This window comes from Desmodus rotundus, chromosome 12 (genome assembly GCF_022682495.2).
Source record: "Desmodus rotundus isolate HL8 chromosome 12, HLdesRot8A.1, whole genome shotgun sequence".
In the NCBI taxonomy this organism is placed as follows: Eukaryota; Metazoa; Chordata; class Mammalia; order Chiroptera; family Phyllostomidae; genus Desmodus; species Desmodus rotundus.
In genome coordinates this window covers 67369088-67513266 of record NC_071398.1, presented here as the reverse complement: position 1 = coordinate 67513266, position 144179 = coordinate 67369088, and the positions used below count along the sequence as shown (strand labels likewise).

General features: G+C 42.0%; 1 protein-coding gene across 9 annotated transcripts; it reads left to right on the top strand.

Annotated features, from left to right (window-relative positions):
* Positions 1-64784: 64784 nt before the first annotated feature.
* WARS2 (tryptophanyl tRNA synthetase 2, mitochondrial) lies at positions 64785-141636 on the top strand. Of its 9 annotated transcripts, none has more exons than XM_053915549.1 (7): positions 64881-64982; positions 102884-103141; positions 119695-119775; positions 122544-122629; positions 137498-137616; positions 138219-138293; positions 139374-139512. In XM_053915549.1, the coding sequence occupies exons 1-6, from the start codon at positions 64893-64895 to the stop codon at positions 138287-138289; spliced, it is 705 nt and encodes a 234-aa protein (XP_053771524.1). In that variant the 5' UTR covers positions 64881-64892; the 3' UTR covers positions 138290-138293; positions 139374-139512. The 9 variants fall into 9 exon arrangements, with proteins under 9 accessions (XP_045059645.1, XP_024426061.1, XP_053771524.1 ...); XM_045203709.3 differs by lacking the exon at positions 138219-138293 and adding an exon at positions 88718-88782 and having other exon boundaries at positions 64909-64982; positions 139374-141636; XM_045203710.3 differs by lacking the exon at positions 138219-138293 and having other exon boundaries at positions 64785-64982; positions 102888-103141; positions 139374-141636.
* Positions 141637-144179: the final 2543 nt, after the last annotated feature.

Sequence of the window (144179 nt, the reverse complement as noted above, 5' to 3'; positions counted from 1 at the left end):
CGGTGGCTGGCAGCTACCTCCCCTTTTTCCACCTTTCTCTCAATTTAGTTTTGCAACATGTGTTCCTATCGCCTTGGTTGCTTCACAGACTAACAAACCTCCAACCCACACAAAAGAAGAAGCGGTACATAGACCATATCTCCATTTTTTGATCCGTCTGCTCAGTCTCACTGGGCCCTAGATAAGTTAAATTCAGTGACCATAGAATTAAACTTCACTGTCAGTCTACCGTGTGCTGGCAAGCCCACGTGCATGAGACAATGAATGGTAAAGGTGGAGAAATATATCTATTAAATTAAAGCCTGCCTTGTTTACTCATTTGTTAAAAACAAATTTTCATACAGTGTGAACCAGTTCCTGGTTATTTTTAAAAACAAGACCATTATGTTTTCAAAAGTGGAGTGGATGGAAATGTGCTGTTTCCTGCGGCCCTGTCTCCCTGCTCCTTCTCTCTCACCCCGTGTGTATATTACGGGTTTCTTCCTTCCAGAGATGCTCACAGCTGTTTCCCTTCCTCTCTCCTGAGCTCTCCAGGGCAGCCTTCATTCTTCCACCTCAGCACGCCTTAGACCCCATGGAAACTCCCCCACGGTGTGATTGCTTCCACACTTTTATATGCTTTAAAGAATATCAGCTCTGAGAACTGCTTATTGATCCCGAGTGGGGAATCCTCCCTTCCAAAGCAATTTGCAGTTGACAAAGGAATGTGAAGGCATCCTTCTCTATTTCCTGCTCCCCACCTCCATGCCCCACCCCCACAAGGTGAGGCCCTCATAACCAGGCCTACCTTCCCTAGTGACTCCTTTTCTAAGTATTTCTGATGAAGCTGACTTTTCTGTTTCTCAGACACTGATCACTTGAAACACTTAATCACTCAAGTTTTAAATAGATCTCTACCTAGTTTAGAGATTTCATTTTGAAACCCAAATATGGAAAAGAGTCCGTTGCTCCCCAAGTACTTAAAGTTCCAAGAGACATGGATTCCACCTGTTCATCAAAGACTCATACCAGGTCTCAGAACAACGGTGGTTGGGCTCGAATGTCAACATCCATAGTCAAAGCAATGGATGTTGTTGATCATGCTTGGTTGTTAGTGCTCAGCACTGAGCGATGCAAAGAAGAAAGGAGAGTGTAGTTTTGGAGTGCTTACCTTGCCCCAGGTGCTATGCTAGTCAAATATGGAATTTTTCTAATCCTACCCACAACCTCTCTAGAAGATTCCACCTCACATGCCTAAAAGATATAGTTATTTTCTAAGGACCTGTCTCCTATTAGCACTATTCTACTGATGAAAAAACTGAGCTCAGAAAGGTTAAATGGTTGTCCCAAGATCACCCAGCAAAGAACTGGCAGTGGCCCAAGCAACCCAGTCCTCTGCCTCCAAGTCAAATGCACTTTCCTTATCTCCACAGCTGGCAAGGGTTCCCCATACTCAAAATCCACGTTGGAAATGAAGTCAGTGTGCTGGACAATGGTATTGTGATGTCTGCCGTTTTATTAGTTTGAGTCAACATTCCAAATGGTGACGCTCCTTTCCTGCTCCGGAACTGACCAAGACAGCTGCTGCCGGGGTTGCAGCCGCAACATCCCAACCCCCTGTGACCCCTGAGGCCTGGGCGACTGAGCCCAAGGGAACACGGCCTTTCCTAATGATGGGCCTTGCCTTTCACAAAAATAGAACTTTTATCAAGCCACAAAACTTAAGATTTATTTACATTAGCATAGGTTTGCATTCAAAGGCTAATAAATAAAAGGTAGAGCAAGATGTTTTTAAATAGTTAAACACTGAGATGAGTTAACCTCTTCAACTAAAGCTTTTCCCAGGTTTCCATATACTGCTTCGAAGAGGAAGGCTCGTCTGTTCCTTTCGGTACCGAGGACGCAAAGCAGTCCTCTCCCTGACGCTGAAAGCCTGCGGTAGGGTTTTCCTCTGAGGAAACATGAACCTGCCGCCGCCTCTTCGCTAATTCCAACAAAGATTGTTCTTTGCTTTCCAGTGCTTGCCCTTTCTACTTTATGTTAAAAAAAATTCATGTGTTATTATTAAAAGTGGAACCAAAAATCCTACCTTATTTAAAAAAAATTTTTTTTAAGTACTCTGAAGTAAAGAATTATGTGAAGTTTAGAGACATTGTATTGTTTATTCGTGGGTATTCAGGCCATCTTAATAGCCTAAAACTCCCGTGAATGCTTTTCAAATACATCTATCCTAGAATCTGGCCACCTTTTTTGAGTGTGTGATTTCTAAGACATTGATTATTCATCCTTCCAGAGAAATGGCCACAAGACCAAATTGGAAGAGTGACCAAAGAATTACACTGAAATCAATGAAGTATAGTCAGGGACTGCTCAAGATGAAGACGTCAAAAAAGTGACAAAACATGCAGCAACCAGCCAATTGTTTTGTAAGTATTTACTGTGTTCTGTTTGCATGAGGTCGTCTGACGGTAGGGCTGGTAGTTTAAATAAAGAAGGAGATTGTCGTAAGGACGTCAAGATCTCACATGCTTCATAGTGTAGAAACGGTTTTTCACTAATATTGTCTCTTTCCTTTCTCGTAACGACCTTGTAAGACTGCTATACTGATTAGCCTCCTTTTATAGCTGAGGTTGAGTACACTAGTGAAGGTCACATGGCTTGTAACGGACAGATGTGGGATTCAAACCCAGGGTCTTTGACTCTAAAATCTGTTACATTTTTCAATGCATTCACCAGAAGGTAAGTCCTATATAGGTTGTTTCAGGAACAAATTGCCCATTTTATTATCTGATTCCCCAGCCCCTTCCCAACACTGTGTGAGATAAAGCCCAGACACTGTACTTGGGCTGCGAAAATCCCTTCACAGTTTGCCCAGACTCCCTCTCCAGCCTCATGTAGCCCGTTGCCCAAACACACTGTACTTTCCCATGCTTCTGTGGGTTTTCTCACTTTTTCCTGTGCTAAGACTATCTTTTTCCCTCTGCTAGTCCAGTGAAGTCCTATGAAACATTCAAGGTCCAGTTCTCCTGTTGCTCCTCTTCACCCCATGCCAGCAGAATTATTCCTTCCCCTCTCTGGGCTTCCTTAGAGTGTATTCACGCACTTCAAATTACACACTACGATGGTGGCAGGAATGCACGCATTTTCACCTCTGTGTCCTCGGTATCTATCATACCTGACACATAGCAGGTGCTCAAGGAATGTTTATGTTGAATTTGTGGAAAGTTCCAAAAATGTATAGCCACAACAGAATTGGTTCTGGGAGAATGTCTTTTGGTTATTTTCAACAGTTCCAAATTCTAACCAGTCTCATTAACCCAAATAATCAGCCTCTAACTATACTAAATATTCCACTTAATATTTTATGTTTGTACAAACTTTTCCTGTTTTACTAACCGTATCCTCCCTGAAACAAGATTTAGGATCCTTTTCATTTTATTGTATATTAAGTAGAATCCAGTAGAAATCTGGATAAAAGAATTGGTACTATTTTAGAATTTAATCACTCAAAAATTCAACTTTTCATTGCAAACTGTTTCTTTATTTCCTTTGATCATCTGAGTTAATTAACAGGCTGTCACCGTAAGGCAGTGGGTAGATGCCAGCCGGTGGGCAGGCTCCACCACCTGCTAAAGTGGAGGCGATCATGTGACCTGTCTGTGGGGTTGTGGTGAGGAGTGAATGAAAGAATGTCTAAAGGACCTGATAAACACTAGGCATTATACTGGCAAAACTTCTGCTTGGCCTGAAGGCCTCAAAAGAAATTCCCACCAGGTCAGTAATGTCCCACTTGCTGATTAATATGAGGTTAAGTTGTTTCATTTCTAAAACTGTTCTTTCAAAATGGGCTGACACATCAATTGGGTTTAAATGGCCCCGAGGGGTACAAAGCCTGCAAGACCATTCACAGACAGGCAGGTGTCGGGTTGAGCAGGCTTACCTGTTACCAGTTCACCTGCACGGGCCACGTCCTCTGAGAAGGCTTTCTTTCCTTGTCCCTAGGCTGTGTCATGCACTCTTTCTAAAGCAGGGCTCCAGGGCACCCCTGCTTTCCCTTTGGAAGCACCTAACATAACATTGCATTTTGCAATTGCCCGTTTGCATCTTCCATGAGACTATAAATGCTGTAAGATCATGGGTAGTGTTTAATCTGTGTCTGAAGCCCCACTGCCCAGGACGGTGCCTAGCATTTAGCAAATTCTCAATGAATGTGTACTGAATGAAAAAAAAAATGCATGAATAAGTGTTTAAAGAGGAGATCTAGATGAGGGTAGATGTCTGATTCTATATTTGGAATGTCAAATATGATTAAAAGAGGAGAGTAATTAGGAATAATACTTGTGGCTCCTTTTTCCCACCAAAGAGCAAGTATACTTCAAAGCTTTGCTTTATTCAGAACATTCCTGGGTTAATAACTGGATGTGGGCCCACAGTGGGTGAGTATGGGTGTGAATTTTTGTGATTGACAACACTGTGCCAATCATCCACAAACAACTACGTTCAGTTGTCTTCATCCCAGCTCCCCGCCTTTTCTTCCTAAGGCTTCCCATCAGTTCTCTACATGAGGATGATTCTCAACCATGGAAGCTCTATATTCCTAAAGAGGAAGTGAAAAAGATGACTAGAACAGGACTGAACAGGAAGAGTAAGTTATCTTAATTGAAATTAATAGATAACTCCCACTCTCCTTCCTTAACTCATAAAATTTCTATCTGAGCGCTGATTACAGTTGACATATAGTAATTAATATTTGTATAGCACTTCTCAGCATTTCCACAATGTATTTATCAAAATACTTAATTCAATCACCACGAGAATCCTGTTAGATGAATTCTTGTTTTTTCTATTATACAAATTAGCAAATTGAACTCCATGCAGTTAAGTGACCTCCCTAGAATCACACAGCCTCTAAGTCCTGCGCGTAGTGAAGGCCAGAACGAAGCCCAGCTCTGACGCTGGTGTTGGCTTGGCTGGTGTTACAACTATCTGCACGTACCCTGCCTACCCCAGAGCATTGTAAATGCTCCCTGACAGCAACTACCATACTTTGCTCATAGTCAACACACCGTGAAATTCAAGAAACTAAGCTTCTTTAAAGATCTGATATCATTACATGAAGAGAATTGTAAAGTGTGATCATTGACGTTTCACATCTGGTCAAAGGGCATTTGTACTTTGCAGCCTTACCTTGTAGAGTGTGCCCAGGCTAACGGCACCCGGATGGAGCCAGTTCCAGTTGCGGAATGCAAAGCCCCGCGCAGGAAGGCCGGCAGCTTGCAGCTCTCCACACCAAATCCCCAGCCATGCCAGTGAGGAAGCCATGCTTCCAGGCACCTGTTTGAAATGTTTACTCCAAGGTGACTCAAGGTACCGAAGAACAAGTGATAAGAATTAAAGGCCAAACCAGACAAAGCACCGGGGAGCTGGGCCTTGCCCACAGAGCACACCGGAGTCACCCTACTGGTAATTTATGAGAGGTTGAGCTGGCAGTGTCTGTGCAAAGCGGGAACCCTGTGCCCTGGTTTCCTCATCTGTAAAGGGAACACTATTTGTACCTACTTCAACAGGTTGACGTGAAGATTAAATTATTTAATACATTGAATGAGCTTAAAACAGTGCCTGGCACATAGCGTAAGAGTGTTCCGATCATCAGTATTATTGCTGCTGCTAAGGGTAGAGCAACATGGAAATCTCAGTGGATAAATGCATAAAGTTGGCCAACCTCAGCCAAATTCTAGGTCAAAGCCACTTTGTTGTACTCACCTAGATTTAATGACCACACCTGAACATTCAGTGAAATCATTTGGTTTCCTCAACTTTGCCTTTGAGGGGGTCTGAAGCCTCAGAAGATATCTTTCTGAATCTCCGGTGGGTCTTCTAGACTGGATGAAGTGAAAGATTAAAAATTAAAACATCCCCTTCGCTTTTATGTCTCTCCCTACTCCGTCTTCCCTCTGCTGGCGACCCTCTCTCCAGGGCCCTGTGAGCACTCTGGGCCCCTCTGATTGTGCCTCTCCTTCCTTCCCTGCCAGTTGCCTCCTAATTGTCCGTGGGTCCTTAATGCCTTTCCCTGTGACCATGAACCTCATTTATCACTCATTTCTCTGAATCCCTGTGGCACTCACCACCTGGCTCATATGGGTCCCTGCAATTTCCTGAATGTTAATCTTATTTCCCAGAGAGCAATGAACTTGGTAAAAGCAGGCCAGACACCTGGCACCCTCGGTTAAACCGTGTTCTGGATTCCTGCTGCCCGCTACACACGAAGGTGCACGATTTTACTCTGATCTTTCTCTGTCTTTTTGGGAAAATTTCTCAGTGCATGCGATGGGTTGAGAGAATCTAATCATGTATTACAAAAGACCTTAAAAGAAAGTATAGAATAACATATGCCAGAATAACATAAACCAGGCATCGACTGTAAATAATTTTTCCTGGGTGCTCATTTTAAATCCTCTTCTGTTTTCATAGAAGGTGCTGCTCCTTTGACATAGAGGGTGAGACAAAAGTGTGTTTACAGGGGTGAGTATGCGAAACACAAAGTTTCGTCTTATATTTTTATTTATTGTATTATTTTCCATACGAACAGCTATAAGCCTACTTTGGCCTCACCCTGTATATCTTAAGAGTCCTTCCTTCCCAGGACCTGCAGGGTGCAGCCCCACCCAGTTTTGAAGCCAGTCGGATGGCCCTCTGCCCTGAGCCAGCCCAACTGTCAGCTCCCCTCGCATGGCCGGGGGGGCCGGGCCCTGCCAGCCTAAAGCCTTCGACTTCCAGCGCCCCTAGAAGACAAGCTTAAGTTTGCTGAAGATTAAGGCCGATATCGGGGTTAATTCATGGCAGGGAAATGCTTATGATGGAATAGTTACCCCAAACCAAAAACTCATGCTAGGTCTAACTATGTTACTATCCTCTGCTGATCACTGCTGTGTTGATTCATTAGGTTGGACCTTGTTGGACAGCAATGGCTTCAATCAAGTCCAAGTTCACCGGCCCCCTTGGGCTCTGGACATTGGTTGTCTTTCTAGAAATGAGCTCCTGAGTCAGAGCTCATTCAGCTTCCCACCCTCCACCTCCAGTCCCTGCAACAGAATCTCTACCCGGTGTGGTGCTATTTTCCTCTGAAACTGGACTTTCTAGAGATTTCCTTCATGGGCACTAGAGTTCAAAAATAAATCTAAGGATGGAAGACCACACCAGTCCTTGCCATGTTACCTGGAGGCTCCCACCTTAATACAACACCAGTGCAGTGTCCTTTAACTGAGGTCCAGGAGCTGCCACTGGCTCTTCAAAACAGGGTGACCTGGTACCATTTCCCCGCCCTCATTCCCCGAACGCTGTCGTTTCCAACTACGACGGTTTTTATTCGGTGTGCCTGTTTGCCAAAACCTATATAAATCAGAGTGCGCACTTTGCAAGACTTAGATTTGATTAATCTTAAAAAATTTAGAAGCTGCATGAGTGGGGTTTGAGATTAAGTGTGCAAAGATGTTAAGAGCAGCCTCCCCACCAGCCTTCAGATTGAGATGGATGAGGAGCAATACCGGGTTTGAGCTGCCCATAATTGAAAAAGTGTGTGCCCAAAATATCATATTTATCCTGCATTTTTCCGAGAGCCATAACTCCAAGGCCTTTCATTAGGCCCTCGATAAAGTGAATGTCTTCAGCTCTAAGCGTCCCAGATCCCATGGGCGTTTATGATACTTAGAGAACAGGGTTAAGAATGCCGAATGTAAAAGACATTGGGGAGGAAGTGGAGGGTGAATTCCTAAAGGCAAATGGTCCCTAGGTTTCCCTGCAAAAGCAGCACAAAACCGGGGAAGAGTAGCATTTGTGAGCAAGTGAACACTAGAAGTGTCCATGTAAACCACCAGCATCCCATCTCTAAACTAAGCCTGGGGGGCTGTGCCCGCAGCAACCACACAGTCTTCCCAGAAGGCATCCAGGGCACAGAGCTGCCCGGTGCCCGGCCCTGGGGTGGCCACTCACACTCTGTGCTGTCAGTGAGCATGGTTCCTGAGGTTGTGTGACGTGTTGGCTGTGAGCAATGGGGGGAAGCCACAGCAGAGACCAGAATGTGGACCCCAGGGGCAGGATCACAGGTCTTCTGGCCTCATCTCAGCCCTGATACTGGGCCGGGGTGCCTTCATTGGGAGCTGAGGGACGGCACGCCCGTGAGCGCTCAGCAGATGCTGAGCATGTGCTCTGTGCAGTCTCTGTGCAGTCTCGCACACGGTGTCGTGAGGAGTGCACATGTGTCTGAGAAACATCGACTGGCCTGAAGAAGCCTGCGGGGATGGGCTGCAACCTCTCACCTGGCCATGACTCTGCTGCCTGAACATGGTTTTAATGTGCCAACACCTGATCTGCTGTTCACTCCCCAGCCACCCAGCCCCATCCTTTTCCATTTCACCCCTGTTTCCGTAAGTCCTTTTGCTTTAAATGACACAATGCAGACCCCAACATACATGCAACTGTAGATTAGACCTTGGACTTTGAATCTCTCTAGAAAATTAACTTTGTTCTCTACTCCCTTTGGGATACTTAAATGTCGACATTTATAAGTTGTACTAGCGCTTTGTGTGAGTGTGTATGTGTGCACACCCATCACCCATACACAAATGATTCACCGAGGACATTTCTAGTTAAGCACAGGCCCCGGGCTATAAAGCAAACTTTCCATGTGAATCATAAATTAAACTTAAATATTAAAAAGTTGGCAAGAGCCTTAGCATGAGATTTTATTTTTATTGCAGGTCTGCGAGGAAGGGCCATGCATAGTAACTAGGCAGGAGAGTGCTGTGTTAGGAAGAGAAGAGGGGCTGACTCTCCTTGCTTACTTTTTGAAGGTATCATGCAGGGCCTAAAGGAATGGCAGTAATTGGCTGGTGGAGTTGGTACCTCAGAGAACTAAGGGGCGAACTAATAGGCCCCTGACCCGATGTGAGGCTCACCAGAGGGCAGTGCAGAGGGGAGCTGTGTGGAGAGAGGCGGCACCCCAGCTGCCCTGAGTCCTGAGTGAAGGAGTCTGGGGGTGATTTTGACTCAGGTGGTCAGAGGACCAGACTGAGAAACTCACAAGCTCAGTGAAAACTGCCGACCGATTGTGCATCTCCGTGAAGGGCACACAGGGGTTCGCTGGATGATTCTTGCGAGTTATTCAGGGGTTTAAATTTGTGTAAAATACAAAGTTAAATAAAGAAAAACATCCTCTCACTGTGTGCCTAATTCAGCAAAGACTCTCACCTCTCAGAAACATGGGCACACGAGACAGACGGAGGGGTGTGGAGTTCTCCAGCCCTCACTTCTTGGCTCAGTCTGGGTCTATGTGTGCCTTGAAATTCTTCAACACTTGTTGAAAAGCCACATAGGGGATGCTTAGTCAGAAGTCTGGCCACTTCAGATCGGCCCAGATGACAGACTGACAGCATAGACTGAGGGGGACTTTTGTCCTGGGCCCTCCAGAGGACAGACTCGGGGCTTTGCCAGAGCCACAGGTGTAGATGCATCTCCCCCGCTGGGCGAGGAGCCGCAGTCAGAAATTCTTCTCCTAGGGGCTAAGCACCCACATATGCGACTGATTAAAGCTAATATCTCATTTCTAATTCCATTGATTCCTTGGAAAGAGAAAGCCCCGGAGACCACGGCTATTCTTAGCTACTCAGCTCCTCCCCCCAGTGCGCTCACTGCCTGGGAGAAAGGCAGAAGGTGGCCCGCAGGGACTCGCGTCAGAGGTTGGCTGCGAGGATCCCGGCCCCTTGGCCCGGTGTCCGCGGAGCAGGGTGTCCGGAGCGCACGCCTGCCGTCAGCGCAGCACACCCCGACACGCGGGGCCCTCCTGCCTCCCGTCCCTCCCACTGCCAAGCCACAGCTGCGGCAGAGCCACCATTAATAATGAGAAGGCTCCTCTCTGGGCCCAAGAACTCTCCCACTTCCAAAATGCTTTCCTTCTCCCTAGCCCTTTAATCTTCCTGTGGTTTGGTAGGAAAGCCCCTCCATGGCCTTCCTTTATGTTACCGCAGGAAATAAAGAAAAAGTCCAGGTCTCATCCATCCAAATACAAGATTTCAGTGCTCGGAGGGGATCTGTCAATGCAGACGCAGCAGTTTCCCCGGAGGCAGCGCGGGGCGGGGGGGCGGGGGGGGGGGGGGCGGCGAGAATGGACTTGTTCAGCCAGCGCCGTTGAGGCGCGCGGGGTTCCATCCGAGACCTTGCGGGCTTTCCCCGTGGCGGCCTCTGCAAGCGCGTGTTAAGCGGAGTTGAATTAATCACACGCGTCTTCGTCGGCACTCTCCAGGTGTAGCCAGCCCTTGTCTTTGGGGGCCCTGTGGTTTCGCAGACCCCGCCTCCAACCCAGAACACGGCCTGAGGTCTGGGTCCAGCAGTGCCACGCAGCAGCTGTGTGACCTCACCCGGGTCTACTGACTTCTCTGGCTCTCCCTTTCTGCCTCAGGGCGAAGAAGAGCCTTCATCCAGAATTACTAAAGGTTTTCTGTGCTGAAAGAGGCACAAATAAAGATCTGAGTCAATGCCGGTTTTCCCTTAAGTACAATTTTCCACCAACTTGCCAAAGGCTACCATCTATTTCTACATTCTGGTCCTTATTCTTCTGGCTTTGAAAACAGACCAAGTTGAGTGCAACCTCACGGTTCACATTTATACAGCAAAAATCCGAGCCTCCAAAGCCAGCGCTGGGGATAAAATGATGATAAATGGAAACTAACTATATCGTCCAAAATACCCCCTCAAACTCTGAAGAAATATTGATAATAACTCTCCATCTGCTGAATAAATCAGAACAAGACTGGAGATCCTACCCAACATTGTGTGAGCGTGGAGGACAGCCAGGAAAGTACTAGAGTTTCAGGAAAACTGATCTCAGGAGAACGGACATAAATAAAATATGTCAAAGCTTTAAAGAGGAAAATGAAAATAAAAGGAATAGCAGAAGTATTTTCTCTTTATTATTCCCCTCATGGTAAAGAAGTTTTCGGAAAGAGCACAGGTTAGGAATTAAGAGTCTTGACTTCTAATCCAGTCTCTACTGATGATTCCCACCTAAATTTAGTGAAATCATGATACCTCTCTCTACAGGGGATGATTGTGAGGCAGAAATTAAAAATTAAACATTTACAAATCCTTCGAGGGAAAAAGTGCCTAAAACTAAGATGCTATGTTAGTAAACTGCATGGTTTATTACAAATAATAGTAAAATAACTTTTCCAAATATTCCCATAGCAACATAGCTATGATGGGTAGCAGCTGCCTTCGGGCGCCCCCTGCCGGTTGTCCCAGATGTGGGCACCAGGCTAGAGCCCAAGATTTCTAGTCGGGAGAGACCTGAGGGCAACTGAGCCCCCCACCCGGGGGAGCCATGAGCTCTGTGGTGGGGATGAGTAAGGGGTGGGGTGGAGGTAGTTGAGTGAGAAATCACAGTTCAGTTTTTACTGCCAACATTCCTACAATGCTATTATTAAGACCCGGTGTCCCCTCCCCACTGACAAGTCCCAGATCTGTTGGAAAGATCCCAGATTTGAGAAAGTGAGTCTGTTAGTTCTCCTGGCCTCTTGTTCTCGTCAGTCTAAATACTCTGGGGAGGACCCAGGTTCTCCCAAAATCATCTCAAAGTGTGGGGTGGCCCTGGATGACTGACAGTCCATTGTCATTTGGGGTTGTTACTCAGGTTAAGGGATCTCCACCAGTTTGAAAAACCGGTGGCTTATATATATAGATAGATTTCTGGTGCCTCCAGCGAATATCTACTATGTTCTCCACCCCCAAACCATGTAATAAATGTACTGTATGGTCTAAATGACTAATCAACCATATAAACGGACCAAAATATCTTCTGGGGCTAAAGTAAGAACAGCTGTAATCATCGTAGTACATAGTTGGAATCTCAAGCTGGGATAAGTCCAATAATTTATAGGTATCTCTACATGTTTATATAAAAGTGGTCAAATGCCAGGATTGTTAGCATGTACCATATGGAAAATAAAAATCATTCTTTTGTGGGGAGGGGGCTCTCTTAAATATTCTATCTGGAAAAGAACTTAAAAATAAATGGCACAGAAAGTAGGGCACGCAATCTGAGCCACATATAATAATCTTTGGGAGTTCGACACTACAGAAAATTTCTCCTTTTTAAAACTTGTGCTTTCCAAATTTTTCATCCTCTTCCCCCCTCTTTGCCAGGTCCCGAGCTTCTGATGCTGACGAAACGTCCGCGGCCGCTGCTGCGCAGCCGCACCACCATCCCTCTTGGGCTCCTTGGGATTACGTGGGGCGGAGCATAGGAGTGTCAGAGATGGTGTCTGACTTTGTAGTATTGATGCAGGGTGAAGGGGTCCCCAAAGAGAAAGAAAAGGGGATTGAGCTGTCGCTTGGCTCCTCAGCCATGATCTTGTCAATTTCTATAGATTTTAGGGGGTTGGGAAGAAAGCCCGGTTATTGGAACAAAAATAGTATTTCAAAAATATCCTAGGATTTTGGCTTTTGAGAAAAATTTAAGGATCATTCTATTTTACAGATGAAGAACTTCCCCGAAAAAAGGTAACATGGCTGATGATTAGTATCAGAGCCATGACTTCTACTTGAAAATATGTGTAAAGAGGAAAGACAATTGGAAGGAGGAGAGGCAAAGGAGGGAGATTATTGCTTTCACAGAGAGAGAGAGACAGAGACAGAAAGACAGAAAGAGACAGAGAGAGGAAGAATAAAGAAAAACACAAGAGACCAGAGAAAAAGAAGAGGCAGTCTTGTAAGAGGGCAGAAGACAAAGTGTGTGTTGCACAATTATGAGAAAAATACCACGGTATATGTTGAACTATATCCCATGCTTCCCTTTCTTGATTTCCTCTGTATAATAAACCAAACCTCCAACTTACCCGATGGGACATCTTGGAAGAATCCAGATTTCTGGGCAGTCTGGAGCATTGAAAAGCCTGCCACCAGCTTTAATAAATGGATCCTGATTTGGAAAATTAGTGCTTGGAAGAGACCTGAGAAATCACTTTTGGATTCTTGTGTTTTCTCCCCTCAGCCACACCTAAACCATTCCAGAGACGGGAAACTCTAGTGGTTCTATTCACAGAAGGAGCTGACGGCCTTGAAGCATCTGGCCTGGTGCCCTTGTGTTGTCACAGCTCATAGCTCATCTTTCCCTGTGCCCTGGGCAGCTGATCTGAATATAGCGTTTACATGAACTTCAAAGGAAGCTGGCAGGATGGAGTTGGGGCCTCACTGCTTTAATCAAGATGGATTCAAAACCTTCGCTTATCAAGTAGAAAACTAAAACCAGCAATGGAGAACTAATTGACACTGACTAAAAAGGAAATGGCAATCGAAAAGGTGCAGGGAGCTCAATAAGATTATATTTAAAGTGGTAATACCCTCCTAGCAGTTGATGATGGATTAAGTTTACTGCTTGCCTCCATAAATAATATTAGCACATGGAATAAGATAGCCTCCTATAAGGTATCAGATGAGGAGTTCAGGAAAATGTGCAAAAGCTCAAAAACATTGTTTCCACATGCATGTCATTGTAATGACATTCCTCCCGCCTTGTGCCTGGGGCTGCCTGTTCAGGCTTCTTTAGCAAATTGTGGAAGCTGCACCGTTGGCCAGGCCCCGTGACTCTACGTCTTGATGGGACATCACCCGGCGCTCCACCTGCCTCTTCTCTGCTTGGGATCTGCTTCACATGCAACCCATTCACATGAAATGCCTCAAACGTTGACTTGGGTTCTGAGTTATTTTTCCCCAAGTCGGTCCCCTTGCAGGGAAACACATAGTAGGTGCCCAAAGATGCTTACTGAAGAAATGAGGGAAAATAAATGAATGTATCATTCCTGTAACCTGACCCTAGCACCCGGTGCAGTGCTAAGCACAGAGGCAACATCTGAGCCTCCTTCATAAGACAGATTGCCCTGGGGACATGTTGGAGACAAGACTAAGGAATTCATTATGTACTTTGCTGAGAGGGTACTTGAGAGCCACTAGCAAGCCTTTCAATGCCAGAGCAGGAAGAAGAGTTGGGGGAGAAGGAAGGCAGACAGGGGAAGAGGTGCCTGGAGCCAGTCCTGGCCGTGTATTTCTCCTCGACTTTTTTATAAACTATTTTTTAAATTTTTAAAAATCCTCACTCAAGGATATGTTTATTGATTTTAGAGCAAGGGGAAGGGAGAGAATGAGGGGGCGGGGGGGAGACAGAGAGAGAGAGAGAGAGAAACATATGAGAGAGAGACATCAATCAGTTGTCTCCCTTATGTGCCCTGATCAGGGATGGAACTCATAATCTAGGTATGTGCCCTGATTGGGAATAAAACCCACAACCCTTTGGTGTACGGGGTCACACTGCAACCAACTGAGCCACCTGGTCAGGGCTGGGTTATTTATTTTTAATTTTCTCCTTTTAAGACAAAGAAACATGACTTCTAGGACCTCTATTTTCCTCATTCTCTTATATGTATCAAAGGAGGAATTGTTCAAAAATAAGATCCAAAGAGACAGATAGGGACTAACGTATTGGAGGTTCTTCACTCTCCCTCAGGGAGTTTTTTCACTTTACAAAAACAAGAACACTGTCCCCTCTCCCTGGTCTGCTTCTGCTGTGGAGTCCTCTCCAAGTACAAGTGAGATCAAGGGGCAGGGAGAAGAATACTCTAGGATTTTCCCCAATATTTTAAGGGGAAGAGGAGAGGGAAAAGAAGAACACTAGAGAGAACTAATAACAAATTCAAATCTCTCAGGAGCTCAACATCGTTAGTCATCAGGGAAACGCAAATCAAAACCACAATGGGTTACCACCTCACATTCACTAGGAGGTCTGGAAAAAAGAAAAAAAAACAGATAAGAACAAGTGCTGGTGAGGATCTGGAGAAACTGGAACCCTTCTATATTGCTAGTTGAAATATGAAATGGTATAGCTTCTTTGGAAAACAGTTTGGAAATTTCTTAAAAAATTAGACACAGACTTACGTGATCCAGCAATTCTACTAAGTACAATATACACCCAAGAGAACTGAAAAGGTATGTCCACATAAAAATTTGTACACAAATGTTCACAGAAGCACTATCCGTAATAAACAAAAGGTAGAAATGGCCCAAATGGCCCTCAACAGGTGAGTAGATAAGACGATCTATACCCACCCCATGGAATATCTTTCAGCCATAAAAGGAATGAAGCACTAATGCGCGCCATAACACGGATCAACACGAAAGACACGGTAACTGAGAGGAGTCGGATACAAACGCCCACATATTGCAGGACTCCGTTTACAGGAAACGTCCCGCATAGACAAACGCAGAGACAGAAAGTAGGCTAGTGCTTGCCAGGGGTGGCGGGTGATGCAGAGCGATTGCCAAGGTCAGGGTTTCTTTCAGTGGTAATGAAAATGTTCTAGAATTAGATAGTGGTAACAGATGCACTTTCGGAATATATTAAAAACCATTGAATTGTATACTTTAACAGGTAAATGGTATGGTATGTGAATTGTATAATCACTAAAAACCTTTAAAAGAAACCTTTGGTGTTGCTCAAAGGGCAATTAGAATCCTGCTAGAAACTCTCATCCCAACTTAAAACTGGTTTTTCTGGTTACAAGGGGCACTGGCTTTCTTTCCCCTCAGCCCCTAACGCCCACTCCACGCAGCCCAGATCCACAGTCCCTAGCTATTCCTGAAGAATAAAAAAGAGGAGGAGAGACCTTAATCTTCAGCCGGAGGGGAACTGAGACATTCTCTGCGAGAGGCTGGGCAGGAGGCTGGACAGCGGACGGAAATAATGAAAGATGGACTGACTGCCCGCCGGTCTCAAGGAGAGATCGTGTGCTGAATGCGAACGGAGGGCAGAGTGTCTTCAGCGAGGCCTCTTGAATCTCTTCCCGAGTGTCGACTAGACACCAGTGTGGCCAACATAGTCTGCTTTAGACACAATCGTGATTTGACTGGAAGATGAAAGGTCGACTCAGCAAACGCGGGGCTTGTCTGCCTGCTCTGCTCCTCCCTGGGTGCCCACTTCGCTGGCCTGACCTCTCCCCTGGTTCAGGGCCTGCCAGTTCCCGCCCTCAATCCTCTTCTCTCTTCTAGGATGTGTGACATCCTCTGAAGGGACATCAGTGCATTGCACAATTACTTGCTTAAAACTCTGAAAATCCAAAGTCATATCTTTAAAAGATGCCAGGGAACCAACTATTTTTCTGAAATTAGCTTTTATCCTGCCTTCTCTAAGCAAACTGTACCACTGAAAAAACAAAAACTGTATGGGTACTGAATTAGAACATTTTGACAAGTTCAGGATGGAAGAATAATAGAATTGGAATATCAGCATAATAATCTTAATGAATTAATAAAGGGCATTGGGCATAAATAACTATTAATATCATAAAAAAGAGACATTGAGACCTACATGTCTCCTGGTAAAGAACACATCACTCATGAAGTTGTCGTGCCGAAAAACAACAACAAAAACACCTGGAACAAGTATAAATGGCAACACAGAGACTAGAGAACCAGACTAAACTTTGCTTTGGGGAAGCAACTAGCAAAATGCAGACTGCAGGGAACTGCAGATAAGCGGTCGGTCCCACATCTCCAATGAGTGCATGGTAAACAAATAAAAATAAAAACAAAGGAGATAGAGGGGAAAACGTATGGATCAAAAAATGCTTAAGAGATATATGTGTATTTTTTAAAGCCCAGGCAAAACCAAAGTAGTGTTTAGGGTTACAGTTAGGTGATGAGACTGTAAAGACAAGTGGGAAGTGGCCGTAGTCAAAGTTCTGACAGTGGTCACTCTGGCAGGGAGGGAATGGTGGCTGAGAAGGGGGCACAGAGGAGGCTTCCAGGGCAATTGAAGAATTATCTTCTCACAGGCAGCGTTTACAAGAGAGCTAGCCTTAAACAATTACTTTAACTGGCACATTCGCTTTCTTTGGTTCTCTGCCACTTCCATTATAACAATAGAAGTTATAACTATAAAAAAGTGTTTAAAGTAAAAACTCCATTAATTAAGGAAGGGCAGTTATGATGGGGGAAAAAACCCCACAAAATAAAGAGGAAAATATTAAGAACGAGAGAGAAAAGTGTCACATTTATGGCCACAAAGTAGCTTTTATAGCAAAAGCAGAACCCCAGAACCCCTTTCTTGCCTATCAGGATGATTCTCGGTGTCGCCCAGGGAGCCTGTCTTTAACATGCACAATTACTTTGGCCACCTGTGACTCTTGCAGTGGAATTCGGGTGGAAACAAAAGAGTTAGAAGAGAAGAGGCTGGAACGGAGACTGGCTAGGTGACAGGACGTGTGTGCTGGGGGAACGGGGAACATCTTGAGACCACCGAGGCCTGGGGGCAGCATGGAGGGCACGTGGCACATTGTCTGCATTGACCCTCATCCGTGAGACACCAGCATCCCAGGGAGCAGCTGGAGGAGTCAGGACCCGTGTAAGGAAATGTCACAACCTTGGGCGCAGAAAAGTGAGGCCTCTGTGTCTGCCTGTCCACATGTCTGTCAGTGCAACCGTTTGGGTCAATAAATATTCATCAGGATGCACCATTCCAGCTGACCTGTGCCACCCGCTCTGCTGGAGGAGAAAATAAACAGGGTGTGCGGGTGCAGAGGACTTCTGCCCCCTCAGAGCTGCCGTTGTGCTGTGTGTGTGAGCTGGGGGCTCAGAGGAATTTTTGCCTCCTTGGGTCCCTTGGAACTTGTGCATCTGTTATCTGGCGTGGACCCAACTCCTTCCTTGTGTGTTAAATGGTAATATAGGGCCATCAACGTATCTACTACGAGATAATAATGTTTACGCAGAGGTCAGTTAATCAACGAGCAGCTCTCTCTGTAACCGGACAGTGGGAGGGTTCCCCCAGCACAGTTTCTTTCTTCCTCCTTTGTGCCCCAGACATTTATTTCCATACATCTGGTTTGGCCTGTCCTCTCATTACTGTTGTCTGTGTATCCGTCTTCACTGCTAGACTGGAAGCCATTTATTGAGCAGCTCATATGTGCAAAGCACTATGCTAGATGAAATTGCAAACAAAATAGTACCTACCTTATAGAGCTAAGGGACAGCTATTAAACAAACATACGAATGAATGCATAATTGTACATTTTGGGAGTGCTAAGAAAGAAAAGAAAAAGGTAAGCTGAGTGCTTCCACAGGGAGATCTGTGTGATATTGCCACATCAGGAAAGGCTTCAGTGAGAAGGAACAAGTAGGGACTGGCCAGGAAAGGGTGTGGTGCTGAGCAGAGAGTGTGTCCAGAGCACGGGGGTGAGAGGGTCATTGGTTCAAGCCAGGGATGGAGAGGTAGGCGGGGCCATGATACGAAGAGCCTGATAGACCTTAATAAGGATCCTAGATTTTGGCAGTGGGAGGGAGCACGTGTTTAAATACGGGTAGAAGTGGGTAGACCCCTAGGTGACTATTTCAGTAATGACAGGAGGGTGGATGAGAGTGCAGAAGGCACTGGTAAATGAAGAAGTCAGCAGATCTGAGGTGTATCTGGGAGGCAGATTTGGCAGAAATCATGGGTGGAATAAGGGTCATTCCACAACTTCTGGAAACAGCAGCCAGGTAGATGAAGGTACCATTTAGTAGCACATTCCAATAGCCAGCGAATGCAAGACTAGCACATATATGCACAGATGCTAAATCATTACTAAACCCATTTATGAATATCGATACAAAAATCCTAAACTAATCCAGTAGAGTGATAAGAGTAGCTAACGTGTCTTAAGTAATATTTACACAGGCCAAACTAGTGTTTGCATTAACTCATTAACTTAATATTTACACATAACTCAATTACTTATATCAACTCATTTATATCCATAACCTCCACATAAGTGCGATTCTTACCCATTTCTTATCCATTATTATACATTTTACTGACGGATAAATTGTGGCTCAGGGAAACAGACTACTTTACCTGTGTCAACATGGATGACTCTCCCAAATGTAATGGTAGGTAGAAGCCAGAGACTTCCTGCTGGGTATGATTCTATGATAGGAAGCTCAAGAACAGGCAGTACTAGTCTAGGCTGTCAGGACGGGGGCTACCTCTGCGGGGAAGTACTAACTGGGAAGGAACACGAGGGAGCGTTCTTGGGAGCTGGAAATGTTTTTCTAGATCTCGGTGGTTGTTATGTGATATACATTGATACACACCAAGTTGTAAACTTAAGACTTATGCACTCTGTATGTTTTACTGAATTTTAATAAAGGGCAATGGCAACCTTGAAAATGGCATTTGGAGGACATATACAATAGAAAAATTTAATATGTTGGCAGAGAGAGACCATTAAAAACCAATAAAAAATGTAAAATATCATTCCACTAGTGGACAAAAGACATAAACACACAGTTTACAAATCAAGAAATATAAGCAGAAAATAAATATATATGAATTATGTTTTGGTAGTAAAATAAGAAATGAAAGTTAAACATTAAGATATTTCTCTCCTAATAAATTGACTAATAAAAACAGTTAATAATACCAAGTATTATGTCATATTTTGCCGTGTATAATGCACAACCATGTTTTTGACCCAAACTTTCAGGAAAAAAATCTTTCATTTTTTTAATTCAATTTTTTATTTATTTATATTTAGATACTCATTTTTTTGCATTATAAAGGAATTTTAGCATTTATCTTTGAACACATTATGGTACAAGAAATTTTATGTAACAAATAACTACAAGAACAGATGCAAAGTATTACAGGCACTACCCACATATAATGCGCATTCTTACATTTTCCTCAAAAATTTGGGCAAAAACGTGTACATTATACATGGCAAAATATGGTAATAATGTGGGGAAGTTCAGACTAAAACATTGCACATGGAAGTATTAGTAGTTAATGATTTTCTGAAGCCAATTTTACTGCATATATCAAAAGTTTTTCCAACTGTATATACTTGAAACAGCAATTCTCTTTCTCTAAATTCATCATAAGTAATTACTCCAAGCTTACATTTGGCTATATGAATGTTCATCCTAAGTCTCTTGGTAAAGGTAAAAACTGGGAAACCACCTATGAATAAGTTCTTAGTTAAAAAAAACATTGTATATTCACACAACAGCACAATATGCATCCATTAAAAATAATGAAGTTGATTAATATTAATTAGCATGAAAAGATGCCCACAACATATTGTTTAATTTTTTTAATTAGGTAGAAATCACATATAATTGTTTTACATGTATACAAATCTGTTTGGATACATATATGCATGAAATAGAAGTATACATATAATGTACTTATTATATAATTATAACTCTATTAGATGAATGGATAAATATGAACCAAAATGGTAAGAGTGGTTATCTGCTGGTAGGATTATTGGGTGATACTTATTTCTTCCCTATAATTTTTCTATACTTCATAAATTTATTATACTAAGAAATGAAAAATTAAAGCACATCTGGCTAGATCTCTGGGCAATTCACACTTATAAGCTTCATTTACCTTCATTTTCTTTGAAGAGTAAAATGAGTTGAAAAGGTAGTACTCACCATTCATATAGCGCCATTGGGGCACTGGTTTTCACTGAGTAAAGTAGTTTGAGGCTGTCCAATACCTTCTAACCATCTTTTCTGAGTTTTGGAGAGTTTCCCACATTGGAACCCCCAAGGCAGAGACAGAAGTCACTGTCCCAGACCCCCTTGTGGCTGACATCAGACCTGTGAACTAGGTGTTGCCAATCAGATATACCCTGTGTGTTCTCAGCTTGGAAGCCAATGCTATAAGGAGGTAGATCCAAGTGGCATTCATCCCAGGTGAACATGACCACGGAGGCTCAGTGGTTCAACGTCTGGCATCGGCACCCAGCATTATAATGAAGCGAGCTACAGTGTCTCTCCAAGAAGCAGACATGTGGCCAAGTGTTGGCAGCAATGGTGTTTTCGCTGGAGCAAACGCCACAGTCTCATTTAGTGTTGTTTCTGGCCCCATCATTTCCAAGTCTGCTTCTCTTGCTCTCCAGAGAATTCTGAATTGCTTAATACTTTAAACAAATTTTTTTTTTCTGCCTAAACTAGCCAGAGTGGATTCCATTATTTGCAACAAAGAACTATGCCCAATAGTATTGCCTTTACCCATTTTTATAGGTGAAGAAATTGTTTTCTAAAAATGGAGAAATTTAATTTCCCCCAATTACACCGCTAGTAAATAGTGAGAGACAAGTCACAAGTCCAAGACTTTTGAGTCTTACAACTTCTAGGCTCTTCAGAAATCTAAAATCAAGATATTCCAATATTAACCATGAAGAAAGCTCATAATAAAAATAAAGTCACCATTTAATGAATAATTATTAGGTGCCAAAATTGCACATCAGCTGTGAGGAGAATCCTAGAGATCACGTAGCCCACTCTAACTAAAGAAAACAAGGCCCGAGCCGTGATGGCATTTGGCCGCTGTCACTCTGGGAAATAATGGCAGTGAGTGAGAGACACCCAGGTGGGTGGATGCCCATTTCCCTGACATCAGTGGAGGGTGAAACCCATTCTTAACCCACATAGAAATGCTTATATCACACAAGTCCAATGCCTAAATGAAAGTCTTGTTTAAATGTAAGAAAAATAAATATTAAATGTATGAGGAATAACCACACTTAAAATATTGCTAACCAGTTACATGGATACTCTGGACTGTACCACCATCACCCCCCTTGGGGTGTGTAACTGAGAAGCCTAAAATAGCACTGGAGAGAAACTCCATGAAAACACTGCCTGGGGGACTGAGATCACATTTCCACCTGGCTCTGAAGTACAGAATTTAATTGACAAGCTTTGACGCAAGAAAATTGTCCTTTCCGCAGAAATTAGGAAAGTTGTTAGATCCTTTGTTAATCCATAGAAAAATGGAAGATTGAGTGTCTAAATATTTTTAAAGCAAATTATTGTAAAATAGACATTGCTATCTGCACAGGAATAGATAATAATTTTTGTTTCAATGAAATCCATGATTTGTTTTACCCTAAGGGCCATTTCTACTGACTCTGGAGGAAAAAATCTTGTGTCATACAAGGAAAACTGAACCATTAAATTTCTGATTCATTTCCCTTTAAATCATCCAAATATTGCTTTTTATGGGCTATGTAATAGCCAAACAGTCTCTAAGGGGGTATTAAAGCATTTCAAGCCTTGCTTCCCTTAAAATAAAATAAAATAAAATAAAAGTTTAAAAGGAGGAAGTAGGTTCCAAGTGAATCTGTTTGGTCTACAAAACTTCTCATCAGTCTAAAATCTAAAATGTCTATGTGGGTTCTGGATTTTTAAAATTCTCCTTTTCTCGTTATGACTTGACCCTTGCGTGGAGGCTGCTTTGAGTCCTGAAACCTATTTTTCAGGACTCAAACACTGTCCCCAAAACAAGAGCATCCTGTTTTTCTCCATCGGAAACTACCTGGAGATGTTTCCAGGTGAAGGTATTACACCGCTCTAAACCATATGCCTGTTTATATCGAATCCAAGAGAGTCACTGGAAAGCTCTACTTAACTAAGAGAGTCTACTTGTTCAAAATCATGAATGTCTCAAATAGTGGGATGTGCAGTTAGTTCATTGAGGGTCAAATTAAGTAGAATCCCACATTAATACAATGTGGACTCTTTCTCTTCTTTATCGCTATTTTTGAGATGAATGTCTCCAAATGGTTGAAAGGAATCAGATCATTTTTGCCTTAAACTGTCCTTTATCTCAGTTCTCCCACGAACCTACTGAGATGGATAATCTTGGGGAATTTGGAATGAAGGCTTAAGAAGTCTAAGATTGACTAAGCCTTTTCTCAAACAACAGTTTAAAACACTATGCCAGTTATTATAGAAAAAGAAATCCACCATAAGTTCCCCATTTCCAGACAGTTGGAGAACTGGCCATTCAGATTTTTAGCTGGATAAAAACTACTTTGAATCTGGAAACAGACTAGCAGACATAACAACATAGCATCTTAAACAGAAGTCAGAGCAAGCCATTCAGAAATTAACTAATTCATGCCACTAATATTTATTCATTGCCAACTATGGACAGGCCATATGTATGGCACCGATGACATAACAGTGAACTAGAAATTGGATTACTGGAGATCTGCTTTGGAGGGCTATGATTCGTTAATAACAAATACTGATTCTGGAACTCTCTAGTGGTGTGTTTTATATTTTCAGCAAAAGGAAACATGGAAGTACGAATACCCACTGACCACTCTTCATCTGTAGTCCTGGGATATTCAGTCACTATTTTGTATACCAGCTAGTGCTCTCCTCAGCCAACAGCCCCACTGATTACTGCACATACGATTCACTCAGGCTTCCACTGTTTACCCCTACTCTGTATCTCACCCCATCCTATGCACTCCCGGGTTCCGACTTTGCCTCCTACTGCAGTGTCGAAATTGAAGTCATGAATCTGTAATCTCCCAACTCTTTTCTTTGCTACTTTCAAATGTGTCTACACCTTAGACACTGAATGCAATCTCAATGAACAACATCTGTAGTATATGAGAAGGAATTTGAAAATTATGTTAAAATTCATGCAAAAAATTACATGTGTGGATGTTCAAGGAAATCTTGAAAACAAAAAGAAGTGAAAAAGAATTAACTCTACTGGATCATGCAATATATTTTGTAATTTCAATAAGTAAAAAAAGGGTTTTTTCCTCAACAAAAAATGGAAAACCAAAGGAATAGACTAAAAAGTTCAGGGACTCAAATATCTATGAAATTTTGGCTCATGATAAAGATGACATTGCAAATTGGGTAAGGAGGAGAGAATTCAAATGTGATGTTGGGCAACTGGCTAACCATTGGAAAAAAATATTAAAACTATATTCTTTCATCAAAAATAAATTCCAGATGGTTTAAAGATATAAATGTATAAAACAAAGATTTAGAAGAAAACATGAGGGATAACAGAGACCTTTCCTCACCACTTGAAAGGTCTAGAGAAAACGATGCCTCACTAAGGACTGGAAACAGTCCCCGTTGCTGCCAACCGCAGTGGAAAACCTCCAAACTCACAGGTCATCTGGTAAAGCACACAGAACAGGCATGCAGAAGAGTTCTGCCTCATTAATGGGGAAAAATTAGCCCTGGACTAGATGCTGCTCTGGTCCTGACTAACAAAGCTTAACAAGATGTAGAGGGATGAATGTTTTTTTTTCAGTTAACTTAATTGTGTTCTAGAACAAAATTCAGGAATATTTACTGGAATTCAAAAGCAATCAGCATCTAACAAGGTAAAATTCACAATGTTTGGCATTTGAAAAAATTACCAGGCATGCAATGAAGCATATAAATTAACCCATAATTAGAAGAAAAAATCAACCCATAAAAACAGACCCAGAAATGACTTAAATAATAGAATTAGTATCCATGGACATTAAATCAGTTATTACAAATATAATCCACACATCCAAAAAGCTAAGGAAAAGATTAAGCTTTCCAGGTATTATCCTTGCCTTTGCAATCTACTAGGTCACTCGAATAGAACCACGAGAGTCATTTTTTAACACCGTCTTTCTCTTTCTTATTCACATGCCTTAATTCGGGTTTTCTGGCTATACAACTATAACATGGCAGTAACTTCATAATTATCTTGCTGCCTTTCATCTGTCTCAATTCCAAGATACCCTTCACACCAGTACTAGAGAATTCCAGCAAAAATCTGTTCATCTTACCTCTATATTTAAAGCCCCTTACTTGATGGCTCTTCATTGCCAATGACAATAATCAAAATCCAATCTTCCTAGCTGATCACTCAAGGAATTTAATGATCTGCCCCAGTATATCTTTTCAGCTTCACCTCCCATCAGGCCCTTTTACGTGCCCCAAGCTGCAGGTTCTTAGAATTACGTCCTCGTCACCAATCACGTGTCCTCATGAATTGCTTCCATTCTTTTTAGGGTTGGAAAATTCTCAATAATATCTGAAGACTAGGTCAAATGGCATCTCTTTTATGAAATTTTCTTCAGGGTTCATTATTGTCATTTTCTACTTTCATGGCAACCTGATATTATATACATCTATTATAGCATTTGTTACAGTTGACTTACATTACCTGTTTACATGCCTGCTTCCTCTCTAAACTCTGGGCTTATTGTTGTTAGGTCCCACATCTATTTAAAGGTCTTATATTCTCAACACCAGACACAGAATTTTTTTTTCTGTGAAATGCCAGAGATGTAAAATATCTTCGGAAAAATATTTGAATTGCACCTCAAGTATGGTTGCTACAACATGGGTTCAAGTTACACTCTACCAAATTTATAAACACAAACACACAAAACCTACTCACCACCCTAAAATGAGAGATTCATAATCTGTTGGATTTCGTGTGAGATTTTTCTTCAGTACCTTTTATATCCAGATCACTCTACTCAACACCCACATTAAGAATAAGCAAGCAGTAAGCAGTAAAGTTGGGTTTGTTCATCAAAGTATTTTATTTTGGGTGATCTTTTTCAGGGAGGTAACAATTGGCAAAGCTTTAATGATAGATTAAACACTGCTAAAGAGAATATGACAATGAAATAGAGTCAGGGTCACTAAATCTTTTCAATAAAGGACCAGGTAGTAAATATTTTAGGTTTTGCAGGCTCAGGCTTTGTCACAGCCACCCAATATTGCCAATACAGTACAAAACCAGCCGTAGACCATATGAACACAAATCAGCGTAGCTATATATTAATGAAACTTTCACTCCTGGATGCTGAAGTTTCAATTCTATGTAATTTTCATCTGTCAGAAAACATTCTTTTAAAACTTTCTTTTCAACTATTTAAAAATATAAAGTCAATCTTCAATTAATGGCCATGAAGAAAGAGTAAGTGGATTAGACTTGACCTGTGGGCTGCAGGTCCCTAACTCTTAAACTAGAAAATGATTCAATGGACAATTATCTAGAAGTGCAAATGAAGAAACAAAATGATGAAACAAATACACACAAGATAATAAGATACAGAGAGAACAGAAAGAGATGGTCCAAAAGATGTTGATTGTGAGGACCATAGGGAAAGGAAAGTGATGACTGAGATCTTTCTAGAACTGATAAAAAATGTCATCCACAGGTTTGTTCAAGAAGTCCAGCACTTCCCTAGTGGAACACTTTTCTTTTTAAGTTTACATATAATGTTGATATATCATAATGGAACTTCAGAGCATCAAAAAATAATGAAAAAGAACATCAAAACACCAGAGGAAAAAAGACAGGCCCTCTTTAAATGAGCTATAGTTAGACTTGCAGATGGCTTTTCAAAAGGAACAATAGAAGCCAAACAACAGTGAAATGATAGCTTCAATGGGAGGAAACCAAATAACTGCCCACCTAAAATTATTTACCCCCACCTAAAATTATTTTCTTTGAAAATGAAAGAAAAATTTTGGACAAAAGTCAGTGTTTATCACCAGCTGACTAGCAGTAAACTCTAAAGGATATGTTTCAGGAAAGGAGAAAGAGACCCAAATAGAAGGTTAGAGAATCAGAAAAACTAAAGAGCAATGAAAATGGTAAAAATCTGAGTAGAACCAAATGAAAATATTGACCACATAACACCACAATATCAATTCTATCTTCTTGACTTTGAAAACCAGAATGAGAGCAATAGCCCTGAGTCAAAAAGGTTTAAATTAAATTATTGTTCTAAGGCCTTTATATTTTTCAGGTGAAATAAAATTTATTCATTAATATTAGACTTTGATATGTTAAGAATCATGTTGCTATTGCTGGGCTAATAACCCAAACAGAAGAAATAGTATGTATATCTTCAAAGCAAGTGAAGAATACAAGGATTAAAAAATTATTCAAAAAACAATTTTAATGTCAGAAGAAAAGCACAAAATAAGATGTAGATTTAAATCCAAATATATCAGTAATTATGTTAGCTGTTAATGAATTAAATATTTTACTTGAAGACAAAGATTGTCACTCTGGATTTAAGAACAACAACAATGAAATGCTATTTGTAAGAAATACATTTAAAATATACCACAGAACAACTGAAAGAAAAAAGGTGGAAAAATATATACCATGTAAACACCAAATGAAAGCTTCTATATAAATTAATAGAAGACAAAATAAATTTTTGATAAAAAAAGTTATATTATTAATGATAGAGAATCACTTCATGCTCATAATAAGTTTAATTCACCAGGAAGGTAAAAAAGCCCTGTATTTGTATATACCTCTCTGATGGTGGATATCACCAAAAATTCTTAGAAAAAATAATTCTACTCTTATACCAACTCTTCCAGAAAATAGAAAAGAAATACATATTACCCAACTCATCCAGTGTTGATAGAATAACATTGAGAGCACAAGCTAACAAAGTCCATCCAAAAAAGAAAAATACACATCGATTTCCCTTCTGAACAAGGATATGAAAAGACTAAGGAAATATTAGCAAAGAAAATTTAGCAATGTGTAAAAAAGATAAAGTGGGTGTCCCCCTGAAATGCAAGATTGATTTAGCATTTAAAATAACCCATTGAGCCCTGGCTGGTGTGGCTCAGTGGATTGAGCACAGGTCTGTGAACCAAAGGGTCACTGGTTCAATTCCCAGTCAGGACACGTACCTGGGTTGCGGACCAGGTCCCCAGCAGGGGGTGTATGAGAGGCAACCGCACATTGATGTTTCTCTCCCTCTCTTCCTCCCTCCCTTCCCTTCTCTCTAAAAATAAGTAAATAAAATCTTTTAGAAAAGTAAAATGATCTATTGATATAATTTACCTTACATAAAGAATAAAGGCAAAAAACAACGTGACCATCCTAACAGATGCAGATAGGGTACTGACAACATTCAATCCACTCGTGATCAAAAGGAAATCTTTAATGTGACAAAGAAACATACATCAACATCACACATAATGGTGAAATTTTAATGCTTCTCCTTTGAGGTAAGTGGCAAGCAAGATGTCTACTACCCTCTGTCTTTTATTTCCTTTGAACATTGCTTAAGAGATTGTACCAAGTACAATAAGGCAGAAAAAAAAAATAATAGCTAAAAAGATTGGAAAGAAAGGAGAGAAAAATCATTATTAGAAGATGACATAATTGCATTTGTAGAAAAGCCAAAATTATCTCCAGATAGTTATATTTAATAAGAATTTAGAAAAGTTGACAATAAAATCAATACAAAAAATTATTTTTACTTTTATATACCAGCCACAAACAGTTCAAAATACAAATATAAAAAGGATACCACTTTAACTAGCCTTTTAAAAATTAATTCCCTAGGAACATGTCTAACAAAAGATGTGCAGTAATTTTGAGAAGAAAATTATAACTTTTTTAGATAAACATTAAAGAAGCCTAAAAAATGAAGAAATGTATGAGGTTTGTGAATTAGAAAAAATTGATATTCTAAATATGCCAGGCATCTAATTTGCTTTACGGATTTAATCATATTCCAAACAGGCTTTTGTATATGCAGGTGCAAGTCTCAGGTAACGTACGGAGGCATTTAATTTGATGAACTGATTCTACAATCAGTAATTAACATTATGAAAGACCAAGAATAACCAAGACACTCAAAAAAAAAAAAGAACAAAGAGGATGGACTTCTTTTTTACCAGATTACCAAAGCTTACTATAAAAATACAGTAATTAGGAAATGCTACTGAAGGAGGAATAGATAAATAGCCCAGTGAACAGAAAAGAAGCTCCGAAACAGTCTCCTTCATATATAGAAATGTGACTTGTCGCGGAAGGAGACTGCAGGGCAAGTCAAAACAGTCTTTTTCATACGTGGTGCTGGGGCTGCTCAGGACGCACGTGGCAGAGGAGGGAAGAGGGGAATGAACTGGATCGCTGCCTCAAGCGATATCCGAAGATCAATTTTAAAAACCTGAATAGAAAAGGCAACAATTTTTAAGCTTTTAGAAAATAATATAGGAGAATATCTTCCTGACCTCCAGAAAGAGAAGTATTTATTAAACACAATGCAAAAGCACTAATAAAGGAAAAGATTGATAAATTGACTACATTTAAATTAAGAACTTTTTTCACGAACAGAAACCATAAAGGGAAAGAACAAACCACAGAATTGGAGAAGATATTTGCAGCATAAATAACTAACAAATGAATAGTATCCTGAATATAAAAAGTATTCCTACAGATAAATAAACAAACAAACAAACAAACAAAATCAACCTAGCAGAGATACAGGCAGAAAACTTAGGCCATTCACTAAAGAGGAAATTTTGATTGGCCAATTAGCATATTCTCGGGTTCCCAACATTCAGGAAATGCAAATTTAAAACACAATGAATTTCCACCACAGACACACCAGGTTCACAGAAATTAGTAATCTGATAAAAACAGGTGTGACAAGGATGTGGTGCCTCAGGAACTCTCACAGGTTAGTGGGAGTATGAATTAACCCAACCCCCTTTAAAAACTGCTATTAAATTTGAAGTTACACATGCCTTATGACCCAGAATTCTCTGTCTGGGTACTTAAGCTCGAGAAACTTCTGCACTTGTCAACCACAATACGTGTCCCAAAATACTTAAAACAACGTGGTTCATATTTGGCCCAAACTAAAAATAACTCTCCTGTCCATCAACAGCAGAATGGAAACAAATTGCGTTATATTCATACAATGGAATATTATACAGCAAAAATGTAGATAAATGTGACAAACTTAAAGAAGCCAGACACAAAAAAATAAATATTCTATCATTATATTGATGTAAAGTTTAAAAATGTAGTATAGACTAGAAAATATTTTAATATTTTATTAAAATATATTAATAAGGGACATATTCAGAGGTGGTAACACTATAAAGAAAAACAAGGAGGGAAAGGGCTGGATTAGAAAGGAATATGCTGTTCTGGGGCTGGCAACTTTCTTAATCTAAGCAGAAGTGACCCATTATCTGTTTATTTATTACACAGCGCACTGAAGTTTTGTACATGTTTCTACAGGTGTGTAACATCCACATGGACAATGGTGTGGGGATGGACTACGGGAGCAGGGGGCCAGCTGGGTGGAGGAGGGCAAAAGGGGAAAAATAGGACAAGAAAAACAATAAAAAATACAAAAAAAAACACCCTTGAAAATGGCTTCAACAAAACACTAAGCAAGTTTAGCTAAATAATACTATTTTTAAACTCTGCTTCACTTCATAGAAAACATGACTAAGGACACATTTTGCTCCTTTGAGCCATAAGCTATTCCATAGTCAACACCGGATTTCAGGGACAGGAATCACCCGTGAAGCTGACGGACTTAATCATAAGGCCCAGACTGCTTAGGTTCTCAAAGAGTCTCTCTAATACATAAGAAATGGTAGGAATTGATATTTCTTACAGAAATATGTGATCTTCAATAGTATTTAAGTAGTCTTTTGAACTGGTTTCCCCAAATTTTAATTTATATCTTAAATTTTTAATAGAAAATTTAGATTGTTTTAGTCTTAATTCTTTGGATAAAGAAGTTGTATTCACATAATTATGAAGATAATAGGTATCACATATCGAGTGCCTTTTAACTGAGAGTTGAAAACACACTGTGCTCTTCCTACGTTCTCGTTGCATTGTGTATGTAATCTCACCTAATCTCCACGGCAACCCTGCAATGTAAGGACAGTCACAGCTCTTGCTCAAACGACCTCCACAGACATCAGGTCATTGGTAAATACAGTTAATATCTAATAACTCTTAGCTAGGATTTGAATGCAGATCTTTTTTATTTCAAACACTAAATGTTTCCTGCCACACCATGTTGTATTCCCGAAAAGACTAAGGGGATTAAACAATATATCAGGTTCCCTGAACTCCTGCCATGTACCCGGCACCATGGCGAATACTGACGAAAATGCCAAAGTGGCAGGACACAGCATAATGGGGATGTCCCGTCAAGCCTGAGATGCTACGATTCAGCCAAATGAGAAGACAGTGGTCACACATTACACAGCTCAAGACCATGCCAAACACCGTACAGTTAGGATTGAAGCTGTGTCATAGAGAAACAATAGATTCCGCTTTTCTCTTTTTATTACGTTTCACTTTTGAATTCATGAGATCTGTACCTGTGGCTGATTTCCACATGTGGCTTGGCGATACGCTAGGTATAACCATCATTTCCACGGCTGCTTCCAGGCACAGTTTGTTCTCGGAACAGCAGACTGGGCCTCAGCTATTTCCACTCTCGTGATTAGACCCAATCATGCCTGATAGAGCAGTGGGCTGGGAGTGGGTGGAAATAATGAAGACCTTCCCCGGATTATGGACTAGAAAGATGGTTCTTAGTCAGAGGCAACCACAGTGTCCCCCTGGGAGAGGTGAGGAGTGCTGCTAAACGCCCTGCAGCGCCAGGCCAGCGCCTCCCTCCCTGGCCACCCCCCACGACAAAGATTATTTGGCTCAAAATGCCAACCGCGCAGGGTTGAGAAACCCTGGCCTAGAATAACCTTTAAGAGAAACTCAGAAAGAACAGAAGAGAATTTGGGAATGTGCCTGGTGATTACAGAATTAATCAGCAGAGAGCAAAAGCGCGCACACACAAGCGGTTAGAAGAGATGAGGTAAGATCTCAATCTAGAATAGCAACCAAAGAGAAACAAGATTACCAAGAAACTGGCACAATGTGCAAGAATAAAACTCTAACGTGCTTGTGACACACACGCACTCTCAGACGAATGAAAAGACATGTCACGTTCTTGGGGAGGAGCAAGTAATATCATAAAGATGCCCACTTTCCCTAAATTTTCCTATAAATTTAAGATGCCCCCGACTTTTTAAAAAAGGGCAGAGTCCTTTTTTGAACTAGACAACCTGATTCGAAAACTCATATAAAAACAAGGGAAATGGGAAAATTCTGAAAGAGTAATGAAAGTGAACTATAAATAATAAAACAATTTCTGAAGCTACAGATACTTGGAATAAAGTGAAATTGGGATGACAGATAAATGGAACAGACTAGGACTCGAATAAACAGACACAAAGGCCATGGAAATTTTATGTTATAAAAGTAACACTTCAGATCTACAGATAAAAGATTATTCACTAACGGACTTCGGGACCACTGGGTAGCCGCCTGGAAGAACATAAAGCTTGACTTACTGTCCTGCGTAGGAGTACCAGAAAAAACCAGGCAATTTTTAAGAAACAACCTCAAACTAGGGAACATTCGTCAAAGTATGTCACAACACCAAAACCCAGGAATCAGGAAATAAAAGGTGAGTCTATTCATCTATGTAAAGAGAAAAGAAGGACAGACAGGAACAATATATTTGCAACTTCTCTGGCAAGGAGCTAATCTCCCTATGAAAGAGCCTTGCTAAGCCCGTAGAAAAGCAGCAACTCAACAGAAATGTGAAGAAAGGAAGTGGACTGCCCACTGGGAAGGGAATTCAAATGGCTCTTAAACTTGTGAAAAGAACCCATCCTTACACATAATAAGAGAAATACACAAAAATGACTTACTTCCCCCCGCCCCCCTCCCCACTAGATCGTCAAGGTTGTAAAATTTGGTGCGGTGTGGGGGAAACAGGTATTCTCAGACATTGGCGGTGCGTATGTAAGTTGACAAATCAGACTTGAACTGGACAACCTGTTGTACACACCTTTTAACCCAGGAATTTTTATCCTCCATGTCTACTTACACATGTGCGGTGCGTAAGTTATTCAGTGAGACACTGTCAGTAAAAAAATATTTGATAAGATCCCTAAAAGTTCATTGATCATTAAAAATCAGTAACTGTAAAAGTCAGAAAGAATATAAATGCTCAATAATTGTGGGCTACAAAATTATAGAACATTTATATAGATACTATGTAGCCATAAAAGTACTAAAGGAACGATTTATGTGTTAATATACACTGACCAATCTCCAAATCTCCAAGATGTATGAGGGAGGACCCCCCCCAAAATGGAATTTTCTCCTGGAGGGCAGGCTCTTTGTAGTACAGGCTTCCCCCGCTAGGTGAGTGTTCTAGGAACCCATCTATATCACTGTACCAGCTGGTGTTGCTGTGAGAGGCTGTGTTTGGCTTCAGTGAATTTTTTTTGAAGATTCTCTCAATGCATTTGCCCATTTCATGGTGGGTGATTTACGAGCACACCTGCCCACACTGAGCTGGGTGTTTAGCAGTTTTTTGACCAAAAGAATGGCATGACCCCCGTGCCCCACCCTCCCCGTTCACCCAAACCTTGCCTGTTACCTCAGATGAAAAGTCCTCAAAGGGACATGTTTTTTCATGTGGAAGAGGTGAAACAAAAATGGCAGAAGCACTAAAAGGCATCAAAATTGACAAGCTCAAAAACTGTTTTTAGTAGTGGAAAAAACATCTTGATAAGTGACTGAAATTTAAACATGTAAGAATAAAGACACAATTATTTATAAATGAATTCTGTTTTGGGTGGTCCCCCTCATATAGGTAAGAGAAAAAGCAAAGAAGGAGAACAATACATATAGTATATCACCATTAGTTTTTTTTAAAATGGAGGTGAGGAGATATACATGCATGCAGAGATATAAATACATATTTGATTATTATGCATAAAATATCTCTGGAAAGGTATCACTCCATGGAGGCACGTTACTTGGGTTGCTTCTTTAGAGTTGGGTGGCTAGGTGTCAAGAATAGAAGGGATACTTTCTGTTCATTGTATACTACTTTTGTACCTTTTGAATTCTGAACCAAATGTGACTGGCACCTATACCAATCACTAATCAATCAATAAGAGCATTTCAAAACAAACCCCGGCACAGTCGCCAGGCCTCCAGCTCTGACCAACCAAGCTTTTTGCCCTTTCCCTGCTTCTCCTGCCTTTTGCAGGTTGCCACCGCTGAGGAAAACTGGAAATGGAGAGTTTAAAAGTTTGGGGTTATCATTCCTCCACCCGCATGCAGCCAAGGCCAGAGCTCTGCATGGGTTCCCAACAGCCTGCTTTTCAATCCACAGGGGTGGAGAATTTCGCTTATTTTTCAATCGGGTGGAATTCAGAAAAGAACTGCCAAAATGATTAAATAGACTGGAGAGATCGGTTCATAAAGAAAGATGAAAAGACCTAAATTTGTGTAATTTGGCTAAATGACAGCAGGGCTAGGCCATGGTCAGCGCCTACAAGTGCTCAGCAAGTTCAAGCACCAGGACAGGAGAGGAACAGTGGAGGAGGTAAATAGGAGAAAGATGAAAATATGAAAAGGAAAACAAAGCGTCTCGGTCTTTCTATCTGTTTCTCCAGAGCAGCCTCTCCAGGAAAGCAGTGGATGTCTTGTGCCTTGGATCACGTCCTAGAAAATCTTCACCTTTGTGGAGTTATGAGCCCACACCAGCTCCCAGGCCAGGGTGGGAGATGTCACCACAGAGGCCTTTCATCTCCATTAAGCTCCCTTCCCCACGAATTGGTGCTCTCCTGGACCCGAGTGGCCACTGTGCTTGCTTTTTCTCCCTTCCCCATGCGTACCCGGTGAGAGTCAGACAGACGTGGGGGGCGATGGGCTGTCTGTGCGGAGTATATTCATCATCTTTCACGTTTCAAAACCTTGCTGGGTGCCTATGATCAGGCTAGAAACAAATCTGCAGGCCCCCGCTGCTATCACGGGGTTCAGGATAGCTCGAGACGGTTCTGCCACCAAGAAGTGACCAGGGAGATGGCCAGGTTGTCACAGAGCAGGTTAGCAGCAGCATTGGGCTGTGCCTTAGGCTCATCTCCCTAGTCAGCCTCTCACTAAGCTTATCCCGGGGGCGTATAGAAAATTTGCCTTATTGCATTATTGCCATAAAAAAGGAGTACCATGGGGGATGCTCTTCTCCTTTCTAACCTACCTGCCTTGTTTTTTGAGCTGCATTTCTTGTATGTTTTTAACTGAACCCCAATCCATAGTCCTCTGAGCTTGTGTGTCAATGTGCCGGGGTATACCATCGATGTGGGAGTACATATAAAAGCCAATGTGTGCATACATGTGTCAACGAACCAGCCTGTGTGCATTTCTGGGTTTGCAGTCATGTGTTGCTGTGTATCTAAGAAGATGCACATATGGGTAAGATGAACAAAAATAAGATGAGCCAAAAATAAAAGTTAAGAAGCACTCTGGTGGGGGTTCCAAAACTAACACCTAAGAATATATTTTAAGATAATTTGTGGTTTATGTATACTTGAAATTTTCACCATTTATCCGAGGAAAGAACTGAGCTGTGGCTGAAACTTGAGCCCAATGTACCTGCATTTGGCAGCAGCGGGTGAGGCTACACCCCGGTGGGCAGAGAGTAGGGTCTGAGGGACTATCGTTATCATCTCAGCTGTCCTGGAAAAGAGACGTCTTTGGAGTCAGGAGATGAAAAATTGGCCGCTGGGCCTTCACTGTGGGTAAGGAGAGAATTACTTCTCTCCGAGTGCTGTTTCCCTTAGGGAAAGGTTCTGAGGAGCCTGGCCATGTTGAAGCGCTTCCCCATGTGATGGAGAAAGAAGGTGGACTCTGCCATAAGCCACCAGGGCAGGAGCAAAGCAGCCCCAGAGCGAGCGGGGGAGGCTGACTCACTGCTGCCGTGCCCCGACTGGGTCTGCCTGCAGATGATAGGAAACCCAAACACACACAAAGAAGTCCCAAAGTAACTATTCCGAGGGTACTGTGGTGACCTCACCATGTTTTCAGGGACTCCATTCCTTTCTCTCTGCTCTGCCATCCTCAGCCTTTTTGGATTCCAATCTCAGAACCACTTCATGTCCTAAGATGGCTGCTGTGACCCCTGTCATCTCATACTCATTTCAGGCACCAGAAAAGGCGAAGGAAACACGGCCCTGTTGTGTCAGCTCCTACAAGGAGCCTTCCCAGAAGTCCATTTCTCTTGCATTAGCCAGAACTTGGTCTTGTGACCATACCCAGCTGCAAGAGAGGCTGGGAAAGAGATCTTTCTGGCTTGCTTTCTCCCCCAGATAAAATTGTTTTTCTGTAACGAAAGGAGAGAATGGATATTGAGTGGAAAGTTTTCCGCAGTAGCTGAGCAGAAATGAGGCCTATAGCAGATCGCGTAGGGGTGTACAATACAACCAGCTGGAGAATGACTTTGGTATATACGTCGTTTCTGTTATACCTGAGGCTACACCAAAAGAAAGTGACATTAAGTGTTGCAACCAATTATTGGATGTGCTAAGAGGTATTAAAGACAGGATCTGTGTCCACTCTCGGGCGTAAGGGAGAATGGCACCCAGAGCTAGTGTGGTGGTGGTGGCCACTGCGGCCCCAGGGAGCACTGGTCAGCCCCAAACCACAGAACACTTACCGTGGCGGCAGAGCCACTTCATACTCGGGGACAGAGTGTCTAAGTTGTTACTGCTGATTGGTGGGGGGCTCCCCGAGAAACGCTGGTGGGTAAGAACACCTCAGAAGGTCACCAGGTCAGTGAACTTGGTGCTGACCCACATATACCTGTTCAAGTACAAATGAACCATGAGGCCTCGAGGATCTTGGAGTGAACCAAAATAAAGAATACATATAAAAATGATTTGTTTTGTAGAGACAGAACTGGCTAAGAAAATATGGGTGTGTGCATCCTAGACTAAGTTCCAGCTCTTTTAAATGAGCTTTCTGAAGACAGTTGGTGCTCACTTTGGTGACTGGTAAGCTTGGTCATTTTCACAGCATGTGTCATGGAACTTTCTAGTTTCATGGAGTGCCCCCGTGACCAGAAGGAGGTCAAATGGGCTAGGCTTCGGTCCCCCAACCCACGCCGCTTGTACCATATTCATAATTTTTTATTCCACATAAATTTTCAGTTGAAAATTTATTTTCACTGCTCAAAAAATTAAAAATTGCTGGCTTAGGTATTAAGCTCATTAATGATGATCATCTAATAAAGTTATTATCTTAAACAGAGAAATATTACAGAAGAGCTGAATAAAAAGACATGGATATATATATATATGTATATGTATACATATATATATATATCGATTCTTCTGAAAACTAAGCCTAGCCTATACCAACATGAACTATAAAATGTGTAATACTATGCACCATAATTTAGACTCTAAAGAAGATTCTAGATATTGTCAACTAAAACATTTAGGAGGACAGGAAGGGATTCTGCAGGAAAACACTTTTAAAATTCTCATTTATTCATCTGGAGGGAATGGACAGATGGGTGGAGTATGTAATAAAAATATGATTGAAGTTTTCCAAGTCATGAAGAATTTAGAAATGGTGAACTATAAACCCTTAACCAAGTCATGGAGTGTTCAAACTTGGGGAAACAACTTGAGTTTGAAAGAAGCAGGCACACAGGAAATAAGAGGAAGTACTACTTCACAAAGCAGGGAGTGCATTTATGAAAACTATTTTCCCCAGTGGGCATACAGGCTGAAAACACAAACGAGGTACAGAAAAGATTCAGATCCACAGACCCCATGAGTGCTTCAGGTCTTGACTTCCATGAACAGATCTTAGAAAACTGCAACAGGGTATAGATGTGCTAGAAATGTCTCGAAGCCCATCCTAACCTAGTTGGGCCAGTGTTTTTTAGGGAATCATTACTTTTCACACCCAATCCCATAATTCTTTCAGACTCAGATGTTGGTCTGGGTGGGCCATGGACTGACGTGTGTTCTTACGCCTGTTCATACAATGGCGAGTACCAACATTTCCTCGACAGCCAGGTTTTCCCAGAGCAATGGAATATAACGTCAGTTTGTAAGGCCCACTGCTGTTACTGGCCACGGGAGAGCATATGCCTGCTTTGCATGGTTGGCTTTATGCTTTGTTTATCATTACATGGATGATAATTATGACAAGCAAGTATTTATGTCACACTACATTAATAAAAATGCTTTAGCAATCGCTACAGATGGGCCATTACCCCTGATGAAAAGTGAAAGGTCACTGGATGCTGGCTTTGTGTCACACATTACGATATTGTAGTTGTATACTTAGAGCCTTTTTATTCAAGCTACCTTTATTACTGAAATTCCAGTAGGAAAACTCAATTATGTTACTGCAGATCTAAGCCTTTATCTTCCTGCACTTCGTTTTGCTCTGAAACAATGGGGTTTGGGTCACAGGAGGTGACTTGAGAATGTAATTATTGCACGACAACAGAGCTGCCTTCAATGGGGCACTCTGAGCAGAAGCTCATCATTATCAGCAGGAGGAGATCTGATTCATTACAGAGAAATAGCTGGGCGATGGTTCAGGCCACTCCAGGGAGACATGAGTAATCCCCTTAAGACGGAGTCCGCTCCCCCTCTGTGAGAAGCGTGGCCCTTCACAGAGAAGAAGGGGATTGCTGCTGAATTGAAAAGCTTCGAGTGACCTTCCAAGGTCATCTAGTTCATCCCCTTCAGGCAGAAATGCTTAGAACCTGTAGTAATTAGACGGTAAGGCAGCCTGAGAGAGTGAGTGCATTCCAGCCAGAATCACTCCAGCATTAAGAACTTCACTTCCAAGAAATTCTTCCTGGGTTGAAATATAATTTCTCATGCTATGGCTAACTCACTTTTGCTTTTGTTTTCTGGTTTCTTATCTTGAAAGACATATAAGCTGATCAAGTAAGACTAAGGTCCTAAGGAACCCAGTGAACCCTACCTGCCCAGAGGTGGTGAATTTAGAGAACCCCTTATGCATCCCTGCTTTCCCCCAGGTCTAAAGGAGAGCAAATGCTTTTCTTGGCTGGCAAGGGACACTGGCAGGAGGCAGCTGGTCTACCTGTTTATGGATAACTAAAATTCTTTAAAGCTTAGGGTACAATGCAGCAGGGAATCATTTCCACTGCCAACATCCCTCCTGCTGCCCCCCCCTCAAAAAAAAGTACGAAAAAAAGGAAGGAGAACAGCAGTTTAAAAGTCTATAAAAATACTGAGCTATGTAGGTCTGAGCCTGGTGCTTGAGTGTGAGGGTGAGCAGGGGGTCTGTTTTTCACCCAGGTAATGATTGTATGAGCCCCATAAGGAGATGGTTAAATCAAACACTGAGATGACTGCTCTTTAGAGGGGAAAAATATGTCAATCACACTTTGCCTTTGACACAAGGAAATTCCTTGAAACTGAGAATGGAGAGTGGAAGGGAGGAGAATGTCTCCTGATGTGGGTGGCCAGGAAACCAGGGGCCAGAAAAGCATGAGAGGAGAGAGGGAGAAAGAGACAGAGAGGGAAAAAAAAAAACACAAGATTGAATTCTAATCAAAATGCTATGAGGCGTTCACACCAGGCCTTGAGAGAATATTAACAAGGTTACCCAAGGGGGGGCCTTTAGCCCCAGGAATTATTAGTGAATATGGAATTATATTTGCACAAACATTGCCAGATGCAAGGAGCTAAATGTCCTGCAGATGTGGAAGAAGCCAGCGTATGTTCCAAATAGGCAGCAGCTTTATTTGTTTTACCCTTCTTATAAGAGCCTGGGCAGCACGCTTCTGAGGGGTTACATTCTGGAATGACCCCCCCCAGAACTCGGCCCCTGTTTCAGACACCAACTGCTGCTTGCACCAGCCTCTGAAGTATCGCTGCCCAGAGCCAGGCGGAGTGGCCCTCAGGCAGGTTTGACAAACTTGCCAGCTCCCCTCCACCACCTCCAGGTAGCGTAACACTCCACAGGATGAAGATGCTCCACGAGGGACTTTCTGAAAGCAGAAAGAGATCAGAGTCAGGTAAATCACAACAGTTTAAAAGAGTTTGAACCCAAATATGACCAGCTGCTGTTAGGGGAAGAAGACAGCAAAATGAAAGAGAAACAAAATGTTTCCTTCTGATATGCCACCATCAGATCCACAAGATTCTATTTAATTAAGATTCACCACTGCTGAAGGACACCTATATCAACTGTGCAGATGGACAGGTTGTTGCCTTCGGGGAATCTCCTGGTTTTGTAGCCATAAATCCCCACCATATCGAGCTCACTTCCAGTAGGACTAGCCAGTGGGAGCGGCAGAATTGTTCCACACGTTGATACTTAGAGGCAGTTGACCAATGGCACGAGTCCCCTCCCAGTCCCTAGTGGGGGCTCTATCCATGTGTGGGCATAGTTGTGTGTTTTTGTAAAGCTCACAAAACTAAGGTATTTGGCGCCAATTAGTTAATACCGCCCTGGATTTCCCTCTGTCCCATTTTAGTTTGTGTGGGTTGGTTTTGGAGCTGAGTGGCACATGCATTTAGCTTGAGCAGAGGGGGATATATTATGTCGTTCGTATCACTTCTGTGTGTAGTTGATTGCTAGCCACCTGGCTGTAGGAATCAAGTCCAGAAACACTCCTGTCATTGTCATTGTCTACTCATCCAGGGAGCTGGGGGACCAAGGTATATCACGCTGGAATGGGAACGCATCCTACTGTGCGCACCCTGGAAATTAGGAAGACAGTGAAGGAGAAACAAGATTTGAACTGTACAGTCAGAAGCGAGTCCATGGAAGACATCTAAACCATACCACTCTTTCATTTAAACCTTGATAGAAGTTTTTCCAAAATTAACAACAATTGGAAAATTTTGCATACATCACAAGCAACAACTTGTGGTGCTGAAAAAAATTTTCCTAAACTATCAGTAATAAAAAACAAATTTTGATAAATCGTACTGGAGGAAAGTTGAAATATGTTTTTGTTCTCTCTATATATATTACATATCATCATTTTTGTCATATTAACAGGCCATCAGAATAGGCGGCGTACTCCAGTGTATAACTGCATGTGTGTATACAAAAATGCACATGTGCACACGTACACACATGTCACATAGAGGTGTTTCAGGTCGTTCATAAATAAAACTTCATGTTGTTTTCCTGAAATTTGTGATGTTTGTTTGTTGGGCACCTTTTTGGTGGTTTGTTGTAATATCTTTTCTCATTCTAAATAAATACTGCCTGATTTTATAAAGAGAACTCTGTATTCTTTTTCTTAAAGAAGGCATTCCATATTATAGAAGCTCCAGACCCAGTATAACTCAAATTTGCCTCTGCTGTAAGCAATTTTCACTTTATTTCACTAAGCAACTTATTAGGTGGGCCTTGTTCATACCAATTTTTTCCCTTGAAAACCTTTCTATTTTTATTTTTAATCATTTTTAAGTTTGCAGTTATAGTTGACATGCAAAATTATACTAGTTTCCTGTGTACACCCCGGTGATTAGACATTACATAACTTACTAAGTGATCACCCCAGCAAATCTCGTACCCGTCTGACACTGCACGTAGTTATTAAAATATTATTGACTGTATTCCCTATGCTGTCCTTTACATCCCTGTGACTTTTTGTAACAACCAATTTGTTCTTCTTAATCCCTTCACCTTTTTCACCCATTCCCCCCAACTCTCTTCTCATCTGGCAACCGTCAAAATGTTCTCTGTATCTGTGAGTCTGTTTCTGTTCTGCCTGTTCATTTATTTTGTTTTTTTAGATTTCAGCTGTTGGTAGATCATACCGTTTTTAAAAGGAGGAACCTGAGACTTTAATTACATAGCTTCTAACTGGGTTTGAATCCAACATCTGCCTTCTGCCAAAGGAAGTCAATCAGTAGTTGCCCTAACTGTACTTCCCACCCCACCAGAGGGCACGCTGATCCCGGAAGTGATACTCCTGTGCTTTCTCTAGTTTAGTTTAATGGCCTCCACTGACACCCTTCCCCCTACCACTCTAACCCATCTGCCCTTTGAACTACCTCATTGTTAAAAGATCTGAAAGATCTCACTGTCAGAAAACTTCTTCATTTCCTCTCCATTACTCTGAAATGTGCCCTTGTGGACCCCTTGGTCAATTCCTTCTTCTGTGACACCTGACGATTTTCTTTGTGTGGTGTTTATACTGCATAGAAACAGGAAAGATATTTCAAAGCATCTGGGCTGACGGACATACCATCTTTGAAATCATTTTTTTTTCCTTGAAATTCAAAGCACACCCTCTCCAGGAAGCCCACCAGATTAATTCCAGGCAGCAAAAAGCCCCATACCATCTTCTTAAAGTCCCTTTATAAATTGCTATTGGCTATTCACAATCATATTGGATGTGTTTGCTTATATTCTTTTTCTTATTAGAAAAATCAAGATTAGCAATGACTAACAATCTTTACTACTTAAATTTGAATGCGTATTTAGATTCCAAAATTTTTGTGGGAACTCAGTAAAATTTTCAGACTGCATAAGAAGTGAAGTCTGGTTTTTTTCTTCAGTACACCTAGCATCAATCATGTGCTTTCAGAACGAAAATATGCAAGTCCATTTTGTGTGAAAACAAAAAACCTCACTTCTGTGGGAGAACTAAAGCTCATCAAACTCCTGGCCTGGCTCTCCCCAATTCTAATGTATGTCTTTAGCTCCTTCGGCATGTAATAGAGGCAGACAAAAACGCTTCAGTTTCTCCGTCTGTAAAATAAGAATTGCATTATTTCTTTCCCATTTACTTCACAGAAGTCTCACGGGGAATGAGAGTTAAATGATTAATGACTGAAAGTTCTTGGGCAAACACAAAATGCTTAATAAAAATAATCCCTCATGACCACAGTGATAGGCACCAATGACCTGATGCTAAACCTTGACTGAGAGGGAAGGCAGTTCAGATAAACTTTGGGCCCTGTCCATGAATCCAGGCTTCTTTCCCCCTGGTGAGGACAATCTGGCCTCATGCTCCGTGACTCCCTCCACTGACAGGCTCCTGTTCACAACCCTCCCAGGCTCAAACCCCACCCCCAAGTAAGATGAAATTTGGCTTCCTGGCCATGGAGGAGCCACATATGGGAAACTGTGAAACGCACCATTGTGAGGTCCCTAGAATTCCATCCCCCCTTTTTCAGAAGCACGCTTGCTCAACCCATACCACAATATTTAAGAAAACTATTTGAGATCAAAATTCAGTTTTTCATCCAGTTTAGGTCCTTCCTAAGAGAAGTCCTTGCATAGCCCTGGAGAGGGTCTCCAGGGACGTACATTTCTCGTCAAGATTGAAAAAAACAGAGTGTGCTTAAAGCAGGGGTGTCAAACTCATTTTCACCAGGGGCCACATCAGCCTCGAGGTTGCCTTCAAAGGGCCAAATGTAATTTTAGGGCGGTATAAATGTAACTGCTCCTTAACTATGGGCAAGGAGCTCAGCACTGCTGCCGGGTAGAAACAAGGTACCAGGCTGGATACAACAAGGTGGAGGGCCGGATTCGGCCCGCGGGCCTTGTGTTTGCCACCTGTGACTTAGAGTATGTATATCCCTTTGGTAGAAACTGCCAGGGTTATTTTATAAGGAAACAAGAGATTCTGGCATATTTTCAGTTCACTGTGTTTATTGAACATAATTTATTGCTGGCCTTCAGGTGTAACACAGCCATGCGAAGTGACCCTGGACTCTGTCTGATCTGTGAGGACATTCAGAAAACTCCAGATGCATACTTACTCAGCCTAGGTACTGCACGTTAAAGTGTCTTGTCCTAAGTGACTTTCTTTTTATCCTCTCCTTTAAGGGAATGAAAGAAAAATAAGGGAGCTCCCACTAGAGAAAAGAACCACCAGGCTTTGTGATTGTTCATGAAACAGAGGACGAGGCAACATCAGGGGCTTAGGCTTTGCGATCAGACAGACCTGGGTTTGGAATCGTAATAGTACCAGTGATTAGCTATAGGATCTCCAGCAATTGTTTAACTTCCCTGAATCTGTTTCCCTGTCTATAAAGATATATACAGCTGTCCAGAAGGTATCCGGCCATGTAATGTGAAAACTAGACACTTATTGAAGATACAAGACACAAGAAACATTGTACCTAGGACGATGATGCCTCAGTCCCCTTCACAGTGGGCATCTTGGGACCTCACACAGTTCTCCCAATCACCATCAGCTGTCCCTTCATGTTTTCCTGAATCTTATCAGTGGTCTGAAATCTCTTCCCTTTCAAAGGTGATTTTAGTTTGGGGAAAAGCCAGAAGTGGCAGGGTGCCAATCTGGGCTATAGAGGGGCTGAGTCATTTGGGTGATTGGATGTTTCACAAAAAATCTGCATGAGACATAATGCATGAGTGGGCATGTTGTCATGATGAAGCTGCCAGTCACAGCTGCCCATAGCTGAGGCCTTCTGAATCATCCAAACAGAGGAATGTTCAAGCTTAATGCAAAATTTGATGCAGATTTGTTGCCCTACTCACTCAGTCATTTTGAATGCCATGGCTACATGGTACACGTGCTCACTCAACGGTGTCCACGGTCCCCACTGGCTAGTATAGTGTAGTCATTGTTCACACATGCACATTCCAGTCTGCTCTCCTTGGCTGCCAGGTTACATTGATGTAATGCAAACCGTTTTATTACCTTAACAGTGGCTGGACTTTTTTTGGACAGACCCTGGGTGTGTGTGTGTCATAGTGAATATATATATATATATATATATATATATATACACATATATATATATAATAGTGAAGAGTAAATTAGATATTATATAAAGTGCTTGGCAGAGTGCCTAACTTACAATAGACAATCAATGCATAATAGCTAGTAATAATCATAATAATGAAAATAACAATATATTCCTAAATTGTCAACAAATGTATTATGTTAAATCAACAAAAGTTTTTGAGGACCTATGGCAACTATGGGAAGGGTAAATGCAAAGACACAAAATAAAAACAACCCTCAAAGATCAGACTATAAAGTTTAATTTTTTTAAAGTGTTCATAAAAATATTTCTTTATGTATTTTTTCACTTTTGCTTAAAGTATATACCAACTATGGCATAGGTTTTTTCTTTAAAGATTTTATTTATTTATTTTTAGAGAGAGGGGAAGGCAGGGAGAAAGAAAGGGAGAGAAACATCAATGTATGATTTCCTCTCATGTGCCCCCCTCTGGGGACCTGGCCCACAACCCAGGCATGTGTCCCGACTGGGAATTGAACCGGCAACCCTCTGCTTCACAGGCTGGTGCCCAATCCACTGAGCTGCACCAGCCAGGGCTATAGCATAGGTTCTTAAATTGGACAGGTTTTAACTGCTATACCACAATATACTCATTCCTCAGAAACATTATATACCATAAAGTTGCATGCTAAAAACAAAAGGGAAATGGAGAAAACCACATTCAACTTTGCAACCAGAGCACTAACAAAAACAGTAACTACTATGTGGGACATAACTTGAACAGCCCAGGAAAGCAGATCAACCAGAGCTGCCCTCAGGGGTACTTTCAGAATGCATAAAATCAATAGTGTGGGACTTCTACTTCTGGCCAAGATGGAGTATCAAGGACTAGATTTACCCTGCTGTGTAAAATAAAAAAGAAAGAAAGAAAGAAGTCTGGACAAGTATATAAAATAAAAACCCTCAAGACATCGGAAATAAGCAGTGGAGGTCATTGGTTTCTGAGTGAAGACAAACCAATGAGGTGAGCCCTGGGATTGCCTAACTCACTGAAGGGAGTTTCCAGGTTTCCACACAAGGAGAAGAGCTTGGGTAGAGCCCAGTGGTCTCCTTGAGTTGAGGCGATGGAACTCAACCTATGAGTTCCAGGTAAACCAACATGGCTAGGGTTCTCAGAGCAGAGAACTACAGAGGAGAGAACTGTAGAGAGAGAGAACTAAGATCTACAGAGAGTCCCCTTCAAGGTTTTGGTTCGTAACTAATCAAGAATGTGACTGAGAAACCTACTTGGGACTAAGGAATGAACTACCTTACAGGATAGAAGCAAAATGCTGGAAGATAGAACATATTAATGAAATCATGGAAGATACTTTTTTAATCCTAATCTGAGGATATGTTTATTGATTTGAGAGAGAGAGAGAGAGAGAGAGAGAGATCAGTGGCCTCCCGTACTCACCCTAGTGGGAATCAAACCCACAACCTAGATATGTGCCTTGGCTGGAGACTGAACCCACAACTTTTTGGTATATGGGACGATGCTCCAACAACTGAGCCACCCAGCCAGGGCAAAAGATATTTTTTAATTGACCTTTTACAGATGAAAATAAAAAGTTTGAAATGAAAAAAAATAACCTGAGTGAGATTAATAGCAGATTAGACATCATAGAAATAAAGATAAGTGAATTGGAGACATAGCAATAGAAAATATCCAAGATTAAGCATAGAGATTAAAACAAGAGAACAAAAATAAAATAAATAAATAAATACATAAAGCTTCAGTGAACCATGGGACAACTTCAGGTGGTCCAGTATTTGTGAAATTGGATCCACTAAGGAAAAAAGGCAAGGAGGGACACAAAAAATATCTGAAAACTAATGCCCAAAATATTTTCAAAGTTGATGAAGACTATAAACCCATTGACCCAAGTTACTCAATGGACTTCAAGTGCAGGAAACATGAAGAAAACTACTCCAAAGTGCATCACCATAATCAAATTGCTTAAAATTAGTGATGAAGGAAAAAATTTAAAAGAGTCTGAGAAGAAGGACACTTTACTTACGGAGAAACAGCAATAGGAAGACATGGATTCTTGTCTGACACTGTGCGAGTGAGAAGACGGGGTAGAACATCCTTAAAGTATTCAAAGGAAAACACTGTTTACCTAGAATTCTGTAGTCCACAAAAATTTCTTTCAAAATTAAAGTAGAATACTTTTTCAGACATATTGAGAAACAAGAAAGAAAAACTAAAAGTTAATCTATCTATGATCATCTCAACAGATAGAGGAAAAAGCTTTTGGCAAAATCCCATATCCATCTGTGATTTTAAAAATGTTTCCACAAACTAAGAATAGAAGAAAACGCTCTCAATTTGATAACTACCACCTTAAAAAACCCCTACAGTTAATATCATACTTAGTTGAGAAAGACTACATGCTTTTCCTCACAACAGGAATTAAGTCAAAGATGTCTGCCCCACTACTTTTAGTCAACATTATACTAGAAGTTCTAGCCAGTACAATAAGCAAGAAGAAGAAATTAATGACATCCAATTGGGAAGGAGGAATTATAACCATCTTTCTCCACAGATGATGTGATAACCTATGTAGAAAACCCTAGGGAAGCAACAAAAAAGCTATCAGACTAATTAGTCAGTTCAGCAAAGTTGCGAGATACAAGATCAATACACAAAAGCCAACTGTATTTAGATATACTAGCACCAGTTTGAAACTCCAAAATACCATTTACAATAGAATTAAAAAATATAAGATAGAGATAGATGTGACAAAGATGTTTAATATCTGTATGCTGCAAACCACAAAACATTGCTAAGATAAATTCTAAAAGCCCTAAACTATGAGTGATACATTGCATTTAAAGATCAGAAGATTCAATATTGTCAAGATGTCAGTTCTTTCCAAGTTGATCTGTAAATTCAATCCCTTCCCAATCAAAATACCCACAGGCACTTTTTGTAGAAATTGACAAGTTGATTTGAAAATTTATATGAAAGTGACAAGGCCCTAGAATCCTTAAAGCACTTTGAAAAGGCAGAACAAAGCTGGAGAGCTTATACTATCTGACTTCCAGACGTATTCTAAAGCTATAGTAATCAAGACAATGTGTATTGGTGTCAAGAAAGATAAACAGATCTACGGAACAGAACAGAGATGCCAGAAACGGCCTCACACACATATGATCAATTGATTTTTGATCAAGGGACAAAGGCAATTAAGTAGAGGAAAGATAGTCTTTCAATAAATGGTGCTGACACAATTTTATATTCATATGCAACAAAGGGAACTTCAATATCTATTACTCATACCATATACCAAAAACTCACTCAGTATGGATTAGACACTTATATGTAAACTCTAAAATTCTGAAACGTCAAGCAGTTGTTTGTTTATTTGCTGAACCATTTGATGTAAATTACAGGTACCATGATATTTCAACCTAAGTACTTCAGCATGCATCTGAAAATCTTAAGTGATTATTTTATGTTTCCAGGTTGCTGTTATCCTATCAGTGAAGTTAACACTGACACAATAATATTGCCTGATATGCAGTCTATATTCAATCCTCCTTAACTGACTCAGTAGTGTCTCACTCTTGCTATTTTTTAATCCAGGATCAAATCAAGTGTTATGCACTGCATTTAGTTTTCAAGTCTCTTTATCTCTTATAATCTAAAATAGTCCTCCCCCCAGTCCTTAAACATTTTACGACATTGACAGTTTTCAAAAGCCCATGCCAGCAGTCTTGGAAGATGACCGACAATCTGGGCTTGTCCGGTCAGTTCCTCAAGCTTGGAGACAGGTCAAATATTTTGGGCACACATACTTCACAGGGGATGTTGTACACTTCCTGCTGACCACAGCAGGTTCACCTAGAGGCATTTGTCCCATTGGTGATGCTAAGTTTAACCACTTGAGTAAGTGGCATCTGCGGAATTTCTCCACTGTAGAGATATCTTTCTCTTTGTAATTAATAAGCATCTGTGCTATAATAATTTGAGATGTATGAACACGATGCACTCCAATAACAGTTCCCCTCTGGTGATCTTTCTTTTAGTCTTTCTTTTTCATTGAGATAGAACTGATACAACATTATATCAGTCTCAGGTGTACAATGTAATGATTCCAGATATGTATACGTACATTGTGAAATGACCCCCACAGTAACTCTAGTTAACATCCACCACTGATGACCTGAATCTGAATCAGTCACTGCATGGGTGGGTGCAAAATGGTACATTCGTAATTTTATCACCCACTCTACATACATTAGCTGGCATTCGTCTGTCAAGCAGAGGTTTCCTCCCTTCCCCTGCCTTGTTTTCTTGTAGTATTACTAGGGCATACAACTTTTAAAAAATTCAATGTGTTATATGTTATAATACTATTATAATGTTATGTAATATATTATTAATGAGTTATATGTTATTCTTTGGATGCTCAAATGTCTCAAATGCGGCCCCAAGGGCCCCTTCAAGGCTGCTCCTGTGTCCTTCGGCATTTTGTTTGGAGCCTTTGAGCCCTCCCTTGATTTCTGGCACTAGGTATTCCGCAGTCACCTTGTGTTTCCCTGTTCCAGACTCAGAATTGGCCAGGAAGTCTTGCTTTTAATGACAAATAGCGTTTAGAAAGCAAGACCTGATTTCTGGATGTGCTCTATGCTACTGGACAGAGTTCATAATGGTCCCACCGACCTCAGGGCTCTCCTTCCTCTTTGCCCACTCCCTGTTTGCATCTCTGCCCTTCACCAGGGAGAACCCAAGTCCCCAACTATCTCAGCATTAATTTTTCTCTATCCTACAATACAAATAAAATAAATTCAGTACCGCAATACCAATCCTAACAACAAACCTACTAAGTTCTAGATTTTGTTACAGAGCTTTTGAGCCTTAGGCTATATTCCACTTGGATTATTGAGTTCAAAAGTTACTTTAATTCTCTTTACCTGTGTGGTTATGTTATACATTTAGTAAATGGTTAGGTTTATATTTTTATTATATTTAATTTTTCTTCTTTCAGTCTTTTCACTTTATTTTGAATTTGTAAGATATTTACATGATTAAAAAATCAAGCTACATGGGATGATACACCCAGTGATATCACATTCCCAACTCTATCTTATGTAGACTTACCTGCCCCCCCCACCACAGGTACCCTTGTCATAGTCTATTTACCCTTCCTGTGTTTATTTCTGCAAAAAATAAGCAAATACATGCACATATTTTTATTTTCCTAACACAAGAGGTAACATAACACATATACTCTGCTACGCCTTGCTTTTATTTTACTTAAAAATATATCCTAGAAATAACTTCGTATCAGGTCACAGAGGTCGTCCCCATCATTTTTTATGCCTGCATCATACTCCATTGTGTGGATATACCACAGTTTACCAATCTCCCATGGAAGGAAATTAGGTGTTTCCATTTATTTGCTATTATAAGTATTACCACAATAAATAATTTTAATTATATATTGTTCTGTTGTCATGGAAGTGTAACTCCAAAGTATGTGTCCAAGACTGCAACAGTTTGCTGGGGCTGCCATGAGAAAACACCACTGACTGGGTGGCTTAACCAACAGAAAGTTATTTTCTCATAGTTCTGGAGGCTGGAAGTACATGATCAGGGTGTCAACAAGTTTGGTTTCCTGTGAGGCCTTTCTCCTTGACTGGCACCGGCTGCCCCCCTCGCAGTGTGCTCCCACGGTCTTTCCTCTTTCTGTGTGTAGTCTGTTAAAATGTCCTCTTCTTATAAGGACACCAGTCATATGGGGTTAGGATGCACCCACATAATCTCATTTTGCCTTAATCACCTCTTTAAAGGTCCTATCTGCAAATACAGTTACGTTATTAAAGTACAGGGTTTAACGACTTCAAGATACGGACTTGGAAGGAGACACAACTCAGCCCACAATTAAAAGTGCATGCTAGTGTCAAACCCCACTTCATTGGGCTTACACAATTTTGTGCTAGTGCCATCAATCAAGGACTTATTTTTAAACCTTAAAATACAGCTGAGAGGACTATTGCTTAGCAGCGGCTGCACTGAAGTTTTTCCTTTCACACTAAAGGTTGTAATTTTATTCCTGCTTTTCCAGCTCTCTTTGCCTAGGAAAATCGTGTTTAAGTTCCACAAATTCCATGTTATACCATCGTCATTTTTCTATTTACCAGTTGCATATGGGATACTTGATGTTCTAGAAACATCTTTTGTAGCACACCAGACTGGACTTGAAATTGTTGTGACTCTGATGTTTTCCCTTGAGTCTGGATATTGTTTTACGAAGAATTCCTCCCTGAAAAACTCTGCTACCACAGTTATGTTTCTGAGAGTGGGACACGTGAATTTTTTAAACTAAAGAAAATGGTAAACTTGGGGAGAGATCCAAGTTTTCCAGTCTAGGTGAGGAAAAGAGGAATAGAGCATACTCTATTCGAGAAGAATTTAAAACGAGAATACAGGTTGCATTGTCCTTAAGATGCAAGAAAAGGGGAACTAAGTGCCTTCTTCACCATTGCCCTTGCATTGCAGGTGTATCCTGTGCAAGTAAGTTCTCATTCTGGGGACTGCGACCTCCGGGGAGACAGTAACACTGCAAGAGCTTTAGAGCTACCTCCCGGCTCCGCCACCTTGGCACCATGGGCTGCCTCACCCGGTTCTCACAGGGGGGCAGCCTGTCAGGCCTGTTCCGGCCCCTCCATCAGCCCACCCTTGTCACACAGAGCTCTGCCTCTGCCTGCTCTCTCCCGGTCTTCCTTTGATGAAATGGTGTCATATTCTGGCCTTTATTTTGCAAGTGAGATTTTATTCCCAAAACAGTTACAAACAAGTGTTCTATAACATTTCTTTAATCGTTTTTAATTACAAAAGAAAACACTGCCACCGTATCACGTTTACATAGTACAGATGTAAAAGCAACAAGTCATTTCCTGAACCCTAGAGGTAACTTACGACAATGTTTATATGTTGTTATTTATAAAAACAAATTCCCAGTGATGGGAAAAGATGGGAAACACTCCCATGCACAGTTGGGGGGTGTACACATTGGTTAACATTTTTGGAGATGAAATTAGGAGATAATTATCCAGATGTAAATATTTCGTATAAGTAATCTCAAAGTCAGCTATTTCACTTTTAAAAGTTTACCCTGCAGATATTAAGATTTATTTTCTTATGGGTACAAATACATATTTACAATGGTGTTCACTGAAGCTTTTTTTGCAATAGTAATAATCTAAAAACAATCCAAATGTTGACCAAAAAGGGATTCTACAATACTGATAGTGTTATTCAGCAGAATACTATGAGGTCTATAATTTTAAACTGAGGTGCTGATGTTTACTGGTATGTAAAGCTGCTTAAGACAGTAAGACAAAAACTGAAGTTGCAGAGCTTGTAAGGAAAGAAAATATGTGGGTGTTCAGATGCCTTTGCACAGAGCTCTTCTGGGAGGACGGCTAATGGTGATTCTTTGGGCAGTGGTGTTCTGGAGTGGAGGTAGGATATTGGAGAACAGAACCTTTACTTCTTGTTTTGTACAATTCTTTACAGTCTGTTTTTTTTTTTTTTAAACCATGTACATGTATTCTTTTTGAAATTGAAAACAAACAGTATTTTAAATAAGCAATTTCCACATTCTTGGGCGTGACTTCTATCTCCAGTTCCCTGCTAAGCACATCGTGGAGCCGGCATTTCCGACTGTCCCCTGAAAGGTTTCTCTTTTCTACACCCTTCCTTTTCGGTAGCCATGCCACACAATGAAGAAACTGGTTGAGTGTTTTCTAACTTACAGCAGGCCAGGAAGGGAGAAGATAAGCAAGTTGGGCTTTGTCTGACATAATTCTTTGTTGTGCTATCATAACACATCTGAACTCCAGGCAACACACCCTGCTGTGCGTGAGCAAAGAGGAAAGAGCAGGGTGCTGGAGGTGGAGAGCCGGGGGTGGAGATGTGCCCAACATCTGCCTCCCCGATCAGACATTACTAATTGTTCTGTTTGTTTACTTTCTCGGTCCTGGAGACCAGAAAATAGTCTTCCCTCATCAAAATTCAGTTGTGAGAGATGTGGGTGCTTGTTCACTTCATTATCAGGGGAGATTTGGCCAGTATTGAGTAGAGAAAGCTGAGGAATCACTGACTCGTAATGTACAGTATGGGGACTAGAGTCAATAACATCGTGGTAACTACGTGTGGAGCCGGGTGGGCACTGGAGATACCTGGGTGGTCACTTGTAAAGCATATGCTTGTATGACCACTGGGCTGTACGCCTGAAAGTAATACAAAATAATATTGGGAGTAAACTGTAACTGAAAAATAAAAATAAAAATAAAGAAAACAAAAATAATTACTAGAACTTACTAGACTAAGGCTTCGTGACATGATATCTGACTACCTTGGACCTACAAATTTTTTACAGCCACACAGAGAGAGCAGTATTGGCTAATGCTCAGAGCTGCCACGGTGAAAAATCAAATAGCCCTGGACTGCATGAAGTCAGCATCTTATTCTGAAGATTCAGTCGCATCCTGGAGTTGCGGTATGTGACAGCTGCCCACGTCATCCGCAGTAGTAACATCTTCTAAAAGCACTGGACGGCCTATTTAAATTAAGATGAAGTGAATAGTTAATTTCCTTTTTAGAATATTTAGAAGTATTTCGCAATCCCCTGGAGAAGTGCAGGCTCCTTAGACCATTGCGAAGCCAGGGCCTGCAATCCCGGCCAGAGAAGATCATCAGCGTCCACCGCTTCTGAGAAGCCAGGAATGGTATGAAGGGGCACCAGGGTGTGTCACTGTCACTTGGGTGATTTGAATTTTAAAAATTAATCCAGAGTTGACCTCCGTCACTGGATACCTGAACAGGTTATTGTTCAAGGCTGTCTTCAAACCCTGCATCACTGATTAAGTGAAAGGCAAGGCCTAAGGTCTTCCCCCACCCTCCCTGACTGTCCAGCGATGGAAAACCAGCTGCCTAAAGCCAGAACATTCAACGCTCTGTGCCCATCTGAACACTGATGTCTGCTTCAGTCTGCAAGTGCCTGGGCGAGCGGTCAGTTTCTGTGTGAAACCCTAAACCAGCGTCTGCAGCCCACTTTAGCGTCTGCGAAGCATCTTTTCCTCATAAATCTTGTGCTCCTTCTCATACACAACCACGAGTTACAGGGCAATTAAAATATAGTGGTTTTTTTAATATACTCAATCTGCACCCCCTTGTCAGCCTGTCAAATAAAGCTGAAATGTCATTGTGAATATTTATTAGAGAATTGTGGGAACATTTTTATGTTTTCTTAGAAACAATCCATTAAAATTGAAAACCATTTCCTACCCTTCCAAGAGGAGAGTTTGACTTTAGATGTTTCAAAATTGGCCCAAACTAGTGCCTACATTGTCCTACAGTATTCAGCTCAAGGAAGCACGATTATTTAACGAGCACTTCTTGTGTGCAGGGCATGTCTCATACAACCTCAAGCAAGACTGGGTGCTGTTCTAGAAGGATCTGTGGGGTCTCTGGAGAACAAAGACAGTCAGGAGATGGGACGGGGGTGAGGAACCCTATGAAGTGGGGGAGCACAGGGTACTGATGGCGCACCAGGAGGGGTGCCAACCCCATCTTGGGAGAAGAACTTGCCTCTGGCTGTACAATAGGTAACTGTCGGACCTTCACAGTATGCTAAGGAGAAACATACTGTTTGGGTTATGGAAAGTGGTGAGAAAGCATCCTGTTTGAGGAAGGCAAATGAAAACATGCATATTTCCCCCTTGGCTTTGCCCTTGTTCGTCATATTTTCTTCCAAGTCCCTCCCTTATCTCATCGTGGGCTGTGACTCCTCGTGAGCTGCACAGGATGCTGGCTCTAAATAGATCCTGGGAAAGGGCCTGAAATGCCTGTGTCATGCCAGGGCGTGGGAGGCAGTGAGTGAAGGGACTGGGCAGGGACACCAGGATGGGGGAAAGGTGCCTGGAAAACAGCTGGCGCTGGTTAGCAGAACACCCGAGAGGCCAGGAATAGGCAAGCCCAAAGGGCCCCACCCTGATAGCCAAGCAGACCACTCAACTGAGATGTAACTTTTGGGACTCTCTACTTGCCATCCCCTCCACCCCAGCACCGTCCTCTGGGCCTCCACCGAAACCCTGCTTCCCTCCCTGGAGACACTTGCGTCCGATGACAATTTCTGTTCACTTGCCATCCCTATTAAGCTGTGTGTGTAGTTCAAGGATTTTCTTTATCTCCAGTGTCTCTCATAGTGTTTGGCTCAGAGTAACTCTCAGAAAATATTTGTTTCTATTTCTTTAATTTAAAAAATTACTGGAAATCCTCAAATTAAAGTAAAACACACCATCAATCCCACTGCTTGTTAACAAAAATTGCATCAACATGTAAAAATGTTTTACAAATAATTAATAAGTGAATAAGTCAATAAATCTCGAGCGTTGAAGAGACTGCGGGAATAAATGTCAGAAGTTAAGCCAACAATCGAAAGGATTACCTCCCCACCTCAAGGTGCTTGACTTCATCACATCGGCAAAGTCCCTTTCTCCATGCTTCGGGGCACTGGGGGTGTAGATGTCTCTAGAGCCCACTGTCTCTCTACCACAGAGCCAGTGGGCAGCCAGATAGAAGATCCAAGTACTCACTAGTCCAGAGCCTTCTTCAAAGGGCATCTTAACCTCATCCATTTTCCCTTTTGGGTCTTAGTCTCCTTATCTGTAAACTGAGGAAATTCATTCAACAAATGTGTTAGTAGCTGCACCCATGCCAAATGTAAGGAATACAGAATAAAACGGGAGCCATTGTTCTTATGATGCTTACTTTCTAGAGGAAAAAAAAATGGATTAGGTAAAATGTTAGATGGTGCTGAGTGTTGAGGAGTGGTGAGGAGACCAGTGTATCAGCGCAGAGCAAGTTTGGGGAAAGGCAATGGGGAGAGAGGCCAGAAAGGGAGGCTGGGAGGAAGAATGCAGATCATTTGAGCCTGATAGGTTTGGGTAATGATTTGGGGTGTTTTCCCCCTGTGACATGGAAAGCCAGAGGAGTGACTATGATTTGACATGCATTTTAATGGGTCTCTGGCTGCTGATTGAGAGAATGGACTCAAGGGGACAGGTAGGAAGCAGGGAGATGTGTTAAGACCTTACTCTCTTGACCTTCACCTTTCGGGACACCTTATTTAATTACAGACAGATCCATGTTTCCTTCATGCAGTTGTCCCTCCTATGGACACCCTGCTCCTCTCTCCAATTCAAAATTCCAGCTCAGAGCTGTAAGGGCACTCGGGGAACTCATTATCCTCAGCCCCAATTTTTGGATGAGGAGACTGGGGCCCAGACCCTTAGGAAAAGCCTGTTCAAAGTCACACAAATAATAAGTAGTAGAGTCAGGGCTGCCCCTAAGCGTGACTTGAAGGAAATTAAAAGATCTTTTTGATACAAAGATATTTTTCCTGAAATTCTGTTTGCTAATTGCAGTCTTCCCCAATAACTTGTGATCTCAAAGAGTGCAGAGATCTTTTTTTCTTTTCTTCTTTTACGTATTGATTTTAGAGAGATGGGGAGAAGGAGAAACATCAGTTTGTTGTGCCACTTATTTATGGCTCACTGGTTACTTCGAGTATGTGCCCCGACTGGGGATCTAACCCGCAACCTCAGAGTACTGGGACCATCTCTAACCAACTGAGCCAGCCGGCCAGGGCAGCTTCGCGTACTCAGCACTTAGTGTGGTGCCTAGCACGTGACAGGCATCCAGTATTTGCTAGATGAGTAGATAACAGAGTCTCTGTTTACACGGTATTAGCATCATGTCTCCCTCCTCTACCCCACGGCCTCATGGTGTTACATGTCAGACAAATGGAAAAGTCTAAACACTGACGAGAACTAAGCTGAGTGTTCCAGGAAATGAGACCTCACTTTTTAACAAGGACGACACCAACAAAACGTGGCACCAGGATCGGAGCAGGATTTTCCTGACAGAACCATCAGAGCTAGAGACCCGCTTTTTTCTTTCTCCTTGTGATTCCCAAGCAGTTCTAGGATAAGAGAGATAACATAAGTTCTAAAGGGATGTTCTTCTTTGAGAAGAAACCACAGTCCTATTTCCTGTGACATTCTGTGCCCTAGGCCCGCGGGTCTTGTTCTTACCCAGGTGCTCACTAGCAGTGACAATGAAACCGGGAAGTGTAGCGGGGCTGGTGTGGGAGCTGCGCCCGTCCACCAGGAGAGAGGCCCCAAGATGTGCGTGCTTGCTCTGGCTGTGACCTTGTGGACACATACCGTTTTCTGGTTGCTGGTATTTTGAAACTTGGGGGACTTGAGTGTGCACTACCACATCTGTGCTCTAGCATGGCAGCTATCCTGTTACATTTTCACAAGTTTACCAGAAATCTTCCCTGCAATACTCAGCTTCTCCCTGGTGAATCCATGTCTTTATCCTCCATGGATCCCCAGCACCTTAGATGTTCAGATTAGGAGTAGGTGTGGGAATGGAGAAGGAAGGAGGATGGTAGGGAGGGAGCGAAGAATGCTGGCTTTCCAACTCCATTTGTCTCTGAGGTTTCAGAGTGGGAACTAGGCAACTAGAGCCAAGAGAAGAAGGTGATACATGTGATAACATATAAAAACTATGTGTGGTACCTGCAGTGACTGAGCCAAGATTATCTTTTTAGTTCTTTAGTTTTATGGCCATGCAGTAAGCATGCATTAAATAACTTTTTTAAACAATGTTTTCTTATGTCTTTCTTTTTTAAAAAATATTTTTATTTATTTTTAGAGAGAGGGGAAGGAGAAAGAGAGAGAAACATCAACGTGTGGTTGCCTCTCGCATGCCCCCCGCACTGGGGACTTGGCCCACAACCCTGGCATGTGCCGTGATTGGGAATTGAACTGGCGACCCTTTGGATTGTAGGCCTGTGCTGAACACTGAGCCACACCAGCCAGGGCACATTAAATAATTTTTAAATGAGTGTATTGTATGAATGAATAAAAGTATTGGTGCTCCACCTACCAACCTTTCCAGCTAAACGGTTCTCCCATCTCCTCCAGGTCCCATCTGCCTCAAGGCTCTCTCCTCTGGTACTAGCTCCCAAACGCCCCCGGCCCCCAGAAGAGGGATGTGATAATATTAGAAAACTCGCTATTTCATCTTTGTCTTATTATCTAATGAGTTTTCTCACCAAAAGTGATCTATCTCTTCAAGTTAGTCACAGTTCAGGTTTGATTCCTCCAATGCCAAATAGTGCAAGGTACAGTGTTGGAGGCTTTCCCAAAGTCACAGTGTAATAATTAAAGGATCACTGAGGGGGGAAATAAAATGAAAAAAATAAAAAAAAGAATCACTGGGGTTCCCGGCAGGACCATCTGTCAAAATGGGAGGATATTTCACCCATCAGCCTTGTGGGTGTTATTTCCGAGGTTCCAGGACGTGCTTGGGTGAAAAACGGGACACCTGCTCAGTGAGCATAAGCGTTTGCATTGAAATAGTTAATAAGGTCTGAAACCTTGAGAATCGGCTGGCTCAGACACCCCCACTTTTTTACATAAAAAGCAGGCCAAGAGGCTAAAACTTCCCAGGGTCACATTACTGTCAATGGCAGATTCGAGTCAGGGCTGGGAATCAAGTCCCGTGTTCTTTCAGTACGCACGGCCTCCTAGAAACGAGTCTCTTCTTCCTCGCTTCCCACTGCCTCAGCCCTCCTAGTGGAAGTTGATCCTCTTAAATGCAAAACTGATAGGGACAGATCCTTAAAAAGAGATGCTGGCAAACAGAAAACTTGATGATAAATAGGGAGATGATGCAAGGAAAAAAGGGCTGAATCCAGAAATAAATCATATCTTCACATAGTGTTTACAGAAATTGTGTTTTGAATAATTTCCATAGAAATTATTTTACCCACCACAGGAATGCTGCTCCCTCCCACAGGGATTTGACCAAACAGAAAGAGAAGCAGGATGAAGAAAACGCAGTAATTTAGATTTATATATAAAACACTGGTTGGAACCTAAGTAATAGCCCTCGACTAATCAGAATATTTTATGCATTCTGCTTTTTAGTGGAAAGAGCAAACCACAAGAAAGCAAGCATATATCAGAGATTTAAAAAATGTTTCCAGGGCTTATTTTAGGCTTTAAAAGTTTCCCCCCAATTCCCTGCACTGTCTGACTTTAAAATATTTCACTGCACACCCCCCTTTCCCCTCACATGTGTCCATCTGTTCATTTACTCAACCTGCCAATATTTATTGAGCCTTCCTCTGATGTCAAGTACTCTGTTATATCAGACAGGAAAACATGGTCTTGCCTTCAAGTTCAACGCCTGCTTACAAAGTTATCCTAAGAATATTTGGATTTTTATCAGTTTTTCACAGTTATATTTCTAGTTTTTTAAAGGGATGGGAGGAAGGACTGACCTTTATGGACCAAATACGTTCCTTTGCCCTGAAGTTCAGTGAATGGGAGAAGATCAGAGGGTAGGAGGAGGGAGAAACAGGGCTCCTGCCTCCTTTGCACACACCCCAACACACACTTCAAGCCCCATGCCTGCCAAGTGGCGGGGGACAGTGGCTACATCCCTTTCCTAAAGACAACAGAACCTGTTAGATAACCCTTTCCTAGAACTCCCTTGAATTAGCAGCTGTCACACAAATCATTGCGATTGCCAATTACACAACCATGAGTATATTTCTGAGAAACAACAGAAAGCAATACAGTTAGAAGTAGCTAGAAAAATGAAAACAGGTTAAGATACTCTTCCTACTTACCCTTGGTAAAGAGGTCTGTGGAAAGTCACTTCCTGTTCACAGTTGAGGGAGAAAGTTTCATATTCTCTGTCCTTCGCAACTCTAACCCTGCCATGACAAGATGACATGAAGGGCCAATTTTACTTGTCTGAGAGTAGCTGCTTGGAACACAGTCTTGAGAAAATTTCTGAGGCCCCTTCTTACTCTGTGTTTCTCAGTACCTGCGATGGCAAACTGAAGCTGTCTCACTGGGGGCACATCATGAGAAGGCAGGGCACCTTGGAGAAGACAATACTGGTGACAAGAGAAAGCAGTGGAAAAAGAAGAAGATCGAATATGGATGAACTGACTCCGTGAAAGAGTCCATGGGCCTGTGTCTACAGGAGTTGAGCAGGGCTGCTGAGGACAGGACACTGTGGATGCCCCTCGGTCACAGAGTTGTCAGGAGTTGGCGCCAACTCAACCACACGTAACACACACGTCTGCCATAGACACGGGTTCAGGAGACACGCTCTGACATGTGGATTTTGACAGTAATATCTACCTTTGTATCTCTAAATACATCTCATTTGGGACAAAAAAGAAGCTATTTCCTAGAACCACAAGAGTTACAATGTTCGCCACCCAGCCCTCCTCTTTTGTACTCATTTTACATAAAAAAGAAAAAAGCACGTAAAGGGTCTAGCACACTGAGTTTCAACCTTTTTCATCTCCTGGCACACAAAAACTGATTACTAAAATTCTGCAGCACAACAAAAAATATATTTTTTGCTGATCTGACAAAAAATAGGTATAATTTTGATTCATCATTCACATGGACAGCTATTGTTGTGTTGGCTGTTGTCATTTTTATATTTGACAGTCTAAGGGAGAAGAGGTCAGTGCCCCTGACTAAACAGGCAGGTGTTGCATGCCTTAAAAATTCTTGCAGCACACTGCTTAAAAATTGCTGGCCTAGCATACAAATTTTCCCTGAGTTCATGCTCAGTTCTACTTATTAAAAAAAAAAGTAAAGAAAAACAAAGCTGATTACAACTTTCAGTGGGTTTTGGAAAGGCCAAGGGAATCTGGTAGAGAGGGGATTTAACTGAGACAGTGAGGTTAACACTCTCTGTTTTTAGGGAGATCAAGATCTAAGCAACAGTCAGGGCTAGGGGCCTAGTATTACACCAGACAGACAGGGTGTGGGAAGGGGTCTGATGTAGCTTGATTACATAGACAAAATAGAAAAGAGTCCATCTGAAAGACACTCCAGGAAGCTTTTTGGAGACCTTGCTGCAGTTCTTTTTGTTAAAATATAAACGCAGAAGTGACTGGGAACAAAGGATGGTGATTTAAATGCAGAGTGTGAAGATAACAAATGTCTTGCCTTTAGGATCATGCCATCTGGAAAAGCTATGGCATGCAGAGACGACAAAGTAAAATGCTCTTCCTAAATTTTAATTTGCTCATTTCTAAGCTCCATTTCCTCCATGGAGCATATGTCCTAGGACTGAGGGTGAACCCTGAAGACTGAACACTGAAGGCTGAGGGGAATTTTGAAACAAGCCTCTTACATTTCTCCAAAATTATTCTCTCCATTGTGGATCCGCACTTCCTTAAGGGAGCAGTTCTCCGTCTTTTGAAGACTTGCACTCTGAAGCTGAAATGCTATCAGACAGAGTATCAAGAGAGAACATTGAATATGAACAGGAATTTCAGGACCTGCAGCATCCCACATAATCCACCCTCCTCCTGGTTCTGCACCCTAAGGAACGAAGGCAGTTCTCCGAAGATCAATACAGGCAAATTATTCGCCGAGGTCTGCTCTCTCTCCACAACCCCCCACCTTCTCCCAGTCTCAAAATGTCGTCATCACTTGCAGAGCTGTAAAGCAAGTCCCGAAGGTAAGAAGTTAAATCTGGGGGGAAAAAACAAAACAACAACTATGGCCTTGGCCCTTAATTTTAAGGAAAATGTATTCTGAGAAAAATCCTGTCTTGCTATCCGCATCACCAAGCCTCTCCCTTCACTTTGCTAGCTAACACCTGCCAGGAAAAAAGTGATAGTAATGTCTCCCTTAAAACCAGTAAGTAGCTTTCCCAAAGACCAGCTAAGCCTCCTGACGATTATCATCACACAAAGAAGGTGCTATAATTTGCACTTCCTTGACAACAACCAGGGGAAGAGCATCTTTTAATTTGGGGGGCGGAGACATGAAAGCATCAGCCCTTTAAGAACCAGCCATTTAGTTGCTGGGATGATGAAGCCTGACCGGAGGGCGAGCGTTTAGTTGAAGCCTTGTCCTCGGACCAGCCCTGGTGCAGCTACTCCGCTTCACAGAGCTGTCACTTAAAGGAGGGCCCTCGTCTGGAAACTAAGTTCTTTCCATTCCTGCTCTTTTTCCTTGTGCAACTTTTGTCATGATACTTAATACCTTTGGACGAATTTCATAAGCTGTAAAATGAGGGGTAGAACTAGAATTAAGACGAAGGTGAAAAAGAACAATCTCCAACAAATCATTGTCATGGTTTCCCACAGAGTCTGATGGCTCTTGGAAGCTCTCTCTCTCAAGGGTGGACTCTGCCTCACTTCAAGTCCTTAGAATGAGTCAAGTATAAGACAGCATGGGCAGAGAAGATAGCTGTACCCAAAATTATGGAAATAAGGGTTTGCTTTCATTGCGGAATCTATTGTTATTTTAAAAATATATTCAATATAAATTAAAGGTCAGAGGTGAATGGACTGTGCTTTAAGTAAGTTTGGAAAACAGATGCCATCTAGTCTTTGCATTCTGCAAAATTCTTCTTTAAGTGAATAAATGTGTAGGCTAACTCTCCATTACCTTGATCAGCATCTAATACCAACCTGACACTTAGAATTAAATTAGAGAAACAAAATTGGATACTTTGGGACTTGAGGGCTGATTATACTACTGGAGCTAAGAGTGGATTTAAATTCTTTCCTTATCCCCTTTAAATCTAACTAGATATAAACTCTCCATTACTGAGGAGTAGAGGTGTGTCTGCGGAGGCAGGCGGAGGTTCCCCTTGATGTTCTGGGACAAGGAAACCTAATCCTTTCTTCTGACACACGTGGCTGCAATAGAAAAGTTCTCCAACTGCCAGTCTGGTTTTAATCTGCTGTTGCAGGCAGGGCAGGGTTTGCAGGGAATGTGAAGAAAAGGGCAAAATCACCAGCGCTTACTATAAAATAAGAGTGTTGATGAGAAATCAAATTTGAAACAAGTGTTCAAAATTGTAAGCATGAACACAAGTATATGACTATAAAAGTTTTTAATTGTAAGTCTATCTAAAGTCTGCTTCCAGGACAACATTTGTATCTCATTTTACTAAAATTCTTTGGCTTACCGAACGATAGTAGTGGTAAAATACTACAGTAAATACAATGGCGCTTCACTTGAATAACACTGCTGGACAAGGAAATACTCCGACAGTGAACTTCCCACGTAACCAGACTCACTCTACATTATATAAACTTCTAAATGTTAACTAGTTTGTATGGGAACTTTTGAAAAGTGTATTATATAATTTTTCTTAGAAGATCCACTGAATAACATCTCTTCCTGAAGAGTCAGGATTAGCATTGAAAGTCCCTATTAAAATAAGCTGAATATACTGTACTTCTTAGAAGAGCACAAGGTGGTGAGTTCGTATGATGGTGAGCTCCTTTGGTAGTATTTTCCCCAACACCAAAAGGTTTCAGGATGTTGTTAAAAAAAAAAAAAAGGGCAAAAGCAGACAAAACCAGCTTGTTTTTAACAGGCTCTAGTGTCTTTCTGCTGTCAGCTGTCCATTCTGGCTGTGAAAAGCCTTCCAACCTCTGACAATTATTTGTGTACTTTGTCAAAACAAAATTTAGATCTAAAAGATACACCTATCCTATGTAAGGTACTAGACTACAAGTTGGGGGAAGTGTATGAAATACTGTACAAAATATATCCCCTGTCCAAGGAGCAACCTTGCTGGCTGGGGGACACTTAAGTCATCAGGTCAGCCCTGGCCAGGAAGCGAGGTTGGTTAGATCGTTGTCCCAATGTGCCAAGGTTGCGGGTTCGATCTGTCCCCTCAGGGCACATACAAGAAGCAACCAATGAATGCACGGACAGGTGGAATAGCAAGTTGATATTTCTCTAAAAAAAATCAATAAATTAAAAAAAATATGCCTAAGAGGCACCAGGTCACCACTGGTGGTAGGAAACACAAATTTATCATTTCAAACTCACTTCTAAGTTTGGAAATAATTTACTCAAAAATACAGATATTGAAATGATTACAGTGTTCTGATATACCTTCTTCAGTGGGAGTATGTCTCCCATGAAATTATCAGTCATGTGAGTCTTAGCAGATAAAAGACTGAAATTACTGTTTGAGGAATAAAGAAGGCGGGTCCTTTGACAGCTATCTGCTGTAACCCTCATCTTATTTTTAGGCTTTTACAATCCAGATGGTGTAGGATGTCATAAATCTAATCTTACTAATTCCTAAGGTCACTCAATCTAATTAATAACATCTGTAAAGCAAACTGTATTTGAATGCTTTGCTGTGTGTATGAGTACAAAACATTTAGGCATTTCATAAAACTTCACATTTACAAGGGATACTTGTATACCAACTGGCAAAATCTCTTTTCTGGGTTTCAGTATTATATTTTAGGGGTTTTAAAGTATCTTTTGCCTACTCCTTTTAATTTCCATCATCCAGCCGTCCACGTTTATTCCACAAACACTACCTGGCAGTCTCAAAGGCTTCCTTGGTTTCAATTACCATCTATTTCGTAGGTCAGACCTCTCTCCTGAGCTCCAGACCTATATATCTAATGGGCGTCACATTTGGGAGTACTATAAGCACCTCAAATTTAACAGAGACAAAAACAAACTGACCAGTTTTGTTGAAAAATGAGACTTGATTTCCTCAGATGCTTTTTTTTTTTTTTGCCGTCATCCCTACAATTCCTTTCCTGCTTATATTACACCAATTATGCTTGAACTTCAGCAGTACTTTGTCCCGCTCTTAAGAGATTTTAATGTATGGTTTTGATTTATAAATTTTGACTTAACCTATTAGATTTCAGTTCCTTTAAGAGTGTGGGCATCCTTATTCTATTTGTCTCCTCACTCTCCCTATGGAAATGTGGTTATTTTTAGTATTCGTTCAATGGATAAATACAACAAAACACATAAAGGAATTCTGACGAATCTCTTCGTTGTGCTTTTACTGATCCTCATCTTACACATCCGAGAGCTTTGGGGGTGCATTAATAAACGCGGGGGTACTGTGTTAATACTTCTCATAACCCAAAACAAACCAATTCCCTCCCTGAGACAGGGAGAAGTACAACCACAATCACCCTTCCTCCGCAATCTTGGTGTGTGTTTCTACAACACCTAAAGCACTACATCATTTATTTACCTACTACCCCATCAGGCCATGCACTTCTTGAAAGAATCATGTCTTTCTGCCTTCAGTGCCTAATGTCTGCAGAACGGATGAAATGAGGCCACATAGGTCTCAAGCGAGCACTTACTGCTCTCTAACAGGACTGCGAAAGCCCCATTCCTGCAGAAATTTCTTTAAAGCGGCCTCTGAATAATAGGATCTGAAAAGAAACTTCCTGGACTTTCTTCCGGTCTAAAACGCCGCTACTGATACCCCCGAAGGAGCCTCTCCCTCCAGGAAGCCTGAGCAAAGACTAGGTCTCCAACGGAAACATTGAAGTCAAGCCCCACCCTGTTCCCCGTCCCCACCTGCTCTGCAAAGATCGGACTGACACCCCCCACGCTCCGACCCCTACAGCTGCTAAGCAGCCCGCGCCCGAAGTCTACAGCGCAGACGCATCAAACAAAAGAGCAGAGAATCTGCGACTGGCTCTCTAAGCAGACGTCACTCAAGACAAGAAGGCTCCGCCCTCCTCAAGATGGCGCTGCACTCAATGCGGAAGACGCGTGGGTACTGGAGCTTCATCCGGGCACTTCACAAAGGACCCGAAGCTGCCCCTGCTCCCCAGGTAATCAAGGCTGGCCCTTCTCCCGCAGGTTTTCCATCCTGCTAGGTCCTTCTCGTTTCTCCTTCCTCCTTCCACTTGCTTCTCTCTTCCGGTTTCCTCTGCAGAGTTACAGGCCGTTACTCTCTTAGAGTTGACTCGCTTAAGACTACCCTTCTGCCCGGAATGTGGCGACGTTGTAAGGATGCGTAATGACGTAACGCGCCCCTGGTGGGAGGAGCGCATCGCCGCCAGCCCACTCGGGCCGCCCACCTTGTTATGATCACGCTGCGGTGTTAGGTCCTCACCCTAACAGCTATCGTTGAGCCGGCGGAGAAACTACCGAAATCGTCTTGTTAGGAATCAGGAGGTTTAAACTGGTGCAGCCGCTGACGTCCTGCCTGTGGCAGTGCATTTTCCACTCTGGTTCCCCCTATTACTCCAAAGTAGGTCTGCCAAAGTGCGTCGTCCTGTCCCGTGCACTGCTGTTGCCATCACTCTGTCGTGCTGAGAGCGTGACAAGGCCTTCACTCTGTCCGAGGCCTTCACTCTGTCCGTCAGTGTTTGGAATTTTACCCTCATGGCAAAAGACAAGTGTGTGTGTTTCGTCCATTCAGGCATTTACGTGTAATCTCAGCGGTAGGCACTTGCCATGCATCACTTGGGAGCTATCTAATGGGAAGTAGTAAGAAATGTAAGATTCTGTGATTACTGGCTGGCTTCCTGGCACTTTTGCTTATTCGTTATTTTATAGTGTAGGTGTGAGGATTTTTGTATGGTAAGTGGTATCTTGGAAAGAGCATTAGACTGGAAGTTAGGAAACCAGAGGTAGGAGATTTGCCAGCCACTTGCTAGCTGTATGACGTGACAAGTCACTTAATCTCACAGGGTTTGTTCTCTAGCAAAATGGTTGGATGGAGGGTTGGACTGGTTGACACTTTTATGTTATGTCAAGCTTTGGAAAAATCTATGGCTTCATGGTTATGAATCCAAAATACAGCAATGAGATTAATTATGAAGACCAAGATTTAAGTTCAAGTTGTTTTTCTAATCCCATAAATCACTTAACGTTCTGTACCTAAGTTTCTTCATTGATATGAGGCTAACAAGATTCTCGAAAGGATGAAGGATATTATCCTGGAAAGCTCTTCATCGACAAACAGCTATTTAAATGTTATTTTAAATTTTAGGCAGCAATGTTAGGGAAGAATTGATTCAAATTAGATAAATCCATCAAATACTCCCCTCTTTGAAACTCGAGGGTCTGATTCTGCAGAACCGGAATTGGTTGATTACTATATTTATAGCCAATAGCAGCATGTTAAAAACCTATGTTATCAAAGTAACTAAGCCTTAGACCCCAACTTCCTCTCACTGCAACCTCAAGAGCTAAGGATGCCATGACAAACAGAGAATCAAAGAAAAAGGAAAAGAAACTACAGCCCTCTAATGATTGCCCAGGGAGGGCAAGGGGACTAAAGCATTATCGGTGTTAAAGAAAAAATTTCTTAAACATCTGTTGTCTCAGTGGCATTTATAAATACGGTTATCTTAAAGTTAATCAACTGCTCTGGATTGTTTCAAGATGTAGAATTTCCAGAACAGATTAGTGTTTCCAAACCTTTGATTTAGCTTTGATTAGAATAAGAATTAAATGTGAGAGCATGTTCTAAAGTATAAATCTACATATAGTTTTCAGTCATTAAAAATGATGGTTTGAAGGAAGGGCTAACACAGTCTTTTGAAAGACCAATTGAAAAGAGACACAAAATTGCATTAACAGTGTAATTACAATATTATATTTGTAAATAAATATATAAATATATGTACAGGAAAAGGAAAAGAAAAACTGGAAGGAAACAACCATTCCTTTTTTTTTTTTTCTCTTCATCCTCACACAAAGATATGTTTATTGATTTTAGAGAGAGAGGAAGGGATAGAGAGACAGAGGGAAACATCGATGTGAGAGAGAAACATCCTCGTAAGAAACATTGACTGGTAGCATCCTGTACGTACCCCAACGAGGGATTGAACCTGCAACCTAGGCATATGCTCTGACCAGGGATCAAACCCCCAACCTTTTGATGTAGGGAACAACGTTCCAACCAACTGAGCCACCTGGCCAGGGCCAACCATTCTTTTTTTGTTTTGCTAGGTTCTCCTGAGTAGTGGATTAAAAATGATTTAAGTTTTCTTCTTTAAGCTTTCCATATTTTTCATATATTCTAAATTGAAGATATATCACTGTTAGACCCAGAATAAAATTTTAAAGTGTAAATCTCCATATAAATCCATAGTCATTAATATCATCTGTGATATTTTAGGTCTCGCAGAGATACTTGTCCCACAGTGCTGTTATTAAAATGGCTTTAGAAAATGACTACTAAAAATTTATGGCCGGTTTTCCCGTGTGTATCTTCTTTTTCTCTTGAAAAGCTTTCTTTGAAGTCAAAGAGATTTTGTGAACAGATGCAGAAATATGTGAAGGAAGAATTGGATTCTTAAACCAGATGCATTGGACATTTTTATGATATCTCATAACCTTTGTAGAAAACAAAAATTATTTTGCAAGAGTATAATAGAAAGAAATGTCTATTTATCATATGGATGATTCTATCTAAAACTAAGAAATAGCCAAGTTGCTTGTTAATTAGTTTTGGCTGCACAGTTACTCCCTGAGGTGAGAAGGAAAAGTGGAGAAGCTGTATCTCCTTTGTTGGAAACTGATTCCTAGATGGTTTTCTTAAAAATGCAAAATCTTGGGTAACAAACATGGCATTTGGGGACCTTTAATTATCTCAGAGGCAGGCTTTTGCCCCTCAAGGCTAGATATAGACTCAGGTTTAAAATAAAAAATAGGGAGAAAACAGAAATAACAGAGCATCAGTATAGTCGTTTTGAGATGCCTATAATTTCTATGAAGACGGTTTATTTTGCCAGGTGTTGCCTGACAGAAAGCTGTTGAAGTCTGACAAGATGAGAGTAGTCGCAGAGTCAGAGTGGAGGTCTGACGTGTTATGTTTAAATGCTGATGGCATTAGGTAAATAAAAGCCTGTCATCGTTAGTCAAACACAGAATTCATACTTCTTTAAACTCTAACTTAGGGTTTTATTGTGCAAAGAGTGAAATACTGATGGTTAGTAGAGTTTTGCCGGAATATGTATAATCATTCAGTTGAAATATAGAATGACCCCATTTTATCGCACTTGAACAACACACTTCATTATTCGTGGCCCCGATCTGGGTTTGGCTAATGCTAACACACTGTTTCCACTGTCGATGGCCACGAAGTATAGCCATTAGATGAGGGAATTATGCCTGCAAAAATAGTAGACAATGTATTAAATTTTTGATCTTGTATTTATTTCTTATAACAAGGCTTTTAAAAAATTGCTCCTTTACATTTTTTTATTTTGAAATAATTTTAGATTTGCAGAGTTGCAAAATTTGTTTTTATTTATTTACTTATATTGTATTTTAACGTTACCACTTAGCCCCCTTATGCCCTCCTTCCCCACTGCCCCCTGCAATCACCACACTGTTGTCCATGTCCATGAGTCCTTTTTCCTTTTTGCTCAATCCCTCCACATCTGTGCTGTCATCTTGCTCTCTGTGAGTCTGTCTGTATTTTGCTTGTTAATTCAGTTTGTTCATTAAATTCCACAAGTGAGTGAAATCATATGGTATTTGTCTTTCTCTGACTAGCTTATTTCACTTAGCGTAATGTTCTCCAGGTCCATCCATGCTGTCGCAAAGGGTAAAATTTTCTTCTTTTTTAAGGCTGAGTAGTATTCCATCATTTAAATGTCCCACAGTTGTTTTAACTACTCATCTACTGATGAACACTTGGGTTCCTTCCATATTTTGGCGATTGTAAATGATGCTGCAGTCAACATATGGGTGCTTATGTTCTTTCAAATTAGCGTTTTGGGTTTCTTCGGATATGTTCCCAGAAATGGGATAGCTGGGTCGAAAGCCAGATCCATTTTTAATTTTTCAAGGTACCTCCATACCACTCTCCACAGTGGTTGCAACAATCTGCATTTCCACCAACAATGCAAAAGGGTTCCCCTTTTTCCACATCCTTGTCAGCATTTGTTATTTGTTCATTCGTTGATTATAGCCATTCTGACCTATATGAGATGATAACTCATTGTGATTTTAATTTGCATTTCTCTGATGATTAGTGACATTGAGCATCTTCTTATGTTTATTGGCTAGCTGTATGTCCTCTTTGGAGAAGTGTCTATTCAGGTCCTTTGCTCATCTTTTAATTGGATTATTTGGTTTTTTGGTGTTGAGTTTTATAAGTTCTTTATAGATTTTGGATGTTAACCCCTTATCAGATGTATTGGCAAATGTGTTCTTCCATTTCATGGGTTGTCTTTTTATTTTGTTGATGGTCTCCTTTGCTGTGCAACAACTTTTAGTTTGATGAAGTCTCATTTGCTTATTTTTTTCTTTTGTTTCCCTTGCGTGAGGAGATAATATTAGATAAAACATTGCTATGAGCAGTGTCTGAGATTTTACTGCCTATGTTTTGTTTTAGGATTTTTATGGTTTCAGATCTAACATTTAAGTCTTTAATCCATTTTGAATTTATTCTTGTGTATGGTGTAAGGAGGTGGTCTAGTTTCATTTTTCTGCATGTATCTGTCTAATTTTCCCAACACCATTTATTGAATACACTGTCTTTAGCCCATTGTATGTGCTTGCTTCCTCTGTAAAATATTAATTGACTAAAAAGGTGTGGGTTTATTTCTGGGCTCTCTATTTTGTTCCATTGATCTATGTATCTGTTTTTATGTAGTAGCATCTGTTTTGATTACTGTGGCCTTATAATATAGTTTGATTTTTAGGTAGCATAATTCTTCCAACTTTGTTTTTCTTTCTCAAGATTGCTGTCACTGTGCAGGGCCTTTTGGGTTCCATATAAATATTTGAAATATTTGCTCTAGTTCTCTGAAGTATATCATTGGTATCTTGATAGGAATTGTGTTGAATCTATAGATTGCTTTGGGTAGTATGGACATTTTAATGATATTAATTCTTCCTATCCACGTATTGGTATGTGCTTCCACTTATTTGTGTCTTCTTCAATTTCTTTCTTCAGTGTGATGTAATTTTCTGAGTACAGGTCTTTTACATCCTTGGTTAGGTTTATTCCCAGGTATTTTATTCTTTTTGAAGCAATTGTGAATGGGATTGTTTTCTTAATTTCTCTTTCTAATAGTTCATTCTTGGCATATAAAAATGCAACTGATTTCTGGATATTAATTTTGTATCCTCCTACTTCGCTGAATTCATTTATCAAATCTAGCAGTCTTTGGTGGAATCTTTGGGGTTCTCTATGTACAATATCATATTATCTGCAAATAAAGACAGTTATACTTCTTCCTTTCCAATTTGGATGCCTTTTATTTCTTCTTCTTGTCTGATTGCTATGGCTAGGGCTTCCATTACTGTGTTGAATAAAAGAGGTGGAAGTGGACATTCCTGTCTTGTTCCTGAACTTAAGGGTAACACCTGTAGTTTTTTATGATACTGGCAGTGGGTTTGTCACATATGGCCTTTATTATGTTTAGGTACATTCCCTCTGTTCCCACTTTGCTGAGAGTTTTTATCATAAGTGGGTGCCGGATTTTATCAAATGCTTTTTCTGCCTGTATTGATATGGTCATATGGTTTTTATCCTTCATTTTGTTTATGTGGTATATCACATTTATTAATTTGCAAATATGGTACCAACCTTGCATTCCCAGAATATATCCCCCTTGATCATGGTGTATGATCTTTTTGATGTATTGCTATATTCAGTTTGCTAATATTTTGTTGAGGATTTTAGCATCTATGTTCTTCAGGGATATTGGCCTATAATTTTCTTTTTTTGTAGTGGCTTTATCTGGTTTTGGAATATGGATAATGTTGGCCTCATAAAATCAGCTTGGGAATCTTTCCTCCTCTTGAATTTTTTGAAATAGTTTGAGAAGGAAAGGTGCGAGTTCTTTACTGAATGTTTGGTGAAATTCACCTGTGAAGTCATCTAGTCTAGGACTTCCATTTGATTGGAGTTTCTTGATTACTGCTTTGATTTTATTAGTTTTAATTGATGTTCATGTATACCACTCATCAAGGTTCCTCTTACATAATCATAATCCAGTGATGAAAGCCAAGAACTTAACTTGGTACAATACTAGCTACTAACCTAGTATTTCAGATTCCACCAGGTTTTCCATTAGCCTCTTCCTGGTCCAGGATCAACTCCAGCATCCCATATTGCATTTAGCTGTCACGTCTCCTTCAATGTACAGTACTTCCTTAGTCTTTCACGTCCTTGGCACTTTTCAAGAGAATTGGTCAGTTATTTTGTAGAATGACTCTCAATTTGGGCTTATCTGATGTTTTCTTGTGATTAGGCCAGGTTATGGATTTTGGCAAGAGTACCACAGAAGAGATATTGTTCATAATGAGGCTTTAAGACAGATATTAGCATCTTTTATTTTTTACAATTTTTTTTACAATCCTCATACAACGATATATTTATTGATTTTAGAGAGAGAGGTGAAGAAGGTGAGAAAGAGAAACATCAATGTGCGAAAGAAACATTGATCGGTTGCCTCCTCTACACATCCTGACCAGGGATGGCACCACAACCTAGATATGTGCCCTGACTGGGGATCGAACCTGGAACTTTTTGGTGTGTGGGATGACACTCCGACTGACTGAGCCACGGCCAGGGCAGCACCCTTTTTTAGATCACGAGGAAGTACACTTTAATTAAGTAACCTGCCTAATGTCACAAAGCTAATTCATTTGGGAGTTAGGATAATAAAATTTACTATTGGGACTTTGTTCCATATTTTGCATTTAGTTATTGTAGGTCTGTGATCTGATGATCTTAAAATGGGGCAGTGTCCCCAGTGACTTTACCCTTAGCTCTTCTCTGCCTTGTATTGTCCGTTCCACATGCAACATGAGCTAATTAGCACGGAGGGCTCTCAGGACCTGCTATAGCCATTTGGAACTTTGCTAGATGATAACTGTGCCAGTTTGATCAGTCTCTTCACCTCTCTGCTTTTCTTAGGTGGTAAGTAAAGGTGTTGTATGGACCCACTCTAAAGGGCCCTTTTAAGGCCAGTCAGTCTAGCAGTCCATTTGTTTAAAGTGCTCTATAGAGTTGGTTTTCCTTGTGAACTGACTTCGCTTATTAGAAACAATAATATTTCAATTTTTAAAAATATCTTTGAGTAGCTAATGAAAACTGATGGAACTATCAATGAGGAACAGCAGATAAATGCTGAGGAATTATGCCAGCCACTAATATGGCAGCTATAGCCAGAAAGTACAGAGGAGTGTGAGGCTGCTGACCCCACATCCTTTCTCAGCACGTCTGTTGCATGACTGCAGGTCATAGAACTGTCTGCAGAGGCCTGCACAGTTGTATGTTTATACCTGTATTTAAGCCTACACACACACACACACACACACGCATGTCTTTCAGAAAAGGAAGTGACATTTAGCTAGTGCTTGCTATGTGCTAATAATGCCTTGTACCATGTGCTAAACATATTTTATATTTTTTATTTTTCACAACAATACTGTACATATTATTTTACCCATTTTATAAAAACGGAAACTAAGGCACTAAGAGATTAGGTCATTTTCTCAAGTCACAGAGCAAGTAAATAGCCATGCCAAGATTCAGACTCAGCCTTGCCTAAGCTTTTCCCGCTTGACCAGTAGTGGTCTATTATCTAATACAATCTTATATGAACCCAGGTTAGATAAAACTGATAAAAGCAGAGCTTTTCTGGTTTAAGGAGTGGAGGAGGAGCTTCAGCCCTGCTTGTTGACCCCTCTACCGCGCCCCCCCCCCCTTCCACCACGCACCAGGGGCCACACAATCTCAGATGTTTTATGATGCAGGTTGGAAACTACTTCAGCTTCCTTACATATCCGAGTTTGATGGCTCTGCAACATGTGTGATGGATGGGTTAGTTTTAAGGAGCTGCCCTGTAAATTAGTAGTTTGGGAGTATTTACTTTGATATATATGTATTTTATCAGTGAAATGCAACATATAATCTCTTTATCTAAAGCTGCATAAGTACTTAAGATAATAGCAGTCCATTTCCCTTCCTTTCTCTCCAAACAGCTTTCGTCTGCATAGTGTGCTGATCTTTGTGCGCAAAGGTGATTTTATGGATTCACTCAGTCGCTATTATGACTCCTTGGCCTCTAGCCTCAAGAGCACTTACTCCAGGTCTGCTCTTGATTCCATTCTCCCACCACCACTCAGGGGTCAGGAATTTCTCTTCTAGAGACTGCAACATGAGGCCTAAGCCTTCTTCCTGAACATCCACAGGACAAATATACTCATTTAGGGTGGGAGACACTAGATGCAGAGAGATAATTTATAGGCACAAGGATGATCCATTGGCTCCAGCTTGACTTAATTTAACTCTGCTCAGGCGTTTACAGTCCGCTCTATATATCATTTCTGAGCAATACTCTTTTATTCCCAGTTGGAGGCTTAACACTTTTTCTTAACTTCCCTGCATACTGAGCGAAGCAAGGTCATATCTAGGTCTTCTCACTGTCCCATCATCTGAGTTCTATTGGTCCTCTAGTCATTTATCAAAATTTACCTATAGCCCTGGCTGGTGTGCCTCAGTGGACTGAGCACTGGCCTGCTCACTGAAAGGTCACTGGTTCGATTCCCGGTCAGGGGACATGCCTGGGTTGTGGGCCAGGTCCACCAGCAGGCGTGCACGAGAGGCAACGAAGGTATCTCTCCCACATTGATATTTCTCTCCCTCTCTTTATCCCTCCCTTCCCCTCCCTCTAAAAGTGAATAAATAAAATACAAGAAATATTTACCTATAGCTCTCTTTTTTCTGGGCACACAGTTTTCCTTGCATCTGTTGAACCTACTCTGGTTGGCTAAGGGACCACCTCTTTGACTGCCCCTTTGTCTCCTAAAAGCAGAGTGAAGTCACCCTGATTTCTAATCCTCGGAGATTCTCACAACTTCCGCTTCGCCTTCGTTGCCCTCTAGGCCAGGAAGCTGAACAGTGTGCAGGGATGTCAGTCTGTCCTTCCCATTCCTGTCCTGGTGTTCTGGCTGGGACTCATTACAGTGCCAGGCAGCTTCACACGTATGGAACCCTTGAATGGATGCCTTTGGTTATGTTGCTACTTATCCCAGGTTCTTGGGATGATATTTGTAGATATTTCATCAAGGTATTTGAAAGCATAAAATGGAAGAACATATCTGGCCTTGTTAAACATTTTCAAGTGGAGTCTATTATTTTCACTAATAATAATACCCTATTCTAAAATAGCACTTTGTCATTTCCAAAACGCTCCACATAGTCTCATTAATCTTCATTAGATTATACAAAGTTTCACTATTTAGTCATCTAAAATTTTTAGTTACTGATTAAATTTTCATTGTCTTTCTATTTTTTAAACCAGGTTTATAAGATGGTGAATTTAAATAAATGAATATCAGTATTCTTTAAATATTTAGTTCAGTGGATATTGTTTTTTTATTTGTACTGAAATTAGTTGGACGTGTGATTTATTTGGGGGCCCTGTTGCAATTTCAGTTACTACTAAATGTGATGACGTGGGAGGGATACTAGCACGCATCTGTTGGGTGCTTACCCTGTACCAAGCCCGGTTTTAAGTACTTGACATATTTTAGCTCATTTAATCCTCATGAGCAAGATGGGAGCTAATGTTAGTCCCATTTCATAGATGAGGATACTGAGAGACTAAAGGACTCACCCAAGGTCATATCGCTAGCACGCGTGAGAGCCACGATGTAAACCCAGGTAATCTGATCCCAGCCTCTGTACACTAAGTATAATAAGTAATAAAATGGCATTAAATTCTGAAACAAATTACCCGTGATAATATGCTGATAACTGCTTTGCACCTTTTAAATCTGTTCCTGGAAGGCCACTTGTGTATCTCACCACGGCGACACCCAAAGCAGAAATTATAAATCATCCGTGTTGTTGCTGTTCCTACAGTCTTGTTTGGCTCGAAGAATTATGGGACGGAGCAAAGCTGTCTTGTAAATTTATCTCCATGTCTCTATTTGGCTACTGCCACTAGGATTACCCTGTGTAAAATAAGGTCTTTTAACACATGAGTCCCAAGGTGCATGTAGGAAGTTCTGTTTACACACAGTCTATAGGTAAAAGGTCACCCTGTGCACAGCCCCGCAGGCAGAGGGGAAGTGGTGAGTGTTGAAGCTGATGGATGGCCGGGGACCACTATCTAGGGTCTAATTGGGATTTATGGCTAGAGGACTTTCTTCAAAAGTAGCAGAGGTGCAACATGGGAGGATGGGAAAGATGAAAGTAATTAGTGCTGTGGGCCATTTCAGCAAGGGATAAGTAAGAATTTTATTTTAAGGGATTCTCATTCCAAAGGGTTCTTAAAGGGGTCTATAATTCACTAATTGAATTAAAGTGAATTGTCAATTAGTGCATTAATTAAGATGTTGTTGAGGCCTTAAAATTAGCAACGTTGAACAGTTTATTTTATATACCAAACAAAGGGCTCCTCACGAACTGTTGCTTGTCCTCCTCATGAACAGAGATTTTGCAGGGGCCCTTCTCCTTTATATTCATTCAGCCCCACGCTTTCCTTGCTGTGTTACTTTAGGCCCCTTTGGGGAAGCAGAAGAATGTAATGGTGAAGGGAAATGGAGCTATTTACTCAAAGCCCCGAGTTGGATTCCTCTCCTCCCATGGGAGGATGGTCTAAGCAGCCAGTTCATAAATTTGCGAGAAGAGAGAAGAGATCTCTTGGGCTAGGGTAAGTGTGCAGGATAAAGGTGGAGTCCCAAGGGAGATATTAAGAACCAGACTATGTGGAGCCCTTGCCAATTCTGGGGAGAGAGCCAGGTTGGCCCTCTGTGGCTACTAGTTACCTGGCCATCATGGTTGTGGAGGAAAATCCTCCTTTGCAGGTAACTTTGGCTTCTCCAATGGCTGGCAACTTTCCAGCCCCCTCCCCTCACTGCCCCCCGTGCCACCAAGCTGTGAGACTCCGTAACCTAGAGAAGCAAGTGTCTAGGAGGATAAATGCTCACACGAACGTTATACTTGTCATTTTAAAATTGACTGGCTCGTCACTAAGATGAAGTGTGATAAAGCAGAAGGTATGTGAGTTTGGGGATCAGATGGGCCGGGCTCCACCACACACTAACTGTGTGTTGCCCGCCAAGTTATTTGACCTCACCAAACCTTAGTCTTCTCATCTGCAAAGTAACAATAATAATACATCGCAGGAATTTTGTGTGGATTCGAGATCCTGCCCTGTATATAAAGTCCCTGGCCAGGGCATAGCACTTACTGGGTCCTGCATTCCTGACTGATTATTTTTTCATATATGTATAATTCTACTCAATAACCTTTCTCTCCTTCACCCTTACCAACCTTAACAATTCTTTGATTTCCCTCATCTCCACGTTTTTCTGTTCTTCCATCCCCCGCCAAAAGAAAATCAGTCTGACCAGATTAATGTCCCAAAAGCAGAGCTTGAATTATGTTGTTCCCTTGCTCAGGAACCTTTGGGGGCTTCTCATTAAGCTCAGACTCCTTATGGCTCACATGCAAGGCCTTTCACCATCCAGACCCAAACTGCCCTGTAGGCCTTTGCTGTCTCACATGGGTCCTTTGCCCTGGAGTCCATGGAACTGCCAGGTTTGCTCAGAGCTGTTCCCTGTTACTTCTTTGTTAAAACCATTCTCTCTTCTTGGAAAGCCCTGTCTTCCCATGCTTGTCAGTATTCCACTATTCTTTAAAAATGAGACCAAAAATGACAAAAAACAACAAAAAACACTCATATGTAGGTTCCAGGAAACTTTGTTCTGAAGTCGAAAATGATTGCTTGCATCTTGAAGTTTTATAGGACTTGTACTTTTCTTGTAGAAATCAACACACCCTTCGTTATAGTCTATCTCTGTTTCTAGGCATTTGCTTTAGGACAGATGAAGAGCATGCTCTTGCTTTATGTAGACCTTTTGTGAACACTCCAGCAGGAGACAGTTTGTAATAAAGACCTGTTTCGCAGGTGCAGGCTTAGGCTGCCCTTCAGCAGGCAGACCTCACCAGGAGTATGTACCTGGCCACCTCCTATAGTGAAGGGTGGGCAGGAACGACTCTTTCTGTTGCACCTCAGCTGTGATAACTATACATGTGAGAAAATGAGGTATTACTTAAGTCTTTGGCATATTAATTCCTGTATCAGAAAGGTCTCAGCAAATATTTATTGAGTTAATGAATTCAGTGAAAAATAAAACCAATGAGATAAGAGAAAGTACATACCATTGGCATTTAGTGTATTGTTCAGTTTAAACAATACATTTTGTGTGTATTTTCAAGTAGTTAATTACAGAAGATGCTTAATGTTTGCTAGAGTTAAAACTGATCTCATTCTTGCCCTAAATATCCAGATGATTGGGAGATAATATCAATTTTATTGTACTGGTTTGCCAAGCAGGCTATGAATTTTCATGCTAGCCCCAATTTTATTTTTCACAGGTGTAACTAACTATACTGGAGTTTTCTACCTTTGTATATTATACTAAAGCTTGTTACCTCTGTGTATAGAGAAGTATAGGATTAAGAATTAAGATGAGAAGATTTTATTTTAAGGATAGTTTTGCCTCAAGAGACTGGTTCAATAAATGTGCCATATTGTCGATACAACAACTGACATAGTTTTTGCTTTTATATTCAAGAGTATTGTTTCTTCAGCTCATGAAAGAAATTAAAAGTTCACTTGTATCAACTTTGCCATTTTTTTAAATCAGTGTGTGATTGCCACTCATGTGCCCCCTACTGGGGACCTGGCCCGCAACCCAGGCATGTGCCCCAACTGGGAATCGAACCAGCAACTCTTTGGTTCACAGGCTGACACTCAGTCCACTGAGCCACACCAGCGAGGCTGCCATTTTTCTAAATTGTTTATTTTAGCAACCTGTCAAACCATGCCTAGCTCCTTTGCTATATAGACATTGATGTGTTCTGTGTAGATATAGCAAAAACCCTAAGTCTCACTGCACTGTTACACTACGTCAATAGTAAGGCCATTTGTAAACTTTCAACCTAATGCTATTGCATTTTTCTTTGCACCATGTAAAAGTAGAGTAGTGTGAATTAAGCAGAATTTATATCTACACTACAAAGAACTTATATTTTTTTCTTTTAAAACTGGAGTTGGTAAGGAAATTTTTATTTCCGTATACTTGCTTGTACCTGTTATACTTGCTTACCAGTTTATCATTTACATGTTTAATAAAACCTGAAATCAGCCAAGCATAAGCAGGAAACTGTCACAGAATGTCATGTCTGTTAGAAGAGGTTTGATTGCAGCATCTTCCTGATGAGGCTGTGCCTACAGTGGCCAGACATCTTGTTAAATCAAGGACCAGTTGTACCCATGAATCTTTTAAATGTCTTGGAAATTCCAGTGTATCAGCATCCATACGACATTTCCCACGTTGTTTTTCACATTCTAAAAGGGACCAGAGATTCTTTGGCAGACCATGTGTCCTTAATTTTGATTGGGAATATATTAACATATCTATGGCTCAAATACAGACAGCTTACCCTCTCATCTTATTTTTCTGCCTAAATAGCAGACTCTTTGGTCAGGCCTCCATGAACCTGTCTTCTTGAAAGTCAGATGCCCTCCTGTAGCCTAACCATGTGGAGGGAGGGTCGTCCAGCTTCCATTTGGAGCACATGTGAGAAGGGATGGGGAGAGAGAGGAAGTCTCTTCAAAAAGAAGTAACAGAGCCATGACCGCTGACGGATTACTGTCAGCTGAATAACACTTAAATTTGTTTTTAACATGGAGAGATCATCAAGAAAAGCATGTCAACTGGCAAAGAATATATATATTTTTTAATTAGGGTTTTTTTTAACCCACTGTAGGCTCAAACTTGGAGAGAGACTAGAATTGAAGAGTTCCAAACAGAGACAGAGGTGGGAGAAGACTCACTGGAGTATGGAGCTAAGGGTTCCCAGGGGGTAGAGAATTTCAAAGAAAAAGAAATGAAGAATGAGATAGTGGTATAGAATGACAAAGATGAAAAATCTTCCATTCAGATTTACAATTGGTTTATCACCAATGATATTAGCAACAACAAAGTTGTTGGGAAAGTTACAGCTGCAGGAGAGTAGTTGCAGTGAGATAAGAGGGAGGAAGTGAGGACCGCCCTTTCGAGGAGGCTGAATGAGGCGAGTGTCTGAGAGGGTGAAGGGGGCTAAAGAATGGCCTGACCCGGTGAGTTTTTTGGATGTAGGGTCTTTTAGGATGGAAGAGACTTGAGCCTGCGCATGGTTATAGGAGCCAGTAATGATGGAGGGGCTGAGGGTATGGGAAAGAGATGGAAAGAAATGGAAGAAATGCAATCCAGAGCAAATGATTGAACACAAGGAGAGACAGATCAACTCCGAGACTGGGAAAGATGGATAGAGATGGCTGTGAGTCTAGATCAGTTTGCTAGGAATGGGACAGGCAATCTAGGGACTCCCAAACCTGATGGTATAATCGTCTCAGGGGGCTTAAGACACAAGGAGGTGGAATAGGTTAGAGGTTTTAGTGTATGGACTCTAAAGTCAGGTGGGGCTCAAATCCAGATTCTTCCACATGATAATTAGATGTCCTTGGGCAAGTTACAGAACCTCTCTGTACCCAATTTTCTTCATCTGTAAGATGAATTATAAGTTAAAAACTAGAACTCTGTAGTCAGACCACCAGGGTTTGGAGCTGATAAACCCTACCACTTAAATCCCTGTCTAGCAGTATGTCCGGGGCAGGGCAGTTCAACCTTTCTGTGCCTTCATTTCTTCATCTATAAATCAGACAATTTTGGTGTCTATCTCAGAGGATTGTTGTGAAGAGTAAACAAGTTAATATTTAAAGGTGGCTAGAACTGTACCAGGTACATTGTGAGCACTATACAAGTTTTTGAAAAGGGTTCAGTAAGCAGTGTTGAGACTTGAGAGTCTAATTAGGATTTAAAACCATAAGTTAAATTAAAGGGTAGATTCTGCATAGTTTGAGATTTTTCACCGAGAGTGCTCAGCTATCTCGGTGTGTAAGTGAAGAATGAGTTGTCTAAGCCTTGATCCAGCCTTGAGCTTTTGCACGGCTGTAGGGGCAGAATGACCAGGGGACATGGGGGTGCTGATGAGAGTATGGTCCAAGTGATTGACCTTGGGGCCAGGCTGGGGAGGGAAGAAGAGGGGAGGGATAGGGACTGCTGCACCAGGAAGAAAAAGTTCAAGTCAGAGGCTATGATTTTCTAAATGAGTTTGGAGAGCAGGTATAGTGGGACTAAGCATGAAAGAGTTGAAAGGTGGAAGGTTGTAGATTGAGTAGAATGTTGACATTTATGATTTCAAAAAAAGGAAGAGTTTTGGGTGCTATCAAGGTCCAGGGTGTGATGGTGGGAATAGGTGGTTGAGGTTGAAGAGATCAGTCAAAAGGATAAAATGCTAGTGTATTGGATGGGAAGTCTATCTGATAACTGAACTCTCCTCGGATAATGGAAGTTGGGTAGAAAGCTAGTGTCCTAAGCCTTTTCATCGATTTAGGAGAGTATTCAAGAGCTGGGAAGATAACAAAGTCAACGTCTAAAGAGATGTCAACATCTACTCTTCTCCCATTTGTGTCATCACATAAGACACGTTGGGCCGTTTGTACCCAGTGTTCAGTGGTGTATTATTTGGATCTGTCCACTGATGAGCTCCGTCCTCATCTTTAATTCATGGGTATGATAGGTTGTGAATATTTTGTATGTATTGATGCAGTCAACAGATATTGAACACTTACTACGTGGCAGGTGTTGGAAATAGACCAATGAAAAACACAGACAAGAATCTTACATTCCAGAGGGAGAGACAAATAGTAAACTAGTAATTGAAATATATAGTATGGTAGATGACAGGAAGTGGTATGGAGAAAAAAATAAGGCAGGAAGAGGAGATGGGGCCTGTCAAGGACTATTGCAGTTTTAAATTGGGTGCTCAGCAAAGGTCTCCAAGCCAGTGACAATAAGGTGGATACTGGGGTAAACAGAGGAAACAAGAGTGGATGGGCCTGAGGTGGGGGCTGACCTGGCGTGTTTGAAGACCAGCAAGGAGGCCAGTGTGGCTGAGGAAGAGTGAGCATTTCCGTTGTTTAACACATACTGTATAGTATTTACTATGTTTTGGACGCTTTGATAAATACTTTGCAAATATTAACTCATTTAATTCTCATATGACCCGATAAAGCAGTGCTGTTACGAGCTCCATTTTACAGATGAGGATCTGTAAGACAGACGTTAAGTAACTCGTCACAGGAGCAACAAAAGGTACCTACCTAGCTGGAAGGGGTGGGAGCCAGTGTCCTAAACTTGGGTTGATTTTGCATTATGCTGCCCATGATGGTAGGACATGAAGTCAGAGAGCCAATAGGAAGGTGGCAGTGAGGGGGTCAATTGTATAGAACTTCAGAAACAATTGTAAAGATTTTGTCTTTTACTCAGATTGAGCTGAAAAGCCACTGAAAGGCTTTGTTTGGAACAATGACATGATCTGTTGTAGGCTTTAAAGCCTCACTCTAGCCGTTAAGTTAAAAATAAAATAGAAGAGAGGAGCAAAGATAGAAGCAAGGAGACCCGGTAGGGGCCAGTACAAGATTCGGTCAGGAGATGGTGGCGGCCTGGACTGTGATGAGCAGTCAAGATGGCTTCTTGAGACGTGGTCAGATTCTGGGCACTTACTTTTTAAAGTGTGTAGAACCAACAAGATTTTTTTTTTTATTATTGATTAGATGTAAGAAGAAAGAAAGGGAAGAGTCAAGAATGATTCCCAGGTTTTTGGCCAGAGCAACTGGCAGAAGGAAATGAAAAAGGAATAAATAAAACTTTGGTGGGGGGAGTTGAGTTTTTTTAGACGTGGAGTTTAGATGCCTATTGAACATCTAAGTGGCAGGTAGGCAGTTAGATATGTGAGACCAAGGTCAAGAGAGAGGTCTAGACAGAGACACAAAGAGATTGGGCGTGACCATCTAGGCAGTATCTTTAGAAAAAGAGAAGAGGTCCAAGTACTGAGCCTGTGAGCATTCCAACATTAAGCAATTGGGATAATGAAAAGAACTGGCTAAGACAGTGGTAGCCAGAGAAATAGAAGGAAGAGTAGGAGAAGGTGACATCCTAGAAGCCAAGTGAGGTATACATCTCTTAGACAAATTCACGTTTCTCTGCACATACATAGACACATGCACACACGCACACCACATATCATATATGAAGATAAAATGGTTAGGATACCAGCTAATTTATTCATTGATTGTCATAATCTCTTTTTACAGGCAAACTTACTTGGGAAGCCTAATTACTAAATAAGGTAGCTTGATAGGTGTGGAATCGGAGCAAGGGGTGTTCATTGAATCACCTCATTGGCTAGTGTAACTAAGTTATGATAACCCAGAGCCCCATCTCCATGACGGGACTCATCCGTGGGCAGCCAGTGCTGGCTTGTGTTATAGGGCCGTTTCTCTTGGTCAGCTCTTTAAACACATGGCCAAGGGTTTTCCATTAGAGCTTCTTTTTCTAAGCTTCCACCCATCCAGGGGGCCTAGGGTTTCCTTAGATATGTTAATGTACCTCATCTTGTTTCTATTAAGTCTTATTCTAAGAGTTCTTATACTTTTTTGGCGGGAGGAGGAGTCACTATTTCCTTTGATTAAAATGTGGACCTTCTACCTAGAAAAATATGTACATAAACTCTCAGAACCTTGTGTACAATCCCATCAACCCAGGTTAAGAACTCCTTTAAATTCCCCTCTCTCTCTTTTGCTGACTCACAGAAGTTAAACTTGTTCCCTTCTTTCAAATATTGAGCCCTCCCCCTCACGTACCTCCTCTACCACTAACTCATTACAAAGCCTGTCTTCTGATCTACACCATAGGACTTTCATGCGAAAGAGTGTTATAATGAGGCATTTCTGGTACTTTATTAAGTCTGGTACTTTATGAAGGTACTTACCTTCATACCTTATCGCTTCCTGCACATACGGCTTTACAGTGAATTCCAAGTCTATGTTTATACAGTAACACAAACGTGTACGGTTCGTGCTAGCCAGTTTGAAATTCAGCTCTTAGTGGGGCTGTGAGATTCTTATTATAAGATGCTGCTGCTAAAATGTTTAGGAATATATGTATTTTAAAGTTTTAGAGGAATATTAAAAATACTTACCTGAAGTGGGGGGGAGCTATGCAGAATATTAAGAAAAAAATACCCATCTGAACTTCACAGAAAGTATCATGAGATCCTTTCGTTCCCTCCTTAATTTAAAATGCATTTTAAAAACCTGCAAAACTGTAAAAAAAAAGGAAAAGGAAAAGGAAAGAAAGTGTCATGAGTGTCAGTGATTAGAACTGATCAGATATTTGGCTGTCCTTTGCAACCAGAAGATGGATTTGAACCAGATTACCACATCCATGCTTCAGTTTTGAAGAGAGGGGGTGGGGGAAGCCAATTATTTGTCTCTTTGTTCAAAGGCCTTTTTTGTATTGTAGATCCCTGAAAAGCTGGTAGAGAAGCCAGCCTTTCACATCCATTAAGGTTAACCCTGAAACTGTTGAATTTGATCTCTTCCATTTGCCATCTGGATACAGTAGAGAAAAAGCTATTCTGCATTGGGTTGCTGGACACCATCCAGAAAATAATATGTCAGGGGCATCAAAGGCTTGAGGCACTTGGTCCAGTCTGTCTAATGATCACAGGCAGGGTCTGCTCTCCAGTTTTGCAGTGTGTGTGTGTGTGAGTGTGTGCGTGTGTGTGTATCCATATCCCAGTAAAATAGATCATAAGGATTACTGCCAACTTGTCAAAGCTAGGATTCTTCCATCATAGACTTCAAAAAAAGGAAGGACCAGGTTTTAATTGGGCAAAGGCTTGCTCTCCAAAACTGAGGAAGCTCCATCTCATTCCAATCTACCCCCTTTCTTATGGAGAGCACTTAATGTGAGGAAGATTTTAATTCCTAGATGGTATCATCCCACACCCAAATGCCAAATTTCAAGTCTCCTTAAACTTGACCTCATTTAGAATTGTGTTCCTTACCCTGTGTATGAGTGGGCCCAGTATCTGGCCAGCTATTGGCCAGGCTGGCAGCTGCCCAGGAATCTGACAACCACATCTCATTATTCACACCAACTGGAGCCAATTGTGGCTGGATTTTTTTTTCTTTTCATTCTGTTATTTTAAAATGTGGATAGGAAGTAAAAGCAAGCAATACCATGTCGTTTGGTCTCCTCTGGGATTGGGGAGGAGCCTTGCATAATAAGACCTGTAATACCAGGGAGCATATGGCTGTGTTTTAAGGTAGCTGGAGGCCATCTAACTCTAAGCTCCAACAAAGCAGGCTTTGGTGGGGGTCTTTGCAGGATGTCCTTAGGGATGAATTTATAGCTTCTGCAGTGGCTAAAGTCATAGGGCCATTGCCATTTTATCCCTTGCACAGGGATGGGATGGCAGGAAGAGTTGCCAAACCCTAACCATGAACATTATTTTTCCTTGTGGACAGGAATGAGCCTCGAGCTACACCCTAAATCCTGGGGAAACTCCCAAATCTCTCATACCGACCCCGGAAGCTGGAAGAGCCCCTGCAGGGTCCTGGCCAGTTCCCTGCAGCGAGTGTTGTGGACAGCGGCACTCTGGCTTTGAACTTTTTCCAGTTCAGCAGGGTTACTACTCTTCTCCAAACGGTTACCATCCATACCCCCATCTTGTCATTCAGGGACTTTACTCTGAAAATCTTCCCCCTCTTCTTTTACCTCTTCAAGTATCCTGGCGTTGGGAAAATCAAGTAGTATTTGCCCTGGCCAAGCAGCTCAGTTGGTCAGAGCACCGTCCCAACACACCGAAGTTGTGGGTTCGGTCCCTGGTTGGGAAACACATGAGGGACAGCCAATGGGTGCACGGATGAGTGGAACAAAACTGATGTTTCTCTCTCTGTCTCTCTCTAGCTTCCTCTCTCTCTGTAAAAAATCAATAAATAAGGAAAAAAATTTAGTTCTCCTAGATGAAGAAAAACAAAATCTCCTCCCAAGTTAAATCAAGTAAAGCAATGTTGACGACTTTCAGCAGAAGTATCCCTGCTAAGCTTTGTGCAGTACAGCAGGTCCTCTGATAATGTCGTTTTGTTCAACGTCATCTCGTTAGAACGTTGATGAGATTTCCCCAGGAGCTTAACTCTTCTGTCAGTTGGCCTATGGTGTTAGCCTATGGTAAAATTGGCTCCGTTGCAGGTTGTTTCACCTAAAGTCGCAGAACCTGTTGACAATGTTAAGTGAGGACTTACTGCCGCATAGCTTTCAGGCTAGCCAATCCCTTTCCCTATTGGTGATCTAGTTTTTAAAAACTAACTTTATTGTGATGACATTGGTTAATAACATTATCTAATTTTCAGGTATACCGAATTGTAATTCAACATCTGTATACTCTATGCGTGCTCCCAGCTGGAAGTCTGATTTCCTTATGGTATCGTCTATTTGACCCCCTTTGCCCTCTCGCACTCCCTTTCCTTTCTGGTGACCACCGTATAGTTTTCCGTATCTGAGTTTGTTTTTGTTTTGTTAGTTCATTTGTTCCTTTTTGTTTTCTGTGCCACGTATGAGTGAGATGATGTAGTTTTTGTTCTTTCCATCTGACTTACCTCACTTAGCATGATACTTTCAAGACCCATCATGTCACAAGTGGCAATATTTCATCTTCGCTGTGGCTGAGTAGTATTCCATTACGTGTGTGAGTGTGTACATCACATCTTCTTTATCCACTCATCCACGGATGCCCATTTAGGCTGTTTCCATGCCGTGGCTATTGTAAATAATGCTTCCTGAACACAGGGGTACCTATATCTTTACAGATAAGTGCTATCATTTATTTCCTATGGTGTTAACCTGCTGTGAGATCCCCTCCCTGGTTAAAAAAAAAATGAAAGATTGTGATATCAAGTCATTATTAGAGCCAGAACTCCTGGCCCTGCTACCTCCTCTCCAAGTCACCCAGCCCATCTGCGCCCTGGTCACCTCACCTGCACACCGAGGCTGGGAGCAGTGCCGGTGCTGCAGGCTTACCGTGGCAGGTGAGGAGTTCGAAGAGAAGGGCCTGACAGAGCAGAGTACTCAGTATATGTTTACTGCTGTGGTGGTTGTCATTACTCCATATACTTTAGTACAAACAAGTCTAGTTATTTTTTTACCTCAACCAAGCAGTCAGCACTTTAAGCCCTTTATTACTTACTGAGGATGAAAAGATTTTGGGTTCTACTAAGGGAATTTCAGGGATTAGCAAGCAGGAAGGATCGGAGCAAGGGAAATCCTTAAGATCGTTAGGGCTTTGCTCGCTTTGAAGCTGCAGCAGGAGCACAGTGTGTTGGAAAGAGCTGAGGCGCCCAACCCCCTGCTGGCAGATGCGCCCCTGCAGTGCCGGCCTTCATTTTTCATGGCCCTTTGTCTCACCAGTTTCTAGAACAGTGCCTCTCAGGACGGCGTCTCCTTGTTCTATTTGGTTCCTCACAAACTCCTAAGATTTTTTTTTAAACATTATCTTTTATTTTTTGTCCTTTAACAAAAATATTTTAAACTGCCATTTTCTGTCTGGAGCCCTTTTTAAAAGGTTTTTAGGAATCCGCCCTGGCTAGTGTGGCTCAGTGGTTTTGGTGCTGGCCTATGAACCAAAAGGTCACTGGTTCGATTCCCAGTCAGGGCACATGCCTGGGCCGCAGGCCAGGTCCCTGGTTGGGGGCATGTGAGAGGAAACTGATTGATGTTCTCGCATGTCGATGTTTCTTTCCCTCTCTTCCTGACTCTAACATAAATAAATAAAATCTTTAAAAGTTTTTAGGAATCCCCTCTGTGTGAGCTTTAGTGGGAGGCAGGACCCCTTCTGCCAGGGGGAAGCCGGAGGAGGGCTTCCTGGGTTTCTCTGCCCTCAGCTAGAATGAGCAAGGACAGGCACCTGGTCCGAGCTCCAGCAATAGGACTCACCTTACTGACCTGCCTGCCCTGTCTGCTTTCCCAGCCTCTCCTCCTGCCGCTCATCTCCCCTCGCTCACTGCACACCAAGAACTCCAGTCTCCCCTCTGTGTAAAGAAATAAAGATGAAAGATAGAAGAAAAAAAAAGAAACCTTGCTACCAAAATAGTCTGAAGACCGCAAGAGAGAATAGAATGAGTAGCACTGTGGGTAAGGGTCAGTCTTAGAGGGATTTTCCTTTCTAAAACAAAAGACAAGAAAAGATGGTTATGTTCATGGAAATATATGGAGGTACAGAGTAGAGAAGATACTTCATACTGAACTCAGTAAAGCAAGAACTGTGCCTCCTCATCTGCATGTTTCAGTGACTTTCTCTTTAAAGGTAGTTCAGGTCTTTCTCTTTAAAACCGGATGACTACCATGGTGCGTTAGAGACGTGGGGACTCGTGTCAGGAATCCTGTGTCCACTGTGGACACTGGACGTCAAAATTCCAGATGTCATAGCAGGAGCCTGTGGTTCTGTAAAAGACTTTGAGGAGAAAGGAGGACAGGGACAGACATGCTTGAAAAGCAAAGAAAAAAACTAATTTTTCTGTGAGAATGAAAAGGAAGCTGGTGATGAAACTCAGTCATTCAATAGTTCCGTCTGTGGCACCTGTGGTTGCAGGGATGTTTCCCTAAGATGAGGTTAGTGAAATGTGACTCTTCACAGGGAAAATTTATTTTTTGTCCTTAGTAAATATAGCATGGTCTTGTTTTGATTTTAAATCAGTGACCTAATATTCCAAACTGGTTATTTCCTAACAAAGGGAAGTTAAAATGATTCTGGTGGTAAAACATGCATTTCTTCTCAACTTAGCATTTAACATGAGGATTTGCTGTCTTCTCGTTGCGACCAGGGACACCGGTAGGACCAGAGCATCTTTCTCTCTGTTGCTTTTGGTGTTTAGGGACCAGCGCAGTGGAAGCCCAGGCCCCTTGAACCACAGCAGCAGCAGGTGAGAGAAGGAGGAACTAGATTTCAAAACATTTTGTTTTAGAAGATTACTTATCGTTTTGAGGTCATTACCCAATATCTGATGTTGATTATGCAATTCTTCATTTATCGTTATTAAAGATTCAGATTTAAGAAACATACACACATTTCCACTAGGTTTTCCCATAAATCCCATTTTATAACTTGACTCAGAACACCCTGATCCTGCAGTGTTCTGCCGTGTTTCGGCCGCTGCTGGGTCAGGGGGGCCCGGTGGGGTGCGCGCAGTGCTTGTGCTCCAGAAACGGGGAGATGCCACTGTATTCTGGGTTGGACACTCTCCCCAAGGGCAGAGCTGAATGTGTGCTGTGAGCTCCCTGTGGATTTGTGAATGCCACTTCCACAGCGTATTATTGTAATAAAGTGTCAGGAAATTATCTCATAAAATTCACTCTGAACCTTAACGTAAGATTGCTTGCAACTTTGTAAGGGGTTTGTAAAAATAGTTTTTTCCAACATTTTATTATAAGAGTAATTTATTGTATTGGGACAGAGTCAACTAAAATCCCAGTACATTACAAATTGAGAAAAGTGTCCTGAGAGTTGTAGATATTGATGACTAAAAAATGGCTGGCACTGGCCCGGCAGCCTGGGAAGGGGTGAATTTGAAAATGCCCTGCTGGTCATGGTAATGTCCACCCTTGTTCTCCTCTCCCCCAGGGCCACTGCATGCCAAGGAGCCTAAGACCAGCCTTCCAGCTCCTGTGTTCTCCAAACCACATATAGTTAGTATTTATTTCTGCTTCGTTCATATATGTATATTGAACTTCCACCCCGTTGCTATTAGGAATGAAAACATGACTCTTACCCTGGAGGATTTCACTAGTAGACTTGGAGGGAAAGTAAATTACAGAACAAACGTGCTGTAAGGGAGGGAGAGCAAAGTGTCGCAAGTGCTTGTAGGAGGAAGTAACTCACCTTGTCTGGGGTCCGTGGAGAAGACCTAACAAATGTGCAACATCTGATCCAGGTCTTGAGAGATAAATTGGAATTTGTCGAGTGGAGAAAGGCAACCAGGCAGAGAGAACTGACTGCACAAAGCTTGGAGCTATGAACGAGTATGGCTTCTCCGGGGAACTGAGAGAGGCATACAGTTAATTCGTGGAGGGGAGAGGTGGAAGGAAAAAGCTGCAACGGTGGACCTGGGCCTTTATTGACTCGGCAGTGCTGGTGGGGTAGGGACCAGCAAAAAAGGTAAAACTGAACCTCTACTTCGGGAACATGAGAAAACTTGTAAAATACATAAGTCACCTGCAAGGGCATTGGGCTATTATTTCCTGCAACAGTAGTTTAAAAAAATTCTCAAGATGGAAAATAGAGAAAGTCGCTTTAGTGTAACTGAACTACTGACATTTCCATGGCATCATCTTACTGGGGGGGGTGTGGCAGAGGGGGGGCCTGCCCACACGGAGCAGCCCTATTGCACTCTGCACACACACACCTCTCTTCCTCACTGCTTGGTGGTTCGGACGCAAGCATTTTCCGTCACCTTCTCAGTGATTGTTTGGCAGGGATATCAAAAACAAATGTCAGTGTTATTTTTCACAAAAATGTCGAGAGCTTGCCGATTTTGACAAGCAGTCATGTCACTCATGGTACCAAGTATTTTGTGGTTAATAATTATTCAGTATACAGTGATTTGTCATTTAAGTAGATGAAAAAAATGTGCTTTGAAACCATCTGATTGAAATTGTTGAAAATGAGCACAATATTCTTTTATTTTAAGTATTTTATGAGTTACTTTACCTACTAAATTATCTTTACTAATTATTTTACCAGTAGAACACTAGTTACTGACCTACTAAAATTTATTCATTAAGGAGAATTACGTACATCATAAAAATTTCCAGTTGGAGAGGAGAGGGGAGTCTCAAAAACTCAGACGTAAATTGCATTTGAAATCACAGTTTGAGTGTAGTGGAGCTGTTAAAAAAATGATCATTTTTTACTCAAAGCATATTTACAAACATAGAATATACCCATACAAAATATATAATACATAAAACTAAAATCAAAGTTAAAACCTTATTGGAAAACAGCATTAACTACAAAAAGGACACAATAAATACCCATTGGTAAATAAAGGCAGTTTTTTGGAGTTAATTGGAAATCAAACTGAAATATAAAAGAAAGTCTTTATGTTTTTGGTTTATACAGTCACAACTTTATTAGTACAAAAATGCACAAATTCCAAATGAAACAACTGGAACTGAGGGAATGAAAGTCTGATGCTGTATTACCTTCCTAACAGGATGACCATTTCCTCAGCTTGAACAATACATGGCGAGGGAACGTAACAGAAAGAGAAAAAATGGCATCAACTTGTGGGAACAACCAGGAAAGGGAAGAGCTCTTGTAATTAAGGAGACATTCTTGAATTTTAGTAGGCACAGCACGACAACCGACTAAGGGGCATTTTTACACACACATACACACGTGTACACACCGAGGGAGTTCAAGTCAGAACTGTGATGTCGCAGGTAAACATGGGTAGAAAATTGACTGTGATGGTGAAGTTTTACAGTTAGAGCTCAGTTTAGTACTCGACTGTGGGAAATTCTAAGGTTTATCGGTAAGTGTCAGAATTGGAAATTCTGAAATGCCCCCATTTTGATACTTCTTTGACAGCACAGTCCCTGCACCTGTGTACGGGTTCCCAGTTTTTTCAGAACTTGTGTAAGAGGCCCAGACCTCTTCCACGCAGGAAGCTAGGTGGCATGTGAAGAATACGTTCCACTATTCGGTCTGTTACGTTACGGGCCGGCACTGAGAGCTTCCAGGGACCATCTGGATAACCTTTCAATCTAAAGACGGATGTGAATTAATTATCAGCTGATGTTGGTTTCCAATTTTATTTATTTCCTACAAAACAGCATTAAGAATTCTTTCTAAGGAGCTTCAAAAAAAATCATAGATGTTATTATAGCCAGCTAGTATATAAATATTTTTTTACATTTTGGGCTTTGAATTCTAGATCCTAATGCTTATTTACTCTTGTGGTTTTAGTTGGATATGATATTGGCTCTAGTGCTAGGATGATTAACAAAAAATAGCATGTTATAAAGTGTTACGTGTACAACATTTACCCCAAATTTCTCCTAGGCCTTCTCACTTGCTTCATTAAGGGTCATGCAGGGAGCTACTTGCCCCCACCCTGTCTAAGTAATCTGTGTTTGTGTGATGTTAGATTATGAAGGGTTTTGTAGACTGATTGAGGAGTTTGGACTTGACTCCATAGGAAGGGAGAAACCAGTGGGGATTCAGTATTTTAAGAAGACAGGTGGTGGTATGGCAGATACAAAGGTCAGGTCGATGCCGTTGGAACAGTACAGGTGAGAAGGGGTTTAGACCACGCTGACGGAGATGGGGAAGTGAAATTGCACAGCATCCCTGGGGATTTAGCAACTGATTGGGTGATGCTAATAAAAACAGCTAATATTTTTTCCAGCCTCACTGAGATATAATTGACATGTAACACTGAGTGAACTGGAGGTGGCAGCATGACGATTTGACACATGTATGTTATGTGAGACAGTGACTGCGATGAGGTCAGCGCATTCAGTGCCTGACGTAGATACGATGGTGTGTGTGTTGTGAGAACATTTAAGATCAATCATAGCTACTACTTACTGAGCACTTCCTATGTGCTAAGCACTTTTTATGTAGTAATTTGCTTAATTCTTGCAAGAATCCTATGAAGTAGTACTATTAAAATTTTTATTTCAGATGAAGAAAACGAGGTACAAATACTTGGCAAAGAACGCATATCTGGTAATTGAAGGAGCCAGAATTTTAACCCCCAGAATCTGCAGAGGGGAAGGAATTAGAAATGACTCACGGTTGGGAGACTGAGTCCATGGTTATGTCATTCGCCAGCGTGACAATGCGGAGCAGCAGGCTTGCGGGCAGTTGACTGGCTGGGTGTGAGTCAGCACATTGAGTTTTGACACAATATTAAGTTTGAGGAGCTGCTGGTGGGACATCCAAGCGGACATGCTCATTAGATAGGTGACAGTAAGTACTGGAAATAATATTTGGTGTTAAAATTCATCTTTTCTCAAAAAGAAAGTGCCATTTTAATGTATATAGTATGCAGGTACAGTAAAACATGAAGAATTGGTGACACCCTCACCCCACTCAAACGGGCAAGGGTGCCGTTAATGGGGAAATCTTTGTGATAATGTATTCTAAGGTCCTCTTTACATTAAGGTAGGTAAGTAACTATCTCACCTTGAACTTGGTGACATTTTTCAGCCAAGCGGATAGAGAAGGGGACTTTATTCATTACGATTTGTACCTCCTGATCATAAGGGAATTTCATTACCAGCTCAGCTCCCACCCTCACCCTTTGCTTCACGCATTCCTCCAAATACTCCTCTGCCTCGTCCGAGCCACAGGGCACTCTGGTTCAAACCCGGCTGTTTATGGGAACTGCTTTTGTGGAAATCATTAAAGAAAGGCAGGCCTGTGAATTCTCTGGCCAAGGCACTGCCTGTTTTCTGTGTCATTTCAGTCTCATTAATCAGTGTTGCAGCGACCTAGACACTGCACTGTGTGTTTTACTGTCCCCAGCACAGCAGCGCCTGCGTCTCTGCCCCCAGGCCGTGGCATTGGGGAAAAAGAGAGAGGGAAACCATCAATCTTCCCCATTGCACATGTCAGCAGTGACTCCTCCCCCCTTCCTGTTGGCTGTCTCTCTCACCACCTGTGTTTAGAATTAGCACGGAAGCTGCTGCCCAGATGAATAAGAACCACTGTCCCTGTCACCTGCCCTGATGTGGACCACCACTTCTAAGCAAAAGCAAGCCAGGTATCTTTGCTGTGAGCAGTGCAAGAGAGAGAGCCACCCATCCCCTTAGAAGTTCGTTGTAATGTAATGTAATGTAATGCAGATTTAGGTCGTACCTTCTAGAAGTGATCGAGTAGTGGGTCAGAGGGATAAAGGTAAATAATTGCTTGAATGCTTTGCTATACTCTCCTTGTCTTCCTCTGCTATAGAATAGACAGCTGAACTTCATCTGTGTGGGTTCAAGCCCTGACTCCACTACTTACTGGCTGTGTACGGCTCACCAAGCCCCTCTGCGCCTCAGTTTCTGCATCTGTAAAACAAATGATAGTGCTACCTACCTCCCAGGGCTTTTTGTGAGCATTAAATGAGGTAGTGCACTCATAGCTCTTGCTATAGTACTTTGCACACAGTAAGTACTCAATAAATGTTAGCCATTATTATTAACTTCATTGTTCAAATAGTAAAACTGAGGTTGAGAGAAGTTAGATAATTTGTACAAGGTGCTAGGAGATATAGATGGAATTTGAACTTCCCTGTCTGATCCCCCAAACTCACGCCCTTTCTATGGCATTATATTTCTTCCATTCTAGTTCCAGCTCACAAATAACTTCCTGTGTGAGCTTGATGAATCAGTTAACTTTATGTTTTTAGTACTGTTATGTAAAATAGTTAGTGACTGACATTCCTATTAGTATGAGACTGTTACAGTTTTGTGTCAATTAATATAACCGGCCATATGCAGAAAAACTAGGCATATTTTTAAAATTTGGCTACAGAAAATATTCATGTCCTTCAAAAAAGTTAAATAATACAAAAGTACCAGAAAGGAAGTCATCATTCCTATTCTTTGGGGTAACCACTGAGTTAAATGTGTACTCTCCTTCCTCATCAGCATTCATCTGTTTAGGCCATTTATATGGAATCACTGTGGGCTAAGCATTGTCCCTGAGCCCGGAGGGGGTGCGGTTACCCCGTGTGACCCACAGGGAGGTTGTCTGATTTGCACAAGGACACGCAGCCAGCCCTGCGAAGCTGGCTGTGGACTCGGCGCCCTGGTCCAGAGTCGGGCCCCTTAACCTCCTATCTGTGCTCTCAGCACTCACATTCTTCTTATCTGTCCTGTAGTATTCCATCACGGAAAAATGAGGCAGCAATTTATTTCACACTTCCTCTACTGATGGACATTTACTTGCTTGTAGTTCTTTTGTTACTAAGTTATCATATAGGGATATTTTGCCAGGAGTTCTTACGTGCTTGTAGGGATATTTCTGAAGGACGGATTTCTGTGTGCTGGATGGTTATGTCAAAATATACAAACACTTAAAATTTTGACCTTCATAAATAGATAACGTATGGATTATTTACTACATGTCAGGTACCGGGCACTGTACACTAATAATCTCACCCTAATCCCCCGGGTAGATGAGGTAGGTATATTACTATCCCCATGTTGTAGGTGCTCAAGGCCATATAAGTAATAGGGCCAGGACTTCAACCCAGGCCACCTGGAGCTACAGCCTGCTTCTTAATAATGGTTGATAACCAAACAAGTTAATCCTTATCCTTTTTACTCCTTGCCATTGCCATTTTTTGACTCATCTAAAGTTGAGTTCATCTGAGTTGACAGAGGATCTGAACTGACGCGAATGTTGAAATAACCTTGGGGATTGTATCCGTCTGCAGGTTGGATGCTGAGAAAGGGAGCCGTGGATGGCTGGGAAATGAGACTTCTTTCTCCCAGTAGTGGTCAGGGCAGCGGAGAGGCATTCAGATGTTCTCTCTCCCTCTGAACTGTCTTCATGCCGTGAGAATAATGTTAGAATTTTTTTTTCTCTGTTTTAGGGTGAGTACCTGGTAAGAAATTCTCTCTCAGAGGGTCAGAGAACACTAGAGGTGGTCCTGGAGTTACTTCTTATGTTGTGTACAATGATTTCCCACATCTCAGCTTTACTTAGTCAAGGCCTCCTGTTGTGAGTCCAGGTTTGTGGTCCACCGACTGGGCTAACCAGGGGACCCGCCTACAGCTGCTTGAGTGTTGGATTCGGACTCGCTGAGAGCGATCAGAGCAAGTTAGAGGGTTTGCCAGGGAGGGAACTGGGTAGAAAAAAAGCATTTTTTTTGCAGAGATGAGTGTGTTTTCCCTCCATTACCATTCTGATGTCAAAAACGTCGTAGTGGGATTATTTCCTTGGTGAAGTTCAGGCTACATAGGCTCCCTGAACCCCTGCGCCATGAGGCCGTAGGGCACTGGACATTGCCGAGTGAGTGTGCCTAACCGTGGAAGGTGGTGTGCTTACCTGTCGCAGGTGCTTTTCTCACCAGCCGAGAGGCCATGCGCACACCTTCATGATCTGCTGGCCGTAGTGATGCCAGACGTGATCCCAGAACTGCTTGAAGCGGAAGAGGCCTCTGACCACGCATTAATAAATAGCTGGTCAGGGATTTTGTTACCTTGACATGTAAATTATAAGCAAGTGAACTTTTCACATTTTGACAGTCTCTTTATTTTATTTGTGTGTGTGTTTCCTAGCAGATTGGCAGCTTTGGAGAATAATTGTGTGGTAGTTGGCCTAGAACAGTGGTTTTTCAGTCTTGGCCACACATTGGAATCACCTGGAGAGCTTTTAAAACTCCCGATGCTCACGCCAAATCCCAAACCGATTAAATCAGAATCTCTGAGTCTGGGGCCCAGGCATCGGTGTTTTTTAAAGCTCCCAGCTGATCGCAGTGCAGCCAAGACTGAGAACTGCTGGCTTCGAAGATGTCTTCCCTTGTTCGTTTGTAGTGTTTTCATCTGGGCCTCATTTTATATCGCGTTGAAGTGAATTTTAAAAACAGGTATTGGTGCCGCAAAGCCCCTCTCTAATGGGAGCACGCGCCAGAATGAGCTGGAAGGCTTGTCACAGCGCAGCTTGCCTGAGTCGTCTTGTCTGTTCTTCTGGATTAAGCTCACCCTCGCAATTTCTGAGTCGGTAGATCTGCGTGAGGACCCAGGAACTTGCGTTTCTAATAAGCTCCTGTTCTGGCGATGTTGCTGTCACGAGGAACACCTGAAAGGCCCTGCTCTGGGGCCTTCCTTCCACCTTCTGCTCTTCCGTGGTGGCCAGGACAACTGCCTGCGGAGAGTCCCCACGGTACGTGTAAGGAAAGCTAATGGATGCTTCACGGAACTTTGGCATTTGCCCCACCTTTTAGTGATCATACAATCTGATTTGTGAAGTTTATTCCATATGCAAATGCAACCTTCGCGTCAGATCACTCCCCGTAAGCCCTTTCTACCTCACCATCAGAGCCACCACTGGGAGGGTTTCTGGTGTCCCACATAGCAGTTAGAGTTCACCTTCCCACAGAAACAGTTTTAATAAGTGTTCAGTTACAGCTGAAATGGACTGTTAAAACCATTCTTCACGGATACGGCGGGCTCAAGGAGGCTTCCATGGGCTGCCTTCCAGGAGCTTAACTATCATTTAAAAAATGGAGTCTGTGAGTTTCAGCAAACCAATTTTCAAACAAGCTCTTATAGAACATAACTCATTAAAGAGCTGTCTATAACTGGAACACTTGGTCCATTTTGTTTATCGTTATTTTGCCCTTTACATTTGGAGCCAAAGTAGGGGAAAAAGATTTGTCATTCATTCCGCTCACATTTATTGGGTGCTCACAATGTACCTGGCACTGCTGTGTACTGGGGACATGAAGTTGAAAGAGTCTGCCCCTGCCCTAGAGGAGCTCGTGTTCGAGGTGAGGAAAATATTTACTAAGCAAATAAGAAAATATTTACCAAGTTGCCAATGTGATACGTGCAATAATGAGGACCGGGTGAAGGAGGGGTCTGTTCTGCATTGGGGAGGGAGGGAGGGAGAAAGGAGGGGGAGAGGAAGGGGGAGAGAGAGAGAGGAGAGCAAGGCAGGGTGGGAGGGGAGGAGAGAATGAAAGCTCTGGAGTTCCTGTTCTGTGCCAGCTCCCGGCCAGCTCCGTGCATGCGGCCTTTCGGTAAACATGCCTGTGGCACACTTTCTGCTTCTGAAAAGTGTGTGCCTGGAGGGGAGGTGTTGGTGGGAGGAAGGCTCTTCAAGGCCAGGCCAGGCCAGGCCAGGCCAACCTTGAAGTCAGGAGAATCCAAACTGGATTCAGCCCGGTGTAAAGGAAGGAGAGAGCACTGGGTAAGGGCCGGCATCCAGATCTGCCCCTCCTCCCGATGTCTTGTGCGTGTAGGTTGTTTAACCTTGCCGCATCCTTCCCTGGAAAGCGAGGCCAGTAATTCCTATTTCCATCAAACAAGATGAGGGCTGAGCAGGGCCGCAGAAGTTTCTCATGGTGATCGTTGCCCACAGGCAGGAAAAGATGTGGGCAGTAGCGGCACGTCCCATGGTGGGAGGACAGCACAGGGCCCACAGGGAGAGACGCCCAGCTCTTAATATTTGGAAGTGGCTTCAGTAAGTCTCTAGGAAACTTAAAAATCAAGTATATTCCTTTTAAACTCATTCACTAGCCTGACAACATGCACTAAGTGCTTATCATCTGTGTCCTTAAGGAAATGTGTGTCATTCTTCTAAAAACAAAATAATTTTCCCCCTTTAAAAAAATAATGTTTCCTTCCGTTTTAATTGTTGGCCTACATATTGTTTCTTGTGTGGGGGCCATAAAGACCTGCTTTCTCTTGTACTGAATTAATATTTACAGTATTGATTCCCAGGTCTGACCATCTGGTTTCATTTCTAAGCAGAAACAAACCCATTTTTCTTGGTGCTGAGTCAGCACTTTCTCTCCAAACCAGGGGCTCTGTTCTTTCTGGAAGGAGGAGCTGACTGCGGCAGAACAATGCTGAGCGGTGGCCAAAGCAAGCTTCCAAGAAGCAGCACCTGGGTCTGAAGTGCTGTTTTTCTATGCTGCGTCTGTCTCTTTTGTTTCAGCTCTTGAATCACTAGTTGGTAGTAGAGACATTATAAAGAAAATACTGAAGATAGATTCGAGGAGGCTAGGATTCAAATAGCTGGGGGGCATAAATGATAACATTGAGGAACACATACAGCTACGGAGTGTGTTCAGCTGTGTATTTTATTTATACACAATTAGAAGACTAAATTGACTTACAGGAAGAGATTTCCATCGCAGTTGGTTGACAGTGTTGTTGATTACTTTTCTTAATCACGGTCTGTGATAACATGCCATTCATGGAACCAATCAGATAGTAGTTGTTGGTTTTGGTTTACCTCTTGGACTGGAGTTGCAGCCGGTGTGATGAATGAACAACTGACGTGGCAGCTGGATGCAAGCACCTGATGTAATGAGTCTTGAAATCTCTCGTTGACATTTGGTTCCCACCACCATACCAGACTTGAGTGTTTTCAAGCTACTAGGCAGCCGCCTCCTAGTACATTTAATTCACTTGCAGTTAAAGACAGAAGCTCTGTCTAGACAATCACAAAAATTATCTTTTCCACAAAAATCTCAAGCTACATAATTGGCAGCTTGAGATTTTTTCAATCGCTTTGGGTGCAATAATTTAAATTAAGGTGATTATGAATTTTGCATATGCTTGGTATGTTAAGACAGGGAGAGTTTTAGCTACATCTGCCAGATTGATAAATTCTCCCTTTGATTCGAACACCCGCCTGTTACAAAATGAGCCAATGAACGTGCCGATTGGAAGTGGCATTTGTTAAGGAAATACACCTGAAATAAAAATGAAGCCCTGTTTTGTAAAAATGCTCCTTTTTTATCCTCTGAACGCTGTGATGGGATTGTCGGTTGATGCTCCTGGCTTCCCATGAGTGCGTGAATGCCTGTGGGCAAGTCTTGAAGCTGTTTTCTTTGTGGTTTGCCTTTTGTCCACTGGGAAGCCCATGCTCTTTTCATTTTCATTTTTTTTCCAGCTCTCGTGCTTTTGAACACAGGACCCCCATCCTCCCACCACCCAAACTGCACATTCCAGCCCCGTGATCTCATGGTACCAGGCGTGTCTCCCCTGCCATGCGGCCAGGCTGCCTGCTGACTCTTGCAGGGGGAACAGACGGGAACATAAACTCACCGCAGAGGAGCAGGATGCTCTCTGTATATTTTTCAGAGCAGGACTTCACTTCTCATTTAGAGGCTGTATTTTTTTAATGACTCCTTGAACACTGAAGAAAGCATTTCGTATTGCTCTTGTTTCTTGATAACATCATCCCCTCTGTGTGGACGTGTAGACTCACGGAAAGTGCAGAGCAGAAAAGACGTATTAGGTCATGTTTAGTCCGTTCCCCCCGGTCACAGTTCTTTTTCCCATAGTCTCTCCTCCAGTGCTTTTCTCTTCTCGTTTTCTCAAGAATTAGTTTCTGCATTCCTCCTGGGGAATAGTTCTTTAGTCTAGCCATGGAGGGATTTATGTGGGAATATTCATATTCTTTTTTTTTCAGATTGATATTACTACTCTTCATAACTATTTACATTAACATAAACAGCCCCTCTTCATCCTAGGTCAAGTATTTCTGGATGGTATTTTTTTTTCTCTTCCATTTATTAAGTTCAGAGCTTGTTTTTCTGCTTTACTTTCTCCCTTCATCAATCAGTCCCTAAAGCCCATTAATCATTTTTACCTCACTGAAAGCCCCTTTGCTTATTTCCCTATCAGGAACCCGGGGCTGGTTAAGGTCTCAAGGTACTGGACCAAGCCTCAGTGATAGGTATTTATTCTATGCTAACTCCTCTTCCTCCCTCCCTCCCTCTTTTTCTCCCCCACCTCAGTTCTCAACCACAAACTATTTTAAAAATAATGTTTCTAAATTATGATTGGGGAGATAGTCATTTGAAGGCCTATTGTGTGTGTGAAGTGTTTGGTTTTAAGTGGTAAGATATATTTGTTCTCAGTTACTTCAAAGATATTTTTCATATCCTCAGAGTCACACATCCTTTAGGTCTCCTGAGGGCCTAGATCAAATGAAGTTCTGGACCGTGGGCCTCTGGTGTAGCATTCTAATTTAGGGCCGTCCTCTCAGGAGCAGAGACAAAAATAAGCAGATAAAGGGAAAATGGGTTGTACTTGTAGGATTTGGAATGCTTAGGGAAGGGGAAGGCAAAATCTAAGTAGTCTCGGCATTCACGTATCTAAAGGAGACTAGCTCTTAGGTGCTGGTGTCAGGTATAAAGGTAAGGACTTTTTAATGTTACTTTTTAAAAATTCCAGCTTCATTGAGGTGTAACTGACAAATGGAATTGTAACATATTGAAAGTGAACATTGTGGTAATTTGATACATATTGTGAAAGGATTCCCCCTTCTAGTTGATTAAGACACCCATCATCTCACATATTTGTGGGTGTGTGTGCATGTGTGTGGGGCAGCATTTAACTTCCCTAAGCAATTTTCAATTACACAACACAGTGTTACCAGCTGTAGTCACCGTGTTTTACATTAGATACTCATATGTCATATGATTTCCTGGGTTGGAGAACCCAATGTTATAAAAATGTCGGTTCTCCTCAAATTAATCTATAGACTCGATGTAATCTTGATTTTAAAAAACCCAGCATTTTTTTTCTCTTGGAACTTGACAAGATGATTCTAAAATACATTGAGATGTGTCAAGGGCCAATGCTGGGCAAGTGCCCTGGAAGAAGAAGGCGGAAAGGCTTCCTCCACCCGGCCCCAGATTTACTAAACACCGTTGTGGTGCTGGTGCAGCGACAGGCAAGTGGGCCCGTGGGGCGGACTGGGAAACGCAGATGCAGGCCCGGACCTGCGGAGACACTTGATTGATGACAGAAGCGCCTTCCACAGCCCCAGGGAGAGAAACTGCACTAAGCATGCTGAAACAATGAGGTATCTGTATAGGAAAAAAAGAAAAGAAATTGGATGCCTACTTCACACCATATGCAAAAACTCCAAATGGATACTGGTTTACGTGTGAAAGATAAACCTTAAAGCAGACACACGTGCACATGCATATACTTTATGCAGGTCTATGCGGGGGGAAGCAAGCTTACAGTTGTTTGTGTAAATACAATAATTAATAAACACTAATTCAAGAATAAACTGTGCTGCATGCTCAGAACCGTGAACTTACCTTTGCCCACCTCTGTGTGTGTGCGCACACAGGTGTCTTCAGGACCTCCAGGCATTGAAGGATTTTTTCTATGACTTAAAACTCTGTAGTCAAAATTATATACTTGGTAAAATAAAGAATATCTCCTCATCAAAATATAACATAAAGAAGGCAGCCACACAATGAGAGTATATTGAATACATGTGTAATTGATAAAATATTAGTTTCCAGAATATATAAAAGTTCTTAGTAAAAAGACAATCCAATCTGACAAAAGTAGGTAAAATAACTTGGAAAGGCTGGCCACAGAGGAGGAAGTAAAAGTAGCCAATAGCATTAGAGTCCTCAACTTCTTTAATAATCAAAGAAATGCAGTTAAACCATAGTGAGATTCTACCTCGTATCCACCCAGATTAGCTAAAAATAAAAATGCTGGCAAAGTGCTGTTGAGGATGTGGAGCAACAGGAATTAACGGTGGAAACTGCAGGTTGTTACGCAGCTGGGAGCAGCGCAGCGCACTGTGGTGCAGTGGGAGACGCACATGCGCACCTCACGGCCCAGAATTTCCACTTCCAGGAGGGTACGCTGGAGAAACTTGGCGCACGGTACACAGTGATACCTGTGTTGGAATGGTCCCTTTTGCCCTGTAACTTTTTTTGTTTTTGTTTTTGCAAATTTTCAAACCTACAGAAGAGTTGCAAAATTAATACAGTGGATGCAGTAAAGTCTTACTAGATGGTGTCTGTGCAAAACATGGTAGCTAGTGGGAGGCTCCTCTGGGGCTCCAAGGCCGGTGGTACCTGGCTGAAACCCCCATTCCACCACTTACTTAGTTGCATGGCCATGGGCAACCTGTTAATATCTGTGAGCCTCAGTGTCCTCATCTGCAAATCGGAGGTAATACGGAGCCTACCGTATTGGGAGTTACAAGGGTTAAATACGTTACGGAAAGCACTGAGCGCAAATGCCCGCAACGTCGTGGCTGTCCCGTAAATTATGGCTGCAAGGGTAGTGATGCATCTTATTTCTTCACATTCTTTTAGTCATGGCACATTTACTGATATCCATTCATTTTTGGTGTATCACTGTGGGGTGCAAAATCATTCAGGGAACAAATTGTATATTTTCACCCTGTTTTATATTTTTTTCTTCTCATTTACTATTTTACCTTCAATATTAGAAAGTGTAAACCAGTTTAAAAAATTATAACGCTCCTTTCGAAGAAATACAAAAACCAAGTGTGATTTATCAAAAGTAAAAGGAAACCGAAGCATGAAAAGGTTCAGTAACTTTATCGAGAGGTAATAGTAGAAATAGAGTGTAGGTTTCCAAATTTCTAGCCCAAGATCCTGCGTACTTAAATATATTAATTATATAACTCATTATAATTATACCTAGGTAGTTATACAATATTGCAGATAGTTGTATCAGCAATTATATTTAAAGAAAACTCATTTAAGTAAATAGTAGCCTTTATCCCTAACCTATGGCCTTCATTTCTTAACTTAAAAAAGAATGAAATCATGTGAAAAACCCTTGAGGTCCCTTCAATCTCCAGTGAAACTCGATTCTCTGTCTGAAGTCTTTTCGCACTGACCCCCAGATCCACAGTTGTCTTTTCCTCCGGGGAACTCCAGCCAGTGCCCCACTATTTGTCTTTCCAAACTGACCAAGGTCATGTCGCCACGTTGTTCGGTTACTCATCTTTTCCTAAACACGCCCTCTGTCTCCCATTGGACTGCATTCCTTGAGGGTGCCGACCTTTTCTGATGTGTCTTTGTGTGCACAAGTTTCTGAGTGCACAAACCCCCACATTCTGAATATCATTTTCTGTCCCTGATAGCACTTAACACCATGCTTTTGCACAGAGTAGGCACATAGCAAATGCCTAAGAATGATGACTGTCAGACTGCAGTTTAAAAACAAGGACTAGCCATTGTAGCTATGGTAACGTGGACATAGGGTTCGTGGGTTCTGCCTCAGAAGCAAACATATTTGTTTTCCTTTGTTCCAGAAAGATGCCGTGAGGCGAGTGTTCTCGGGCATTCAGCCTACAGGGATCCCTCACCTCGGCAATTACCTGGGGGCCATCGAGAGCTGGGTGAGCCTACAGGATGAGCCTGGCTCCGTGCTGTACAGCATCGTTGACCTGCACTCCATCACCGTCCCCCAAGACCCAGCCGTGCTGCGGCAGAGCGTCCTGGACATGACGGCTGCGCTCCTTGCCTGCAGCATAAACCCAGAGAAGAGCATCCTTTTCCAGCAGTCTCAGGTCAGCTTTTCAGACTAGAACCAAGGAGACTTTTATTTTCAGATTATTTGAGGAAAAATCTGAATGGTTAACCTAGCTCCAATTAAAAAAACAAAACAAAACTATGTTCAAGGGTGATTTCATCAAATGTTATTGTTTCATTTTAATGTTTTCCTTGTATTTGTATCATTAAGTATCATTATAATGCAGTAACATTTTCCATTTTTCCCCCCACTATACATGGTAAGTTTATAATGCTTCATATACCAAAATTTGTGTCTCACTAGTACTTGCAACCCTGGAATTGATTTCCCCTCCTGGGTTGCATTCCAACTGATGACTTCATACTGTCGCCTAATCTCCTGGGGATCGAGGACAGAATTTAGAGGCCAGTGCTTTTATGTGACTCCAGTGTCGCTTCATTGGGTGTTGCATCTGGAAGGCCTATTGGATCAGTCCCATTGTTCATTCTGTGTATAATAGCTGTTGAGAAGATTTGAGAGAACTAGTGGGGAAATTGGAAGGCAATGTCCAGTGACTTGAGTGCAAGCCAAGAAGCGTTCCAGAACAAAGCCAGAATATTTGACTCGTACTTTCACTCTGGGCGAATCAGTTTGCTCTTGGGCAGGCCGCTAGCCTGGACTAGAGACAGGCCCTGGAGAGACTCCCTAGCAAAAAAGATGACAATGTTAATGGGATCACACCCTCATTTCATTCTGCTTTAGCCTTGTGACAGAGCCCCAGCCACGGAATGGCATGTTACACGTGTTAACATGTATACACATGTGGCATGTGTTGTACATGTGTATATCTCCTTCCTTGGTCATAAACTTCTGACAATTATTATTTTTATGTATGCTTTATCACCCACAGAACTTAATGTAATGATTCACACAGCAACCATTATAAAAATATATAATAAATGGAGAGTGTCTTCACAAAATAAATTGGTGATCAACACGTTAAACTTGTTGTCAGCTTGGAGATAATTTGATAAAAGAATAAAAAATGACCATAAAGGTAATCTACTTCAATTTCCCTCCTTGCAGTTGATCGGGAAGTCTATACTCACACATGACTTTCAATCTTGGACAGGTCTAATTGTTATAAAGTACTTGCTTATATGGAGCAGACACCTGCCTCTCTGTAACTTCCATCCATTGAGTTAACTTCTGCTCTCAAAAGTACATAATAGGTCAACTCAGTTTTCCACATGGCTGCTCTTCAAATGCTTGGAGACATTTGTTTTGTGCCATCCTTACCCCACAGGTTTTACCTTCTTCACACTAGTTGTCCCCAGATCTCTCGCCCTCTTGGTTTTCCTACCTTGAAGAACTCCCTCCTTCTCTCTGAAAGGAATGTGCTTCTCCTATTTTATGAAACAATGTTTATTCAACCTATTCATGCCCATCTCTGACATTAGTGCTGGTTATCCTTAGAGCTACTTTTTGAGTCACCAGTGCATTTTCCAAAGCACATCTTCTTCAGCCCATGTGAGCTATTTTTGATGCAAGCTTTCTTTTATCCTTATGTGATACTGTTTCTAAAAAAATGTATTCCCAGTACTTATATTCATACTTCTTGCAGATGAAAATGTCTGATCTCCACAAAGAAACCAGTTTGCTCTTTTAAGTGATCTTTAAAATTTAACACTTTTTCTCCTGGCCGGGTGGCTCAGTTGACTGAAGTATTGTCCCATGAACCAAAAGGTTGTGGGTTCGATCCCCGGTCAGGGTGCGCATGAGAGGCAACTGATCTATTTCCTCTCACATTGATGTTTCTCTCCGTCTGCCTCTCTCTTCCTCTCTCTACAAACACATGCTTGGGTAAGGATTAAAAAATAAAATGGAATGCTTATTTACCACCACATCCACTAGTTGCACACTGAGCTCATCCCCCCAAGAATGATAACCATATTATACCTTTTTTCTCCTTTGCAAAGGATTTTTGGCGGTGACCTCCATAAACATTTAATATTTGCAATAACTGAGGTATCTTCTTCTACGCTGTACTTAGCTGTTCAAAATAGCAATTGAGAGTAACCCACATAATGGAGACTCTGTAAGTGTTCCCTTGTACGTGAGGAATAATAAAACTCACCTTTGGTTTTTTACGGTGCACAGTGAGCTCATCAGATCCCAAAGTGGCTGTGGGTCCAGGTCAGAGAGTGGGGTAACTGGGGGCTCAGTCTGAGTGGCCTGCGTGCAACTCTAAACTCTGTCCGGGTTCCACTCCCATCCCTGCCTCCGGCCCCCTTGGGAGAGTTTCGATAGTTTGCCGTTAAAATTTGAGGGAGGTCCTCACCATCCCACACTCTACAATGTGTCCCGCAAAGACAGAATGAAAGCCTTCTCAGGTGCATTCTCACCTCAAGACAAGCTTGGTGGGGGCCACCCGCTTACTTAATAGGGGCAGCCAACCTTATCACAGCTCAGTGGATGGGCTGGATGTTTTATCAGGTTTTCTTTCCTTTTTTAAATAGGTAATAAAGAAAATTATAAATACATATAATTTATGAGTGTGCATATCTATACATGTGTATAAATACATATATGAGCAGGGAGAATGGTACGCTGTATCCGCATCACTTACTCACACTCTGTGATTTGTCTCATCGGTGTTTTCTTTGTTGGACTGTTGTTTGAAAGCAGATGCCACCCATCGTGGCATGTCATTCCCTGAGTAGCTCAGTGCGCCTCTATAACCTAAGGAAATTTTCTTACATAACCGTAATACTGTCATCATGCCTAACAAAGTTGATAATTCCATTTATCTTCTAATACCCAGTTCATATTCAAATTATGCTGATTCTCCTGAAGTGGCTTTTTAAATGATAATCCAGTCAAGGTCCATACCTTACATTCAGTGATGGATCCTTAGTCTTTTTTTTATGCCTTTTGATTTGTTGACCAAGGCTTCTTTTCTGTAAAGTTGATTTTTTAAAACATTTAAAACTTTGATTTTTACACTCCTACTTTTTTATGCCTTTAATATGTTGACCAGGTTTTTTGTTTATTTGCTATAAAATTATCTCTGTTGAACATGAAATAAACCTTAATTTTTTTGTTGCTTCCTTTTTGCACCAGTCTGGGTTGGCCGAAATTTAGTGGCTGTAAACCACCACCCCACATAGCTGCTCATCACCATTTTAATAGAGGGAACAGAGCTGTGTTTGGCTAGCGCCCACGGCACCGGCACCTAGACGGAATGGCCGTGAAGCTTCAGTTAGTCAGGAGGAGGAGGAGTGGTTCTTCCTCCCGCGTTGTCCTGAAGTGGTGAAGGCATGTACTGGCTTTGGCTTCTTAGAACCATTCTCATGGAGAAGTCTAACCAAATTAGTGGGTCTCCCTTTAGCAACTATAATTTAAACACTTGGCTTCGTATTTGCAGTGTTCTAGCAGGTGAGAGAATCATCCCAGTGTCCATATTGGTGGTTTGCGATACAAAAATCAATCATTAACAACTGTTTTTTATCAACCTGTGGATTCTCCAGTAGATGGGGATTGAAAAGAAAATACTCATAGCATTTTTAGAGCGAGAAAAAAACACTGGACATCATTCATTAGGTAGCTAACCTTTTTAAATGTGTAAGATTTACGAAGCCTTTTCATGTATGTGACCTCTCTTTCAATCCTCAAAATGGCATGTAAATTAGGCATTACTGTTCTTTCACAGACAAATAAATTAGGGTGTGTGAAAGGATTAAATAAATTAGAAAATGCACTTAAATCCATCTCTGAGAGGTGTCTGGTACTTACTAAAACGCTTAACAAATATATCTTCTTAATTAGCTACCCGAGGTCGTACAGGTTGTAGGTGGCAAATCCAGAACTTTTTTTTTCTTTCCAAGGTACCACTTCCGGAAGATACACTCCCGGGAGAGAACCTTATTCTGGCCCCACTGTGCCTTTGCCTCAGAAGTGGATGGCAGAGGGGCAGTGGAGAGCTAGAGCTGACCTCAAGGCTGCCATTATTTCTTTCCTGGACAACTAAATTACACGTTTACTCCTGCGTCCGTCTCAGAAACTGATAGCCCATTTCCTACACTGTCACCTCGGTCATATTTCCACTTAACATGCTTCGTGGCATCTCTCCCACCCTCAGGATGAAAATCTAAACTCAGTTTCTGGAGAGCCTGTAGGATGAGGCCCCTGAGGATACCAGGCCAGTGTTCCATCCACTGCCCCACTTTCTATCGCCAGGTTAGTTTCTGTCCCTTCAGATGATCTGATTAACTTTCACCAATAACTCCTCAAAGCAGAAATGGGAGTCTTTTTTTCCTGGTTTTACTTTTAGAAAATGTGATAAATCGGTTCTTCTAAAACAGATCACTTAGAGATCGGTTGTTTACATTTTAACAAGGTTTTTGTTAGTTCCTTTATGTTGGGAATTCCATTGTGTATTTAATTGATCATTAAATATGTCACGGAGAAAACAGTAATTTAGAAAACAATTATACTTAAAGTGTTGGCAGCCACTGCAAGTTAGAATTAGTTATACCTGCATCCCTTCCCCACAATTATTTACAAGTAAAATTAAGAATATTTGAAAGTGTAAATTAGAGAATTTTTTTATTTTATAGAATGTGCTCTTTTCATGAATATTCCCTGTGTTAAGCAAAGTACTTACAGCTAAATGCGAGGGCTAGTTCCCCAGGTGCTATTGTTGCATCCAGAGTGGGTTCTAGGAACATCTGAAGCAGGGAAAGAATTTAGCTATGTTATAATGCTGATTTTACCAATAATTTTCATCTGCAATCCTTTGCATTCTTTCTCAGCAGTCTGACTGGAACAATTTAGGCTTATTGAAGATTTTTCTCATTATTTTCTTTTTCTTTCTCTCCCACTGGCCTCTAGTCATGGTGCTTCCCCTAAAATATGTTTGCCATATGTGGGGAATTTTACAGAGCGTCTCCTGTGAAAGGTGTGTGTGTGTGTACGTTTGTGTGTGTGTGTGTGTGTGTGTGTGAGAGAGAGAGAGAGAGAGGGAGGGAGGGAGGGAGAGAGAGAGCGCGCGACCATCTATGTGTGTTTGGCAGAGGTTTTCATCCCAATGCCAAAGTCAATGGTCTTTTATTTCCAGCAGGCTTGAGTGCAGATCCAATCTGATTCCCACAGCTGTCTCTGAGGTGTGTGTCTCCACATCTTTAGCTGTTACTTTCCTTCCAATGAATCACCCTGCAGATGGAAGATAAAAGCTCGAGTTCATAGTTTTGGGCATGGCTCTCTGCCAAGGCTAGGCGCAAAGGACAGTTTCAACCACAGACATCACGTTGCGGAGGGGCCGAACAGTCGGGGAAGAGTGGAGGCAAGAGAATGGAATCTGCCATGTTACAATGCGGCCTCCTTCTCTAATTAGAGTCATGTTTTCTTTCCCAGGAAATGAAAATCAATAATAATAAAGGAAAGGGAGCTGTGGGGGAATGGGTTTCAGAATGAAGGCCACAGAACTGACTACATGAGTCTTGGGTCATGGAATTCGCACAGAAGTTGTATCTGACCCGTCGTTCCTTATCCTGGAGGTGGAACACCATGGCCGAAACCTGGACAATCTCTCATGTTTTCATGGATCCTAGTAATATTGGGAGCATATTTGAATACAAACTTACATTTGTTGACCTGTCAGAGTTGTTAGGCTGCCAACAACAGGTGTACATTCAACTCGTAATAGAAAGGAAGCGAACATCCAATAGATTATTGGCGGACTTGTGGGATCGATTTGTGAAACCGGCATCATCTCCCAAGTTTCTAGGAAGAGACAAAGGATCTAAATGGCCCATGGCACAACTAAGAGAGAGTTAGGGAGATTATTATGTAACTAAACTCGTGTTATTTCCTTCTCTAAGACGCTTCCGGGTAGTGCCACTTTTTCCCAGCTCTGTGCTCCTGTGTGACTTGATGAGCAAGTTGTGGTGTTGGCACCCGTCCCTTCTGGGCCTCAGACTTAGGTCATATCTTAATTACATTTTTACGAGGAGGTTTTCTTTACTCTCGGAGTGGAAAGAGCACAGGCTTTGAGGCCAAGTGTTGTTGGCCTGAATCCACTCGGACCCTCCTTTTGACACTGATCAAGCTACTCCAGCTCTCTGAACCCCCTACATGTCTATAATGGGTTATTTAAATGGCATGATATGTAATACACGGCAGATGATGACTTCCTTTCATCCTACCCTACCGTGCACACACTGCCCCGACCCGGCCGCCTTGATTTGTTTGAAGGTGGAGTGGAATGGAAGATGGGCAGAGGAGGGGGGGATGTCAAATTAATGATAGTGCCTTTCTTTATAGTTAGTAATAAAATATTTTCAGGAGAGTTTGTTGTAGACATTCAGAAAAGTATAGTTTTAATTTGCATTTCCTCATGATTACTGATGTCGAGCATCTTTTTGCATGCTCACTGGCCATTTTTGTTGCTTCATTGGAGTAATGTCTATTCGAGGTTTTTGCTCATTTTTTAACCACGTGGTTTGTTTTTTTGTTTTGAGTTGTAGGAGTTCTTTGTTTTCTCCCATCTCGATGGTTGCTTTTATGCTTTGTTGCTTGTATCCTTTGATGAACAAAAGTTTTTAATTTTCGTATAGTCCAAAAAGCCTTTATATTTTGTTAGACTGGAATTTCTGGGGCCATCAGATATTCCCACATAGAAGTTGAACGTAAAAACTTACTAAAGAGATTATAGAAGAGAAAATATTTGCTATCTATGCCTTTATAGAAAAAGTTTGCTGATCTCTGTTCTTACTAAAGAGAAAATAAAATAGATTTTATTTTTTTGTGTCTGCCATTAAGTTCTGTATAGGATAGCTCTCTTGTCTTTCCTCAAGTTAGCTAATCTGGGGGAGGCGCTTGTGGTAGATTGTTATTGTTCCTAATTTTTCATGTTCATTTCCTCTAAGAACACAGATCAGCAAACTTTTTCTATAAAGGCATAGATAGCAAATATTTTCAGCTTTCAGGGCACATGTGGTCTCTATCTCCACCGCCACCATCACCACCTCTTCTTCCCCTCCTCCTCCTCCTCTTTCACCTTAATCCGTCTCTCTCTTTTTTTAAAAATTTTACTACCCCTAAACTATATAAAAACATTCTTAGCCCATGGGCTGAACACAACAATCCACAAACCACGTTTGGCCTGTGAGAGCAGCTTGCTAACCAACCACAGTGTATGAGGATTCTGTGTCCGCGTCCTTGGCCATGTGACCGACAGTGCATCCTCTGGGAAAAGCATCTGTTCTTCCCCCTGCCCTGTGATGTTGGCTTTGTCCATGTGACTTGCTTTAGCCAATGGAAACTGAGTGGGTATGATGTACACCATGCCCATTCAGAATCTTTAATAGCTGCCCCATGCTTGTGCTAACTCTCTTGGCTCTTTTTCCTTCTAACTTGAGAATACTATGTTCCAAATGGGAACACTCCTTAAGTTTGCATCCTGGAATGAGAAGGTGCATAAAGCAGAGTTATAGCCAGCCTACAACTGCGAATACATAATGTGAATGAGAAAGAACCCATTGGTGTAAGCCACTTACATTTGGGGTTATTTGTTACCCAGCATAGTCTAAAGAAAGCCGACTAATATAATGTTATAGATAAAAAATACATAGTGCACATATACACAAAATAAGCAACAGAATTTAGATGGAGGTGACTTCTGAGTCAAGAGCAGACTGATTGAAATTATTTATTCAGCTGCAGAAGTATAGGGCTAAGAAAAAGTAAGAAAAATACAAATATGTACAGAGGGATGTTCACTGGTGAACATAAACACTGGCAGAAGGCAGACCAGTTGAAGGGTTTGTCACTGATAACAGAGTCCTTTTAATTAACATCAGATCCCCAAACAAGGTTCCTGCTAAGGGGATTTGACATAGGCATGATAAGAGTCTAATAAAAATAACTCAGCATGAAATTGCTAATTTCCGACGGGAAGTGGTAATTGGGAATTTGTGAGTCTGAACAGTTTTCCAGGTGTACTAACCCAAACTTATAGGACCTGATTCCTGGAAAGATAACATTTATGGGAAATAGTAAAATTCCAAGGGACACTGAAGGTATCTCAGACATTCGAGCCAGTATTTACTAAATCAGTTAATTGTTTAAATGGGTTTTCTTGATACCTAGCAACTATATCTTTTGGAATCATGCTATTCTGATTAAGGAACATTAAGGAACAAGAAGGAACATGATTAAAAATGTGTGTGTGTGTGTGTGCGTATAACATAAGCAGTGCCATATTGTAGTACGTTTTTTAAATTTCCTTTTTTCACACAGCAGTATGTTTTTGTGATCTTATATTTATACATATAAATCTAGCTCACTCCCTCTATTTGTTGTGTAATATGCCATTATATAAATATGCTATATTTTATTTAGACATTTTCCTATTAATAAACCTTTAATTTTATTCATGCATTTATTTAACAAATGTTTATTGAGCACTCACTCTGTCCTAGGCACTGTGCTAGGTATTCATGTTATATCGATGAAGAAAACAGACAAAAATCTTTGCTGCCATGGTACTTTGTTGGGGTAGCACAAAATAAATAATAAGCATAATAACTAAGCCAAACATGAAGTATATTAGAAGGTGATAGGTTATACAGAAAAAAAAATTAAGGGGAATGAGGAGTGGTATTGAGGGGAACAGATCAGTATTTTAAAGAGTATGGTCTGGTTAAATCCCCTGGATAATATTTGAGCAAAGATTTAAGGTGAGGGACTTAGCCAGGTGAATATCTGGGGGAAGAGGATTGCTATCAGAGGAAAGGGCCAGAACAAAGCCCCTAAGGTGGGAGCATGCCTGGTGTGTTCAGGAAACCCAGGAATGGGGAGCAAAGAGGAAAAGGAGGAGGATCTGAGTCGCAGATAAGATGGGGTTGAATGGGGAATCGTGCTTGGTCTCATCGTCCATTGTAAGGACTGTTGGCTTATACTCTGAGGAAATGGGAAGTGCAGGATTTTGAGCAGAGAAGTGACATGATGTATACTTTAAAGGGGGCACTTTGGCTGTTATGTTAAGAATAGATGACTCGAGAGCTCGAGTGGAAGCAGGGAGACCCGTTCGGAAGTTATTACAGGAATGCAGGTGAGACTTGAGGCCTTAGACCAGAGGGTAGCAGCAGAAGTGGTAAAAAATGGTCAGATTCTGAGGATATTTTGAATGTAGAAGCAACAAGATTGGCAGATGAATTACATACAGAGTACAAAAGAAAAAGAGGGTTTTCGCCTAAGCGGCTGCAAAGATGAAGTTGGCCACAACAGAGATGACAAGCGTTGAGTTGGAGATGCCATTATATAACCTCAGAAAGATGCTGAACATGTAGTTGGATGTATGAGCCTGGAGTTCAGCAAGGAGGTCTGGCTGGAGTTGTGAATTTAGAAGTCATCAGTGGTACAGATTGCACGTAGAGCCATGAGATGACATGAAATTGCAGTGAGCGAGTGCCAAAAAGAATAGAAGTAAAGAAACAAGGACTAAACCCGGCTGCCTACAATATTAAGAGGCGAGGGAAAAGGGTGGGAATTACACAAAGAGACCGAAAGGGGGAACTATTGAGATAGGAAGAGAAACTACAATAACACTGGGAGCCAAGCAAGAAAATGAATCATAGAGGAAGAAGTCATCAGTTGTGTCAGATGCTGCTAAATTTTTCAAGCCAGTGACGAGTTGACACCATCACCATTGCCAACAGTGATGAGTGGTCACAGTGGAGTGGTGGAGCTGAACACCTGCCTGGAAGGGTGTTCGCAAGCAGGGGAGTCTCATCAGACACACTAGCAGCTCTGGCATCTTCCTTTTCCTTTTTTCATGGATAAGAACACATTCTCCCCAGTAACCATTTTGAAAGGGTTTTACTCCTGTGTGGAGGAAAATAGCGATCTTGTCGAAGGTCGGAAAATGAGGACTACTCAGTGTGTTAGCTGCTACTGCCACAGAATAATTCATGGGTGTTGCCTCGGAGAGCGGTTGTGATGAACTCCATCTGCACAGTTTTCCTAACAGTTTTATTGAGATATAATTCACATATCATACAATTCACTCATTTAAAGTGTGCATTTAATGACTTTTAGTGTATTCAGAGTTGTGTATCCAACACCACAGTCAATTTTAGAACATTTCCATCATTCCTGAAGAAATCCTGTACCCATTGGCATTCACTCCCATTGGCCTTCTACCCTCTCCCTGGCAACCTCTCATCTACTCTGCCTTGTATCGGTTTGCCCTTTCTGAACGTTTTATACAAATGGAACCATACAGTATCGTCTTTTGTGATTGGCTTCTTCCAGTTAGCATAATGTCTTCAAAGTTTATCCGTGTCGTAATACCTATCAGCACTCCAGTTTTTATTTTTGAATAATGTTGCATTGTATGGATATACCACAGTTTACTCTCAGTCAGTGGACATTTGGTTATTTGCACTATTATGAAAAATGCTACTATGAATATTTGTGTCAAGTTTTTGTATGGATATATATTTTCAGTTATCTTGGTATATACCTGGAGTGGAACTGCTGGGTCATATGGTAACTCTATATTTAATATTTTGAGGAATTGTTAAACTTTTTAAAGTGGCTATTCCACTTTGTATGAGGGTTCCGCCAACAATGTGTAGGCATTCCAAATTCTGTTTCCTTCTCCAAACTTGTTATTCTTTGTCTTGTTAAAAAAAATTATTTTCCCTGTCCTAATGAGTACGAAGTAGTATCTCCATGTGGTTTTGATGTTCATTTTTCTAATGACTAATGATGTTGAGCATCTTTTCATGTGCCCATTGGCCATTTGTATATCTTCGGAGAAATGTTTTTTCAAATCCTTTGCCCATTTTTTTAAACTAGATTATCTGTTTCTTTACTATTGAGTTATTAGAGTTCTTTATATACTCTGAATACAAGCCCCTTATCAGATATATGATTTGCAAATATATTCTTCCATTTCGTGAATTGTCTTTCACATTCTTGACAATGTTTTTTGAAGCACAACATTTTTAAAGTTTGATGAAGATCAGTTTATCTATTTTTTTCTTTTGTTTCTTGTGTTCTTGGTACCATATTTAACAAACCATTGCTTAAGCCAAGGACCTAGAAATTTACTGCTCTGTTTTTTCTAAACATTTTATAGTTTTGGCTGTTATATTTAGGTCTGTGATCCGTTTTAACTTAATCTTTATGTGTGGTGTGAGGTAGGGGTTCAACATCGTTCTTTTACATGTAGATATTCAGTTGTTCCAGCTTACTTGTGGGAAAGACTATTCTTTCCCCCATTGGAATTGGCCCAGCACCCTTGTTGAAAATCAATTGACCATAGATATATAGATTTATTTCTGGACTTTAAATTCTATTCTATTGACCTACACATATATTTGTATATTCTATCCTTACACCAGTACTACATTGTCTGGATTATTGTAATATTACATTGATTTGTTTCTGGATGCTACACCAAGCATGTGTTTCCAGGATAAATCCTACTTGCTGATGTTGTGTAATTTTTATGAATGTTGCTGAATTCATTTGCTAGTATTTTGGTGAGGATTTTGCGTCTATATTCACAGGGGGCGTTGGTCTGTAGTTTTCTATTGTGATGTCCTTGCCTATTTTTGGTACCAAGGTAATCCTGGCCTCTTAGATGAGTAGGGAAGTGTGCCCTCCTCTTTCAGTTTCTGGGAGAGATTGTGAATAATTGGTATTAATTTTTTTAATGTTTGTTAGAATTCACTAGTGAAATCCCCCATACCTGTGGTTCATTTCTGTAGTTACTGTTTGTTTGGTGCTTTTCTGCAGCAATTCTGTAATGTCTTGTCTTCAGTACTTTGCCTGGCCACCACAGTCTCTGCTGGGTTAGCTTGAGCTCAGGTACTGACTAAACAGAAATTTCCAAATGCGTTGATCCTATACTTTCGATCCTTGGCCGAGGAGCTTTCACAGGACCTCAAGGTGAGCCAGAGGTGAGAGAGGAGGGTCTGCTCAGGCCTTTCCTGGTGCTGTGCATAGCCCAGCACCTGCACGTGGCCATCCAGATGCCCAGGAACGTGCCAGGTCTTTTCCGAGCACCCCGTGGGCATACTGTTTTGCAGCTTTTCTTTCTTTCCCTTTAAGGTTTTTGACCTGCCTCGTGTTTTCTCCTGCTGGTGTCAGCACCTCAGGCAGCTGCAATATTAAGTCTTTGCTGCTGATTATTTGTGAAAAATGTCCCAGGCTTTTCCGACTGTATGAGCTCTAAGACAGGTCAAATGACAGCAACCCTGCACTTGGGGCTTTTCAGGGGGCTGTCAGACAGGCCAAGCAGTGACAGTTCTCTGGAGATGGGCCTTTTTGAGGCACCCCAACCCTAGTTTTCCCCATCCCGTGACAACTAGGCTGCTGGTTTCCATGGCTACCACAGACCTGGGGGGAGGCTGATGGGAATAGGGTGAGTTAAAATGCCACAAAGCTCTCTGTTTTTACTGAGATTTGGATGTTTTTCTTAAATAAATACTCTTCAGGTTATTGCCACCTTGGGTTAATTTCCACAGTTTGGAAAAAGTTGACTTGGACAGAGTTTGCTAGAGTTCTCATTGCTTTTGTGAAGGAGCAGATTCTCAGGGGTTACTCGACTATTCCAGAAGCCCATCACCTTGTTTTCAACACCAAAAAGGTTTTAATTTTATTTTATTCAAGGCCCAGTGTAGATGGATTTACTGCCTCTTACCCGTTTTCACACACTGAACACACCGGTGTAACTCATACCCAGAATGCTCTTCAGGCCCCTTTGCAGCCTTTAACTATCCCTCTGCCACAATAACATGTTTCTGAATTTAATATAATTTGAATTATTTAGTGCATACCCTTTTGTTTTTATTCAACATTGCCTTTGTGAGATTGACCTGTGTTGTTGAATGCAATTGTTCATCCATCCTCATTGCTATGGTGTCCCATTGTGTGGATATACCACTAGTCACCCATTCTACACAGGTGGGCAATTGCATTGCTTACAGTTTGGGGCTGTCACATTACATTCTTGCACACACATTTTTGATATCATTCCTGTTAGATACATACCTAGAAATGGACTACCTTGGTCATATATGAGTGTTGAGTGTTAGCGGACACAGTTTTTAGAGGTGATATACTACCAGTTTACATCCCACGGCAATGTGTAAGAGTTCTGTTTACTTAGCATCTTCACCATCGTTGGTATGATTCAGCTTTCTCACTTAATTGTCCTGATGCGTGTGTAGTGGTATCACTGTGATACCACTTTAATTTGCATTTAATGCATTTGGCCAATTTTCATAGGTTCGTCTGCTATTTTCTTATGAATTTGTAGGAGTTTCCACATTTCCTGTATACCAATGTATTCTGTATAGGTTTACAAGCATCTTCTCCTGCTCTGTAACTTGTCTTTTCTCTCTTTAAATGATGGTGTCAGATAAAGAGTTGTCCATTTTAATGGAGTTTAATTTACCCAGATATTCTGCTTTGTGTTTAGTACTTCTTGGGTCCTGTTTAAAACCCTTACTGGCCAAAGAAAATTAAAGATGCAACCAACTGCTTTAATTTTTTCTGCAAAAATTTTTAAAGACTTATTATTTAGGCAGAACACTAGTTTCTCTTCAAGAATACCAGTGTTTCCCCAAGAGTGTATATTACAAATGATTGCCCTCTTTCATTCACAAAAACATCCACAAAGCATCATGCCTCATAGAACTCTATTCCAGAAAATCTTTGATCCTCCCTATCAAACTCGGCAGTGCTGCTGAGTATATTCCTCACCGCATTTGTTCCTAATCACCCTGTCTTCTGTGTTCAGAGACAATGGAGCCCTTAGCTGTGAAGTCCTCTGCTTCTCTCCCACAAGACACAACCTCATCTATACTTACTTCCTCTCCTGCTTCAGTGGAAGATGTTTTGTAAAGTAGGCCTGTCCCCTCCTACTAGTTACCACCATCTCTACCCTTTCTTACAAAAGAAATGTCTTAGACGTGATAAAATTGTGTAGGACTAAATATACCCATGCAATGAGTGCATGGAAAACTGATGAAATCGAAATAGGGTGGATGGATTGTACCAGATTCAGTTTCCTGGTTGTGATATTGTATTACCCTTATGGAAGATGGCGCCTTTGGGAAAACTGGGCGAAGGGTGTACTGGGTCTCTCTGTATTATTTCTTACAATTATATATGAATCTGTCATCTCAAAATTAAAAATTAGAAGTCCTCCTGGAAATTACCCATAATAATAACTACCATTTATTGAGTGTTTACTGTGTGCTAGATGCTGTTCTAAGCACTGTCAGGTGGATACTGTTGTTAACTTCATGGTATAAATGATGAAACGGAGGCACAGAGCGGGTAAGTCACTTATCCAGTGTTACCCGACTGATAATGGCAGAACTCGCATTAGGATCCAGGCAGCCTCACTCCAGAGAGAGAGCTCTTAGCCACTTCTTCGAGGAGGGGTGAAGAGCTCTTAGTCTTACTTCATGTATATCTGTCTTCGTCTCCTGCCTCCTACTCACACTCCAACCACCCCCTGTACTTCAGCGTCCATCCAATCACTCCCCGGAGACTGCTTGTGCCTGGATGACGGCAAGTCTGTTGCTAAATCTAATAGATTCTTTTTGGTCCTAACCATTCTTTCTGAAGCCCTTGATATTGATCATACACTCAAAAAGTATTTATTGAGTACCTACTGTGTGTCAGATTCTTGACTGACTACAACAAACAAGAGGAAGCAGAACTGCTGTGGCTGACGAACACACGCATCTTCACTGTTACCGTGAGGCGTCCGAAATCTTCGGTCCCTAGTGACTTGTCTGTGGATGACCAAACGGTCATATTATCCTCTTGTTTGTGGTTTCACAGCATAACTCAAAACATACTACATTGATGTGCCATTTTTACTTTTCTCTGGATACAAATCTGAACCTTTCCAAGCAGTTGTCTTGGAAATATGAGTAAATTAAAAAAAAAACAAAACCCAAAGCCTGAAGTGTTCTACTCTTCTTATATAATTAGTAATAATAAATTGTGAAAATTGTCCTTGACCTTTTACCTACTTTTTTTTCTGTCTAAGAATAATTTGGCTTAATTTTATGCCCCCTTATTTGGAAACACCAGGAAGATCTCTGCAGAATATTAAAGCCTCATTCCATATATCAAAATAAAATATAAAATGCTACTCCAAGGGAAATACTTGACCTTGTGGAGACCTGATGCAAAGCTAAGCACGTGAGCCTGTGTTGAAGGAAGGGAATCATCTTGTCTCTTTCCACATGTCCACTGTTATGTTCTGTGTTATTCCTCTCCCCACTTCAGTAAAGAAGAAGCAAAAAATCCCCTCTTGCTTCTTCATGCCGAAACCCAGCTCTCGTTTTATTAGTTCTAATAGGTATGTGTTCTGCTCAATGGTCAGAAGCAGCTCAGTCCTCTTGCCTCCATCCAGCGTCCCAGTGCTTGTCTGGTGGCTGTTTGTTTATGGCAGCAGTTAGCAATTTGCATGGACAGCGCTGTCAAAGTCGCTGCCCTCAGCGAGGCCCAAGTGGCTCTTGGAAGAAAGATGACAGATTCAGCCCAGCAGCTTGCAAAACTTGAAAAGCGATTCCTTGTCAAACATGTGAAAAACAACTCTTCCCTCTCCATGACTTGAGGGGAAAAATGAGAAACTAGCTTAAGCCAGATGGCGATTCCTTGCTAGTAAAGTAGGCCTGGGCTGATTCAGCCCCATCCCTTTATGTTCCTTTGGCAAAACCCGCAAAGAACACATTTGGGGCCACTTTTCAGAGTTGGCAACAGTCTCTGCTTTTGAAGGAAATCATATGGACACAAGTAAAGCCACAGTGGATGAAGGCTCGGAATCTCCAGGGTCCGGAAACAAGACGCACGGGCCTCAAATTCCAGGTCATCACTTAGAACCTGGCCTGGGCCCAGGAACCACCCCGATTGTAACCAGGTTTGGTGACTTGATTAAATTTGGTTAAAACAAAAACAAATTGGGAAAAGGCTATATTTTTTTGTTGACTAGACTTCTTTTTAAAAAAAGGGAAAAAAAGAAGGAAGAGGAAAAAAAGGAAAAGGAGGAGGAACTAGAAGCTATAAAAACACCTTTTGAGATGGTAAAGTGATTCATAAATTTCTCCTTATTCTAATCTTTCAGTAAAAGAGAATCCAATAAAGTCCAATACCTTTCTTACCATTTACATGTAAGGTGTTATCATCGCTACTTTCATATAGTTAGAAGTCATTTAGACGGGATTTGAACCTGTGTGTATGTGTGTGTTCTTAATAACCTTGGCTTTTTAAAGAGGGAAGAGGATTTAATGAAACCCTCTCACTGAAGATTTCGGAACAATGTGGTCAGCCGCTTGAAAGGGATGTTGTAAAGAGGATTTAAACACTAGATTAGCATTGGTTAGTTTTGAAGATTTCTTCTTTACCTAAAACCCTGTGCATTATGAGCCTGTCCCTGTCACCCATCCTTTTTAAAATTACCTTGATTTGGGGTATTTTCAGCCATTTAAGGTAACACCTGTCTATTTAGTTTTGTTGCGTATGCAAGAAAACATTGACCACCTTTGTTAACGTTCTGTTTTGCTTCTTTAGGTGGCTGAACACACACAACTGAGTTGGATCCTCACCTGTATGGTCAGACTACCCCGATTACAGCATTTACACCAGTGGAAGGTAAGTGCCTATAATGTGACTAACACGCAGAAGTTCAAGGTCCCATTACAGATGTTTTTTCCCCTGTCTGTTTATTTTTGTGGTAGGCTCTGGGAATCCCAAGTTACTAACTTTCTTCGTCTGCAACTCACTAGTAACTAGAAGAGCTATCTTTAAACTCTGTGCCTCGTGGTATTAAGTGGAAGTTAAAAGTTTCCTAAGATTCCTTCCAACTGAAAAACTGTGTAAAAATATCCAACTTATTACTTGATTTTATCTGTGTATGGTTGAATCAGAGTAACCTTTGGATGGACTTGGTAATGGCTTTGAAGCTGCCACATTATAATTAAGAAACAGTCACTATATCTGGATTGCCGAACTCTGAAGTTGTCCCATCGGCACTGGGATTAACTGGCAGTGAGGTGAGAACGTTTTCATTGTGGGCAGAAGAGACAAAATATTTTATTTAACATTTAAACAAGTTGAGTCCCAGCAACAGTTCAAACCCACAGAAAAATTAAGGCTAGGCTTTTTCTTAGAAGTTCAACTAAGAAAGATAAATTTGATAATTCCCAACACTTCCATTTATTTTTGCAACTGGATAACGCAGGGGTAGATAGGCTCTGACTATGTCAATGCTAATTTCAGTTTCAAGCTTCTTTCCAGCAAGCCGGCTGGGCAGCTTTGCATATGCTGCAGAGGTCCGTGCACAGAGCTTAAAATGACAGTGCCTGGAAAAGAGGCATTGGTGATGCTGCAGAATCGTTACCTGACAAGAATTCAGAACAGAATTCTGTGATGTTCCCTACCACATTTTAGCTTTAGGCAAGACTCTCCCTGTTTATCATAGCGTTCTAACACTCAACCGAATGCTGAAATCCTTTTTTTATAAGAGCTGAATACTAATTTAATAGGAAATGTTCCTCCTTGAAAATAGTGTCTGAGGACCTCCTGGTAACACTCACCAGTGAATGGTGTGATGATGCTCTGGAGGAGCCTTGCCCTGAGCCCGTAATTTCGTATTTGTGGGGAAAACAGGGACTTGAAATGCCAGCCTTAACCTGGAGCACGTTACTGCCTCCTGTGGTCACTTCTTCTCCAAGTCTCCTCTCACACTAGGTACTAGAGGTTCAGCAGTCACCAGGACAGATGGATGCGGCCCCTTTCATGAGGCTTGTGGTCTGTTTGAGAAAAGACAGTGAAACAAGTGATCAGAAAGTACGAAGAGAAAAAGGGAAGGTTCCAGATCTAAGATCTAACCACCAGCTTGGTTTTGATCGGGGGCAGTGAGGGGCGGGACAGTGCAGTAGGAAAGTGGAGTCAGGGCTATTGGGAGGATTAATGAGATAACAGATATAAGCCATCTGGTGTTGATAATAAGCACTCAATAAATATTAGCGCTCTCCACATCTTTCCCTTCTCTTTGTAATTTCAAGATTCAGACTTCTAATATAAAAAGACTATAAATCTAATGCAGTGGCAATTTTTAAAAATTGAGTTCTTTCCCATTTGCTCATTTTCAAATTAAACTTTCATTATTTCCACCCAGTGATCATTGGGGACTGGCCTTTATCACGGACATTGTAAGGAGATGAACTGGGGGAGCTGGGTTTGAACTGTCGTGTTGCCTTTGCATGGCCTACAGCACAGTTGCTGTAAGCCAGAAACCCCTTGAAGCAGTGACCAGGAAATTTAAGTTTATAAGTGAATTATGGAACACTGACGTTAGGATGGCTGAAGAGCGAAGCTTTTGCCTTTCAGACCCTGACCCACGGGGCGTATCTGCATGTTGCTGGGCAGCCCGAGTTGTGAGTGTTGTTGAACCTGGTGCTGGGGATCATCCAAGTCCATAAATTCAGTCGTTTGATTCATTCAGTAATAAAAGGACTTCTGAGAAGAGATTCACGTTAACTGAACAAATGAGATTTATCTACACACCAAGATATCTATTTATCATTTTACATGCAGCAAGATACCTGGCCTTGGAAGCAATTGCCAGTGAATTGCACATAATATTCCTTGCTATTAAATAGCTCTACTCTGACAACCAAATTACCTGGCAGCCCCGTTTAACTGCAACAGGGAGCTGGCATCACCAGGGCTCATATTCAGCGGAACATACTAGTAGTTTATAGTTGGCACCCACTGCTCACCGGTTATTAACTATTTCTAATGTCACCTCTGGTGTTTCCATCAGCTTCCCTGTTAAGGAAATATTCTGTTCCCTACAACCTGTCCTGTTCACTGGAATCACTTTACTTTAGCACCTAAAGATCAATGCAGATAATTAGGATTGGTAGATTAAATTTCTCTTCTTTTTATTTTTGACATGCCAAGATTGGGGGTGGTGGTGTTTTCTTAAATGAGGTTTGAAGGGAACACTCCGGTTTTGTCGGCAGCACAGTAGGAGACTTACTGGGCGGTTCCCCCAGACAAACAACAGGCATTTGTTATGTTAATTCATAGACTTTTCAGTTCATGACATTTCCTGGCCCTACCTGTGAAATCAGGAATGTATCTGATTCGGAAACTTAGAAACTCTATGCCCTTAGCTTGATAAAATGAGTGAGAGACTGTGGCAGTGGTGGAGTGGACTCTCCTCATCCCTGCCTAGGCCTGGCTCCTGAGGACGGGCCAGCCGGAAGATGGCTCGAGCTGCTAAAAGGAACTGAGATGCAGTGTTTGTACTGGTGGCTTCAGATTACCCTTTGCCTGCTATAAAGATGTCTTGCCTTAGCAGTATGACTAGTTCATGTCGATTTCTTCCCCTCCTCCTTTTCACCCCACAGGCAAAGACTGCCAGGCAGAAGCACGATGGAACCGCGGGCCTGCTCACATACCCGGTGCTCCAGGCGGCTGACATCCTGCTGTACAAGTAAGGAGCCGAGTGTACCCGGTCTCATGCGTCCTCCTGCTGACAAGGGGGCATTTTAACCTATTCCAGTGGCAGTGGGCTCATGGGGAAGGTGGACACAGAAAGGATCAGACATAAAAATCGGTTTGCATCTATTCTACAGTAACAGATACTAAATTATGGACGTATGTTCAGTGTGAAACTAATAGTGTTAAGGTCTAACATTTCAATAGCACGCATGTGCTATGGAGACTGTTATTAAGTGCTTTCCATACATTAACCCATTTAGTGCTTACAACTCCTTGTAAAAGTTACACTGTTATCATGCCCATTTTACAGATGAGGCAGCTAAGGCAGACTAAGTTAGTAACTTGCTCAGAGTCATGTAGCTTGGACCCCGTGTTTGAGGCTAGAAAGTTTGGGTACAGAATTTGTGCTCTTAGCCACTCTGCAGCGTGGACTTCCCCAGTAATGATGAAACTTCCAGAGTTTCAAGTGTCGATTTCTCAAACACTCTAGAAGCTACAGCAGTGCTGTTCGACAGAACTCGCCTGCAGTTGTGAGATGTATCCGTGCTTCCCACAACTGTAGCGCGACCTGCGGGTAGCAATTGGGCACCTGAAATCTTGACAGAGGAGCTGAATTTTAAATCTGCGTGTGCGCGTGACGATAGCGTGGAGATGACAGCCTACGTGCCTTGTGGTGTGGCCCCAGGGCCCTAGTGCAGTTCCCACGGAAACGACCAGAAGAGTAGCTGCTTAGCTTTCAGATAAGGAATGTTGAGTATTGCATGCTGGCTATCTTTATTTCTGATTAAAATGTATATGTAAGGATTATATTAACTTGAATGCTGGGCTCCTGGCAGCATTTAGTATTTGTTGTAAGTGACTTTTGATTTATCCTGGGAAGTCTGTAATACTATTCCCCAGGAAGAGCAAGTGAAGTTCTAGGGAAGATCTGATCATATATTTCGTAGCAAAGTAGCATAATTACTTAGAAAGTTTCTGTAAAGAGCCTTGATTTCTAATCTGTACAATAGGAGTAATACTTACCCCACACAGGATTATTAAGGGATTCAAGTGGAATACGGGCCAGGCAGTGCTGTGACTGAGAGCTGGCACTTGGTCGTGGTTGATGATGATTATGTTTTTGATGATGACAGTCTTATATCTAGTTTCATTTCCAAGGGCTACCTGTTCCTAGAGCCGCGGGCTGAGGGTTCTTTGCACCAGGATACGGAAGCCCATGCGCATGGCAGATCTCCCTAGCAGTTCGAGATCTGTGATGGGCAAGTCCTTTGAGCTCAAGGCTGTGAAAGAGTTGCGTTTACCAGGAAGGATTGCCCTCTGTGATAACAGGGCACTCACAGTGGGAAAGGACTTTAAAGGGCCCCTTCTTTAATCCCTGGCTTTACAAATGCGACCGACCGCATGAGGTTAAACAGTTTTCCCAAAGCTGTGCAGTCGGTCCTGGATGCTGGAGCCTCGGGCCTGGTTCTGGTCTCCAGAGGCCCATGCTGACCCTCCTGATGGAGCCAGTAATTTTGTCAGGAGACAAGATCACGTGAACAGCCAGGACCACCCAAGGTCATACATGCTAAAGTGATGATGGATTTACCTTCATCAGTTGCCCAAAATACAATTGGAGGAATGATAAAATACTCCAGTTTCTCTCGTCTACAAAGTGGGTTAATGCTCAGGGGGGTTACTAAACAGATTTTATATAAATTGAAATCGCCTCACATACAATCAATGCAAACATTTTAAGAGTGTAAGAGCAACATTTGAAAAGGCTGAAACTGACAGAAATAGTTCCTTAAGATCCCCAAATCTGTATATATTCTAAATATATGTCATATATTATATATTATTTTATACATTGTATTTATATACCGATAAATATATTATTTTTAAAGATTTCATTTATTTACTTTTTTAGAGAGAGGGGAAGGGAGGGAGGGAAACCTGATCAGTTGCCTCTCACACACCCCAACTGGGGCCCTGGCCCTCAACCCAGGCATGTTCCCTGACTGGGAATCGAACTGGCGACCTTTTGGTTCACAGGCCGGTGTTCAATCCACCTAGCCACCCCAGCCAGGGCTAAATGTATTATTTTTATATATCAATACAGAAAATTTTTTAAATTTTATTTATTTCCAGAGAGAGTGGAAAGGAGGGAGAGAGGGTGAGAGACATCAATGCGTGGCTGCCTCCTGCCCCCTACTGGGGGCGGGGGGTGCCTGGCCCACAGCCCAGGCATGCTTCCTGGCCAGGAATCAAACCAGCGACCCCTTGGTTCGCAGGCCGGTGCTCAGTCCACTGAGCCACACCAGCCAGGGCTAAATACAGAAATTTTTATGTATGCTAAATGTATAAATACAGGGTCCAGCACAAATAACACCCCTTTTTTATTACAAAGTCTTTTATTACAAAATCATAAGCAGGTAATTCTGTAACATAAGAATATCACACTCAAGCACACCCTGTGACATTTTAGGTGAAATGTTCGAATTAGAACTATAAATTGTTACACCCATATTATTACCCTACCAACCACACTCCAGCAGGCCTTCCTCCTGCCAGACGCTCTGTATTTCCTATGCTCGGCCCTTTTTTGAGCCATGGCTCAGGCTGTGCGTGTCCTCTCTTCTTACACAAAGCAGTGACTGTTTTAGATGTGGCAGGTAACCACTAAGAGCTTTCTGACAGCTTCCTGTCTATCTCACTCTGCCCGCTGTTGGCTGGTCCTCACACCATTGGGCAGGGCGCTTCCAAGGAGAAGTATTCTTTTCCAACCTCAGTTATCCCCAGCCCACTCCCAGGAGCAAAAATGTTTTCATGCTGTAAATATTCCTTCTTTAACTCTTACTGATCGATTTGCCGGCGAGAACATGTACTTAGAATGGTATAAGATGCTTTTCTTTCTCCTGTTTTCTGAAAGGGGGATTATGGTGGCAGATCCTTATTTACTGCCATCAGGACTCTGATGTTTTACACACAATTTGTTAAAGCGAATAGATACAAGTATTTTTCTATAGCCCTGGCTGGTGTGGCTCAGTGGATTGAGCGCCGACCTGATAACCAAAGGGTTGCTGGTTCAATTCCCAGTCAGAGCAAGTTACCTGGGTTGGAGACCAGGTCCCCAGTAGAGGGCATACGAGAGGCAACCACACATTGATGTTTCTCTCCCTCTCTCCCTCCCTTCCCCTTCTCTAAAAATAAATCAATAAAATCTTGAAAAGTATTTTTCTGTAAAGGTAAGTAATTACCTGTATTCAAGCTGACTGACCACTCTATAGCCTAGGGAACCACATGCCTGTAATGCCACAATTAGATCGTACACACGGAGCAGACACCTGCGTGCTCCTTTTCCTAAGAGAAACAACATCCCCACATTTCCCTCCTGCCTGGTCTCAGCCGGCCCTGCTGCTGCTGGCTGCACATGCTCAGCTCACAGACTGTTCCTTTGGGCTCTTTTTTCTGGCCATCTTCTGTCAGATGGTCCCCAGGGGAGCCGTTGCCACCCACACAAATCCCACATTTCCTGGGCATGCGTGCCATTCGGACCACTACAAAGCGTGCAGACAAGTACTATAAAATCAGGTCTGGTTTACTACAGTGTTTATTCTGCTAACATGCATTTCTCATGTGTTTTATTATGTTTCCTCCCCAGTTCAGGAATTCCTAATTGCTTGATAATAAGTAGCAGAGGCGGGACTCAAACCCAGGTCTGATTTTTAGCCTGTGCCATTGTTTTCTGTGTAACAGCGCTCAAGCACTTGGGGTGTTTTTGTTTGATTTTGTTTAGTTTTGGTTCAGATATTGCTGGATTTTTAAAAAGGTCATAGCCAGAATGTCTGTGAATATTTACATGATAAATGTAGATAGATACAGAAAACAAAGGTAAGTAGGAAGAAAGAGAATCCTTGCATTTTCTCTCACCAGAAAATCGATAATATGTGTGGCCTCGTCATAAAATGCTCACGCATGGCAAGTGTATTTAGTGTTTGCTTTAGTCAAAACTGGCATGAGAGTGAGTGGTACGCGGTCTGCGAAGGGAATGGGAGGGGCTGTTCAGATGAGCGCGGGACAGACCTGTGTAACTGTGCTTGGTAAGGAATCCAGAAACGTACAGCTGAGACCATCTTAAGTTTGAGAGTGTAATAGAACAGCAGATATTTGAAGAGAGGCAGAATGCTCAAAAATAGCAAGGGTTCATAATTTTTATTTTGCCTCTGCGTTATTTTGGGGGGTATCTAATTTCAAATAGCTGGCTATATACTAAGTAAACATTTCTCTCACTTTCTCTCTCTATACACACACACAGACACACACAGTTCTTATTAACATACAGCAGATACTTGTTTAGCACCTGTAATGCCACTCATCCGGGAAAAGGCAGGAGGCATGGGCTTGAGGGAGAGGGAGGAAGGAACTAGCATGTGGTGAGCGTGGCCGGCCCGGCCATGCTGGCTGCTGCACACGTCACGTTTTCCGACTCACCTCCCACAGCTCTGCTACACAGCTCGTGGTGTTTTCCCGTGTTGCAGATGAGGCAGTGAAGTTTTAGAGAGGTGCCACTAAGCTCCTCAGATGGAGGTGGGAGTGCTTGCCTGGCTACTCGCTTTCTTTCTCAAGAATTCGGACAGGGAGGTGTGGGAAGAGGATAAGATAGTGAAAGCTAAAGCTGAGATGACAGAGGGAAAGGAGGAAACAGAGGCCTCCAGGAAGGGTGATGCGCAGAACCAAAAGCAAACCAAAGCAGAGCAGAGCAGAGCGAGTAAGAAGATTGGTGGGAGACGTCCAGCTTGATAATTCCACAGGAGGGCTGAGTCAGTATAAGGTCTGAGGATCAGTTGCTGCCATTGAGGACAATTGAGATAATCAGTTCCTCAGACTGCTTTGGAGACTGACTTCCAGGTCCTGAATGATATCCTTTGTCTATGAGGCCAGTCTGCCCCAAATCTTCATGAGATCCTGGAAGCTGCCGGCCAGACCTCCTTTCAGCGGTCTCCTGACATCCTCCTGCTGTCCTCCTGCTCCCCCGCCACTGCCAAAGCAGTGGTTTCTTCTCCATCTCTTCCACTTCCCAGCTCTCAGGAAGGCACCAACAGGGAGCCAGAACCTCCAGGAAGGCACTCCGAGGAAGAGCTTTCAGGGAGAGAAGGGCCCTGGGATGTCAACAGACCACCCAGGACTCTCCTACAAGCAATGGGGAGCTATCTGCATTTTAAGGACAGAGGGAACTAATGCAATGTATACTTTTAAAAGAGAACTGATTAAAATACAGAAACTAAACTGGGGGACAAAAGCAGCTTGGGTGGTCTGCTGAGAGGCTCTTTTCTAGTCTGTTTGAACCCCGAGGGTGACAGTAAAGACGAAGAGAGTAGACACACTTAGGAGATGTTAGGAGGTGGAGTACATAGGCCTCGTAAGGGAGCAGATGCGTGTGATGAGAGGCATCCGGGACGACCCCGCCTTTCTGACTCTGCTCCTGGACCGATGGCTGGCGTTGCCGCTCACTGAGGTAGGGCTCGCAACAAGGGGACTGGCCAGAAGAGTGTGTGGCTTCATTGTGTGTTCTCTCCCCTCCTGGAAGCCTTAACTCCCCAGACAGATGCCTTCAGTCTGTCTCTGCCAGTTCCCAGCACCAGGCTTTGCACATCATAGGTCTTCAGTAAGTAATTGCTACACCGGGAGTCGTCACAGCATATTCGGCAAGCAACCGGTGATGGTGAATGAATCTCTTACAAGAGGAAAAACGGCACCAAACTCCTGTCCCAGCCGGGCTGGTTAAAGGCCGCAGCACAGAAAACTCACAGCCAAAGAAGTAGGGGGGGGAACCAAGAGATCTCTGCCAGCAGATATGTGTAGGCAATGATTATTCATCTAGACACTAATTCTGCCAAAGAGTTGGGGTGGACCCCGAGTGAACGTAAATGCAACAAGGAACTCAGCAAAAGAAAAATGGTTTAGTCACCAGGGAAGATCAGACGCATTATTATGTGACAGAAGTTATAACAATCAAAATTATGAAAGACTTTTGTTTTATGTTGTGTCTAAGAAAGCACACTCAGGGTAAGTAAAAAAAAAAAAAAAAAGAATATGGAGAAAAAGAGAAGACATTAATATGGATATCGTTATGGAGGGTATAAATTTTAAAAGAACAGCACTAAATTATTTGAAGTGAAAGGCAGACTACGAGGAGAGAAGTTGCAAATGTGAAGAGTATAGGCCCCATAAGTGAGCAGAATCAAAGACAGGCTGAATTAATGTAAAGTGTAAACTCAATGGATGAGAAGTGAGGGCCAAGATAAATTACAGGAGGTGAAAGGAGCAGCAGGAGCAGAGGGAGGAAAGACTAGAAACAAACAAACTAAAATCAGATGAAGAAGCCAAGTAGAGAGCAATAGGACCAGGTGAAAAAAATTAAAATTTTTAGAATCTTTAAAAAAAAAAAAAAAAAGAAAGCAAAACTTCACAGAATGGCAACAAAGGAGGCGAGGATCCGACATAAGGCAAAGACGCATGCAGAGTCATTATGAAAACTCAATGTGTTTTCTGTTTAGTTTGGTTGCTTTGTAAATCTGGAACCATTTTGACATGTGGAAATATTCATTTTGATGTGCTTAAAGTGTATTGATTATGGTAATTGTTTTTTCTGTGTTAGTTGCAGTCCATTGTGATTTCCTATGGGCTACTGTAATTGCTTTTTAACCTGCCCTGTTGGCTAATTTGGTTTGGGAGAGTCACGGTGACCCCTGCATGTCAGCGTCACTGTAATTTCAAGACCGGAGTAGGGAAGTCCAGTCAACGAAGAGAAACGTCAAAAGGTGCGGGGGAGGAGCATGCACACCTCCGAGAGCTGCACATACAGGGTTATGGGCGTCGAGGGAATCGTAAAAAGGGACAGTGTGGCTTTTAGCACTCACCGGGCCAGGGACTGTGTGCTCCAGGCTGTGAGGAAGAGAGCGACAGGCAAAGGTCTGCGCATCCTTTTGGGCAATTTCCCGGATTCACTTAGGGACCTCAGAAGGAGAGAGACTCCTTCCTGGTCCATTGTCATCATGCCTGCATTTTACCTTTCCCGTTCATTGTTCTGCCTGTTTTCCTGCACTTAAGAGAATTCTCACACTTCCTGTAGCATGCCATTTACACTCTGGAATTACCTAATCAGATATGTGAGCTGTCAGCTTCAAATGTGTTTTGCATCCATACGTATCAGGATGGCTGCCCAGGTCTGTGCCTGTCTCTGGGGTCATGAGCCGGTATTTATGTTTGTGGTATGTCATCTATTAAAAGGAAAGTGATTGTGGCTTGAAAAAAGTCACAAAGTGCCTCACACCAAGGTCTCTAATAGTATCAAACTTTCTTTTACCATTTTATCCTTCATCCTGTCATATATTGATGAATATATGTTGTATCAATCTCTAGTGTTTATTGGACTCTTACTGTCAAGTACCATGCTTGGTCATCTCATTTAATCCTTGAAACAAGTCTACCAGGTTGGCACCATTATGACCCCCATTTTACAGTGGAAACGGAGACTCGGATGGTAAGAAAGCTGACAACGATGACTCGCCTTGGAGCTGGTGGAACTGGGATTAAATTCAGCAGGACTGACTTCTGAGTCCATGCTTTCAGCCTCTCCATTGGTCACGAGCTGATTTTATTGTCATTTTTATCTTGATGTGAAACTAAAGTGACTTGATGGAGATGACAGTGGCTTCCTCTTAAGATCATTCCTTTTTTGAATGAGTATTTATTAAGCTCCTCCTACATACCAGACAACTTTACTGGGTGCTGGAAATACATTGAAAAAGTAAGACAGACAAGCTCTCAGAAAGCTTACTTTATAGCAGGAGAGAAAAGAAAACAGCATGCTACTCAATAAACAAATGAAATAAAATAATTAGATTGGGATTAATACTTAAAGACAATAAATAGGATAGCTTGAAAAACAGTAAGAGAGGGAACCCAACTTTGAATCAGAGCACAGTTAGGGGAGGCTTCGCTGAGAAGGTGCTGTTTGAGCTTAGACCTGAAATAAAGGAGCCAGCTTGAAGGAATTAAGGGAGGAACATTCTCGCAGATGGAAGAGCAGCACGTTCAACAAATCCAGCTCCTTGCTTTCTACACTGGAGTTATAAACTATCCAGGAGACGTGATTTTATTTTCTGTCTTTTTGGAGTCTAGTAGTGGGAGAGTCAAGTCTCTCACAGGTTCATTTCAATGTTCTAATGTTGCGAAAACATTCTTTCCATATTAAATAGGAAAAATTAAAAATCATTGCTCCTATTTCTGTATTTATTAACATATTGGTACATTTCCTTCAAACCAGTTTCTTAAGCAAACATTTCTTGTTTGCACACTACATGCCAGGCACTAGATTGTGCTTTTGCGTGTGTTGTTTTTCCCCTCAAAGAACCCCATGAGTAGGAACTACTATTAGTCCGTTTTAAGAATGAAAGAAAGACTGCAAGCACGCCGGACTGGAGAACGGGCATCCGACCTCGGACCAGCCGGACCCCAGTCCCCACTGCAACCACCGTAGCTTCTCCTTTATGTGGATTCACGTCGTGTGTGTTTTCAAAAACAACTTGCATCCTGCTTTTTTTGTCTTATATTTTTCCACATCATTTGAGTGCTTTCTGTATTTCTGTGATTCTTTGTTTTCCGTCTTTTGCTATATAGACTGTGTTTTCTTTACCTTTAAATACCCCAGTGATTCGGAAGGTGTATTTCTGTTTTCCATTCTAGTGATGATCATCTTTGACCTAAACAAATGAGCACACGGGGAGACCAGGCATGCAGAACTGGCTGCAGCAAGGGAGTCAGCCGCCATCGCTCGTGTTTCTTAGAGGCTCGAAGGCAGGAGGGGAGTGGGAAGTCTTCACAGGAAAGGAAGGTTTCAGGTGCGCTTTCTGCTCTGAGGTTGTTGCCATGGGGAAGCTGGAGGCTGGCTAAGTAGAAATGGCGTCTTACATGACTCGCTTGGGGAGCATTTTGACTTCCTCTGGTTGGTTCCAAGGTGGACAAAGCGAGGACAAAGAATAGGGGCACCGGCAGTCATTGAGGAAGGCTTGACCATTCTGGGCCAGTTGCTGCAGAGGTGATTTGGCTTCCTGGTCTGGACGCTCCAAAGGTTTTGGGTTGTAGTTTTTTTTGTCATTTATTGTCTGGCTATTGTCCACTTGTATATTAGTTTCTCTTTCCAGAAGTTATTCTTTGAGTCTTTTCTTTAATTGTTCCAAGTAAAAAATGATATTATGTGACCAGATGGGTTACTAATCACACTTTGAGAGCCTCAGTCTACACTCATACTTCCCTTTGATTTTGTTAACTGACCTGGGATTTTCAACAAAGATTGTTATAAACGTATTGATTTTACATTGCAATTTCTACTGCAAATTGTAACCAAAATTTAGACTTTATGTTTTCATGTTTATAGCCTGTCTTTATACCTCAGCATCTCCTCTTCTGAGTTCTTAAGTTTCATTTAGAGTTTTTTTTCCAGTCCTTTACATGCCTGAGAATTTATGTTTAGCTTGCATCATCTGTAAAATGGGATTAAGTACAATAGTAATACATTAAGCCCTGGCTTGTGTGGGTCAGTGAATTGACTGCCAGCCTACAGACCGAAAGGTCACTGGTTCGGTTCCCAGACAGGTCACATGCCTGGGTTGTGGGCCGGTCCCCAGTTGGGGGCATGTGCGAGGCAACTGGTCAGTGTTTCTCTCATACACATTGATGTTTCTCTCCTCTTTCTCCTTCCCTTCCCATCTCTCAAAAAGTAAATAAATAAAATCTTTAACATATAATAATACATTAAAAGTGATTAGTAAAGTGTACAGCATGTAGGAGGTATTTAATAGCTGCCAGCTACTTTATTATCATCATCATAATTAGTACCATAGTTCACAATAAAAGACAGCTTGATTGGGTTTTTAATACCTTTTTACTCTCAACCCTATAAACATTGGTCCATTGTTGTGTTATTAAGCTGACTTTTCTTATTTTTGTTTTTATTTTCTGGCTGTGGCATGTGGGATTTTTTTCTTTAACTTTGTAACTCAGATTTTCTTTCTGGGTTTTGTTTGTGTGAGTCTCTAGTGTTTTTTTTCCTGAACCCGGTCAATATGCATACTGAGCTTTGCTTGCTTACTTGTTCTTGAACCAGGCAAGTTCCTTCCATTTTAAGGTTATAGCTTCTATTCCAGTGGCCCTGGTTTCTTCCTCTGGAGGACCATAATCTTAGGTCAGAGGACCGTCCTCCAACCTGTCAGCTGCTGGTCACGTTTCTCTTGCCGCGAGTTCTGGAGGAGCTTTGAGTTTCTCACCCAGGTCACTGATACGACCTGTCCTCAGGATTCTGTGCCTCACTGCTCCTGATTCTTCTCCTATGTCTTCGGTTTTCTTTATTGCATCGTTGCACTTTCTCTCCATGTTACTGTTGTTCCTCACCACCGATGTTTCTCTCCTTTTGTGACTTCTTGCTTTTGTCTTACAGCAACCATGTCTTTTTGAATCCTAGCAAGGTTACCAAGCAGTTTTCTTTCAAAAAACAAAACTATCTGTTTCTTCTAGAAGGTCATTTTTAAATCTTGGATCTTCCTCAGGGTCTCATGCTTCCTTTCCCTTGTTCCACATTTTTTTTCATAGGCCCCGATTGAGCCTATACTAGTTTGTTTGATTTTTATTTGTTGGGTTTTTAAAATCCATGCTGGAACAAGGAAACTATGTTCAAATAGTGTCTGCCAGTGGACGAACTCTACAGCAGGCCCGTGTGTCCACCTTCTGTCTACTTGGACACTGTCTGGACTCTCTGCTCGTAAATCCCCAGGAGGGCAGAACAGAGTGCTCCGCTGCTGATCCAATGGCTTGTGTCACTTCACTGGGTTGGCATTGCCGGCCCGAGATAGTTTTCTCCTACGGCGTGCCTTCAGCACTTTACTTTGTATCTCATTCATTCAAAAAATGCTCCTTGAGTGCTGACCGGGCCTGGCCAGAAAACACTCTATGTCCTGGGCTACAGTAGTGGGTAAGACAAGCGAGTTCCTGCTGTCACGGAGCTAACATTCTCATTCTTGTAAGGATGCAATGCACGGTGACCCGTTCCTGCTGGCTCCACTGCTTGTACTGTTGCTTTCTGAAAGCTGTTTTCGTGACTGAATGTAGAAGGAAAGAATCGGGCTGATGACCAGAAAAGGGTCAGTAGCAATCTAGCTGCAGTGGAGGGACGTCTGCCCTCATCTCCAGCTGGGGTGGGTTTCCGGGAATGGGGCGTTTGCTCCGACTGTGTGCCACAAGGAGCTCACACATCGCTCAGTCTAGGTCACTTCTACTGATCTTCACCGTTAATGAAAAGTCGTCTCAAATTCTGTCTTTAGTTTTAAATCTTGATGCTAGTTTTCACTTGTTTATATTTCCTCTGTCCTCATGGGTATTCCAGGTTAAAAAGTTCAGACAGATTATTTTGGACCACAGTGTTGATATCATTTCAAACCTGGAACGTTGATTCATCATTGTTGAGTTTGGGAGTAAGTGTGGGCCATTTAATGCCAGTATCTAGTAGAAAGGCAGAGATGCAATCCTAAGCCTGCACAGAGGTAGCAGAGCCAGAGACAAGAGCCCTAGAAATCAGAAAAAAAGGGACATGTGGATCCACACTGGAAAATAAGCTGTCCAATGATGGGAGAAAACTAGAGGGCCAGGCTATGTTTTTAGAAATGCCAAGAAATGTGAAAGTTTACATATCAATAAATATTCCATCAGGTCTTGATTATCCACTTTGCTAAATATGCATAGTGACACGGGCTTTTTCCCCCCCCACACAAACTGCCGCTATTTCTGGCCACGATGGAGAGAAGTTTGGGGCAGAGTCAGGTGATGACCGCACGTGTAATTCCGTAGGGAGTGCGACTTGAGCCCCTTCCTGAAATGCAGTGCATGCGGTCCTTTTTAGAATTCTGTTCTCTACGTAGCTGCCATTATTGGAAAGCTTGCCAAATTTCAGGCACTGTGCTAAGCACTTGGCATGCATTGTCTCACTTAATCCCCACAGCAATAGTATGGCGTGAATGTTATCACTCCCACTTTACAGTAAAAAAGTAGAAACCCTGTGATTTACTCAAAGTTACATAAGACAAGAGTGGCAGAGTCAGGATTTGGGTGCAAGCCTGGCCCAAAGCCTGTTATCATAAGTGAGTGCTCTGATGCCTCTCACACACGCGCGCACACACACCCGTGCACATGAACACACATGCACAGGGTGGCTGCATGAGTACATGAGGAAGTATACGAAAACACAGTTAATGTTCAGGGATTTTTTTTTTTAAATGAATAAAATGAGCCCTGGCTGGTGTGGCTCAGTGGATTGAGCACCAGCCTGCAAACCAGAGGATCGCTGGTTCAATTCCCAGTCAGGGCACATGCCTGGGTTACAGGCCAGGTCCCCAGAAGGGGGTGCACAAGAGGCAACCACATGTTGATGTTTCTCTCCCTCTCTTTCTCCCTCCCACTCTGTCTAAAATAAATAAATAAATTCTTTAAAAAATAAAATAAATGAATTCCATTTGACTTTCATGCAAAAGAAGTGTCGAAGAGTTGCTTTGAAACCTATTCCTTATTCTAATACTCAAAACATTTATCATTTCTTTTGTGAATATATTCAGAATTATTTTATCAAACAAATATTACTTTCATTAATTGACAGCCATGCTTTGTTTCTGACCAGAAAGTATAGAACATTCATTCACCAGATTGGCCTCCAGACAATTTTCATTTATTGTAAAAGGTCATTTTTTCACTCTAATCAAAAGTTCCCCCTATGTAAATATTCAAACAAAATCTGCACACAAAATGATGCAGGTTCCTTGTCGTTCTGTAACTATGGTTCAGGGACAGTCTTGTGCTTGTATTAAAATTCTCTCAATGAAGACCGCATAGAAACATAGGAAATGCCTCTTCTGTTAACATAAAATGTGGTGTGCATATTATAACCGCAGTTATATGAAAGTACGCGTTTATTATACAGAGACAATAACAAGGACTGGAAAGTAATTTGCAAAAATAAAAATGATTAAAATTATGAGGGATATTTCAAAAATTTGCAAAATATTCTCAAGAGTCTTCTTGTCTTAAAGTAGCTGGTCTTCATGCTAGTCAGAACGGCCTTCACTGTCTCGTGCTGTAGACAGGTATGTTCAATGGTCCAGTCGCCTGTGGACGGCAGTTCACAAGGAAAGTCAAAGATCTTTGCCAGTTTTTCAAGAATCATTAATTAACCCCTGGCTAAGGAGGGTCTCCTCTCTATAACAAAGCACCATAGTTTTCTACCAATTTTTCTTTGCTGTGGCTGTTTTAAAAGCTATTAGTTTTTTCTCTTAAAATTTATAATTATTTAAATACTCAAGTTCCCTTTAAGGGTGCTGCTTTCACAGGGGGGATGTCAAACTTCCTTGGTCAGGAAACTGCGGCACTTAATTAACTGTATTATCAAATGTAAACACCCCAGCCAGCATTAAAGAGTTAAAAGCCTGTCCTGGCCCCGCAGCTCGATTGGCTAGAGCTTTGTCCTGATGTGGCAAGGTTGCAGGTTTGATCCCCAGTCAGGGCACATACAAGAATCAACCGATGAGTGCATGAATAAGTGGGACAACAAATCAATGTTTCTCTCTCCCCGTCTCTAAAATCAGTAAATAAAAATCACCCATCTCCTTTCAGTATAAAGTTTTCTCCATCAAGACTTCTGCATAATGGTTAATTCTTCCCTTGTTTGACATAACTCACCATGATTCAACATTATGAACTTTATATATAGGATCAAAATAATTATAAATAACGTCCCTGTATTCTGATAATTTTTGTGTCACATCTTCGTTGTATAATAACATAGAATATGACGGGTATAATTCAAGTCTCCTTGGTTCCTTTCCTCGGGCTCATGCTTCCCCTCCTTCTCTGGAGGCAGCTATGATCGTGAGTTTGTGGCAAAGCTCCCAGTATGTTCTTTAACTTATCTATGCATTGGTAAGCAGTGTACAGAATTTTCATATGTACTTTAACATTTACATTAATATCTTCTGCAACTTGCTTTTTTTCATTCAACACTGTTTTGAGATCCCTCTACATGGTACTGGTAGATTTTGTTCATTTATTTTAGGTTCCCTGCAGCATATTAATTGTCCTGTGATTGCAGTGTACTTGAAAACAAAAGAGCATATTTCCTTCTTTAAAATTTATTTTGGAGAGAGAAAGACATTGACTTGTTTTTCCACTTATCTATGTATTCATTAGTTGATTCTTATATGTGCCGTGACCAGGGATTGAACCCGCCATCTTGGCATATTGGGATGACGCTCCAACCAACCGAACTACCCGACCAGGACTGACAGCATAATTCAAAACACTCTTGAGTTACACGCTGTGTGACAGGGAAGAAAACTCTCACCTGAAGAGCTGTCTGCCATGTTTGATTTGAGGAGTTGGGTGGAGTGTCTTTCAAGTGCGACCACAAGCTCTGAAGTGCAAAGCATCTGGTCAAAGCCAGGATAATATGTGCTGAGTGGGTGCGGGAAGGAGGAGTGGTTTCAGAATTCGATTATGCTTAGAGCCCGTGCTATTTAAGACACCATTCCTCCCTCCCAGCGAGATCCTGTCACTCGGTGTTGATGGCTGTATTCTTCTGCTGTGGAGGAAAGAGAACGCGAGTAGACGAACGTCTCTGGCATTTGTCTGACACTCAGATAAAGACGTGGGTCTCCTCTGTAGTAGGAGAGCATTTGCCGAACACCACCAGTGAAGCAGGCACAGGAAATGCAGCTGCTTGCAATATCATTTCCGTCTAAGCAGGAGCCTTGCGGCGTTTTCTGTCTGTCTTTTATTAAAGGTCCACACACGTTCCTGTCGGGGAGGATCAAGTGCAGCACATGGAGCTAGTTCAGGATCTCGCAAGAGGGTTTAACAAGAAGTATGGGGAGTTCTTCCCGGAGCCCAAGTCCATTCTAAGTGAGTAACAAACATGTGACTGATAAACCGGGGCTTTATTTTAATCCCTTAGTATTTAAAAACATTTTTTAGTTATAATTTACATGCTATAGTTTATTAGTTCCAGGTATACAACATAGTGATTGGACATGTACATGACTTACAAAGTGGTCGCCTTGGTTAAGTCTAGTAATCAGGGCATGTTTTGAGGAAAGGATTGGATAATGGGCCAAAGCTTGGAACTTTCTTGGGACTCAACTTGGCTTTCTGATGGACAGGTTTGAGGCTTCATAACTAGATCCCCATTTTTTCTCCCATGTGGGACTAGTAGACCTCATTGGACAATTGAGTAAAATAATCAAAGAAGCTTGAAAAGTAAGGGAGAGACTAAAAACTAAAAATAATCATTTTCAAGTAGATTCTATGACTTACCATATGTAAACATTGATATATAAAAATATATGTTTTATACGTATATAAAAGGTCAGTCATCTGGTAGAGCAGGTGCCTGTCCCTGTTTTGTGGGTAAGGGAGCTAAGGCTTGGCAGGGCTAACTCTGTGTTCAAGTCCTGTATGCAGTTCGTAGCAAAGCTGGGCCCTGCGCTGAGTTCTTCTGATTCCAGAAGCAGTTCACCTTGCCTTCCCTACCCACCATAAGACAAAAGCCGTGTCGTTGAGAACTGTTGGATCGTAACCAGGTAAAACCAGAAGGCGCTGGTGATCCTCACACTCTGCCCTCCTAAATGCACAGCCCAGGTAGAATGTTAAGTCCACCTACCGAACCTGACACCTCAGCTGCGGGCGGCCAGGCCGTGCTAGTTTGGAATCTTCTTGAGGAAAGAAGCTGTAAACTTCTACCAACATTTTCATAGCTGTGTAAACTTGTGGCAGGGCCGGAATCACTGAACCTCAGCTCTGTCCATCTTTATTAAGCTGACAGCATTTTAAAGGAATAGAACATGTTCCCAGTATCAATTCAGAAACATAAGGTGGATATAAATTTCTGAGTTATTCCATTAGTTGCCACAGATGAATTCAGGGCACCCCATGCACCAAGATCAACCTTTCAATGTTTTGGCCTATTATTATTTTACCTATTTCAACTTTATGTGCTTCATATTAACCATAAAAGAGGCAGTTATTACTACCGCTGGTTTATGAAGCACAGCTTAACATCTTGATTTGATCAGAGCAATAAACAAGCCTCCCCCGTGTGTGTGTGTGTGTGTGTATATTTGCACACACTTATGTAATCCTGGGTCAGGGTTATGTAAGTGTGTACCCTCTGAGTGTCAATCCTTGGAAGGACTGATACAGATCATTACAATTGCTTTAGCGACAGCAAGGGCAGTGGCCTTGGGTAAGGGGGTGATTAGCCAGGAGGGAAGCACAGAGAGGAAAAGAGAGGGAGAGGAAAGAAATAGTCCTTTTTTTCAAGGTGTGCATGGTAAAAACAGTGTGATTGATACAATTTTATTGTATAAGATTATACATTTTTATGTGTACGTGTGCATTCACAATGTGTAAAAATATGACCAACAAAGCATTACCAGTATTACGACATATTTCAGATGATGTTTGCTTTCTCGCCTGTATAAATTGCGTGAATTTTGCACAGTGAGAACTGTATATGTATATCATCAGACAAAAGTAATAAAATCATTTGGTATTCTTGGTTTTTTTAAAGATCTAGACGCTGACATTCCTAGTGCTTTTTTTTATGTTGTCATTGTTTTCTTTTTGTTTTGGCGATGTGTGTGTTGGTGTTTTTACCTAAGCATCGATGAAGAAGGTAAAATCCCTCCGAGACCCTTCTGCCAAAATGTCGAAATCAGACCCAGACAAACTGGCCACCGTCAGAATAACAGACAGCCCAGAGGAGATAGTGCAGAAATTCCGCAAGGCTGTGACGGACTTCACCTCGGAGGTCACCTACGACCCGGCCAGCCGTCCGGGCGTCTCCAATCTGGTCGCCATCCACTCCGCAGTGAGCGGGCTCCCGGTGGAGGAAGTGGTCCGCCAGAGCGCCGGGATCGACACGGCTCGCTACAAGCTGTTGGTGGCAGATGCTGTGATTGAGAAATTTGCTCCAATTAAGAGTGAACTTGAAAAATTGAAGTTGGACAAGGACCACTTAGAGAAAGTTTTACAAGTTGGGTCAGCAAAAGCCAAGGAATTAGCGTGTCCCATTTTCCACGAGGTGAAGAAGTTGGTGGGGCTTCTGTAGGGAGTTTCAACTAATGACGAAGAGGCTTTTCTCTTTGGTGGCCTGAGCACTCCGATAATGGCAGCTTTCCTTGCAAGCAAATAATTATAGTTTGGGGACTTAATTTACCTGATTTTGGCTTCATTCGATGAATAATGCTTTGTAGCCTTCGAACAGAGAAAGGAGTGTTCTAAATCCTATCAATACCATGCTGTGGCCAGAAAAAAAAAACAACCAACAAACCAGGAAGGCATAGCTTTCTGAATCCTCGACTTTTGAGGCGGGCTCCTCTGCTGGTTCATCTACACAGATGTGACTGAGGTGGTCAGTGATTTGCAAATGGGGGTATCACTTGTGTGTCTCTCGAGCACATGCTGTCACAGGTGGTCACATTATCTGTCCCAGCCTTGCTACAGTAACATGCAGAGGTCTTAGACTTGTAATCCCTGGGATCCCACTTGGACCAATTTGTAGCCAGATCTCATAAAAATAAGTTGATGATGATAGTTCATTTGTCACTGAGGTGGTGCCTGCTTTAATGGATTTAAGCTGCTTAACTTGTTTCCCAAGAGATCACACTGATTGTTCCAGCAAGTTCTTTTTTTTTTTTCTTTTTAATTCAGAGATGCAGGATATAATCTATTATTTCAACTTGATTTATTTGTGGTACAAGAGCTCAGTCCCTCCCTAGATGATGTTCCTAATAAGTACTTCCTTGCATTTCTCTCTGTTTCACCTCACCCCATAAAACACATAGGAGAAGAACTCCCATCTTACACTGAGGAGGGGGAGGCTCCGGGAGTGCGTTCCTTGCACAGTATCACGCAGGAAGTGAGAAGCAAATCCAAGATCAAAACCATTACCCCTTCCAGGAGCCTCCAACCATCCTTATTTAGAAGGCGGGTCCTGAAAGTACGCTCTTGTAAGACCTGAAACTACTGATACTCTTTGTATCGCAGCTCAGCCACCAGCTGCGTGCTTTGAATGTGGTTTCAGCCAGCTGTGGTCCCGTTTGCTCCTCGAAGTCCCCGAGGAGGCAAGTCCCAAGTTCTGTCTCCGGTACTTACTGCACCTGCACTTCAAGGTGCCTCCTGCCAGACTGCGGCAGCAGTGAGCAGCGGAAGCTGCGCGTCTCGCCTCTGCCTCGGTCTCTCTGAGTGACAGCAAGTCACTCTGAAACCAGCTCTCGAGGCTTCCATGCCCCCCCACACCTGAAAATGGGAATGGTAATCCCCAGTTACCAGGGTCTGTTAGCAAGATTGATTTTGTAAGAGACATTGCTTCTGATATTTTGCCAGTGAATATAATGATCATCATTTGTATGTAAGAGACTAGTATGTCGGGCAAAGAATTGTGTTTTAATCCTCACCCAAGGATAAGCTCATTGATTTTAGACAGAGGAAGGTTGAGAGAGAGAGAGAGAGAGAGAGAGGGAGAGAGGGAGAGAGACGTCTGTGTGAGAGAGAAACATCTATTGGTTGCCTCCAGTTACATGCCCCAACCAGGAATCGAACCCACAACTGCTTGGTATACAGGAATGATGCTCTAACTAACTGAGCCACCCAGCTAGGGCTAGGCAAAAAATTTTTACTTAAGTGTCTTAAGAGATGAGAGTAGAGTAGTCCTTGTATTAACAGATATAAATCCACAGAACACTGCATCCCAGAATCCAAATTAAAAGACTCTTTTTTAATCTTCTCTTGGAATGGGTGTCAGCAGTCCTAGTGCAAACCTCTTTGGGCATATTTCTTCCAAGGCTCTCTTTTTTTTCTTCAAAGGAACCCTGTTGTGAGTACTAGAAAATGACAAAATTAAAGATGGCTCTATCAAACTCATTGTCTGTGTGTTTGCTCTCTGTGTTTCTTTACCCCCTTGCAACACCTTTTCATCCACAGAACTAAAGGCTCCCTGGAAAGACTCTGAGAGCAGCAAAACTAGACGACTTGTGATAACTTCTGAGGAGCAAACCCCTGCACAGGTGAGTTGGGCTTGTGAGCATCCCGCTGTTGTTACTCTTTGAAAGTGACCTGAGGGCTCAAGTCCAAAATCAGTCCATAATGACTGAGACGTGCCGGGTGATCTCAGGAAGTGGGTAAAAGAGCCAGGCTGGAACCTGGGTCCGTCTTCCCACCCCTGGCACTTACCATTTACAGGCCTCCGCACAGTCTCTACCGACATGAAAAATCAGGAGCTTTCTGCCTTGTGACTCACTTAAAAAAGTGGTTTTCTTTGTTGTTTTCTGTATGTTTTGTGGAGACTTGAAATGATGATTAATATTTCGGGTGGTAGTAATGAGTGGTGGTCGGGTGGCCAGGTCGGTCCTCTGTAGCTCCACCTACTGACAAGCCCTACTTCAAAGCCACCTCGACAGACTGTCACTCATGGGGGTATCTCACCCTTGGTGGGCGCCTCATAAACATTTATCAAAATAAGGTTAGAAAATGGGCTAGAGATCCCCAACAAAGTGTGAGGTGTGTTTGTTTTTCAGAAACCTCTTGCTGCACGCCACGATGCTGACCGTGAAACAACAACGTGTCGGTCATCCAACTAAATGTCTCATGACTCTTTTTGCAAGTCTGGTCCCCAGCGCAGCAGCATGGGTACCACCCGGGAAGCCACTAAGAACGCAAATCCTCCGGCTCTACCCCAGACTTACCGAGTCAGACTTTGGGGGTGAACAAAGATCGCGATCTGTAGCAGCTTTCCATATTTTTCTGGTGCAGGCTAACCTTTGAGAACCACTGTGTGCTCCCATTTCCTCATAACCCCGTAAAGCGAGGCTATTATCCATCTTACGTTACTAAGAATGAAAACAAGGCACAGGAGGTTGAATAGTTTTCCTAAGACAACTCAGCTTCTAAGAGGTGGCGTCAGGTCATCCGATCCAGAGCCCCACCAGGGCCGCCGTGGCTCCTACACAGTGTCTTCCCGTGGGTGTGCGGTGATGTGCTCCAAGGGCGCACTGTCCAATGAGGTACGTGTACACTTAAATTCACGTTGGGGTTACCTAACTAAGTGATCCACGTCCTCGCAGCAACTTCCCGGTGCCCAGTACCCTCAGTGGCTAATGCTAGTGCAGTGGGTGGTGCAGATGCAGAATGTTCCTGTCATCACAGAAATGTCGGTTGGACACCGCTGCTTTAAGGCATTCCGCTTACAGGTTTTGCTTATAATAGGTCTTCCCTGGACAGTTCTTCAACTGGACAATGCCTGAAGATAGTACAGCGAGCATTGAGAACAATAGACCATATCGTTTCCCCAACAGTACTTAGATAACGGGCTAGCGTGTGTTCTGGACTTGCCGTACTCTGGCACTTCGCGTGTCTATATGCCATGCCTCATTGAGTATCTGTATCACCCTAAACTATCAGTGCTACCCTTCCAAATAAGTAGACTAAGGTCCGGCCTGAAGTCACACATTTATTAGTCTCTCCTAGGTGGGAACTAGTGGGGATTCCCCTTAACTGCTGGACTAGAATAGACGTTTCCCTCGGCACCTGCGACCCTCGGCTGTGTGTTCCCTGATCCTAGCCCTCCCAGCTGCCTCCGCCCCTCCCTTCATCCCCTTGTTCAGTGCTCCGCTCCTCACCCGCCAGCAGCTCTTCGCCACACAGTCCGGCGTTCAGGCTGCTTTCTCCTGCAGCCCGTGTGCCCCCAGCTCACCCTGCCCAGTGCTGTGTGCCTGCCTCATGGCTCTTGCTCTCTCTCCCTTTAACCTGACGACACTGTCCTCACTGACTGTGTCTTCTCCCTGTGTGATCAATATTCTCTTTTCACTCTGTCAACCAAATGGGTCTTCCGAAGTTTCTTGGGCTGGGGAGGACTCCATCCCTCCCTGAAACTGAGCTGAAGAGATTGCCTCTCATAGCAGGACATTTGCAAACACCCCCACAGGCAGAACAGCCTGGAGGCTTTCCTGTTGGTTGTTTAAAGCCCTTGTGTGTGAACTTTCACAACAACCCTGTTGCCCCGGCTAGGGATTATCCTCTTTCTCCAGGAGGGAAGCTGATGTTCGGCCGCGGTGACGTAGCGCTCAGATACGTATCAATAATTCAGCGTTAGGGCAGCGTTTGTGTAGGGCCTATTTCGTCAAAGGCACAGGGGAAATGAAATACGCCTATAACCTAAAGTAAAGGAGGACACAGCTAGCAAATGCTGGCGAGCATAAAAATGAGTGATTAAGCAAGATGTTTAGGAAAGAAATATGATAGAGGATAGGAGCCAGGGCCTTCCGGTCAAAAACTAGGACACAGAAACATGAAAACATTTAGGGCAAAGCAAATCCATATAGAACGTAAGCAAATGGGAATGGAAATATTGGATTGAACCACACGAAATTGTCAAGATTGGATTATTTTTTTGCCAACAAAACCGGTAG

Bases quoted from the DNA above. Each gene is read 5' to 3' on its own strand.
- WARS2 (XM_024570293.4), top strand. From the start codon at position 64,893: ATGGCGCTGCACTCAATGCGGAAGACGCGTGGGTACTGGAGCTTCATC. The intron at 64,983-102,883 runs GTAATCAAGGCT...CCTTTGTTCCAG, and splicing joins AAGCTGCCCCTGCTCCCCAG to AAAGATGCCGTGAGGCGAGT. The intron at 103,142-119,694 runs GTCAGCTTTTCA...TTGCTTCTTTAG, and splicing joins TCCTTTTCCAGCAGTCTCAG to GTGGCTGAACACACACAACT.